The 144179-nt window shown below is 47.3% G+C and overlaps 5 protein-coding genes and 1 pseudogene across 11 annotated transcripts in view; 1 reads left to right on the top strand and 5 right to left on the bottom strand.

Annotated features, from left to right (window-relative positions):
• LOC142575821 (uncharacterized) overlaps positions 1-60117 on the bottom strand; it is a 262670-nt gene extending 202553 nt beyond the window's left edge. For 2 of the 6 annotated variants that reach the window (XR_012826719.1, XM_075685499.1), the window contains exons 1-3: positions 55975-56136; positions 54699-54829; positions 53719-53882 (exon numbers count right to left, since the gene is read on the bottom strand). Coding sequence is in view for 3 of the 6 variants with exons in the window: in XM_075685499.1 (XP_075541614.1) it covers positions 53719-53721 (3 nt within the window). In the remaining 3 variants the exon portion in view is untranslated. Of the gene's footprint in view, positions 1-43011; positions 44188-50646; positions 50742-53718; positions 53883-54667; positions 54830-55974; positions 56137-59956 lie in introns of those variants that run through there. The other 4 variants (XR_012826720.1, XR_012826721.1, XM_075685501.1 and 1 more) reach the window with 4 other exon arrangements.
• Positions 22966-40718, top strand: LOC142573979 (uncharacterized). The gene is made up of 8 exons (XM_075683176.1): positions 22966-23091; positions 24459-24536; positions 32048-32074; positions 32366-32449; positions 36519-36681; positions 37537-37704; positions 39186-39320; positions 40360-40718. Exons 1-8 carry the CDS (start codon positions 22973-22975, stop codon positions 40528-40530), a joined length of 945 nt encoding a protein of 314 aa, XP_075539291.1. The 5' UTR covers positions 22966-22972; the 3' UTR covers positions 40531-40718.
• A 9298-nt stretch (positions 60118-69415) lies between the features above and the next one.
• Positions 69416-111050, bottom strand: LOC142575820 (high-affinity choline transporter 1-like). Of its 2 annotated transcripts, XM_075685497.1 has the most exons (8): positions 110676-111045; positions 98825-98932; positions 94031-94176; positions 89737-89886; positions 86103-86232; positions 85386-85603; positions 79217-79415; positions 69416-69849 (listed from the first exon to the last, which is right to left on the bottom strand). In XM_075685497.1, the coding sequence occupies exons 1-8, from the start codon at positions 110911-110913 to the stop codon at positions 69683-69685; spliced, it is 1356 nt and encodes a 451-aa protein (XP_075541612.1). In that variant the 5' UTR covers positions 110914-111045; the 3' UTR covers positions 69416-69682. The 2 variants fall into 2 exon arrangements, with proteins under 2 accessions (XP_075541612.1, XP_075541613.1); XM_075685498.1 differs by lacking the exons at positions 69416-69849; positions 79217-79415 and adding an exon at positions 83558-83759 and having other exon boundaries at positions 110676-111050.
• A 4793-nt stretch (positions 111051-115843) lies between these two features.
• Positions 115844-124155, bottom strand: LOC142573978 (high-affinity choline transporter 1-like). Its single transcript, XM_075683175.1, has 2 exons — positions 123963-124155; positions 115844-117030 (listed from the first exon to the last, which is right to left on the bottom strand). Exons 1-2 carry the CDS (start codon positions 124150-124152, stop codon positions 116426-116428), a joined length of 795 nt encoding a protein of 264 aa, XP_075539290.1. The 5' UTR covers positions 124153-124155; the 3' UTR covers positions 115844-116425.
• Positions 118825-119004, bottom strand: LOC142576787 (U2 spliceosomal RNA; annotated as a pseudogene).
• A 13835-nt stretch (positions 124156-137990) lies between the features above and the next one.
• LOC142573977 (high-affinity choline transporter 1-like) overlaps positions 137991-144179 on the bottom strand; it is a 6391-nt gene continuing 202 nt past the window's right edge. The window contains exons 1-3 of the mRNA XM_075683174.1: positions 144086-144179; positions 141129-141236; positions 137991-138366 (exon numbers count right to left, since the gene is read on the bottom strand). The exon at positions 144086-144179 is cut by the window's right edge and continues 202 nt beyond it. Coding sequence (XP_075539289.1) covers positions 138182-138366; positions 141129-141236; positions 144086-144179 — 387 coding nt within the window. The 3' untranslated portion in view covers positions 137991-138181. The remainder of the gene's footprint in view (positions 138367-141128; positions 141237-144085) is intronic.

Here is a 144179-nt window from a genome sequence, read left to right as displayed (position 1 = left end):
TTCATTGATTGCCCCGTTTCACCCATATATTGTTTCTTACAGAACGACCATTCAAGCATATAAATTACATCGAAACTAGGAGCAGATATCCTCCCCCTTCGTCGCCGTCCAGGCCCCTTCCACGAAAAGAGGAACCTACAATGACACGTCAACCGGCTGACACCAGAGCGCTACCTCACATTTCTCCACGAACGTTCAGTAGCGCATTATCTTTCTTTTCAATTCTAAACCCTTGCCGCTAAGACTCCCTGGGTCGTTACCTCGCCCATGCGCCTTACCCCCTCTATTTTTTACAAGAACCGTACCTATGTATTCTGTGCCGAGGAGAGCATATGTCACCTTCAAAGAGACAAGTCCACTTGTCGAAATGTTGACTCCTTCTTTCCCCTTGCTCTCATTTTGCTCATCACATTGGTAAATACGACATAAGTACTCGCTCATTGCAAGCGTAATTTACTACTTTCGCCCAACACGCATTGTGGGAAATTTCTTTTGTGGGAAATTTGAACTAGCAATCCGATTGCCTCTCTCACTGCTCAGACACCCAGTTCAGACCGAAGGCCGTCCAGGCGGTCTCTGGACAGCTTGTCGGCACCCAGCGTCCGCGACGCCGAGGCCCTTCTCACGCAGCTCGCCACGGTACGTGTTTTCGCCTCACTGCCGCACCTCATAATAGAAGTGGTGAAAGCATTCTTACAGCGAAGTTTATGCGGGGAGTTCACGAACGGTTTTCGTTTGGCAGTGATGAAGGCCGAAGGCGGCGTGCGTCGGCGAGGTTGGTATCAGATGTCACTCATAGAACAAGCGAGTGGCGAAGCCTGAATAGGAGCGGCTGTACTGCATGACTTTTGAAGTACTGAAGGGTGGTGAATTGGTTTTCTATACTGACGAGGAGTAGTGCAATAAACGAGCCACATTGCGCTCGTGTCGTGTCAATTTACATTTAACGTAAGTGCATTACGTATACGTAAAGAAATAGCGTTGTCTTCGCAGCGCATGCCCAGAACGCTATTGGGCTTTTTTTGTTGTTGTTGTTTACGTGCGCTTTGATAACGTACGTTAGATACGCGTTGTCAAATATGGCGGAACCATTGGCTCCCGCTTCAGCATGAGTTTTCGTGATGACTACGCTCTCGCTCTCGTTGATCACCAGTATCTACTATAGAAATGAATTTTTCACTTGCTTTAAACTCACGTGAAACGTATATATGAGATGACACCGCGTCAAATCTCTGAGATTTGTTCGGCAATGCCGGCGTCCGCATAGAAACGACGGGACGGTTGCTAATGGATTGTCTTGGCTTGGATATGTTTGACGCGGGGCACCAGACAGCGCCCTGTCTTTTAACGTCTTCCTTAAGTCTGCGTTTCGCACATTAAATTAAATGTCTTGAAACGACACGCAGCGTGACGTCCCGATAAGACACATTCCTTTAACGTATCCGTAAGCCAACAAACGCTATTCTAAAGCTATCTACGGTGTACTTTGTCGTCCCTTGTTTATCGCACGATTCTTCATCAGCAGTACATGAATATGGCCAAGGCACTGGTGAGAACGGGCAGCCAGACGCCGGCGTCTGAGTGCAGCATGCAGGAACATAGAGGGCATAAAAGTTCTAAGCTCGAATACTGCAGCGAAGCATGTGAGAAATCACGCACTCTGACTTGACTGCACCGACGAGACGATACAATGAATTCAAGTAAAGCTTCGCTCAGCCTTGTTTGAAACATAGATAATAAAAATGGGTCATTTTGGTCTCGTAAGTAAACAAAACTCGACACAATCTGCCTAATGAACAAATGTGCCAGACCTAATCCTCCACTTTTAACGGAACGAAAGAGATTATTGTGACTGGTGCGCTCCCAGCTTGAACCCCATACAAACACCGCGAGTACTCTGTGTAAACGTTGAATGTTGGCCCTTGATATGCACACGCTTGGAGCACGTAAGAAATTTTGGCAACGACAAACAGGTTGCACACTGTCGCACGAGCAAACATTGAGAAATTGCGGCCTCCCCATTTAAGTGTACACTCACGAACCCTTTCAGCTTCGGCATTCCAGTAATCAACCGCGTCACGTTATTGCTCAAGCGGCACCCCTAGGGACTTTGCCGGCGTGACTGTCCAGCGGATATTTGCAAATGTACCCGGATGGGCTTCCCAGATGCCGATCGATATATAAGGACCTGATAGACACAATGTTGCCGATGCCATTGTATCGCTCGATGTTCTGCATTGGACCTGAAAAGGACGTCCTAAAGAGAGTAAAACGAGTGTCAGTACGCCCGTCGGTAAAGTCCTCCTTTTTCCAGCTCCACGCCAATACTTTACCTGTAAAAGCGTGGCTAGAGGAAAAAGAACTTTCTGTGCCTTGGAGCGTCAACTGTTTACTATGCCTGAAACCCGAAACCGTTGAACACATATTTCTTAACTGCGGGGATGCTGTATTTCATTGGGACATTTTACATAGAACGCTAAAGAAGGACTTGCCGATTACGCCATATGGGATTCGTTTCTTGCCTACTCTAAATGAAGATACCGTACCGTATGACATGTTCATGCTGGTGTATCCTTACATAGTTTATGGAAAACTAGAATGGCCGTGAGACATGCCGAAATAAGCGCCCGGCCTGTTTCAGAATACTTCATCAAAAACATTTGTTACTTTAAGGAAATGTATAATTTGCAAAAAGAAAAACTAACATGGCTAAGTGCGATGACTGAGCTTGCGAATTTCAAGCGTTTTTAGCCCCATGACCGCCAACCAATGGCAGAGAATTTTATCGTGCCTGTTATCTATTGTTAAAATGTCTTGTTTTGTATGTTGCCATGTCGGTAATAAAGAAAAAGAAGTGAACCATATGAGAATCCTCGTCTACATTTAGGGTAGTGGCAAAACAGTCCTATAGGACTTCCGGAAAGTTCGAGAACTCCAGCTTCGCTGTCTTAGATGTAACAGTGGCCCGGATTAACATACATGTGCGAAGGTATCATAGTCATTGTATGCTCAACCCGTAGTGAGCGGTTATTGAAGGTGTACGCTTACGCCATTTTGTCGCAATATTGCGCAGTTGCAGTGCCAACAAGGAACTGAAAAATCGGCAGACTTTAGCCATTTCGCTGACTCTCGACACATTTGCTGCGACAGCCGCGGACTGTCACAGTGGATCGACACCGCCACCTTCTCAGGGACAACTGCATTTCCTTGCGCGGCAAAAACGAAAAGTTTTCCTTGGCTAAGCAATGTTTCTAGCAGTGGCCTCCGAAACTTTTAAGCAGACGGCACCCTACTCGGAATCAACAAGGCCCATGGAAAACCTCACACAAATTGCCAAGCGTCACTGTTGTGTGATAGCTCATGGTTGGCGCGTCCGGCTACAAACTTCACATAAGTGACCCCTAAAACACCATGGCTATGACGTGTTTCGAGCTCTGCAATCACTTCAGGCGGATGCAGTTAACAACAGAATGGCTTTTGAGACCTCATTCTGTTACTCAGAGGTCACATGGAGCGAGGATTTTGACACCATCTATTGCCGCAGGGAAATGAAGTTATTCTCTTCTGGTGGTGTTGGCGGGCTAAGTTTTGTTTCTCAATGCCGCGCAACGAGGATGAAGAGGAGGATGACGAGGCATGCTGACGACGACATCCGTGGTATCTTGACGAAGACGGCGCGTCAGAAAGAGCGGTCAACGGGCACGTCAGTCGCAGTTTCGAGTTTTAACGTATTTAACGTTTGATCGTTCGCTCTCTCGCTCTCCCTCTCTGCTTCTCGTGCTTTCTTTCTTTTGGTCGTTGGTTCGATCGGGCTATTCGCTTACATTGACAATCATCATCGATGGTGGGCGGACAATTTTTTGACGGCTGTTGTACGTCCCCTGCCATACCGCTGCTCGCCCTTTTCTTCTGCTTGTATGAAAGAATGCCCGTGATGTCCGCAAGGAGGCACCGCGTGTTGATTCGAATTACAGCTATTGTATATGATAGGCTCGTTAAAGAGAGCCTATGGAGTAACTCGATGCCTCGATATCCTCCTCACCCTAGCGGCGGCCGAGGAGTACATCGAAGCACCCGAGTTCAGAACTCCAGCGCTGGTTCCTCACATGAATGTTGAATATGTCTCAAACCTTGTGAAGCAATATTTGTGAAGAAATATTTACTAAGACAGTAAGTGATCAATACACAGTTTTCTTTCCCAAAACATTGTCCATAGTGTCCCCTTCTCCACGTAATTTTTCTTTTTTTTCATTCGGGCGTATATACGTTTGCTCATCTATCCGTGGTCTCATAGCATACTCGCGAAGTGTTGCCCATGTCACGAATAGCGCGCATTTCTGAAGTGTTTCGATACTCAGGCCATGACAAGGATCGAGCAGCGGGTACCACGCCATCGTCGACGCAAGGGCAGCCTTGCTACACCGACCGGGGCCACAGCCAGCGAGGTTCGCCCGGATGCGCGGCCTTCCTCCTCGATGGCCGACGACAGCAGGAAAATGGCGCCAAGATCGAGCAGCCTCGCTGACAATGCAGCTGACGGATACGTACGCAGGTTACATTAATTCACCTGAGCGATAAAAAAGAAATGAAATAATCAGGGTACCTAAAGTGCCTCAGACAGACTGGCTGACGTCAAAGGCGGTTTTGTGATTCTTTAACTACCAGTTTTAAGAACTGCCAGAATGGTGACATTATATATATATATATATATATATATATATATATATATATATATATATATATATATATATATATATATATATATATATATATATATATATATATATATATATATATATATATAATGTGGTAGCTGGCCAAGGTTACAATATATGTCCAACTGCTGAGACGTCGGCCAAATGGTATAAGGCATTTTATATTAGCTTACATAAAAAAATCAGGGCAACTTTATCATTACTTTTGTTGGAAGCGAACTGTGGAGCTATACGCCTTATTCAATAAGGCTGCGAAGTGGGCATTCAAGAACTATCATGAAACGTTGTTAAAAGAGACATCTCTCCGAATCCTAATGGCTGAATTTACGTAAGCCGTGTGAATTAGGCATCGAAAAAGGCTGCACGCCATTGTTCTTTGCTTGAATTATGGAATTTATTTTCTGTTATTATTCACGCAACTCCCGCATATATTCTGACCTAAGTACATCTTTCAGTTATCCCAATATTTCGAACAAATGCGTGATGTAATTTTTGTTTAATCACGCTCCTTTGTACGGAGTTTTTCTTGAGGTTTCTTAATGTCGGCACCCCTTGTACGACACTAACTGCGAGCGCACTTATTTGCACCACTCATCTTGAATGAACTTGAACCTGTATTAAGTGAAACACAATGCTACAAAAAAATGGCAACTACAATCAGATCGAGACAGCGAGAGAATAAGGTAGACAGCTCTATCTGCTTCTTTCGTTTCCTCTTGTTCCAGTTAAGGCGCTGTTTCACTCAGAATGCTTAAGCAACAAGGCCAGTTCACCTCTTTGTAATTGCAAGTTAGGAAAACAAAGCGAATGCTTGCCGTGTTTTTTTTTTCGTTGTTTTCAATTTCTCACAAAAATACCAAGTATACGCTTTCACAAAACCAAGCACGGTAACCATCGCGACTACGGCTGTCTCGTAGTTTTCGAGACGGTCCTCGGAGCCTGTCGGTAACTCACGTAGGTATTTAAGTCCAAGGGCTATGTAAAGTTCTGAAACGCAGTACCCCAGCTCCAATAAAAAAAACAAATAAAAATACGCAGGCTCAACTCACGTGTAGGAATCTACGTGAAGGGAAGCTTTAGTAAAGCAGCAAATGAAATGTTCTACAACAAACAGCGATGCGTGCAATTTGCTTACTTTCGCGCTACGCAAACGCGTAATCTCGTCGAATGTTTACCTTTATCGATCGCAAATGTCACAACTGTGTTCTCACGGAATTTGAATTTTTATATCAACACTACATCGCTCACAAGCTATACCTAAATACAAACTTTGAATCAGACAGGTGCATAGTACAGGACGCATGCGCAAGGATGTCACAAGGACGAAGGCGATGCATGATGCTTGTCGATGCAGAAGCCTGGTGGCAACAGGTATGTGCACAGAAAAGTAGGACACGCAGCAAGCAACGAATCAAGAACGGCCCGGCATACCCTTGGTGGCACACACCGAATGGCTAAATCAAAGGAACTAAAGGAAATGAAAGAATAAGTAAAATATAATTTACCACTCCATTAACAGACTGGCGGCCTTTAGAGATGCCTGTGAGCTGACATTATATCTTCAGGTTTTACGTACGAAGGCTGTTGTTGTTACGCCGAACAGAAGCGCGCATGCGCTGTCAGTACCCAAGGTTCAAATCAATCCGTTCGCTGAAACTTTCACTCTGCTGACATATAGCCTTTGCTTATATATATTTACACATACATCCGCTGAGACAGCGACCAACCAATTAACAGCCAGGCAGCCGCGCCAACTCGGGAAAGTAGGCAAAGAAAGATTCGCTTTGAAAACTGGCATCGATGTGGCTGTATTGGAAGGTGTTGTTAAGGCTGCCATTCCTGCTCAACTCAAACGCGCGTCCGAAACATCAGCAACGATAGCGTTTGATTACCATTCGGACTCGGTCGAGTCAGAGATAAAAGTTACACAGACTTTGTTTCATCCCTCCTTGACGATTTTTCCTCGAAGGTCCACTGACCATACTGTGTGAGTGCGTTAAGGATAGAGCCTTCGTGCATAGTGTGAAAGATGTGCATGCACTTTATTATGAAGTTATTTCTCTGGCAAACAGAAAAAAAGTGTTATAAGCCTGGCCCGCGTGATAGATCTTCATTTCGTACTGCTGTACTTTGTAACCCATCAATAATGGTTCACACTTCATATCTCTTTGCGTACAAATCACGATTTCTCTGTTTTTTCTGCTAAGCCATCGGGATATGCTGTCACATAGTTCTGGCTAACCAGTGGGATATATCGGAGAAAAAAAAACGGGGCTAGCGCACGCAGTTGTCCAATCGAAAAAAAGGAATAGCCCACAGTTTTGAACATATAGGCATGTAGTCTGAATCGAAAATTCGTTAAAGTGTTTCTTTTTCGACACTTGCTCTTTTGAGTACTCTAATGTATCGAATTATATTTCTAAAGTTATTGACTCCAAATTTACGCTGCAGACTTTGATTGTGCAACTGCGCTTCCATGGCACAGCATAACGGGCGTCGACCACACTATAGAATTTTGAAAGAAACAAAAGGCGTGTCGGTCCCCGTACGGGAGCCTTGGTCACAATTGTTAGGGGCGAAGTTTCCATGCAACATAAATCTAAAGAAAGGTGGAGCAGACAGCTCGCGTAAGCAGTCGGTATTATGCCGTCATTGCGATTAAGCGTCTGCGCAGTCGTTTGAACATATAATATGATTACAGATGAAGGCGTGCCATCGGGCCCCGCTCAGTGCCAGTGATGCCTGCGTTATCCCAGTAAGAGACGTTCCAGCGTGCTCAGCCATATAATTTGTCCACGAGTTTCCTTTCTTGACATCATATCAATGCGGTTTAAATCTGTCAAAATCATGGAAGTCAACGCGCACGCGCCACCGTCTTAGCCGCAAGTCTGTTCATCCTTCGTCCCACAAGATCACCGTTGTTTCTACGCTGACCATGCGAGCTCGAAGATGATATTGACGTGGCGGAGCGATCTCGCAGCCCACCTCAACGGCACTCGCCAGGCCCTACTGAACATTTCGGTTATGCATGGGAAGTTCTGGAACGCCATCTAGTGATATTTCTTGCAGGGGTGATATATTTGCAGACACGAGATCCAGCGCGTGATGCATTCGCTGCACTTCTCTGTTTAAAGTAGCCGAACTTCGCGAGGCGTTCTTGAAGTGCGTGCACCGGGACCCAAGGACCAAGGAGTACCCGGTTTCTCTCATGGCGTAAGTGCAGCACCAGTTGAATCGCTCGCTCCTGGCTACCTCTGCGTCGAAAGCCTGTAAACGCACTATCATGCCATACGCACCAGGTATTAGTGAATCTTTGGCCTGTGTACTGCTAAGGAAGTTAAACAGCTGCAGCGGAGGGAATGCCCGTCACGTGAAGCTACAGCGTCGCCATCTCGCGTGGGGCAAAAGCACGCCTGTCGCGGAAGCTTATGTGTTTCGGGTTGTCGCATCTTGCCGTGGCGGTGCTGTGTGGATCCCTAAATGTGCTAGCGCGATCCGGTGTCGTTGGGAAAGTTGACGTACAACCAATTGACATGTTAGCGTTATCCTTCTCATCTAAATAAAGTTGCATATTAACATTGCCTTGTTGTAGGATAAAGGAAAATCTTATAATTCAGCCTGAAATGAAACGGCCGCCACAAACGTGCCGAGACCCTCCATGCAATGAGGATGCTAAAGCACCGGCAACACTTGACGATAATGAAGATAATGATGAATGCTCATGTTTGTTGGATGCCCTGCTATTTCTCAAGCTACATTTTCAGTTCTTAATAGCTTTTTGTTCTGCCAGCTTTCATGATTGATCAACTTCTACACAGCAATTTATAAGGTGAATAAGCGCTAATTATTGGGCGTATTTTTCCTACTTTGTGGCAGCTGCATATTCATGCCGATAAAATGGAAAAATTTCCCAGTAATCGGATATCTCCGATCCGGGGACCTCCAATATGGCTCGCCACATTGCACACACTGTTGCATTGGAACTTGAAAATACGTGGAGCAAATAAATACCGCTGGAAAAGTCGGCGAACGGCGCTGCGAAGCTGTTGGCAGGCCGCTTTTTGCCCCCCGCAAGATGGCCGCCGTCGGCTTCACCCGAGTCCATAGGCCGGCTTAGGCGACTTCCACTCCAGCAGCTTCGCTTTAACCTCCTCGTGTACTACGCATGCACAACGTGCGAAGCGAACATACCAGCGAAGAAACTAATGAGGGGAAGGAAAGATTACCAGAGAATAACTTTCCGGTTGTGGTGTACCGGGTCCGGTGCACTGGCTGCATGCAAGGTATACACACGTTAGGGGAAACCGGTGATATTGATATAAGACTTAAGCAGCACTGCTATACGATATCAAGAAAGAAAATTCATCGACAAAATGCTATCGCTAAGGCTCAAACCTCTGGCCAAAATAATAACTGGGATACTGCACGCATCATCGACACTGAGCGCAACCAGATGGCATGCCTTCATATAGTACGCATAATTATTGCACACTCAAACGACTGTGCAGTCGCTCAATCACAATGATGGCGTAGTACTCACTGATTACGGGCGCTGTCTGTGTCTATATTTAGAATTATATTGCGTGCAAACGTCACCCGTAGCAAGTGAACAAGGATCGCGTACGGGAGCCGAAACATCTTTTTCTTTCTTTTAACATTTAATTTTGTCGGTGTCCGTTATTCCGTGGCCGTAAGCATCCCCGTCAAGACCGGTTTTCGTCAAGCCTAAGATTTCACTGAGCTTCAGAATCTCCAAGCGCCGCTGTCTTCTAGACGCGCTCATTTCTACCGTCGGATAAACTCTCAATACCATACCTACCTCTTGGCGGGCATGTAGGTGCTCAAGCAAATTTCGGTACCCAGAGCGCTGTCTCACCGCGACCATTCGCCCGAAGGCTTGACGGCATGGGCAGCGATGCTGATGGGTAACACGATGAAGCCGACACTGCAGGACGCAGCCATCTCCCCACCCCAGGGCCAAGACGCCATCGCGGCCTCCATACGCCGCGCCGTTGGCGTGCCGGTCAACGAGTCGACTAGAGCAATGCAGTGAGTTCATAGTGGGGTTACGGCTGTTAGGATTGTCACTGTTGTCTGAGTATGTATGTGACTCACTCGTGAGTCGTCGCCAGGGTGAGTAATTAGTGAGTGAATCAGGCAGCGAGTAAGAAAACCAGTGCGACAACGCAAAACATAAAATTAAACAAATTCTGGGGCTTTGCGAGGTAAAACCACGATCTGATGATGACGCCCGCTGTAGTCGCGGGCGCCAGATCAATTTAGACCACCTTGGGTTCTATAACGTGGCCCCAATGCACAGTACATGGGCGTTTTTGCATTTCGCCTCAATGAAGTGCTGCCGCCGCGGCTGGGACTTGATCCCCCGACCTCGGATTTAGCAGAGCAACACCAAAGGCGCTAAGCAACCAGGGCCCTTGTGAGCGAGCTAGTTATTGAGTAAATCATGAAAGACCTTATAGTGACGGAGCCAGTGCAAGTCTGTGATAAAGCGAATGAAATGATATGTGTATGTAAATGCGAGAGTCAGCGAGTGAGTGAGTCCGTCACTCACTCACTCACTCACTCACTCACTCACTCACTCACTCACTCACTCACTCACTCACTCACTCACTCACTCACTCACACTTGCTTGCTTACTTTTTGGTGTCTGTTTTCAGATCACCCAAATCTTGCACTATTCTCCCTGCTATATCTTAATGTGAGGACCGCGGCCACATTTTTGTCCTATATCGCAAGATAATTGTGTCCATGTACTGTGTCCAGTGGAGCTACATTCCGCAATACACATCACGTTGCACTATCTCCTATCCAGAATTAAATCAACTTTTTCACCGAGATTTCAATATAACGATGTTCTCAGATCTCACTGGCGCTGATGATCACTGCCTCGATTGTATACAGGACGTGCACACTGTTTAACTGATGATGATAACCATTAAGCGGTAAACAGACAATTTTTCTTTACGCTTTCTTCGCGTACGACACTTTGGCCGCCCTTGGCCGAGCCCTTAACCTTTCTTTGTGTTTCATTTTTCTAACTGTTGCAGTTAGCTTCCAGAGCGGTATGCTTTACGAGCTGTAAATGATCTAGATTAGTGATTCTTGTAACTGCGATATTTTTTCGGAGCTTTAGTTAAATATTTAGTTGAGATCAAAATGCACTAGTGGAGCTTGGCAGGTAACGCCGCACACAGATCAACCAACTGCCAGTCTATGAGACTAACGCTATAGAGAGCCACGGATAATGAAAACATAATCGGCACCGTTACATCAGTCAAACGGAGTGGTGTGATTAGTAAATTGGCAGTTGTGATCAACTGGAATCAGGCCGGTGCAACTGAAGTTCTTTGGGCAAGGTCTCTATTTTCTGTTGTGCAATTGGGTTGATAGCGATTGCGATCCCAACACCGCTTACCTTACATAATCTAAACAAAACGTAACATTTAGCTTTATCCTCGTGCAGTCTGTCCTCTCCTTCGTTTTTTACTCGCGGCGTTTGGAAGCCGCAACGAAAGATGGAGTGATATTATCGTTTTCTACACACGCTGTTTGCCAAGAAACCCTTTATTACTGCAGCGGAGTGCCGAACCCCGCAGAAAACACCGCGACAGCTCGCAAACCCACTAAGGAGCATAGCGGACAGGCCTCCGACGGTAGTTCCACGAGGCGTTCGTCGCTGTCTTCGGCCAGCAAGGGGCTTCAGCAGCGGCAGACCAACAGACGGCTGTCCATCGTCGACTTCAAGCAGACACCCGCGTAAGTTAGACGGAATTCCAGCTGGCTCTGTAGTCAGCTTCGCACTTATGTAATTCAGAAGTAAGGCTGCGGTATATGCCGTACTCTTTAATAACAGCAGGTTTACACCACCAGGTCTCGAGGTCTATAGGGCGTCTGCCTTGTCAAGCGTCATAAAGGACTAATTTTTAGCTCGCGTACCCGTACGATCTAAGTAGCTGATATGACTTTGGTATGTCTTGCGATAGCTACGGGTTTACCTATAACTTTAATTGTTTTATATGTGCGTAACGTATGTTTTCTGTCTAAAAGGAGTGAGTAAATAAATATGCGCAAACGGCCCACGCCACCACACTGGCACCCGACCCTTTCGCAACTCCCCCGAGTGAAGTTGATATATCCATTTCAAGTGTTCACGAATGCTTTCTCATGACCGAATTCCTGCGTGACAGGGTCTGGAACACTTGTTGGTTTTCGAAACTCTCGTAGACGCGTGAAATGGAAGCCAAACAGCATTGCCTGCATAGCTCGTCAGAATTCAGAAATAGCACTCTAATCTATGGGAGCCGATGGCTCCTGGAAAGCTTTCACTCAATTTTTGCAATAAATCCAGCCACATTACTAAGCGCATTCGTTATAATACAATCCAAGAGGTTACCTTAGTCGAAAAAAAAACAGACTTTAAAATATACTTTTTTCAGACCGAAGGCTGAATTTTCAGACCTGCTGAATCGGACCTGTTTGGAGAGACCTGAGCACTGGTCCGCTCAAGTTCATCTTTTCCCATATTCACGAAAGCTTATAGGATATAATTTTTCGTGAGACTATTTTTTCAGCCGGTCCTAGTGCTGGACATATCATTAGCGAAGGCTGCCATCCAACGGCAAAGAGGACTTACGAGCAAAAAGCTTTGCAAATTTGACTTCTAGGGTGGTGTGCAGGGTTCCCTTTGTCTTTCGCTCGACTGAGTTTTCTCTAGGTCAGACACTCAACAAAGATAGTGCCGGAATGCGCGAAAGCAGCAGTCGATAAAATGTTGAGACAAAGCCACATATGTCACCAACCTGTGTGAACCCTGCGCATGCCTCTTCGTCGTTTCAAACACGAAAGACTGGACAATGATCCGCGCCAGCGGCGCCTATAGCTATCACCGTAATACCCCAGTAACGACACCGTCTAGCTATCTATCTACACACTCGGCGCCAGCCGCTTGCCACACCTTTCTGAGGCGCGTGACAGGCGTGTCTCCTATTTCAGACATATTGTTTGTCCATGCACCGCCGAATGCGAACAGTGCAGTCGGGGCGCATTCTCACGCCGATCCTTTCTTTTATTTCGAATACGTTGAGTGATAAAGGTTTTTTTTTTTCTCGATCACTTCTTTGCACCGGTAATACGCACATGGTGGAAGGATAAACTAATGAGATAATGCATCGACGGTTTGACCACGTGACCTACTTTTGGGCTGCCCGTGAAGTAACGCCCAAATGACGATCCGAAAAGTGAATCTATAGATAAGCCAACGAAACTGGAAACGTGTCGAGGGTTGAATTTTATCTCTTTCACCCGAATCTACATGTGCATTCATCAGAGGGTGTCACTAGAGTTCTCGGTGATCGCGAACTTTGCCAAACTGGGACTTTCCTGTGTAGCACACCTGGTCGTCAGGCCTTTCTCAAGGTCTTGTTCTCTGCGTCACAGTCAGCACAGTCACAGCGCAAGCTGCAGGGTGTTCTCGGTGAAGAATCTTGGCATCGTTTTCACGAGAACAATCTGAACTCTCTGGCTGGCATCGAACGGCAAACTGCGGCTTGCGCTGCTCTTTGCGCAGCGGTCTACTGAGCTCGACGTTGCCTGGTTGCAGCCACGCGCATAGCTCTTCGACTCGCTTCTTCGGTAGAGGTTCGTACCTTGCGAGGAGACGCCATAACGTGCGCCTAAGAGTAAACAGAGGTATTGAGGCTACGCGGCGCACGTGTCACATGCCTTCACACGTGGCACGATACGATGCAACCGCTACATGTCGTGACACCTGGCAGAATGCAATGCAACTGCAATGCAAAGTTTGCACGTATCGACGCTACGCGGCGTGCATCTCACATCGCGTGATTCCTCGCATGTTAGGACGCCTGCATAGATCATGTTTCCGCAGCAGCTAGCGCGCGCTGGCGTGGCGCAGTGGTAGAGAAGCTGACTCACATGCTAAGGGCGCGGCTTCCATAACGGCGGCAACTGCGATTTTTTTTTTTCCTACTCCTGGCGATAGCTCCGACGGACACCTGCGGCGGTGGCGGCGGACAGGATCACCGACTCAAAAGGCTATCTGATTGAGCCCATAACAGCTCACGCTGTAAAACCAAACGCAGAGCAAAAAAGGCGCATACAGGGCGCCAAATGTATCACCTGACATGTTCAAACATGGATCACGGTCTCTATTGCAAGCCTAATTGCAACTGTTTAGGCATGCGATTCCGAGATGCAGCATTCTGGCTCGTCCTCTAGATTTCATCGCTCTCCTTTACTCTTTGTGTTTTCTTTTTTTTTTTTGTGCCTTGCCTATCTTTCATTTTCCTTCCTTTTTTTCTGTCCGTCTGGTCACTGAACTATTCCGTAGCTTTGTAAGCACAAGGAAGCAAGAAGTTTCCAGTTTAATGAGGTTCCCAAGGGCGGTGAAATTTAACAATTCTCACTCACCCACTCTCACTCACTCACTCAGTCACTCATATCGCGACGCGTGGTGGCGACGCAGGAGCGAAGCGACGCCCAAGAACGTCACCGTTGCCGCCATCTCCGCGGCGGAATCCCCTACAGGCGAGTCTGCGACTCTGGCCACTGTGAACACGTTCGTGCCGCCCATGCGCAAGCCTCCGTGGGCGCAGCGTCTGCTGCTCCAAGCGGAGCTAGGAGTCGCCATAGGACGTAAGGACAGCAGCCTCGACTCGTTATGCTCCTCGCTGGCGCGTGCCTCCAGCATCGGTGAGTCCGCGCTGTTGCTTGACCATGGGCCGTGTTGTCTACATCGATCACTTTAGGGACACCACTTGTAGTTGGCGTTGAGTCATTGGCTGTAAGACAGCAGACCGTATTGCTGTCACTCTCTCTACCCGGGCGTCACGTCGGAGATTACAGAGATGTGTGTTTTTTTCCTGCACACCAGACCAACGTTACTAGACTAGCCTCAGTTGTAAAACTCCTCGCCCGCGTGCTTACAGCCGCTGTCGCCACTTCTGTGACAGCCGCCAGAGGGCAACGCTGTTCCATCGGGCTCCACTGCAGACGCCTCGTCACAGCCTTGAGCTCGTGCGGACGGGCAGTTTGCGCGTGTTTCATGCTCGCTGGCGTTCTCCCTTGTCCGAATTAGTGATACCACGAGAAAGCGGTATCCACCTACAGCAACAAGATTTATCGCGCCAGTTCGTTAATACTGAAAGAAGGGTAAACTACACGAAAGGAAGAAACGCATACAGCGAAGCGCAGAAGCTGCGTTTCGAAATGTTGTTTCTTCCTGTCGTCTTAACGTTTCGCGGAGTTTAGGCCCACGACCCTGAATATCGGGCCAAAGTGCGTGATTGTAGGATGATCTTCATCCCTACCGAAGCTTCTCACCACGCCAAAGAAGCGCTACAAAAAGAAAGGTGAGGTTGGTCTTTGTACACACAAGCCACACACGCAAAAAAGAAGTCGGATTTTTTTATTCCGCGAAGATGCTTAATCAGCGAAGCTGAAACGTGCGGCCCCTGTGTTTATCACTGGATTAATCCCGAGGGTTCATTAAAGTATTTCTCAGTTACGAGGTTACACACACAATCGGCTGCGACAGAGAACGACGTCACTGACGGTATGTCCGCAGTTGTCGCTTGCGTTCGATGTCTCGAGTTTGCTCGGCGGCGTGGTTAGCAGCCTTCGCCTGCGATTTGCTGCTTGTGATTATTCGAAATTAAATTTCTTCAAAATTAAATCTTTCCGTTACGTATGACCACGAGTGGCTCATACTCCCTTAAGCAACGGCTCATACCCCCGTAAACGCGGCCTCCCCATTACGACGACAGAAGTGAAGTGAAATTCTACGCTGGAAAGATGAATGGCCACACAGCCAGCTGTGGAAGACGACGACGAACGCGGGAGCAGTGGCACGAGCGCGTGCCGTTGATTTCGCACTGAGTTCCCGGTCGGCACGAGGAATCGCTCTGTTTCACGCCGAGCGAATCGTCGCATTGCTGGGAGCACAGAAAAAGTGGTGCGCCGAACTGTCGATATCGTTCCGATAGCGGCCTATGCAGCCAGGTACGCAGCACGTCGGCATCGTCTGCTGGTATTCTTAAGAAACTCGGCGAAGGCTACAGTTTCGCGGATGACATGTTTGCTGAAATTCGCCGCCAGCAACGAACCACAGAATACACCAACGCTGCACCGCGTGCTTAGTCCGGCCCGCCCGCGTAGCCAGCTAGTGAGGAAGTGAAGCCGGGCGCGACTGCAGCGCCACAAACGCGCGGGCGGGTGGCGGTTCCGCACAACGGCGCCGAGTTTTAAAACTGAAGCTAGTCTAGTAACGTTGCACCAGACAAAGGTCATTTCACTATATCCGCTACTGTGTTCATGCTCATAGTTCCCACGATCGCGTTTTATGGTGCAGATCATTCAGTGTAATAGTTCGCACTGTTATTTTTTGTCTGGTTACCAATATGAAAAAAAAATGCCGAATTTACCTTAGTCGGCGTCTGTCTTGATGCCCACATCGCCACACCCAGCGAATATAGCAGATGCCAATCGCGAAGACCTCGCTCTGTCGTACAGCAGACTTATGGCAAGAGGCCTAAAGGTAGTAAACTGTTCTTTTCTTCTGCTTAAGAGTGAGGTAAGACAACAGTGCTAAGTCTGATATTGAGCCATCCGGACCATAAAGTGTGATCTCACTGCGACGTTTGAGCAAAAACCGATATGTGGTAAGCATGAATTTTTTTTTTATTATGCGCATGCAAAACGCACACATCTGTATGTCACGTGACATCAGTGAAAGTACTCCCGATAGTGATCGATGTAGAAAACGACCCTTGTGCACACTGGTTGCATAATTAGGAGAGCCAAGTATATGCACAACATGAAACCGTGAAGAAAGCATCAAACCTAATCGACGTACGCTTACCTCTTCTGTACACAGGTCAGTATCAAGCAATGTTGGACATTCAGCGTCGGAAAGAGGCCGTAGACAGGTAAGGAATCGCTAGAAAAAAAAGTTTACTTTATCTAATTATTTGTAACCTGTATGCAGTGATTTCTTTGTATTTCAGACACTATAATTTTTAGAAAACCTAGAATATTTACTCAAATTCCGTTGCCTCTGATAAATTATCTGACCAGGGGCACATAATTTGCAAGAGACGCCAAAACGGTTCGCTCGCTAATTAAGCAGCATCGAATAAATACCAAATTAGAAACTTAACGGCCGTAGTTTGTGTTGGAAAGTTCGAAGGAGTCGTCCTTACAGCCTATTTACTTCTTTGTACATTTCAGCATGACCATGCAGACCGAAATACCTGGTGTCAAATCATTCGCACAGTTTTTACCTAATTACGCACGGGGCATACTATGTATATCGAGTTGGTGCCTTGCTCAACTCCCTATTGGACAGATAACCACTTAAGCAGCAGGAACGAGACTGGTTTACTGCCCCGCTATACAGTATCCCGCATAACTTGAGCCAAGAATTTAAAAATGAAAGGCACGTCGGAAGCGAATTTAACCGAACCCATACTATTCACAATAGCCTATAGTAATTCAGACAATTTATTGTTTTCCAATAACTCACTAATTAATTCAGTTTAATTACCCTTTTTAATTACCGGCTGACTACCTCAAGCATCATACGCAGATTTTTAGAGCACCTTCACAAACCACCGATCGATTGGTTTCCTTTACGATACATCTCACGTAGTCCTTTTTTCTGGTTTGCAAAGAAAGCCCGCGAAATTAAAAAAAAAGAACACGTGACGGAGCGCTTGCGCAGTGGCATCGTGCTGCTCTCAAGCGTGCGTTCGGGGAACAAGGTCGGCTGTATCGTGGCCTCCGCGATCGGCTCCGGCGGCGCGCCGTTGCCGATCGCGGAGGCCACAGCTGTATCGTAACTGGCGACGAGGCAGCAGCAGGGCGTTCTTTATTTCATCGGCAGCACTCGGCCGGCAGCATGCATTTTCGCCGTCATCCGACGGGAGCCGTCCTTGTTCACTTAACGCGCCTTTGAGAGGAGCACGATACCACTGCGCAAGCGCTCCGTCACGTGTTTTTTTTTTTTTTTTGTATTTCGCGGGCTTTCTTTGATACCCGGAAAAGAAAGGCTACGTGAGATGTATCGTAAAGGAAACAACTGGATTGGTTTTTCTGAAGGTTCTCTACAAATCTGCGTAACACACATGGGATCCTCAGCCAATAATTTAAGGCTGGGTCATCATCATCATCATCAGCCTGGTTACGCCCACTGCAGGACAAAGGCCTCTCCCATACTTCTCCAACAACCCCGGTCATGTACTAATTGTGGCCATGCCGTCCCTGCAAACTTCTTAATCTCATCCGCCCACCTAACTTTCTGCCGCCCCCTGCTACGCTTCCCTTCCCTTGGGATCCAGTCCGTAACCCTTAATGACCATCGGTTATCTTCCCTCCTCATTACATGTCCTGCCCATGCCCATTTCTTTTTCTTGATTTCAACTAAGATGTCATTAACTCGCGTTTGTTCCCTCACCCAATCTGCTCTTTTCTTATCCCTTAACGTTACACCTATCATTCTTCTTTCCATAGCTCGTTGTGTCGTCCTCAATTTGAGTAGAACCCTTTTCGTAAGCCTCCAGGTTTCTGCCCCGTAGGTGAGTACTGGTAAGACACAGCTATTATATACTTTTCTCTTGAGGGATAACGGCAACCTGCTGTTCATGATTTGGGAATGCCTGCCAAACGTACCCCAGCCCATTCTTATTCTTCTGGTTATTTCAGTCTCATGATTCGGATCCGTGGTCACTTCCTGCCCTAAGTAGATGTATTCCCTTACCACTTCCAGTGCCTCGCTACTTATCGTAAACTGCTGTTCTCTTCCGAGACTGTTAAACATTACTTTAGTTTTCTGCATATTAATTTTTAGACCCACTCTTCTGCTTTGCCTCTCCAGGTCAGTGAGCATGCATTGCAATTGGTCCCCTGAGTTACTAAGCAAGGCAATATCATCAGCAAATCGCAAGTTACTAAGGTATTCTCCATTAACTTTTATCCCCAATTCTTCCCAATCCAGTTCTCTGAATACCTCCTGTAAACACGCTGTGAATAGCATTGGAGATATCGTATCTCCTTGCCGGACGCCTTTCTTTATTGAGATTTTGTTGCTTGCTTTATGGAGGACTACGGTGGCTGTGGAGCCGCTATAGATACCTTCCAGTATTTTTACATATGGCTCATCTACACCCTGATTCCGTAATGCCTCCATGACTGCTGAGGTTTCGACTGAATCAAACGCTTTCTCGTAATCAATGAAAGCTATATATAAGGGTTGGTTATATTCTGCACATTTCTCTATCACTTGATTGATAGTGTGAATATGGTCTATTGTTGAGTAGCCTTTACGGAATCCTGCCTGGTCCTTTGGTTGACAGAAGTCTAAGGTGTTCCTGATTCTATTTGCAATTACCTTCGTAAATACTTTGTAGGCAACGGACAGTAAGCTGATCGGTCTATAATTTTTCAAGTCTTTGGCGTCCCCTTTCTTATGGATTAGGATTATGTTAGCGTTCTTCCAAGATTCCGGTACGCTCGAGGTCATGAGGCATCATGAGGGTAATCAAACTTAATTTATTAGATAGTTATGGGTAAAACAAAAAAGTGTCTGAGTCATTATAGGCTATTGCGAATACTGTGCGTTCGGTTGAATTAGCTTCCGATGCGCCTTTCATTTTTAATTTCTTGGCTCAAGTTATGTGGGACACCCTGTATATGATGAGTTTATTTTACGCAGCATATTACGTAACGGGGGTTTACGCCGCGAGCCGCGCACGTAGCCGGGCAAATTGCACGAGTAACCTGACGTCAGTTATGTCGGACCTAAACGACCAATTTAATATGTAGAAACAGGGAACTGCTCTTTTTATGATTGCTTCCTTCAACTTTCGATTATATACATGTGCCGTACATTTCGGTAATTTGGAAGTTAATTGATTTAATTAGTTTAATCAACGAATGGCTTGTTTTAGTATCCATTGCAAATTATGTCCACCTAGGCAGATGATTCCTTTGTAGTGTCGGGATTTCAGTACATTTTATAAGCTTTTTATTTAAGTGTTCGAAGTAACAATAAAAATGCCGCATATAATTAAAGAAAGCATCCTTCCTCATTCCAGTGCTGCTATTGTCTGCGACAGCATCTACAGCGTTGACTAACATTTCTTAGTGAAGGAATTCGCTGCGCAAGCAAACGCTACCCAGGGACACGTACACATGATGAGCGCTCGTTCTTTCAATGTGCAGCCAATTCAATCCACAAAAGACCTTCAAACTGCAACGTGTCCTCTCCATTGAATCCATTAAGCAGCATTATTCACCAAGGTTTTATTATTAATTTATAGGTTTCTACTATTACAATACGGTCACCATTACTGCGAAGGGAAGCTTAGACTGAATAAAGAAAGAAAGGCGGAAAAAAAACGGAAAAAAATCTTGGGAGTCGCTTAAGCTTCGCATTTAAGACTAGAACGCAATGGCGTCCCTGACTGTTTCTCACGCTTCCCGGTGACTGCAGCTTACGCAACGATTATCTTTACCGGTAAGCGCTTGCGGCGAACGCTGTGCGCGAAGGCGAGCTTTCTGGTTCTTTCTTTTTCTTTTACCCCGGCCGGCACCGCCGCTGCCGTGGATGGTAGGAACGCGCCGCGCGCCGCTCTGCAATTGGTAGTAAAGGCCTGAGCTCCGCGCTGTGATTCGTGGACACGTTTCGTTCACGGTGAACTCAATCTCCACGCCGCTTTCGCCGTGGTCACTGCGCAAAGGGGTCCTTCACGCTATCGTTTTAATTCACCAGATACGCTTAAGAATGCCTACGTCTGGGAATGCCAAAACTTTTAGAGCCCCTTTGGTGAAGTGTTTCGCCGAATTCCTCGTCGGCACAAGCTCTCGCCTGCGTTCTAACTGCGCCGCGGTAAGGCCAAATAAATACGCGCCAAGCGCCTCAACTCGCTCGCTTACCCGCGATGAGGTCTTAACTCGAAGGACCGCTCAGAGGCGTTCAATTGGACATTAATGCTTATTACTTTATGCACTGATATTATGCGCTCGTGACGTGGCACCACCTCATCCCCATTGGCTGCGCCGTCACGTGTCCAACGACGCACGCACTAGGCCGCACCCTTAGCCAATCAGAACCGTGCAGCCGCCCTGTCGCCAGGGAAGCAGGCTCGTCTCGCACCCCGGAGTACCGGGTTCGATTCCCGGCCAGACCGAAATTTAGCAAAATTTACTTTTCGAAGCCATTAAGTTACCTTGTTTAAGGGAACCTTGCCCAGGAATCTGACGTCCATCCGAGCATTTCCGTGACGTGTTTTTATTATTTGCGCCGTTGGTCATTTCTGGTACCACAATTCGGCCACGCCGCCGACTACGCCGCATTTTTGCGTAATGGGGCATATGATGCTCTCGCATTAAACAGCTTTATGGTGGGCGGCTTCGCGTCGATTTTCCGTACGAGCTTACACCGTCGCAATCTGATTTTGACAGCATGTCTAGTTTATCAGCAGAGAAGTACTTCGGTAATCACTTCTCAAAAGCGGTTTGGATAAGCGAAATGAAGAGCCCAAATAGCCCCCTTGGAACCTTTCCTTTCCTTTGTTTGTTTAATTTAAGAGGAGCAGCAACTGTGTTGTTGCTGCTCCTCTTGGGCTGCGCCACTACGTGAATCAATCAAGTCTGGAGCGCGAGTTAATGAAGGAATTAAGCCAATAGGAGTCACTTGTTTCCTCAATGCCGTGGTGCTAAACGGTGGGAGCATGACTGAAGAACATCCCAGCGTTAATGTAAGTTCTGCAATGCAGCGCATACGTTGGAGATAATTAATACCCGTGAAAAGTGGTTTAAACCTGTCTATAAATATAACTTTTTTTTCTTCTTTTATTATAATAATCTGTCATCTGTACAAGTTGTATATTTCGTTCCACTCCCTTCTGTAACGCCTTCGGGCCTTGAAGGTGCAATAAATAAATAAATAAATAAGTAAGTAAATAAATAAATAAAGATAGTTAACTCATGCCCTTGCACCCTTTTTGCGTGTTCGTGGGTGAGTTATAGACAGATTTACACCCCTTTTCACTTTTAAGGGGGTAAATTATTTTACAATGCAGGCGATATTTCTCAACGATTTCTAAATCGCAGAATTATTTCCTATAGCGAATAGGTACTTTGCAGTGTGTTCAAAACAAATTGCCGCAGGATTTTATTTACTTATTTATTTATTTATTTATTTATTTATTTATTTATTTATTTATTTATTTTACAGAAAGCACGTGGCCATTCGAAGCGCGTTTCTCCTGGCCGTCGCCATAGTGACCGCGCTGGGCAACATTGTCAGTCTCGCCCGCCTGCCCACGCGGAAGATGTTGATCAGACAGCTGACCAGGTGAATAACACGAAAGTTGCCGCACTCGAGTTCTGTTATGACGTTTTCTCTTTATGGAGTTTGGTTACGAAGGTCGCTATGGAAGAACTTGCACTGCGGTCAGCCGCGGCCACGGTATTAGGTCTGTAGGGCAGCTCGCTGCAACGTCACAAATATTGGCAGCGACTACTCGGGTCTAGTTGATTATTTAGCCATAAAAAAGAATCCTACTGCATCAAAAAAAAAACAATGCCGGCCAGTCGGACGCCTTGTGGCAATCGATGTTATGCGAAGCAGTGTGCGGGGAGCCCACCAATGTAACGAAACGACCATGAGAGCACCAAGACGTACGCGGCTGTTTCATGAAGCACATGACACGCATATCATGATAGTCATGTCATGACGTATCATTTATGTTCGTCATACAGTCTCGACACACTGTGCAAATTTTGGTACCTACCAAGTTAACGAAACGACCATGAGAGCACTTAGACGCAGGCGGCTACATAGATAGACACTGTCAAAGTGCCAACTGTACGTGCAGAAATGTTTCGCGTTAACAAAAAAGTCAACCTAGCTAATTTTAATAGGCCCTACTGCACTAAAACGGCTCAAATACGTTACGTCACACTGACGCAATGGCACTCTGGTTTCGCCACAGAATACAAGACGACGGAAATTTCGCCTTCAGTTTCGCCGTTAGTAAACAGCTTATTTCAATTGAACTACTAAAGAAAAAGGAACAGCTCCTTTGTCTAAAACTATTTTACGTGACGCATTCGCGTTCCTTTTTAATGTGGTCTGCGAACTCGTCCAAGCCACTACAGGTGAGCCTGACTTGATCTCTCTCTTTCGTCGCCTGTGCTTTGGCAGCAGGGACGAAATGTTGCTATCGACAGGTCCAATGGGACAGCTGCAGTGGATGCTCATAGCCATTCCTGGCTCTGTGGTGGCATTCCTCTTATCTTGCTGCTACTTCTACACCAAGAACCTGTCGCCGTAGTAAGTCTCTCGCACAGCCGCTGATGAACGATAACTCCGTAAAATGGCTGTCTGATGGCGAAGTATATGTGGTGGTATTTCTTAGCAAAGATTGCGCTATACTACTACGACAATCGTTAGGTTAGGTTAGATTAAGTGAGGTCAGTTCGGGTTAGGTTAGGTTGAGTTAGATTAGGTTAAGATAGGTTAGATTAGGCTAGCTTAGATTAGTTATATATAGGTTAGGTCAGCTTCCAACAGTAACTACAATTTAACTTTCTCTCGCAAATGCAAAAATTCCATTAAATAAGTCCAGCAGTTACCTCGGAAAAGCATTTTGCTTTTACATGTATTTGAATAGGTAGCATAGAATAGTTGGGGGCTTGAGCTGAAATTTCCTCTTAATGCTAATGTGCGTTAAGGAAGGCTAGTGGATATTAATTACAATGAAATTACATAAGCGAAATGACGAATAATTGAGGGTAAATTAGTTAGCCTAAGTCTAATCAAGGTAAATAATAATGGTAAGAAATATGAAATTAGGGTGACTGATATGAATAGCCCAACGAATTAATTAAATAAGTGACTGACGTCATCATACGATTATTTAAGCACACTTAGTAAACCAAGTATTTAATTTCAATTGTCAATTCACTTATTTAATATCGAAACGAACAATGGCATCATCCGACTTATCATGTTTACTAATACACTCAATAATTAATTAACAAAGCATACGTCGCCATCATACGACAAGACGCGTTCGCATACGTCAGAGACATATGTATCTAAGATGAGCGACTGGAAGGAGTGCTTACGCACTATTTGACATGTCTAACTAGAGAGGTTCTGTCATAATTTCTTGCTGATAGCACTGCGGAGCTGCAAACATGCAGGAGTAAAAAGGATTACATGCCTATTTAGGTATTCAAGGAATCCTTCCCATTTTACAGGTTGTAGAATGAATCCACGTACCGCATAGAAGGCTTCCTCGACTACCAACCTAACTGTGGCTGTGTAGCTATTCTTAATTTATGTTATTGCTCACCTCGAAGCCATAAGTTTTCTATTCTCTCTCCCGTATAATGCAATATCGCCGTCGCTATCATCAAAGACGACGATGACGACAGCAAAATAATATTATTGTATTATTGGTGTGTAAAGCTAAGAAGCACGCTTACTTGTTCAAAATTGTGTGCGAGGCTAGGTTTCCAATGACGAGAAGATGACTTTCCGACGTGCCTACAGGGCGGGGATAACATATTGTCAGGGTGTAGCTTTCATGTCGCTATTCCTTTTTTTTTTCGATTCGTGGTACGAAACCATGCTTCTTTTGACAAGACTAATTGCTGACATTACCATCCTGTCAACAACCCTCAACCGAGCAGCGAGCCCAACAATCCGGAGGAGAACAGCGTGGTGCAGTCGGCGGCTAAGACGAGACTGAAACTCCTAAGCACGCCTATGTAAGTTTTCACAGTTACGCATTTCGAAGTATTGCTTAACGCGCCACATAATGTTATAAAGGTATATTGTTTACACTCAGTAAATGCTCTAATTCTCACTTACGTAGCAGCATGGCAGGGAGACGCTTACAGCTCGATTTGTGCGAGAAACGAATGATGCCAGATTAGGATATTCCAAAAGAAGCCCTACGAGTCAACACTCTCAAACACTGAATAATTCGTTGTTGTTTTTTTCCCTAAAGCGTAGCAAGCTTTCGCTAGATGCCCGGGGTCATTTCTGCTGTGTTCCGTTAGACCTTCTGTTTCGTGTCCCAAATAAGAAGCCCGCAACGCCGTCTAGACTTGAATGGGTGAATTTCTGTGAATACCTAAACTTCTGTACTTTTACCGGAACCTACTTCTGTACGCACGAACCTCCGACGCGATATTTTGTCAGAAAGCTTCCAGGTGCCAACACAGATCCGCCCATAGCCCAAACCATACACTTTATTTCAATAATTACTAAAGCGAATCCTGGCGCAAGAGCCTACTAGAGGTGGGGAGCTGCAAGCGGTGTGATTCAGACAGAATGCGAGTGATGGTTTGTACACGAATTTGCCTGAACTTCGTCCTCCAGAGATCTTCCTGACTTAGCAAACTTACTATTTCATACAAAATACTGTGTTGTATACAATAAAATGAACCATCACGCAACGGACGTCGCTCTCCTTTTTCTTTAGTACCTTCTTAGCAACAATACAAAGCGGGTCACTTGGTGCTATAAACAACATTTTACATCATTTGACTAGACTGTAGTCGGTTAAATGGCCTTCAACGAGGCCATCGCAGACATCGAATCGTCAAGCTTCCGAAACCAATTTCGTCGTTCGATCAAGCGCTTTAGGGCATCGCGCGTGTACGTAAGCTTTTCAATTATGTGTGGCCTCGCAGACCCTGTATCTACGCGGGCATTCCGGGCATCCATGCGCGTTTTCCGGACACCGCTCAGACAAAAAAAGCATAATCATGTCAGCCACGCTACGCATGCGTCACATGCATCCACAAGTCGCATAGAACACGCTTATGAATTTCTTGCGGGTAAGCGGGTGCGTCGAGATTTCGACTTGGCCACCTCTACAAGCTGAACCGCTGCAATCAGTAGCAATTACACGTGTTCATAGGGTTTTCTCTATTTATACAAGTATAGAATGCTTTGAAATATAGAACAGTGAAGGCACATAAAGCGTAATACACAAAGCCACAGGAACGTCTGAAGCCACAAGCACGAACATCATACCAATCCATTTACTAACTATGATTCCAATTCTACGACAGTGACGCGCCATAAGAAACTGCTCATAGGAACGGAGACCTTAGAATGCGGCCAGGAAACGTATACGAAAAGCAGCCTTTTGTGAAAGTGCAGTTGGAACACAGGCGAGAGCGTGCGGGGGAACGGTACACGCGGAAAACACAAACAACGAGAGAATTGCGTCTTCCGGAGCAGAGGGAAGCTTCTGAAGAGGACATGTTGCAATGCAGGAGAGCGTGTCGCCGAGCAAATATCCCTAGAAAAAACGCACTACAACAAATGTATTTCATTTACCAAACAGAAGATTGGCGGTAAAAACGAGTTTATACTGAGGAGATCGTAATTAGTGTGCGTGGTGGTGTGTGGTATCCTTTGGAGTTGCTTAGCGCATAAAATACGACAGTCTTGGTCTCAATAATATAAGCTTCAGAATTAAGTAATTATTCTAAACAATTCTGCGCATTATATGACAATTCTCCAGTGAGGAGTTTTGATGTTTTGACCTTTCTTTTCTTGTAGTTGGCGGCAATGTTAATTACATGTGCAGTCTAAATCTGCAGACTCACCAGAGCAACCATGAAGGTTTTTCGAAATAGCGTATGTCTTGTGTACTTTTATACATTTCACTCCATTCGCAGTACGTTACAGATGGGCTCCAGTAAATGTAAAAGTACATGAAATGACGGGTATATAACTAATTCGCTAACTACATGATATATACTATATAGATTATATTGGGGAGATTGTAATTAGTGTGCGTGGTAGTGCGTAGTATCTATGGAGTTACTTAGCTCTTAAAATGCGACAGTCTTGGCTTCAATGGTAGAGCATAAGCTTTACAAGTAATTATTCCAAATAATACTGCCCATTATATGACAATACCCCAGTGAGGAGTTTTGATCTTTCGACCTTTTCTTTTTTCTTGGAGTTGGAAGTAATGCTAATTACACGGGCAGTTTAAAACTGCAGACTGACCAGAACAACCATGGAGGTTTTTCGAAATAGTGCATGTCATTAGTATTTTTATACATTTCGCTCCATTTGTAGTACGTTACAGATTGTCTCCAGGACATGTTGTAGAAGTACGTGCGATGACGTGTATATAAATATTCCGCTAACTTCGTCATTCAAAGGCATGTAGAAATGCGGACCGCAGTTGTCCACACGGTGAGACGTCAACATTTAAGACTTGTACACCCCAAGAATGGGGTCGGCTAAATGTAAGAAATATAAAAAATGCAGCAGATCCAACGTGCCCTGTTGGAATCTTTATGCAGCGAAGCTTACGAAGCAGTGTTCATGCGCCTCTCATGTGGCTCAGCAGTTCCCCGAACGAGGAGCTCTGCAATGCAATGCATCTTTGAACGCAACCAGCGCTATAGAGGTGAGAAAGAGGCAAGATGGCTTTTTGCGCCATTTCTTTGGCTTGCCCGACCTCCGCATAGAGGCGCAGATGCGACCGTCCACGCAGTTGACAGGTGGCGCAATGCATGCGCAACGTGAAGCCATCTCCTCCTGCCCCCTCTCCCGTCTCCTCCCCGCTCTCCACGTTTCTAGCCTCTCGCCATTTCCACCAGCGGCAAATGACCCGCATGCGCAGGCTGGCTTCCCCCCTCTACCTTCTACCGCTGCGGGCGAAGTAGCGTGAGCCATCGCTCCTACATGGAGCCGCCATCCCACAGAATAGTGTGAGCTATTCGGCAAGACAGCAGCAGGAGGTGGCAGCCACGGTCAGCAAGAGAGGCGCAGGGAGGTTCGCAAAGAATGCGTTGCTTTAAAAGTAGCGCTCTACCCGAAGAGTAAAGCATTGATTGCTATAACAACGTATTAGACAACCACACGAAGTGGGAGTTATTGTTTTATACCCCCCCCACCCCCGAAGTGGCTTATTCTCGCCATGGCGCAAGACTTCCAATGCTACCTGGTGGACTATGGCCAGAAGTGACTGCAAAAGTTCAGAGCGTGGGTCAGAGGGCTCCTGTCCTAGCGGCACCTCTTAATATCAATAAAGTTTTAATTCATTAGTTTTAGTTCTATCAGCTATATAAATTGCGCTAAACTTTCGCCTACTAATGAAATTTAGAAGCCAGGTGTCGTGCGTGCACAGGCGAACGTGAACTCACTGGGTTACTGCGGACACTCGCTGTCACAAAGCTGGCGTGAGGAAGAGCGGCAGCAGCGGGGAGCGAACGCTTCGTGTTGCCTTACAGCCTCTCGCGTCTCCGAAACTCGAAATTATGCGACTTGCACATTAGGCGCACGAAAACACAGCGCACACTAAGGCACCAGTCATCTCGGCTGACCTATGTTTGCACTCGCCGCAGAGTACTTCCACGATAATGCACGCGGTGTCGCGATAAGACGCGCCACGCGTAGTAACGGCCAGGCTAGAAGGAGAGATGTGCGCTCACCGGCCCCCCTTCCTCCATCCCGGCCCTTAGGGTGCGCTTGGTTACATCACCGCGCGCTCACTGGACTCGCGACGACACATTAGGAGCCACGCACTCTGATTCACAGCTGAACACCCGCACAGCAGGATACGCTGAAGCAGTAGGACACGAAGTAGTAGTCGGCACATTATCTTGACTTGTGTACCCGTCTCACTCATTGGCGAATGCAATGTTCGCCACATACCACCATTTATTTATTTATTTATTTATTATTACCCTCAGGGCTTACAAGAAGCATTACAGAGGGGAGGGGCATTAGAATATCAGTACATATAAAATAAATACAAGGAGAAGTGAAGAACAGCTATACCGCAAATAATATACAGCAACAACAAGTAAATAAGCACAAAAGTAACAAGGCAAAAATAAACACTTAAACATCAAGTAACAAGAATATAAAAAACGAAAACATGGAATAATAGCAATGAAAGAAAACGATAGCAATAGGTGACAACGTGATAGTGACGCAGTTTTGAAGTAGGCTTATAATTCGTTTGATAGTGCTCTGTGAAAACGGTCTGTATCAGTGATAGCGACTAGTGACGCAGGCAGGTGGTTCCACTCAAGACATGTTCTCGGCAAGAACGAGTGTGAGTAGGTAACTGTGCGCGGCGCAGGTACATGAACTTTGAAGCGATGATCGATACGTGCGGAGACATAAGATGCTGGTGTAATGTACCGGGACTTGAGCTCGTGGTTATGATAGTAGATTTTATGAAAGAGCGAAAGACGAGGTAATTTTCTTCGGGAAGAGAGAAGGGGAATGCCAAGACTAAGTTTCATGTTAGTAACGCTAGAAGTACGGTGATAATTGTTAAGAATGAAACGGACCGATCGATTTTGGACACTTTCAAGGATATGTATTAGAGTAGCATGCCCAGGGTCCCATATCGAGCATGCGTATTCGAGGTTAGGCCGGACATAAGTGACGTAGAGTTGTTGTTTTAGTTTCGGTGGAGCTAAAGAAAAGTTACGTCTGAGATGACCTAGCATGCGGTTAGCTTTCGACGTGATGCATTCGATGTGTCTTTTCCATGAAAGATTGTTAGCAATATACACACCGAGATATTTGTAAAAAAGTACTGGGTCAAGGGGAGTATCATTAAGTATGTAGGCGGGGCAAGCTGACTGGTTACGGGAAATTCTCATTGTTTTGCATTTAGAAGTGTTTAGTTCCATTAGCCAAAGCTTGCACCATGCTGCAGTGTTACCGAGATCATCCTGGAGTGTAAAAGTATCGTTAGTGCTTTCAATCTTGCGGTATATAACACAGTCGTCAGCAAATAGACAAATGGAACTTGCAATTTGGTTAGGAAGATCATTGATATAAATTAGGAAAAGTAAGGGTGCCAAAACAGAGCCTTGAGGTACCCCTGAACCGACCGGAACTTCAGGAGAATCATTATCATTAATGCTTACATATTGTGTACGGTTAGAAAGAAACTCTCGAATCCAGTTGAAGACCAGGGGATCAATATTTAGCTGGCCGAGTTTTAGTAGGAGTAAGTGGTGGTTAACTCTGTCGAAGGCTTTTGCAAAATCTAAAAATATACAGTCTACTATAAAGCCAGCGTCTAGGAAAGCATGGAGATCGCTACAAAATGTTAATAACTGCGTTTCGCATGAGAAGGACTTACGGAACCCATGTTGACTGTTATGAAAGAACTGGTTTGATTCCAAAAAGTTGACAAGATGAGAGAAAATTATGTGTTCAAATATTTTACATGGTACTGATGTCAAGGAAATAGGTCTGTAGTTGTATGGGTTATGGGTGTCGCCTGACTTGTGAAGTGGAATCACCTTTCCTTTTTTCCAGTCTCTGGGCAAGGAGCTATTGTTCAGAGATTTTGTAAAAATCAAGTTTAATATAATGGAACTATATTCGGTAGTACCTTGCAAGAATTTGGACGTAATGCTATCAATACCGCACGAAGAGGATCTTTTTAGTTTGTTAATAATAGAGCAGATACCAGATGAGTCGAGTAAAATCGGTTCCATTGGAAAGAAACTAGGTGCTATGAATGGTGGAGAGCTGCCAGAGTGAGTGGGGCAAAATGAATGGGTGAAAGCGATGTTCAGTGTAGACGCGCAATAACGGCTTGGTATTATCTCACCTAATTCATTAGTAAGGGTTATACCTTGACTATCGCGGTTTTTAACGACGTTCCAAAAGCGTCTCGGATTCGTTCTGAGTAATGATGGAAGCGTGGTGTTATAGAAATTAAATTTAGTTTCTTTTAAAGCACTGGAGTAGAGTTTTGCTGCGACGGCATAAGCGGACCACTTGTCAGTAGTTGACGATTGTTTTGCAGCACGGAAAAGTCTGCCTTTTTTGTTAGATAGTCGGTTAAGGTGTCTGGTGTACCATGGTGCGTTAGATGATTGATAAACCTTTCTTAAGGGAATGTATTTATTTATTAGATGCATTGCTTTACATTTAAATGATGCCCACAATTCTTCGACTGATGCGTCAGTGTAAGATATACAAAAACTGTCGAGGAAGGAAGAAAGATTGGTGTTGATAGCGTCAAAGTTAGCTTTATTATAATCTCTGATAAGTTTAAAGCGCTTGTTCCTTTTAGCAGTTGGTACAGAGACAGAAAAATGTATCACGTCGTGATCACTGAGCCCTGGCAGATGAGTTATTGTTGATACAATTTCAGGTGATGACGTTAGTATCAAATCTAGTAAGGATGATGTCGTAGAAGTAACACGTGTAGGAAGGCGGACTAGTTGCGATAAGCTGAAATCCAAGCATGTGGCTAGGAAGCTACTAGTTTCGGCGGAAGCAGGTTCTGCAAGCGGACATAAATGAGACCATTGGATTGATAGAAAATTAAAATCACCTAGAAGAAAAACTGGTATACCGGGAAATCTGGCTGAAATCTGGCTGAAATCTGGCTTAGACAATCATGAATTGCCTCGCAAAAAGAGCTGTTGGAGTTAGGCGGGCGGTAACAAATTCCAAAAACCATTTTTCTAAAAGCAATGGTTATACAACACCACACTATTTCTAAATTACATGGTATGTTTAAAAGAGTGCATTCAAAACATTCATTCACGGCAATGATGACACCGCCACCCGTTCTCTCAGCGCGATCACGACGATATACGGTGAATCTTTTCTCGCACTGAAGAAGTTCATGGGTTGAAATTTTGTCAGATAGCCAAGTTTCAGTCAGCAATATTATATCAGCATCTGTATCGTTAGTTAAGGCGCTTAGATTGTCTCTTTTCGGGATAAGACTGCGAATATTTGTAGAAAGCACGGAAAGCACTGACGGGGTACCACCACCCCTCGCACTGTCCTAGCTAGCGGCAGAGTAGGCACGGCCTGAGCGGGTCGCCCTCGGGGAAAGGGCATCGGTAATTGGCGAAGTGGTGTCGGAGTGAAAGGAAGGCGTCTCGCAGACGGAATTCTCGGAAGCATCATACATGTAACATTTTTTGTTTGCATATAGGCGTTTGTACCGCAGCTTAAAAGGCGTCTTTAGACCCTGATTGGTTGGGTACCCTGGTTGGGTTGGGTTGGGACCCTGGTTGGGTTGGGTTGGGACCCTGATTGATTGGGTACCATTATTTTCACGCCGCAAAGAAGTCGGCTGCATTGAAAGGATTCCTGTCACTCGGCAAGGCATTATGACTGACGAGTCATGCAATTATAAAAGCCTACCCTAAAGCTATAGATCGGGAACGCGACCTCTAAGTTAGGTTCATTAAGAGCTTGCGATATTTTTGATCATGAAGTATCTTTCTTTTTCATTTTACAGTCCTGGGAAGATCAAGCAACAGCAATGGTGAGCGAAATTTCGCATTGACGTGTATTGTCCCTCGGTTAAGTGTACGGATAAATAATGCGGGTAAGCGTTTAAAGGTTAGCTCCAAACAGATAAACCACGGACAATAAATTATCTCTCTCACTTTTCTATATCGGCGTGGTAAAAATTCGAAGCTGACCTCTGAAGGCGCTACGAGCGCATAATTTCCGTCGAATTTTTTCAAATTACAAAATCATGTGAGAAAAGAAAGCTTGACGATTGGGTACACTACACGTGGTCGTATATATAGCGCAATTCATTTTCATGCAGGAGTCAAAGCCATTACATCAGCAGGGCCGCATCAACGTACCTAATGCTCCTCGTCATATCTGTCCTCTCCGACTTCCTCGCTCTGTAAGTAATTACGCAACGCGCCGCTGAGAATCACCGAAGCCGACATAAACGCGAAGCGATCCATTACGTATATCTTACCCCATGGAGTTGTAGTTTTCGATCCGGCTTCATTACTGCGCAAACAAACTGTTGGCAGCAGTAACCTCGAGGCAGCGTCGTAGTACTCTAAAGCACTAAGAAAAAAATTGCCATGGTCGAACGCGGTTAAACCAAGTTTGTCGAGCAATAGCACGGTTTTGCTTGCTTTGGGAAGGGACACAGATGCTGCTCCGCGCCGTCAGCAACTACCGCATCTACAACTGCACCACAAGGTAACGTACACTCGCTGCTCGGCGCGGCAGCAGCAGCGAGCGAATCGACCTTCATGCTACGTCTCGCTTCAACGCGAACTAAGCGTCGAAAGCACAGCCCATGCGAAGCTGCCAGCACTCAGCGCAGTTTGTACTCATCGCAAATCGCTTTGAAGATAGACCCGCCCGACCGCACACTTTGTCAACGTCGCTGATCATTACACCCAAGCGGCGTAAGCGGTAGCCGCCGATAGTGAAAGGCTAAGTCCCACTTTGACTTTGGCTGAGCTTGAAGGTCGCATTTACAAAAGCAGGCGTTTCCTGGATTTGCGCCTGGAATAGTAGAGCTATAGCTCTAAAAGCTTTCCTGAAGTTAAACCCTCATTCAGCTTTTCTGCCGGCGTTAAGCGGCGTTGCGTCCCTCAGGGCTTAAAGTCCAGTGCTTGTCGAATGGGTTCGCCTGTTGAAGGGGAGGGGGGAGGGTCGAGCCCCTAATTAAAGAGTAGAGGAGAGGGGCAGGGCCTCCCTCCCCTTTTTTTGACATTAAGCACTGGCGTCGCTTGGCGTTGACGTGGTGAGAGCCACCAAGTCTATAAGCATGGAAAACTCGACATGCTGGGGAAGCTTCATGCACGCGAGTGGGTGCTATTCTGGGTGGCGTTTCAGCCAATCAGAGAGGCCGTAGCAGCAGCGCGGGCCAATCAGAACTGACACGATGGCGAATGTAAAAATGCCCCAAAAGCCGGGTGAATTCATGATTGAAAATAGGTTTACTCCGACTTAACAAATTAAAACAAAAGGGTATAGACGTTTCCCCACATAAGTAAGGTGGTAACTTCAGTATACACTGACACACATTAGAGGAGGCCCAGTCTACTCGTCCCACACGTCCTTGTAAACGTCCGGCAGGGGTCCACGCTTAGCTTTGCACGCCGATTCGCCATTACGGATGAACCGCGATTCCAGGTGTTTTCTTTTCCCCCACTTTTGCTCTCGGGCCAGCGTCGTCACATTGTCAAGGTCGAAGCTATGTTCTGTCGTTCAGTAGTGTTCAACAAGATAGAACGCATTGCATGGGTGGCTTTGACAACGCCTACTTTGTGTTCTTTCAATCTCATTGACCTTTTTCCGCCAGTTTTGCCAATATAAGTCGCATCACTTGACAGTGTCCAAAATGATGCACTGATATGATTTTTCCGAATATTCATTTCTTGCGTAAACTGAAAGTCATACACCACTAAACCTTAGGGGGGAAAAAAGCAACCTTACATGAAGGCACACGAGGACAGGCCAAATCTCGCTGTCGGCTGGCCGAACATGCGAGATCTCGACACAAGATTCGTTATATCCAGATTTCGGCGTTTGGGTTTAATAGCCTCCTTTAGCATCGACGCCGAGTTACACAACACCACCAGCTGACGCCGCTGGAAACGCTGAAACATCTGGTGGCCTCAAGCGTTCTAGTTAGAGAGCCTGCAAGCATGCAGGCTGCCTAGTTTAGGTATACGTATATAGATATATCTAGCGCCTGCCTAGACGCAGTCACCCTCTTTTCAGTGGCAGCTGAATATCATGAACCTAAAGGCGTTTTCATGCCGTACATATCGTACAGGTGTTGTTGTAAGCACACGTCAAAGATAAACGACAGCGGACGTAACCTTAGCGAAGGCGGCTGGTCGGCGAAGAAAATTCAAAGGCTCCTAAGATTATGGCTCGTTGTTACGACATCTGTTTACCACTGAGCAGCACGACGACTGCGACGAGTGGCACACGTATGCGGCTCTGTGTACATATCGTGCGATTGCGTACCTGTGCGTTGTGTAAGAATAAGCGAAATGTACTAGAAACGAAAATACTCTTGAACTGAGCTTGTTGGGACCCGTTCTCCATCGACAACTTTAACGCATTGCGCAGTGTTTCGTACAGCGCGTATTCGCAGAGTATTTTCGTGGACATCGGCGTGCCCATTTCGCGATGCCCGGTAACGGCGCTGTAATTTCGGAGTTACACATGGCCATACCAATTAAAACGTATACCGTGTTTATTTGAATCTAAGCCGATTGCTCGTTAAAGAAAAGGGAAGAATGTAAATAAAACGTGGCTAACAAAATATCTAGGTCGCCTTAGATTGGAGGTTTCGTTATAGGAGTCGCCGGAACTAGCTGGAAAAAATGGCACGAAGCTAACGCCAGCACCAAAAGACAGTACTGTAGCAGTTACTATCCACATCCGCAGCCGCGCACTGCCGGGGTGCTATTCTGGACGTGGTCGAATTCTGTAATGGCGCCATTTTTGAGCCAATCAGAGGAGCCAAGGGGGCTGCCGCGACCACTCTGATTGGCTGCAATGTGACGCCATTACCGAATTTGACAATACGACGGAATTTGCCATTTTGACTGAATTGAATGCGTGCAGCCATTATTTACTGAAGCTCGTTTTCGACCAGACGCTGGTATCAAGCATGTGCCGCGAGTACTGAGGTGCCTGTACTATACATCGCTGTAAAACACTCTCCATCCTCAAAAGTGAAAAAGAGTTTGTAAATCTGTCTATACCGTACACCATTACATTCTTTTTGGGAGTCAAGGCCTGGGTTTTAGACACATTTACACCCTTTTTTTCATTTTGTGGGTGTAAATTATTAAGGCGAAAGCCTTTGTGCCTCATGCGTCGAAAAATCCGTTGTTCGGCGTTATCGAAAAATTTATTATGCGGCGTTATGGCACCAAAATTGCTGGTGCCACTCGGGACCATTGATGGGACTCGAACTCCCACCCTATGGTAAGAGTTGAACCCCCACCCTTTGGTGTTTATTAAGGCAAAATTAATTAAGGCACTCAAACCCACAACCTTTGGTGGGTCTAAAATTCAAAGGCACCAACATTGATGGTGCCACTATTGATGGTCGAACGCAGGACCGTTGGTGGGAGCCCTACGCAGCGTCCTTGGTGTTAACGAAGGCGAAATTAATTAAGGCACCGTTAATAGGATGGAGTTAATTAAGTCACTCGCACCCACGACAATTAGTGGGAGAAAATACGTAATAGGAAGTTACAACGCATTCGACTGAGAATGTGAGATAATTTAATGTGTGTTTCGTGAGCTCGCAGGCTCTTTCCTTCATCCTCCTTAGCGTATGCTAGAGTGACTGTCAACATTTTTACACTGTATACTGCAAATACAGTGCAGTGTAGAGATGTGCCGTTTCATCTTGCTGGCTTACGATAACTTGGTTTAGGCTAACTCCCAGACCGACTCCTAGGCCGACCTAGGTTCGAGTAAACACGGTACCCATTGCTACAGCCACCGCGTAGCTGTATATATAGCTGGCACGCGGTGCAATATGTACTCGCGCCCACCTCGCAATGCCACGCCAGAAATAATGTACCGTTTAGTCAATGCGTTACTTACCTCTGGCTTAATTGTACGCAGCGTCACAATCGCAATGCACCGCGCCGCGTATTAATGGCAATTCGCCGACGCCATTACCTTTATGCCCAGCGCTGCTCAGAGATAAACTCGACGGCTACGTGAGATAATTATTACGAAAGCAGGAGCCGGCAATCACGCACAAGAATGTCGCCCCTACCATTTCTGTCAATTGCTCACCAGTCACCGGTACGCTGAATACAGAGAGAAATCTATCGAGAACACAGCCGCTGGTGTTATGAAATATGTTGATTGTACGCATGTTGCTGTGGCTATCGCGGCTGTCGAGTGTTGTACGCTGTTAAGCGCTAAAGCGTGTACTCCACGCGCACGCATCGCTCCTCCCACAGCCAGCTCAGCTTCCTAGCTGTGCTGAATCTGGCGGCGGCTTCGCTGTATCAGCTGATGTCTCGTGCACCCACCAGCCTCGCACCCGACGGTAGGCGTGTGACTCCGCCCTGGGACGTAGTGTTCATCGCCGGCGGTGCACAAGCCATCTCACGATTCACCTCGGTAGGTACCGCGCGGTCGACTGAGGGGCACTAGAAGTGCACCAATACCTTTTGTGATACGCACGTGCGTGTCGAAAATGTGACAAACGGGGCCAATGTATAAAGTGCGAACCGGCCTGTGTAGTTTATAAAAGGGTTGTCGCAACGCTTCCTGTAGGCATCATACACCCGCGACTCAAAGGCCGCGCGCTTAATTGGCGCACGGAGGGAGAATTTCAATTAACGGGGGGACGCTTTCAGCAGGTCACATGGTAAGGACTAAATCATGAATGCGGGTCGCTGGCCTAATTTATTGTATCAAATGCCGGTGCACATGTGTGACATCGCTACTCGGAGCGCAAGGGCAGTGTTATCTACAGATAGTGCCGGTACACGACAGGGGGTGCACGTTGTTGAGCGTGCTGGTGCGGATTGTACGTCACACCTCTCTGCGAAAAAAAAAAAAAACATACAGACGAATTGTGTTGTCGTTGTCTAATATCGGGTTCGCCTTTTATTTTGTGAGGGAATAACCATTATCGATAAGGCGGTCTATTTTCCGAGTCCTCAGTCAGCGATGACGTTACGTTGTCATCTGGGGCTCCGTGGTTGCGAAATAGCTTAATGTGTAGCTCGGAGCCCCGACGTGATGCTATATTCTGACCAAGAACACATAAATGCCAGTGGGTTCTTTTGTAGGCGTGTGCGCGTTAATTGCTTTCGTCGAAGTTTGTTTTTTCAAGGCCAAGCATCGGCCCACTGCTCGAGTGACGTCAAGGCTCCGACGTTTCCGGCTATTTTCTTGTCTATATATGTCTTGTCGCTACGAGTAGTTATGCGACAGGTACATTGATGGTGTACGTGCTGGGTGGCGCAGGAGTGCGATCTTCTGGGCGGCCTGGTGCGTGGCGTGAGTGACAACTTCTGGCAGCAGCGGTCGCCGCTGATGAACCAGGCGCTGCTCTGCCTGGCCATCTGTCTTGTCGCCGAGGTCAGCACGGCGGACGCGATCGCCGAGGCCCTGCTTCCTCTGGCACACGTCGTCGTGAGAGACTCCGCATTCTCTTCGTCTACGGCCATCGCGCATGTAGCGCTGAATAATACACGCTGCCCCTGACAAATCACCGAAGCTTAACAGCGATGTCCTCTGTTAGTCCTTGTGAAACCCTTTGGCAACGCCTGAGTGCTCATGGTGTGTCACATGCCGTAGAATAGTTGTTCTGTCCGCCGCGAGCGGGACAATTAAAAAGCCCAAGACAGGAACTTTGCGAGAGCTGGGTCGAGATAGCTTTATGCCCATCCAATAAGGGTTTCTGAATAGCCAAGCAACCTTCACGTTATTCTATTCCGGTTGTAGTTATGGCACACAAGGGGATTAAGACTGGGCGCCATCTGGGGCCCCGCATGGCGTGGTGCGGTGCCGCTGATATAGAAAAGGAGATGTCGATGCTAATCATACTACGAGAGACAGGAACAGCGACGGCGGCGATACGATCTGGCAACGTGCGCTCAAAAAACGAGTTGCCTCAAGGCGCACTCTTGTGCGACCAACGGCGAAAACGCACACCTTAACGCGCAGGTCGCTGTAAGAGTTAAAGGGACGCACACTGTGCCTGGCGACAGCTTTTTATGGCAGCGCAGCCAACGCTATGGAGCCGAAGCACGCATTTCTTCACTGCGCATCTGGAGGCAGTCCGCGAATGTAAGCAACCGGAAGTTACGCAGCGTAAAACAAAGCGTGCCAATTACAATTCTTCTTTTTTGTTTAAGATTCATTTTGTAGCAGAAAAAATTCTTGCTTAGGAAAACGATTTCCGTTTCTTGCGGTTCCTAGTTTTCTGGTTTTGCGGTGTCGACGTCTGGTTCTCCTGGTCCTGTAAGCCGCCAACGAAACGTTGGCACTACATGGCATAGTAACACAAGAGCAGAAGCTCCACACGTGAGGGCGCGTGCAGATAGCTTTGGCTGTGCTGCCACAGGAAGTTTTCATCGAGTATAGTAGGTTCTGGTTGCAACTAAACATTGTCATAAAAGAAACTAAGGGGAAAAACATGTACGAGCGATGATATGACGACAGCACAAACGCTGAGTCCAGTTGAAAGTCGGAAGCCTCTTTCGTGCTTTTCCCTTCAATTGTCAGTATTTCTTTCGCTATAACGATGTAAATAGTAAAAATTGCCACAAACTCCGTGCTGTAGACAGGTGCCCGTGCCCGGCGGGGCTTTGTGACCCAGATTGTTCCAATGCCGAAGCAGTGCATTCTACTTTTGACCCAGATTGTTCCAATGCCGAAGCAGTGCATTCCACTTTTGACCCAGATTGTTCCAATGCCGAAGCAGTGCATTCCACTTTTGACCCAGATTGTTCCAATGCCGAAGCAGTGCATACCACTTTTGACCCAGATTGTTCCAATGCCGAAGCAGTGCATTCCACGTTTGACCCAGATTGTTCCAATGTCGAAGCAGTGCATTCCACTTTTGACCCAGATTGTTCCAATGCCGAAGCAGTGCATTCCACTTTGCGCAGGCGTCACGCACGGACAAGGAGGCGCAGTTCTTCGCCCTGCCCTTCGCGCTGTGCGCCTCGACTAATCTGGTGATCCCCATGTCGCTGCCTATAGTCCTCGTACACGGCTTCAAGGAACTCGATCTCACCCAGCTGGTACGGGTGGTTGAGCCGCTGGTTCTAAGCTTCTGGCCTACTTCTGGCAAAGCCAAATCAGTGTCCACCTTATCAGGGGTGGTATGTTGGCGTAACAATTACACTGATGATGCAAAACGCACGCGTGCATACAACATGGGAATTAGTACAGTACGCTTTGTACATACTTCTACGAGATTGCTGAAGGACAATGAAATATGGACAGACAACGGTAATTGCTTGATTAATATTGCGTTTAAGTTCCACAATCTCAATATTGCGTAATACCTGATGGCATAAGAACACGCTAAGAAGTGGAATTTACTTCCTGTGAAATTGCTAAATAGAGTACCACAGCAATTTTGGCAGAGGCGCATTGGTTTTCTATCACAGGTATAAAAGTCACAATAGAATTTGAGATTAACTGAAATACAATCAATAGGAATATATAGTTGTAACTAAATGATTAGTATTATGTTAGAATCTTCTGTATGAATATTGTAACTAAGGCTGCCGACTACTTAATACAATATAGGGATTGCACTTCTCCAGGCAGTATTCTTTTCACATCTATGAAATTGCTCATTAGATAAACACAATGAAATAGCTATAAGTAGTTGTCATTACATGATCAGGAGAGCTGTAAAACTGACCATGCGGTACCAACGTGGGAACTGGTGTATATATGTAATAACTGACGGAGCAAAACATGATAGAAAATGAAATGTTCCCACTACGGCGTTTGCTAAATAGAACGCCATATAAATGTTGAAACCGGCATATTGATATATTAACTAAAGGTGCATAACTCACGTTAGAAAATGAGTCCTATTTCCTATGAGATTTCTACACCAGATTATACAGTGCGACAAACTACGCTCAGATCTCTGAGGAGCTTCTCCTCTGCCACCACTGGAAACCTCCACGTCAAACTGAATCACCCGTCTTGTATACGTTAGACATTTGAATTATTTTTCAATCTGAGAATTTCTAGCGTTAAAGCAGCCACTCTAAGACAGAATAAGCCTAGACGTTATTGCTCTCTTGCTTTATTTTGCAGCTAATGGTGGGCGTGGCCATCAAGGTGGTGTTGGTAGCTGGCGTCCTGCTGTCAATGAGCACGACTGGCCCGCTGCTGCCTTTGTTGGACAACGCGGTCGGGGAACGCACCAGTTCACCGAAAACGTCTTCCGCGAGACCGACTGCCAACCATTCCCGTCTTTCCTACTAATCGCTACAACCGATAGGCCCGCTGGGCAATATGCGCGCGCGCACGGATTCTAGAGCAACTCTCGAACTGATCGTCCAATTCACTTCGGTGTTCAACAAACCGAATATTCATTAAATTCATCAATATAGTCGTGAGGAGGGGCCTTCGAATTCTTAGCGCTTTATCAGCAGGGGCGCAAGCATATACAATGTCACGAGCAGCTGAAATGCAAACGGCTCGGCTTCTCACGACAGCACTTGCCCGCTCAACTAACTCGTCTGCATACGTTTCAAAACTGAATATTTTTCAGAAAAAATATAGTATGACATCTCTGTTGAAAGGACGTTCAATTGGCCCGAGTACACGGCATCGAACCGGCAGAGGTACACACCCGATGATGATGATCCCACGGCACTAAAGTTGAAGATCGATCAACGTAGGATGATGAAGATAATATGCAGATAAAGAAGGCGTGCAAAATAAACGCCCACACTAATCCCACGCGTAAGCGGCCATCGTGGCGGCAGGTCAAGTCGACGGAGAACGTCCCCGTGAAGAGTTCAATGCAGGAAACGTGAACGACTTCGGCGCTGCGACCACGGCGGTCTGTTGTGGCGGCAACAGGAGTCACGCGATAACTGATGGGCGAATTCTGCCCCCTGGCTATGTATGGCCCGATGAATCGTAGTCGGAACTTGTCACACAAGCCAGGAGTTCGAAGGGACGTCAATAGGAGTACCTCGTCACCAGGTCGGAAGGACAGAACGCGGTGAAATAAGTTGTAAATTATCTTCCCGACTTGTTGTCTCGCCGCTGTGTTAACGCGAGCACCCTGGCGTCACTGAGCGAGTCGTAAAACGAATTCTTCGCTAAACGATGTAGGTGGGTTGACAGAAACCTTGAAAAGGGAAGAAAGAAACCTCGAGAAGGGAAGTAGGTGAGCGTCCGTAAACCAGGCAAAATTCCGAGTAGCCGGTGGTGCGCTGAACGGCCGTGTTGTAAGCGAAAGTGCCCAATGGTAGAAGCTTGTCCTAATTTTTCTGGTCAGGTTGAATATATACGGCGACCATGCGGGCAAGCGTGCGATGAAATCCCTCTGTCAGCCCGTTAGTCTGTGGATGATAGCTCGAAGTTGTTTTGTGGGTGGTACCAGAAGCGCGCAGGACTTCGTTTAAAGGTTTCAAAGAGAGCAAGTGTGACTGTGTTCAATGAACATGAATATACTCTGTCTGTTGCAAATGTACTTATTATGCAGCTATAGATTTGCAGCCGCAGAAAGCCATCTATGCACGCAATGGAAGTTCACATGAGAAGTGCACGCAGAATGTCATGCAATAATGCATAACTACGTTTCTCTAGCTCATTTGTGCTTCCACATTCAAATTCGAATGCGTTGCCGAAGGGTTGAAATCCGGGCCAGTTGGTACATAGTTGAAGGAAAAAAAAACAGTCAAAGAACACAAACTGGTCCAGTTGATAGTCCAGTCGTTGTGGTGCGAACCTCTCCTCTTGTCCTTTGTGTTTTTTGACTCGTTTTTCCCTTCCATCAAATGCGTTGCCATTCGTGTTCGAACATTTAAACTTTATTTTCATGTCGAGCATAATAAACTAAAATCATTCTCAGCTATGCTTCTCAGTTAAATGCATTTTGCACAATGTTCCTTTGTTTTTCGGGTCGCATTTGAAAGCGAACTGAGCTTTCGAAGTAGGATTGATAAAAATCAACAAAAATGGAAAAGATTCCTTCTGATCGCATCAAAAATACTGAAGTTTTGTGAGCCGTCACACATCGCTTGAAAAGCATGCCTGCGACGCAGGCTTGCAAAGCGTGCTCTCATTACTGCGTTGAGTCGACCCTCTTTCATAGATCGCGTGCTTCTAAAAACTTGCGAGCTACAACATTTCAAGAGCGCTCAGTTGTTGAAATGTCATGGGAACCTGCAATCAGTGCTAAAGCAGTGAAAAAGCATGTGGTCACTACTTGCCGTTTTTGCCTAAAGGAAACATGTTTTCACCTCTAGAGAATTATACTCTAGTTATAAATACCTTTTTTCTGACACCGCTAAGTGACCTCATACGAACTCTCATTGTCTGAGGGGAACAAGGCTCCTCGTCAGTGGTAGTGAGCAGGAAAACGTTGGGTGATGACACATCCCTTAATAACGCACTAGTGATGTGCCTATACGAATGTACGAAATATATTACATATCCAGATGCATAGGGCCAATTCTTATGCATGCCATTATAAAGCCAGAACAATCAAAGAATATTTATAAAGCCAGAACAATCAAAGAATATATCATGGTACAAACAAGATTAGGAGATTTATTCACTGCGTTCTATATTTAAATCATGCTCATATGATGACAAAGCCTTTCTGTGCCATCTGAAAATGCTTTCTCTTTTGTTGTTTCGCTGCTTAGGATATTCGCCTTTTCTAGAGAAAGAGGCCAGACAAAAATAATTTCGTCAGGTATTTTGAGACAACAATCGGGAAAAGAGTGCAAAAATATTAAGATTTATTACGGGAAATGCTGTCGTGACGTCCCTATCCTGCAGGCGGCTCGCCGTCTTTAGACGCGTGACGCCGCTGAGCGCGGTTGAGGGGGCGTTCGTCTTCTTGTGCAAGGATACCGACGAGGCTTGTTTACGTTTTACATTCCTTGGCGTTGTTGAAACCTGCTGGGCCTTAAAGCCCCTTCTTAATTAGTTTCAGTGTCACCCGCGGGAACGTCTTGCGCGATCTCTGCAGCATATTGAGCTGCTACTTAGCCGTACTGCTGCCACTGCCATAGCGTCTTGGTCTGTCACCGTCTAACCATAAAGAGGAGGACTGCGAAGAGCTTAGTGAGCAAAGCTCGCGTAATTCGGAGAAGAGACCCAAGCCGTCAAGCGCTGGTGGTTCCTCGTTGCCTCCCTCGCATGGCGAGAATAGGGGAGGCGGAGGGCTGGGCGATTCTCCTCAATCCATCCCCCTTCGCCCCCCGGGCCCGTCTCTAATCGTGGGAACAGGGGTCCCTATCACGCCGGCTAAGCATGAATAGGGGTTGCTGATCACTCCTAGTAGGCGTTATTCCTTAAGCGTGGAAAGATATCACGCGTAGATTGTAAAAAACGTGCAAACGCACGTTTAGATTAACTTGGATTTTTTTAGTGTACGCTGTCCATATTTGCTTCCCCCGAGACGTTGCAACGTCTCGGGGGAAGCAAACGAGAGAGAGAGAGAGGACGACCACTTCGAGCTAAGTGCTTAATTCTAGCAAGCTTGGAAGCCAGGGGACGATCAAATAAGAACAATATGCAGGTTCTTGTTTTGGTCGGTTCCGTTGGTAATTTATTGCGACGGCCAGATTTTGACTTTCATGCACAGGTTCCCATCGATCGCGAGGTCAAGCAAGAAGTCCTCTGTGATTCGGAAGGCGCCTTTCGATGCTGTTCCTGGACATGTGGCGGCCGACGTCCAGATGTTATTGCCAACGCTGCTGTGGACTTCGACAGAGTAGAAGTAGCTTCTTGAAACCTCGTTCAACACAAACAGCTGTAATGACACTTGGCCTAGGAACTGCCTACGCCGTCTCACAACCAAGGCAAAAAGAACGTTGTCAAGCGCCAACAAAGTGGCTCTTGTTGGGTTAGCCTGACAGGCTACATCTTCCATGATGAGGTGCCTTCCTTGGCCTGCAAAGGTTGGTTAGATAAATATAAAAATAATTTTTAAGAGAGGACACTTGGCGAGAACTGGAATCAAGGAACACGACATGGCCTAGTCACAACACCCATTACTGCTTTGTAGCTCGTCTGGGAGCCCGAATCTCACTGCGCGCATGTGCTTAGTCACATTTTATGTGCTTTTTATGAACTTCAATGTTTAGCTCCAAAACACTCTACAATGGTATATTTAGTTTTAAGGAAGATAACGCTTTCTTAGGTGTTCTTTTTTTCCACGCGCCGTGAGTACTGTGCATTCGAGCATGCGGAATTTATGGTTAATTTGCATTCAGCAACGAGCTTTACTATAATTCTAGGATAACTTATTATCATACTTTCATGTCGTATCATACTATACATATCATCGTATCATACTACCATGCCTAAACGTAAGTACTTTTTTTTATCCGCAAACTGTAATGAAATAGCTTAAAATGTGTCCATCTGTCAAGCATAACACTAATAGAAGTTATGCTAGATGACCGATTGTGTTCCAGAGCGCATGCACTCACCGAGATCAAACCCGTTATTCGTTGATTGATATTTTTCAAGCGGTAGGTTACAATGACCGCCCTGTTCTTCCCCAATGTACCGCCCGGGAAGAAAAACCAAGAAAAATAATATTGATTGGTTTTACGAGCTGTTACATCCTTTCTTATGTGCCGTGCCGTGAGTGTGCGGCCTTTACTCATTCTCATTGCGCCGATGTGTCGTCCTTTGCACCTAAGATGCGAGATGGTATTTCACTACAACTATAGTTAAGTGGGTTCATATCACAATTGGGCTATATTAAGCCTGGAGCTTAGGGGGTATGCATCAGTGTGCTCCTGATGCTTAGTGATTCCTAACTAAAGGTTAGCGAGTCCTAGCAGGAGAACACGAAACATCCAAACATTTCCTCACATGTCTTTTGCGCGTTACCATATGTTTAGTCTATGCGTGGGATTATAAGTAATTTTTCTTTCGCCGTCAGTGCTGCAGTATATTGACACGTGGACTTGTTTATCTTTTACGGGTGAGCGCTTTTCACCGCCATACAAATGGTATCGCTCAGCGCGGGACGCGCCCGCATGTATCGGAAGTTTCTCGAATGTTATCGATGTTTCTGCGGTCACCAAAGTTTGTGTGATCTGATTGCATGTGCGACGCGAATTTTGCAGAACTTTCTGGAGGACACGCGGGCACCACAGATTACTCTGGAACTTTCGACGACTCGCGTATAGAAGCAGACGGGCTTGACCGGCAGATCAGTTTTCGACGACTGCCGACCGCGTTCGTCGCTATTACTGTGCTTTGAGTGTAACTTGCTTTTGTGTGAACAAGTTCGAGCAATAAAAAGTTAGTTGCGTCATTCACAGCTTTGCAGCTTTATTATTCACCGTCACTAGCACGTGACAATATCACTGACTGCTTTCTGTCTAAAGGATGAAGTGAACGCATCACGCTTCCGTATTCTGACTGGCACCTGTGCACGATACTACCTTACGGCTATCTCCACACTAGAAAGGCAAGTTTTCATGTTGATGTTACGGCGACATTGCGCGCAAGTAATCACGTGTGGTTATTACGTTGGAACACACTTGGCACTTTCTTTCTTGGTATACTGACTTACTGTCAATGGGATAAAACGAGGTGCCATGGGATCCTATGAGGTGGTTCGGTATGTCTTTTACTGGCCCGATCCAACCGCACGACCTCGTGTAGAAGCAGCGCCGAACTAGTTTAGAGCAGAGTAGTTGTAGAGCAGAGTCGAACTAGTTTTTCAGCGAAGCTGTCCAACACCTTTAATGCCTGCTACACAATTTTCTCAGAAATACAGATAATTCCTGAAGTTTAGATCTTGAGAAAAGAGGATACATTTTAGGGGTGATTTGAGGCAAAGCTTTAGTTGCGTTGGTTGTTTGGAAATTATTGAATATTGCTAGATCTTTCTGACTAGCTCGTTTAGAAGCTTTATATGAAACTCCTGGTGGGGACGGAGCAAAGAAGTGCAGCGATTTCATATTTTGAAAAAGTCAATAACGCCATGGCTATCATTAACGCATATCTAACGTTCTTAATGTGTTGGTTAGTTATGTGCTTGAAAAATATTTACTGAGCACTTATAATACTTGTTCACTCCCTATTTCGATACGTTCTACGAAGCGCGTACTTGGCTTTCCCAGTCGTCTTGGAGACCTATGCAAAACATGCAGTTTCATTTTCATTCAGGCATATATGCGTGTTGTGTGTAATGTACGATCAATGTTTCATCTGCGGAGATTAAGTACAGCCTTTGTGCAGAAATGCTTATTGAAATGATGCGCAACGTCACACAGCGGCTATCAAAAATGTATTTCATGCAATTGTAAACAAACTGACAATGAGTTCAATATCGACCGAATTCAGCGGTATACACTCTTAGACAACATTACACCCTTTGGATCTTATCTTGGTGCACAACAATAATCATCTGTATTGTCAGAATTTCCTGCCTTTAACGCTGCGCGCGTGGTACTTCCAAATCACGGAAGGCATGCACGTTATTAGCATGACCGAGCATTCTCGACAGGAAAGTAGCTAACGCAGCGTTTTCAAGAAAGGAAACGCAAGCACGACAGATGACCATTATCGCTGTGTGGCAAGATACGAGCCAAAGCCTGTACATTTGTTTAAGAGTGTAGTAAGTTGAATGCGTTTCCAAACTTAAATGTTCGCAGGCTAAGTGGACACGTTGCAAGTAACTCAACCGCCTCCCCCCCCCCCCCCCCCCTATATTTAGCGTTATACAAGGTATGTTGTTGGAGTCACCGTTGTTCTCGGTGAAATAAAAAATCACGTTCTTTATACTTGGTGACAAGGAGACACGTTATGTGTAACTGCAGGCAAGTAATAAAGACTGTCCGGCAATTACGGCCGTTGCAATAAATCAGTTACTCAAATGCTCCAGAGCGTTATGAGTGAGTTCAATGAGCAGCGCGATATCTATCCTGCTGAACCGCAATAACAAATTGCACCGCATGTTTCCGAAGCGAAGATAGGGGGAGAACGCTATACAGAAACTTTATATGGAACTGAATGCTTGTGGACAAAATGCTGTCTTTGCAAAGAAATTTCTGAAGGTCTATTAGAGTGGGAATGAGTTGTATTTCCCAAAGCCGCGAGAAAATTCTGCGCTACACCGGATATATATTTGGCAGAAATAGGGGAGAAGTGCAATTTGTGGCCAAGCTATAATTTCGGCGAATTAATTAGTAGATCCTAAAATATTTGTTGAACCCACGTTTTCATATCGGTTCATGCGTTGCACGTGGTTCGTAGTCCCGTGCCTTCGGTAAACAAGACTAGGCACCCTGCGAATATTTCGCTAAAATGGGTTATGGTTTATGGGTTATGCGTAAGCAAAGTTCCGAATGGGTCACCTGTTAATATTTAAAATTCAGTTTGGATGGCCGGCTGGGTGAACAAACGTGGTAACCTTTGCCTTCGCTATACGTATATTGCTCTACAACCATTCTACAAATGTAGTACGGGAGCTCAAAGAACGCAAGCATAATGAAGAAAGGAAGTACTTTTTTCCTTTCCTCTTCACCTAGTTATTCGCCAGAAACAACTCTAATGGGAAACTTGATATAGTCAAATCTGCCTCTAGAATTGATCAGCCACACTGCTTTCTGACTTGGACGCCCCAACCACCAATAACCATTCCCGCTGCCTGCAATGGGAAAGCTTCGAAATGCACCGTACACAAATAAGTTCGTCTGCTGCTTGTATGATCCTACGATTTTTCAGAGGGAATCCCTATGCCAGAACACGGACGACACAGAAGAGAATTCTGATACTAATGGCAGGGGAGCTGGTTGAAGCCCTGCCCACGCAAAGCCTAATGTTAGCCACCAGCTTCTCCTCGCACTTAATTGTGTCTTACGATTGGTGTCACTGGACGTTTCATATGTCGCAGCTTAGCGCCTTGAGATGGTTCAGTGTCCTCCAGCATTCACCCTTATGTTCGTGGACGCGAAGAGGCTAACTCCGAGAAGCGCATGAAACCAGTTACCTGCACACCCTCTGGAGACCCTCTGTGCTTCACCACAGTAACCCCTACGGGGTCCACTCTTATGCGCTCTCTTCTTTCGCTCTCTTCTTTCGGTTCTTTCAAATGAGCCTCCTAGTCGGCTCGCGTGCGCCGCGGCAGCGTTTCGCAGTTTGTGGGTACAGCACGTGCTGTGTTTGCTTTCCTATAGGACAAAAATGCCGGTGGTAGGATGTGGAGGTCGCGAGGTGGGCTGTGATAGCTTAGACATTACAATCGTCCATAGCCTGAAGAGAGCGCTTGAAGCTGTCATCTTAAGAGCGTCCAGGTCACGTGTTCAGAAGGAGGACTTAAAATGCTCGCCAGCAAACTGGCTCCGAAGCATGCACTCATCGTCGAGTGCACCCAGGCCCAAAAAGAGCGTCGCGTGGAACGGCGGCGTCTTCGCAGCGAAACGTGATGAAGACCACGCATGTATTTATGCAATGTATGCATACAATTACAAAACAATTGAATTACATACAGCCGCATAATTCAATCAAAGCAAACAGCACACGAACTTTCGCTTACATCGATTCCCACAGTGCGTATGATCCACCAATTCCTTTTTTTTTTTTCAAACTGAAACTCCCTGTTCTTTCACGGAGCACTTTTCGAACCATTCTCAATCGTTTTAATAGTGTAACTACCTACCGAATTTGAGGCTCCAGTGGTAGCGTTGTCTGTCACATTCCTCTCTGTGTTATTCAATGACAATGTTCTTGCATATTGCGTTATTTTATGTTAAAGCACTTAATTTTGGAAATAGCAGAATCCACGATTGCTCTTGTTCTTTTTTTATTAAGAGATGTGAATTTTTTTTAATTTTTAACATGCCTGAACATTAGCGCTTCTTGTGAATTTCTTCCCCAGCGAGAGCAAAATTTTTACCTCAAGTTATAACAAGCTTCCCGGCGCCGAGTTTCGTGGCTTGGAAATTTAAAAAAGTCAGTTCTATTTATCAGCGGATGAAAAGATATCTAAACTTTCGCCAGTTTCGCGCTACGTTCCCTTTTCGCATATTTTGTTTCTTTTTCTCAAAATGGGAGCTCTTATACTTCGTGGAAATATGATAGAATCGATCGTGCTTGCCCGCGAACTCTCTTGCTAAATATTCTTAAAGCAGTAAACACAACAGCTCTTCTTTGGACGCTAACCATAAGGTGAATTTCCGCGGCAACACCCACAGAAACCACGTCTGACCGACAGGTCGCTTCTGTATATTTTTTTTTTTCGTTAAAGCAAAATTTTTTCTCGCAATGCAAAGATAGATTTGTTTGTCATCGGTACTCCGGCAGACGACTGACACCTTTGTTTAGTCAAAGCTAAGAATGGTCGCCGGATGTGCTCTACCGAACGTATCTGAACGAGCCCTCCTCACATGTTCGCCGCCTTCAAGATCGGCGTAAGAAATGGTGCGCCCAACGATGCGTGTTGCGTTCGCCGCTCTACGCGTCAAGAGCGATACCGCCGTTAGCGAATAACATGGCGAACGTGTCACTGTCGCGTACGTCCTGCAATACGAGGTGCAGCCACGCAACAGCCACGCATACAACGACGACAAAATTTACTAAGCAAAACAACGCAGCACGGACACGAATGCAGTTACACGCGGTACAATATGTTCGCTTATTCCAGACAATCGCCTTCATAAACACGCTTGAATGTTCATGCTAGCTATATGTGTACATGCTCATGTGAATCATGTGTTCACGTGAATGTTCATGCTAGCTATATTTCCCTGCCTTCTGGCAGAAGGAAAACGCGAAAGCCGGCATTCGTTGATCAGCCAATTCTATGAGCACTTAGAATGTGTAGCACGTGTCGCACAGTTACGATAATGATAGCCGCAATCAATCTCTTGAGGTTTCTGTGTGTGCTCAAGTACCCTTTCCCGTGGCTGCTTAGACGTGGTCTGCGAGCTTAGGAAGCTACTTTGTGTTGTCTGACAGTTGTGTCACCCGTATGGCCGAATTGGGATAGACGTAGAGATGGGCAACAATCTGATTGGGTACTTTTATTCGGTGAGAACTGCGCCTGGACTATAAAATACCTCCCAAAGAAAACTGTTATGTCTACGCCTCTAAGAATATTCAGCAAGAGAGTTCGCGGTTAAATAGCGTCGATTGTAATGTACTACCACAAAGTGTCACACTTACTATAAACAATCATGTTTATTGTAGTGATCAGAAGTAATTTCGACGTTTTACAGATCTAAAACGAGCCTTTCAGATTGCAAGTCGCTTTCCGCTGTGCTCCCTAGCAAGCAATTGCTAAATTCCGAGAAGCTAGCCACAGGTAGAGCATACACACACCCTCAAATTGTGTGAGAGAAGGTGGTGACCCTAGCATGACGGCGTCTTCAAAAACTTGCTTACCGAAATGTACGAAACTTTTCACGAGCGGCCATGCAATGCAGGCTCAAAATTTCTGAACACCCGGACTGTCAGTTCTTGCACCCTGTGTAGTTGACCTGCACCAAACAGTAGGCAAGTTCATTAATTGTACAAGGTGCGGAAATAGGAGATCATTTTGGGGCCAGCAAATAGCTCGTGTTCACTACTATGTATTACAGGAGCCATCAACCACATTTCTTGAAGCCTTAAAATTAATTTTGAGCGAGTACGGTACCTAGCAGGAGTATATTACGGAAATAATTCCGTTCGCCCGCAATTACCTGTTACGTAAGAGTAGAGGAACGCCAGCGGCGACAGAGTGACCGAACTCCACCTAGGACGTACGGCAAGTGGGACGTACGGCAAGCCGACGTATTTGCGCTATGCAGCAGAGTGTGTGGTTACGCACAAATGTAAGTTCACAGCAGGACTGGAGTGCCCACTCCTGGGCTCGAACCTGGCCGCGCTGTATGTTACGGCCCGGCTTTGCCTCACACGGATAGTAGGGAAATCCAGATTGCGCATTGTGTAGTGCTCAACACGAAGCTCCATACGAAGCAAGTTTAGCCACGAGCTGTCAGAAGTGAGTGCACACTGGCACGTCTTTTTTTTGTATACGTGCTGTTTGGATCCCACCGATGGCATCGGTTGTTGGGAACTCGGCGCTGACGCCCGTGGTTGTACCTGGGTCGCAAGCCCCAAGGGTAGCGTTGGCCTGGCGGCCTGGGGTACAACTGGAAGCATCCGAAGGTCCCGGCAAAGCATGAGTCGACTGGTAACAACAAAACAACTTGTTTATTTTAACATCGCAAAGAGTTGGCGGTCAGGTTGACCGAAGTAGAGAGACGGGAGAGCACTTTACTCAACAGAAGAAATCGGAGCCCTCCTTTTGGCGTCCGGGGGCAGCTGTTTTTATACTCTCGCAGTTGAGGGCAAGAAGGAACCCCTCAATAGACGAGCACGTGAATGTACAATGGGCTAATGGTGACGCACACTGTCGTAGCGCTGCCGGTCGGGCACAATGACTGGAATGAGAGGGTGATCCCTGCTGTCGCATCGCCTGGTTCGGGCACAATGACTGGAATGAGAGGGTGACCCCTGCTGTCGCACCGCCTGGTTCAGGCACAATGGCACATACACTCACACACGCACATGAAGACACGTGGCATCGGAACATGCCTGGAAACGCCTGGAAATGCCTGGCGGGGAGCGTTGCGGCGACGCCGAACGGGCCAAAATGTCTGCCGCCCTGCCGCAGTCGCGCCGGCAAAACCGCGTGTCGCAGGCGAAACGCAACAGTGCTAACCGTCAATAAACGCGAGGCGCGGTAGGCACACCGTGCATGTGGTCTGGGTTTAAGTTTCGCCTAATTCGAAGCTAGTAGAGTGTTCTAGTTCTAATCGAAATTAGCAAGCGCTGACTCCTACGACACACCGATAAGCAGTATCGCCAAAGTTTCATTCCTATGTGAGCATGCGCGGCCGAGCGTGCGCAGACGACGGTAAATTAACATTTATTGATTAATGTCAGCAACTGGCCAATAGGAACTGTGTGTACGAATCTGCGACCTGACGAAATATGGCAGCCCCAAAAAGGGTGAGAAGGCGTCTGTTGAAAAGAGCGTTTCAGCCCCAGGCGCCGTGCCGCATACGAGTAACAGATTTGGATGCGATGTTCACAGCAGCGTAAGGTACCCACAGAATCGTTTCTTTTTTCACGTAGTTCGAGGAGGGGCGGTTCAGGACCCCTTTAAGCTTCCAGAAAGAATGTAGGCTTCTTTTGGTTTGTTATACAGTGAGGCAGTACAGAACATTGTAAAGCTAAAAAAAGCCAATTAGGAGTGCGCAACCCGTTATGTGGAAAATCGAGACCACAGATAGCTTTTATTAAAGGAAAAAATTATCCACCCGACGATAATATGAAGCTACGGGGATATCTCATACAGGTTTCAGAGCAGAACGGCCTCGCTATCCGGACCAATGGACTTCCTCTGCTGTATAGGAGGAAGGAACGTGAAAATAAACTTACAGGAGACAGTATTAACACACATATCCTAGGAGGACCTCCTCAACAGCAGTTACAAACAGCAATTGCTAAAACAACAAAATAATAGTAAACATTGTAGTATTACAACAAACAATTGAACAAAAGTAGGCAGAAATATGAAAACTGTGGACACAATTTGAGATGCATTTGATCACATGGTTGTTGAATATAAAGATGGAATTGAATATACATAAAACCTACGGGCTTAAAATCTGCACAATAAAAAATAAATTAGAAGCAAGTGCAAAGTACCAGAAGATGTCTGTTTGGTAGTTACACTAACATACCAGGATCACAGCAATTTGCAAAGATGAACCAATGTATGCATCCTAGCCGTGGTGGCTTAGTGGAATTGGAATCGCGAAGCTACTCCCGAGGGCGCCTGATCAAATTCCACCCACAGAAGCCGCATTTTTTGGGAGGCGATATGTAATGAAGCCTGATTAACCTAAGTTTTTATTTCAGCCCTGGAATTATTCGTAAAACTTTTTGAAAATTTCATAATTTAACAGAATAAACTATGAAGGTTACAAATCTCTACCTCAGCAATGAAAAGCGATACCGAAACTTTGCGAAATCCATTTAATGATAATATAAAGCTTCCCAAACTGATTGGTTATGCACACCCGTGCAATATGTTGGTTATTAGTAAGTACAAAGTTTCAAGAAACCTTGTAAACATCCCAACAAATCCATGCAAACTGTAACTTAATGCAACAGATGCACTTCACAGAACTGCGAGATCCGTTTTTCGTGTGGAGGTACAAATACGTACGCATGCTGTTTATATTTCAGTCAAGCTAATAAATCCTAAACCAAAATTCCGCCTCCTGCATTCACTATAACTTAAACCTCTCTCTCAAATACAAACAATTCAATTGAAGTCGGCACAGGAGTTTATCTGAGTATCTGAGTATTGGAATAGGCGGAATTGGAGTTTGGCCCGAGCTAAAGCTCCCTCTTAAGCCTATAATTTTTCTTTCTATGATCAATGCAGTAGGTACTAACCATTAGTGTCACCAGGGATGCAGCGATGGTTCCGACAATCGCTGACGAGCAGATAAAGGCGCATCTGCGCTGCACGCGACTGATTGCCACAACGGGTGGACACAGGGCACTTCCCCCGACGTACACGGCAGCGGAGCGACGTTGTGGTCATAGAGGTTCTCGGCCTGGGGATAGGATTCAGGCAAGCGAAACTGTGGTATCTATCCAAATGGGACAAAAAGCTACAAATATTGTGAACCACAAAGAATTCAACCTGAAAAAATTAGCAATGATTCGCACCAAGAACACTATTCTAGTTGCCTTGGAAAGCCGAAATTATGGCCTTTCAGCCAGCATCAAAAACTGAGCGCGCCACAAGCATTTCTGTAAACGTCGCCCTTGAAAATTTTCTTTTTCCCAATTTCGTTCTGCTGCTGTTCACGCAATGAGTGCTAGTTAATTGATATGCATAAGACAAACCAGAGGGCACAGGAAATGGCGTCTGTAACGTACTTCTATGCCAAGCTTCTCACCAACCAGAGGTCCCATGACGACTTCTGTTGTAACATCGAGACTACATACGCGGCTCCGTTGTGCACACTGTTGTTTTCTGTCTCTCTCTTCTGCTATCAAAATTTTTCACTCGTATTACAACTAAATCGTTCAAATTTGTCTTCTTGCTGCGATAAACAACGTCTCGTCCCCCCCCCCCCCCCGGTCTCCTGACGCCCATGGCCCGTCGTCCTCGTTCACCTGTCACATAGTAACGTCGGGAGGCAAGTCCAAGGAACGATTATCCAGCGTCAGAACACGAAGCATTCACCACGAAAATAGCAAGACCTTAGTAAGTGACCATTTGGCCTGAACTATGCAGCAACGCCTAGTGGAATCTCCAGCCACCGTCAAATAAGAGAAAGGTCGACTTTGGCTAAACGTTTCGTTATGAGGTGCGCGGGTTTCCGTCGCATACCGTTGCGTATTCCAAAGATGCACAGGCGCACCCAGTTCATGACGCGTTGTTCGGAAGTCCCACAAGGCGCCTGTAGAATGGCGCTACGAATGTACCAGGTATTGGCAAACAGGTCCCCAGCAGCAGAATCTCACAAGGGCCCTCCCAATGCGCTGCCAGATCCTGCAATTATAAGAGCGTAAGTGTGTTGTTGCAGAGCTTCACATTATGGTCGAGAAAAATGGTGACCACATAGCATAATCAATACTTGTCTGACAGTCCGTTTAGGACAAGGCCTTAGGCTATACAAAATAAATTTCTGAATTTACTAATAACGTTTAATGTAAATTACTGATATCCGCTTGATAAGCGATTTATGCAACACATAAAAGGGACACAGTCGGCTGAGCTTTTTTGCTGTGCCATGTATATTATTTTTAAACGAAGCTTTCATTGCCTCTTCCTTTGACTTTTCCACTGCTGCTGCTGCTGCCTTGCGCGTCTCTTCGGCGAGTGGTTAAGAGCTCACGGGAGGGCTGCATGAGGCGACATATGCGACGTCAACGACTTTTGAGCAAAACGTTAAGAGTAGGGCCACAATGCCCTCTCGCGCGTACTGGGGGACCCCACGATGCCCTCTGCGCACTAATCAGCCGTGCACCGCCCCCCCCCCCCCCCCCCCGCGCAAGAGCATTGCAGGAGTTGCCGCACTTGCCTATACGCTCAAGCGCAACAGCAACTACAGTCCAGCAAGGAGGTAGGGAGAATGTTAGAGAGGGAGAGAAAAGAGGCAGGGAATAGGTGCAAGCTGATCCCATACCGACGCAGTCAGTAAGCAGGGGATTAACCTTACCCCTCTGCGCTCGTGGCAGTTCACCTAGCGTGACACGGGAGAAAGAGAACGCATCGTCAGAAAGCAGTGCTCACTTGAGCTTTCTCCAGTAAAGGAATCAGTGAATGAACGAAACGTCGGTTTCATCCTGACTGGGACGCCACCCTCCCATATGTGACGTTCGCGTGCAACTCGTCGCTCTCTACTCCCCCTTCTATCTCCTCTTTAGACACGACATTGTCTTTCTACACGCTCCTGCCAACTGCTATTGAGTCCCCGTCTGAGTACGCTCGCGATGCCATAGCTACAGCCACAAAGGCACGCCAGATCACCTATTGTCGCCGTTCTCAGTCGCAGGCCAGACAGATGTTTCTTTACGACAATCGTCATCGTGATGTCCAGTTCTCTGCCGGCGACCTCGTCCTCCTCTGAACGCGTTCACGAAGTGTGGGCTTATCTGAAAAACTGCTCTCCCGGTATTCTTTCTGGCCCTTACCGCTTCTCCCGACAAATCAGTGATGTCACTTATGAAATAGCTCCAGCCGATGCTTCCCCGTCGTCCAGGTCATCTGATGCCGTCCATGTGGGTCATCTCAAGCCGCCGTCTAGTAAACGCCGGGTCGCCGCATTCGGCATCGGGGGTTGTGTCACGGTGCCATGACAGCGACAAAGAAGGCGATCGCCGACATAACAGCAAGGACGACGTAGCAGGGATAGGCTATCGTTCCGCCGTACTGATTGTACCGGCCATATCTCCTGCTGAGTAAACACGGTTCCATTTACCCTATATATCTCTGCCCGCGTCACAATGCATTCGGAATAAGCGAAAACACCCGAGCAATCTGAAATGGAGTTCTGCGATCGACTTTCACGTGAAATCGAAGATACATTTCCAGATATACAAATGCTGCGATGTCTCTTTCCTGTTTTGGACGATTTTTATAAGGTCAACACAAAAAAAAAGGAGGAGACGTCCATCAATATAGTTTTCAGGCAGAGCTTTCGTTCGTTACACTCTCAGATGTCCATGAATACAAACATGTCGATGCCTCTTTTTATTTTGTCAATTCCTATATATACAGAGGGGGACCGGGTCCTGCCGCGGTTACTCGTTGTGCAACGCATGTCACTGTGGCACAAAGCATGGATGCAAACTGCGTGGCCTTGTCTAATTTAGTGACTTACAGAGCAGGATGGGACAGAAATTACTGTCGTGATCTTGTCCGTTTAGTGATGAACAAATTTAGGTTTGTCTCTGGTCACGACGAGACGCCTTGCCAGAGACCGGACCATCGTAGGTTGCACATTATTATATATCTCGCGCTCTTCTAAGCTTGCCCAACCTCTCGCTGCATCTACCACGTGACCAGCTGGCCATACTTCGCACAGAAAAACCTTCTCCACTTTTACACTCCTAATGCTAATACATTAAAAAAGAACGATAACGTCTTCATTCACGCGCAAATTACGTGGTTTGCTGATGCATGTGGTAAAATATTTCATGCACCGATGCGGTGAAATGTGGCGTCAGTACGCGTGGCAATCAATTTGGGTGGAAGGGGAATTGAAGGCGCTGTCTTCGCGCCGAAATCCATTATCATGTTTCCAATTACGGAGTCGCAATATCCCTTTCTCGCGCGGTCAATTGTTGCCAACACTAATACTCTGCGCAATTTCACTTCGACTTTGTCTTGAGAAACCAGCACTGACTTTCTGTTGCTTGATTAGGGCTCAGTATACATAGACGTCTGAATTTTTTCGCAACTTGCACAAACGCACCTCCAGACCCACTATCGTCTTAATTACTTAGGTTAAAGACCAATGGTGGCGTAACTACCAACTGGCTTGCGCAGATCACGCCAGGTATATGGCGTCTCATGCGTAAACTCAAGCTTTGACTCAACTTCAGCGTTAACTATCTAACGATTCCGGCCAAGTCGCGAGGACATCTCTTTCTGAAGAAGCGGCAGTCACAGCGGTTGCAGAAAGGACGCTAAATTTCCTTTTCCCCTAGGAAAAGCAAGTACCCATTGCAAAAAAGTATGGCCACCTTCAAGTTCGCGCTAGGTAGATACGCGAAGAGTAATCCGCACCATGTGCACTATTACGTGTCAGCTCGTGGCGCTCTTGGTACCCGTCGACGTGATCGGAGCTGCGTCTCTTGCGGGTCCCCATTCTCAGAAGCGAAGTGCACTAGGCGGCGAGAACCCCATTCCCTCATCGTATATCGCCTGGAACCTGCAAGTAGTGACCTCCGCCCGATATTCATCGATATTAAAAATCCCCCAATTTCTTTTTAATGAACGCGCGCAGACGTCTGTGGAATATTCAAAATTTGAAAAAAATTTACCGGTCTAGAAAAAGACAATAAAATGGTTAGCCTTTTTGGAACCTTCAAAGCTACCATCAGTTTCTAGTATCATCAACAAAAGGGGGTACTGAAAGTCTGTATAGTGGAATAGTGATCGCGCACGAGATTATACAGGCCGAAAAGCTGCATGGAAAAAAACCTGTTTTCAATCAGTGCCCTACTAGTCGGAGTAACTATAAGTATGCAGCTTCTATGTTTAAAAGAACAATTTAATCAGGGAAGGATAGCTATCATGACAAACGCTATAATATGTTATCGAAAAGTGGTAATAAAGAAGCCCTCTTTAGGTTCCTTCGCTCTCGCAAGGCCATCGCAGTGACCATAAATAGTGACGCAGTTGTTCTGCGACCAAAATAATTGTTAGAATCATTACATAAAATTGCTAAAGATTGACAAAATCGCTTTACAACTCAGCTTTACAACTTCGTAGAGTAACAACGGAATAGCTTCATCCACTTTCTTGGGTATTTATGTTTCCTAGTAGAACCCCGGGAGTGTTAGCCAGCGCCACCACTCACAAACCTTGGCGGCGGATGTGGGACATCCTTTCTCCTGCGGGCTTAACGAGAACGGCATCTTTTTGGGTGCAGGCAACCGGTCAACAAATCCACACATGCTACCTGAAGGCGAAGGTTGTGGGATCGTTCCCCACCTGCGGCAAGTTGTTTTTTTTTTCATCCACTTTCATTTCCAATAATTTATCGTTTCTTTATTTCATTTATCGAGCGCAAGTAATTTCCCCTATGTTGTCCTTGGCGTCAGTGTTTGTTGGCTTCATATGGTGTGACTAATAAAAATCGGGCCCCTCGGTTAACCCCCTTTTTTGTCGTTTCTTGTATAACGAGGGTCTCGAATCCGGTAACACTAATATCATCCGGCATATTATTATCCGGCAATATTAATATTATAGGATTTGATCAGTCACTTTATTTTTTAACTGCTTTTCACTAAAGAATATATTTCAGCTGTATCTACAGTTCCAAAGAAAAACTACAGGCGACACGCGTGCTGTATCAGTGAATATTATAGTGTGGTTTTTGTGAATTATTTCAATAATGTTGGTCTTATCTTAACACCGAAATAACCGATACGTGCTGATCCTAAGAGTACATGCATGTGGTGCTTAGTTCGAAATGTCGGTGAAATAATTGGCCTGAATTCATGCGAAACTCGCATGAATTGGTGGAGTGCTTGCCGCTATGGAATGAAGGCTCTAAATACATTTGGGTGTATTCCTGGTGGATTGTGACTCGTTTTTGTGGCGAATGCTGCCACTCACGCTTCATTTGTACTGCATGTTGCTCTGCATATGACGTAAGGTGTGAGCTGAGAGTCACTTTACACCAAAGAAAATGAAGGCGAAATCCTGCCCGCTCACGAGACATTAATTGCATTATTTGACATTTCCATTCTAATGCGTTGTTATTCGTTACTTTTTTTCTCCCAGAAAAGGTCGTGTGTTCGAGTGCTTTAATTAACTCTCTTATTTAACCGTAGATTAATTAATTTCGCCTTAACACCGAAGGTAGTGTGTTCGAATCTCGTCCTTTAACATGCCAATTAGAATCCAACTTCTACATATGGCCAGTTCACTCATATTCCCATGTACGGTCCTGGGTTCGAGCGCCTTAATTAAGTCTCTTTTAACTGTGCCTTTATTAACAATCAGGTCATGCTAACGCTTCTCCGCTTCGGCTTCACACTTTCTTCTAACGAAATTGAAAACACCAATGGTCGACGGTTCGGCTCTCACCGAAGGTCGTTGGTAAGTGTCCTAATTACCTATATCTGAATTACCTGTTCCTTAATTACCTGTGCCTTCACCCCACAGGTCGTTGGTTCGACTCCAACTAAAGGTAGGGGTTTCGACTGGTCGACAGCCGACCCGACGTTGCCTTTATCCGCAGTATATCTGGTTGGCCTTTACACACACACTTGAACACAAGAGCACCGAAACCACTTAAATGTGGAGCCGGCTTCGTGGTGCGCCTCTAATCGTCCGTGGCCATGCGATAGAATTCGCCGAGAGAGTTTTAGGTTACGGGATGCTAGCGTCCGCCTAACCTAAAGCTCTCCAACGTCCCCTCTCATTCGACGGGCGACTCACCCACGCGCTGTGCCACGGTGAAGTTCCACGGTAGACCCCGGCTGTGCCGTCAGGCGAACGTGCCTCGCCGCGGCGCCGGGGAAGGGAAAGATGCTCGCCGCTCTGGGCTCGTAGAGCAGGAGTGGCCCGGACGCGGCGACCTCCACTGGCTCCGGCCCACGTGCAGGCTGGCGGCCACGCGAGCTGCAGCGTTGTCTCGTCACGGCGGTGGGCCTTAGGCAGCACCACAGGCTCGGCCAACAAGGCGGACAGTCAGCCGCCGGAGCCGCGCGCCACTGCCGATGAGCCTCGGACGTCTGCCGAGCGGACCGGCTGCCGCTCGTGAGTTGACCCGGTTGCATTCTAAGGACAGGCAGGCGCAAAGCTGGACCGGCATCCGTCTCGATCGCCGCTGGATACTGGACCGAGTCGTTGGAAGCCCGTTCTCGTTCTGCCGAGCCGTCCGAATTCGAAGCCTGGCGCGGGCTCCCCACGCGTGCCACGCCGCCGCGCACCATCACGCGCCACTTCGTTCACTTGATGATGATGATTATTATTATGACCTTGATAAGTTCGGCGCATACCCACGCACGGGGATCGGCTCGTTCACTTCCTCGGTCCCTGCAGTACACTCGTCACAGAAGAAAAAAAAACAAAATGAAAAATCTCCACAATAACACGAATCCCTTACAATTTGAGGCTCGAGCTGGTTGCCTAAGGACGAAGACGTACCGAACCAAATACTCGCAACTAGACGAGGTATGAGTATACTGCAGCGAAAATCCGGACACCACTAAGCACATCCTAATGGCATGCGAAACGATTCATCCAGTTAAACCCATAGGTAACGTACACCTTCCGGAAGTGCTCGGACTTGAGATGCCCCTCATCAGGCCCCATAGCAAATTTTGGTTATACGCTGGAAGTTGTTACGTGTCCTCTAGAGAGTGTTCTGCCTCTGCTCTAGGGAGTGTTCTGCCACGAAGTCCACTCTGCCTGAAGTGGACTTGGTGGCACCGACCAGTCAGCCATGCTTATTCCTGCTCTTTTCGTAGCGCAGATTGCGCTGGGTGGCCAAACGGCCTTACCACCGGGCAGGCCACACATATGCACGCAAACGGAACAATGCCAGTGGCTTCGGATGACAGAACATCGCACAACAGATCTGCGCAGACTCCGATCACGATCGACACCCTCGACATCACGTCACAAGGTGACGTGACCGACGATGCGGTCACGTCAACCTTATCGGGCACTCGACATTATATAAACCCGACCCATGACCCCAACCGCTTCAGTGGACTTGGTGGCACCGACCAGACGACCATGCTTATTCCTACTCTTTTCGTTGTGTAGTATAACTACTCTGTACCCTCTTTGCGGGACAGTGATGTAACGCTGACGGTGCTTCCAAGTCCACACTTTCTCGCTGTATTGATTGTTGAGTGCTTTGATCTATTTAAGCTATTGCTACTAACATCGGGTGATGTCGAGCTTAAGCCCGGTCCGACCTCAGACTGGGAATCTGATACTCGTCCTAATAACGACCTTCTGAAACAAATTCTGCAAGAACAATCTAAAACCAACAAAATGTTAAAGAACTAGTGACTAACTTGAGAAAGGTTGAGCGAACAGTTGATAACATGGAAACTAGGCTTGCCACAATTGAAAACGACATGGAACGATTGTAGTATTGCAACGAGAACTTTGCCGAATGTTAAAATAAATATGACACCACGAAATATCAAATCCAAGACCTTCCATTGAAATTGGACGATTTAGAAGATAGAAGTGGGCGGAACAACGTGATTATTTACGGTGTAACGGAAAAGCCTAACCAAGATATAGTTTCACTCGAAAATATAGTGAGAGAAAACATTTTAAAAGAAACGCTAGGCATTGAAGTGAAAACCCTTGAAAGAATTCACAGGATAGGCACCCGCACAAGTAACCGAGGCCGCCCGGTCATCCTTAGATTGTTTGATTACGCCGAAAAAAAACAAAAATCTTATCTTGCTGCTACAAACTGAAAGGCACACCATTAGCTGTTTCCGAAGATTTATCTAAGAGAGCAAAGGAAATGTGCACGCACTTGTGGCATTCAGCGGTAAATGAAAGGGCAAACGGAGCAAAAGCTAGGCTAACATTCGACAAACCGATAGTCGATGAGAAAGTGTATACTTGGGACCCAGTGAAGAATATTAGGACTGAATTACCGCAGAAAGAAGTCTTTCAAAACTGTCCCTTTCCACTTCGACTTCGCTGAAATCCTCTAAAAACAAGATAGTTTCAAAATGACAGCCCAGTACCAAAAATCTACTAATCCTTTCCCTAAATGCCCGAAGTGTGGTAAATAAATTGCATCAATTAGGGAACCTAATCCTGTCTTATCAACCTCACATTTTAGTAATAACAGAAACGTGGCTTAACCCTGGTGTACGTGATTCTGAAGTTATTCCTCCTTCATACGAACTGTTCCGTAATGACAGAGGATCAAGAGGCCGCGGTGTCGCGATAGCAATTAAAAATAATATAAAGTCCTTAGAACTTGATGGCATTCCCTAACACGAAAGTTTAGCGTGCAAAATAACGTATTGTAACAAAAACATAACTGTAGGGGGCGTTTATCGGACCCCAAATGCAACAACTGACTTCATCGATCAGATTCATGATTACCTTTCAAAACATACTAATTCTAGATCACAACTTATTATTGCCGGGCATCTTAACCTTCCCGGAATAGACTGGAACAACCGCTGACATGACGGCGGTGATGTCGCAAGTTCAGAATCGCTGCTAGACGTGGCGTTTACGTTTTTCACTGAACCAAATGGTAACTGATAAGACCCGTATCACTTCAACATCATCATCTTTACTTGACTTAGTTCTTACAAGTAGTACATTAGAAGGATCTTCCGTGTCCATCGAGAATGATATTTCAGACCACAAAGCGCTTATTCTAACCTGTCCCAATTCAACCACGCGAAAATACAACAAAAAAAAACACACCCTACCTATTTTAAGGATTATACACGCGCAAATGATCCTGCTGCACTAGGTTTCCTAGAATGCCCGTTTCATACATTCAGTGAACTAACAAATGTACAAGAACTCTGGACGCGTTTTCGAAATATGGTTAAGTATTCCGAAGATACCTTCTTTCCAAATAAAAAGAAACGCATTTACCCAGAATACCCGTGGATAACACGTAAAATAATCCAACTAAAAATTAAAATAGAACGACGGCGCTAATGGGAACCAAGTGCACGTTAGACGATCTTATCGGTACACTAAAACAAAAAATATCGAAAGCAAAAGGCCGTTTGTTTGGAACTACGTTAACTTCGTTTATGGCGCATGATTCTCACAAATTCTGGCGATATTTGTCAGATGAACGAGAAAAAATAACGCAAATTAAAATTTCGGATCATGTTATTCAGGATCCTGAACTCATTGCTAATGAGATGAATAACTTCTTGCAGACAGTTTTTACAAAACATGCTATAAATGCAGCTTTAACACCTTACGATGTCAAAATACCAGTGGAAGAATTAACCGTAAGTGAAGAGGGCATACTGTCTCTATTGCATAAGCTCATAAACTCATTCTTAACTCGATACGCAAGCTGGACATCAAAGTATCTATTTAAAATATTCACTCTTTCTCTTCAAACATCAGTGTTACCAGACGATTGGCACAAGGCTGCAATAATTCCAATACATAAATTGGGCTCGAAATTAGATTTAAATAACTACCGCCCAGTGTCATTAACAAGCTCATGCTGCAAAGTAATGGAACACGTAATATTTAAGGTCATAATATCTCACATAGAAACAAACGAACTTCTATATAAACAACAACACGGTCTCAGATCAAGCCTGCCAACTATAACCCTACTGGCTGAGTTAACTCATGACATTGCTAACGTACTTAATAATGATGGCCAATTAGATGTAGTTTTTGCGAATTTTCTTAAGCGTTTTACGCAGTTCCGCACCAGGATTTACTCACAAAATTATCGGCTTGTGATATTAGTAATAAAATATTATCCTGGATTAACAGTTTTCTAACCAATCGTAAACAGAGCGTTGCAATCGATAATAATCTTTCACAACCACTTGATGTCTACTCCGGAGTACCTGAAGGATCAGTTCTGGCACCACTTTTGTTCTTGATGTACATTAACGACATCCAGTTTTCCTATAAAACTCAATTCAGATGCGCCCGTTTGCTGATGACTGTGTCGTGTGCACTGTCGTACACAACTCAGACGACCAGATGGAACTTCACAATTCACTGCAAACAAATTACTCTTGGTGCAACACTTGGGGCATGAGACTGAACACATCAAAAACACATTATATTTCTTTCAAAAATAAGAAACTCCCGCTTAACTTTACATATTAGATCGGAAGCTCAATAATCAACAAAAGCGACCAGGTAAAATACCTAGGCATTAAACTCACGCCTAACCTTAACTGGGAGCCTCATTCTCGACCATGCGTCAAAAAACCGTAGGCAAACTATCCGTTGTGAAAAGGAAACTGCGCGCAGCACCACCACACCTCAAACTAAATGTGTACAAAACACTAATATGACCATGCCTAGAATACGCGGATTTAATCGGGAGCACTAATCAAAAATGCCTTATAAATAAAATAGAACGCATACAAAAATTAGCAATCAGGTTTGTACATTCGGATTACAAAAGCCAGTCCAGTATCTCAGGTCTGCTCGCAAGGGCAAACCTAAAATCCCTCTCGCAGAGAAGAGCAATTTCACGACTAAAATTCATCTATCAATTATACCATGGTCATTTCCAGATAACACGTTCTGATTACCTGCAAGATCATCCAAACGCTCAACTAGACTAAATCATTCCAAAACAATCTATCTTCCCCCAAGTCGTCTTAACGTTCACAAACACTCCCTTTTGCCATCAGCCATTTCCCAGTGGAATAAGTTAACTAACGATATTGTGTGTTGCAATAAAATTGACTCTTTTATTAACCGCATTCAGCGAATTGACTTTTCACAATGATTTTTTTTATCATTACATTTCTGCACCACTCCTGCACGGGCCGCGAAGGGCCTGCAGTATATTCAAATGAAAAAAAATTCATATCGGCTCATTAATAGCCGAGACAGAAATATTTCTATGCCGTGCACCCATAATCTCAGGAACTGAGCTCCACTACCAAGCGAGACGCTCTCTCCAGTTGCCCCGTCTAACCTCCGCGATCGAAATTCCTTCCCTGCGTTCTCCCATACTGGACCTCGAGGATCGCTTGACGGATGCGTCACGGGCCCGCCTTCAATTTATTTTTTCACCTCGCTCTCTTGCTGCACGGCGCACTTGACGAGGACACCTGGTTAGCGGTATAACTGAGTGCTACGCGAATACTGAGGCAGGTACAAGCGGAACACAGAGCATGATCCAGCGCTGAAACACGGTGGAAAATGACATAAGTTCGATGTCTGCGCGCGCAACCGTACGATGTGGAAATAAGGAGACGAAACGAATGTATACATCTAGCGGTTGACTCAGCAACCAACAGTGATCATCTTCCTGTATCATTTGAAATCAATTGTCCAATATCATCTTTGGAATACCAGGCATGCACATTTGTGGACCATACGAAATGTAAGACTTTCTTGCGTTCAGCCGTTTCGAAACTTGCCAATGCCAATGATAAGGAAATCGCTTCAACCATTTGCTCAATTCTAGAGGATTCCCGGAAGCAAGCTGAATTTGTCATCCCTTCGGCTAAAGGCACCGCTTGTCGTTGGTGGAATAATGAGTGTACGCGGGACTATAGAAAAAGAAAGGCCGCTTGGAAAATGCTTCTGCATAATCAGTTCCCGACAAATTGCAAAATTTATCGGTTTCACGCTGGTGTACTTAAGCGTGCTGTTAATCGAGCCAAAGAGGAATACGATATTAGGCATCACGATAATCTATCAAATTAAAAAAATAAGCGTGCTTTATTTGCATTCCTTCGTGCTAGGAAGGTGTTACCAACACCCTTAACATTAGACTAAATTGTCCTGACACCGCAAGAACTGAGCGCCTCCCTAGAAGAGATTGCCAAAGGAATAGAAAATCGATTTACGGCCCAGTTTCCGGCTATTCATTCTACATTAAATCCTTCGGATGGCTTTACTCCAATTTCCTTATCTGAACTAAATGAGACTGCACTATGCTTACCGAATTCAGCCCATGGCCCTTATGGTGTCACAAATGCAATGTTAAAAATATTGTTACAGGAATCGCCTACCGTTCTTTTAGACCTGGTGAATTATTCAATTAAGTATGCTTGGATTCCGTTGCAATGGAAACTCGCCAAAGTAACATTGATGCGTAAGAAGCAAAAAGGAAGGCATGTATTGGAGAACATTAGGCTCATTGCGCTTACATCAAACGTAGTAAAATTCATTGAGAGGCTTCTTCACCTTCGTATCATGAAATTTATTAATGAGAATTCCATTCTTAGTCCCTGTCAGATTGGTTTCAGGGCCGGCTGCTCCATCTGGCATTCCCACGTTAACTTAGAAAGCCGAATACAACTGGCTCGACGTCATAAGCAATACGCTGCCTTAGTGACGCGCGATATCGCTAAAGCACACGACACTGTGGAGCACACTGTATTGATCAATCGGTTAACATACTGTGGTGTTCCTGGGTATATAGTAGCGTGGATTCTGTCATTCTTGGGTAAAAGGGAATTCTATTGCTATGAAATCGGCGTTTCTTCTTCTAAACACAAACAAACAAGAGGCGTACCGCAAGGCTCAGTCCTTTCCCCGGTGCTTTTTAATATTCTCATGAGCACACTACCTTGTCATCAAGAAGTAACTACTTATGTTTATGCAGACGATATTGCGCTCTTTGCATCTGCATACGACATCCACACGCTATACCAACGACTGCAAACTTACCTGTATGATCTGGAGAGGTGGTTAGATGTTAGTCACTTCACACTCAATGCCAGCAAATGTGCTGTTCTCGTTTTTCCGATACGTGACATAGTGCACATCTCATTGTCTTACCACCTTCAAGAGATACCGCAGGTGGAATCTGTTAAATACCTCGGAATTATTTATAACGCCTCTCTCAACTGGCGCCCGCACATAATAATAATAATATTTGGGGTTTTACGTGCCAAAACCACTTTCTGATTATGAGGCCCGCCGTAGTGGAGGACTCCGGAAATTTTGACCACCTGGGGTTCTTTAACGTGCGCCTAAATCTAAGCACACGGGTGTTTTCGCATTTCGCCCCCATCGAAATGCGGCCGCCGTGGCCGGGATTCGATCCCGAGACCTCGTGCTCAGCAGCCCAACACCATGGCCACTGAGCAACCACGGCAGGTCCCACACATAGATCATGTGACTGGAAAAGCTACCCGTGCAATTGGCATATTGCGTAGGCTAAGCAATCGTCGAATACGATTGAGAAGAGATACACTCCTAGTGATATATCGTATGTACGTTCGCCTTGTATTAGAATTTGGTTGCGTGCTCTTCTCTGGAGCTCCAGCCTGCATGTCCCGCCCTCTAATCGTCTTAGAAAGAGAAGCATTACGTCTGTGTTTAGGTCTTCCTAAATTTGTTGCAAATTCTATTCTTTATCTAGAATCCCGTGTTCCTCCTCTTTCGTGCACGTTCCGGCTTTTGACAGTGCAGACGTTCTTAAGGATTTATGAATCACCGCTGCGTCATCCCCGAACACCCTTTATTTCACAACCTGCGTTGTTCTTCGGTGTCATCTGGCCGCGACTACATACTCCGCAGATTATGTTCGTGCAAAAATTAGATTGACTCTTTGGGCGTGCGCATATGCGATGTAATTCCTATTCCCGACAGAGCTGATGCCACGAATATTCAATTCGATGACATCTTTCCTAATAATGCAAAATTAAATTATGGGGTTTAACGTGCCAAAACCCCTTCTGATTATGAGGCACGCCGTATTGGAGTACTCCGGAAATTTTGACCACCTGGGATTCTTCAACGTGCACCTACATCAAAGCACACGGGTGTTTTCGCCCCTATTGTAATGCGGCCGCCACGGCCGGGATTCGATCCCGTGACCTCGTGCTCAGCAGCCCAACACCATAGCCACTGAGCAACCACAGCGGCTTAATGCAAAATTACTTACACACAGTATTCTAGACGGTATATTACAAGATCGTCTGAAGAACCTTCAAACAAACATTATAATTGCGACAGATGCTTCACAATGTGAAGGAAAGTCAGGTGTAGGAATATTTTGCCGATGCTCGATTGGACATTTTCTCTTCGGCTGCCAGATTTCATACCGATCTTTTTAGCCGAATTCGTGGCCGTGTTGCTGCCATTACGCAAATTAGGACCATCAATTACGTCAGCCGTGAAAGTCACTAATTCGTAATCATTGTGCTCATGGCTTACTGTTTCTAGTGATTCTCGCGTGATGAGGACGTTTCAATCATTGGTACCTGGTTACTTGAGAAGCGTGCGTCTGATTTGGGTGCCTGGCCATAAAGGACGAATTATAAATGAAATTGCAGACTATCCAAGGCATCGATAAGTGGCCCAATTCTCCCTTGCTGCCCTTTGACTGCTCGTGTTACTGCTGCTAGATTTCGCAGGAGTGTCATTATGCAGGCAGTATCAGGCTCCGCAATTACCAACTCTGTGGATTACCGGCATCTCCTATACCCTTGGCACAGAGATTTTTGCCGAACACGGAAAATTGAAGTGTCCATCACGAGGCTGCGCTGCCGTATACCTGCGTTGAACTTCCACCTCCAAAGGTCTGGTCTGGTCTCCTCACCATTATGCTCATTCTGTAGCGAAGTGGAGACAATCGATCATTTCTTGTTGTTTTGCAGACGTTTTTCGATAAGAAAACGACTACACGAAATCGCGCTTCGCTCTATTGGTCTAAATTTATCAGCGCCTGTGATGCTATCTTTTGGAGCCTCCATTATTGGGTTCAGTCAGAGAAACTTTTGCTTGGCAATCCAAAATCACCTCAACCAACCGATTTCCATGTTAGACTTATCGTTCTCCCTCCGAACCACAGCTTTCTTTTATTTTTTATCTATTATTATTATTATTATTATTATTATTATTATTATTATTATTTGTTGCTGTTGTTGTTGTTGCTGTTGCTGTTGTTGTTGTTGTTGTTGTTGTTGTGTTTAGGATTATTCGGCACTTTTGCTAGCGCGCAGTGATGCGGAAGAAAGACAGTGAGTCCTTTATGTGCATTTATAAGAATCGAAGCAACTTTTAAAATATGAATATGCACAGAGATTTGATAGCTGTTTAAGGGCAGTCAGTGTGTCCACACACACACGGCACACTGGAATAAACGGGCTGAAACAGCCCCGGGTTGTAAGGTTCACAGTCCAGTCGTCACGGTACCGCGCGTTCACCCGTGCTGGAGCTGTCTGCGACGACCACACGCTCAGGCTCCGCTCAGCACGGGCTCGGCACGCTCAGGAGCAGCAGCGGCAGCAGCCAGGGGACGCCTTGTTCCACACACCCTCGATGTCCGGCTCGGACGCCACCCGCGACCGACGTGCTACAGTCGCACGTCCAGCACGACCTCGGTGCCCAGCTCGTACGCCGCTCGCAATCCACGTGCGGCGGTAGCACGTGAGGACCTCGTCTAGCACAGCAACGTCTGTGCCAGACTGAAACGCTGCTGCTCGGCACAGCTCAGGTGCGGCAGCTCGGGGACCGGCGGCCCTCGGGTCAGCCAGCGTCTCGAGCACTGGCAGCAGGGGCCCCGGTTCCTCGGACGATCTCGTCCGCGTTCGGCTCCGCGATTCTCCGCACCTGGCCACGGACGTGTCGCCTGGCAGGAACCCTCGCCTCGTTCAGCCCAGGAGCTCGGAACTGCCGCCCGCCTGGTTCGAACACTGCGAGCGCATTCTCGTACTGCCGTGCTCGTGCACCCGTTGTCTTCCTCGTCCTTCACGGAGCTTGGTGGCCGCTCCGATCTTCTAGTGGCGACTCGCGGCACTTACATATGACAATTACTATTATATTTTATACCCGCGTCTCTTCTTATTTCTTTTTTCTCCAAACACAAAACGTTTACTTTTAAACTAAAACGCTCAAATTGTTAACTCCCTTGTTATTATTATTATTTTTATGCACCAGATTGAACCACCCGATTCATGGCCAATCCCCCACTGTGGGTATGTGCCACGGCCACTCAGAACAACAATAACAACAACAACAACAATCTTGCCGCCGTGAGAAGTAAAAAACGCAGAGTCGTTCGGTTTGTGCGTTTGTTTTCGAAGCTTTATTTCGTCTATTCAAACAACATATTACGCATAAAACAGATGTTGCCATAAAGGTACACTAAAGGTTAATATTAAGTCAACGCGGACTGTTGAAATACCATCCCAGAAACCTCGAAACGCTTGTTTAGTGCGAAGAAGAGACTTATTTTAAGAGAAAATGCGTTCTGAAGCGTCCGCGTACCTCTAGCGCAGTTCAAATCACCCGCCCTCCGATCGAGGAGTATTGACGTCGTGGTCTCATAATGACGTTGCGCCGTCGGTGAGTTAAACGGCTCCCTCAGAAGGCGCTACGGCTTTTCTGCACAAAACGCAAACGCGCGGCCAAAAACAGAGCCAAGACAGAGCCGACAGCGGCGCGAAAGCGGGACTATGGTGGCTAGCGGAAGGGAAAGCGCACGACGATAAGCTAGTTCTTTATTTTATGACACCAACTTCGACGCTCGTCGCAATGGATGACCCTGACAACGACACATTAGCTCGCGATGCTGGGCTCGAGTTCAGCGATTTAAGCACTGATGAACGTGACCTCCTGTTGAGGGCTCGCACTGCCGGCGTCGTTGCGTACTACTACGACGATGGCCTGCTTTGAAAGGCACTTCACGCGACTTCAGTAAGTCGGCGTTGAACTCGTAATCCTCTGGACGAAAGTGCACCGAGCACGCTACGAGATTTTTTTGGCTCTTTGCCAGCACGCTGTGGCAGAGGTACGGCACTTAACCACTTCGAACGGAGAGGTTCACTCGTTGGCACACAGTGATAAGTAACGTTGGATTAGCCGCTGCAACTGCCCTTGGCCAAGTTACGCGGACCGGTCGCGCATCCCACGACATCACATGGACGTGGCATTCTCGCTGCTTGTTCCAAATGCAAGTTTCGCGAGCCAGCAGGACCACCGCAGCACGACGCGATAAAGAAACAACTGAAACTGCAAAGCGCGCGCGGAGCGAAGTCGAGCGAAAATGAAACCTTTCGATCGCCCATACTATTCAAGGGTAACGCCAAAATGTTATTTTTTTTTCTTAGAATCGAAGTAGACAAGTAGCATTTTTCTGCGTCTTATAATCTAATGAAATGTTCTTTTTAATACGAGTAGTTGAGTACTAGTGATTATGAGGAGTGCTTTCGTCATCGGGCTAGTACCGGAATGTCGCTGGGGGGTCTCAAATCGCGTCGTGCATTTACCTCAATTTCTCGGTTACTAAAGCTCTGTTCGCGATTATATTGGCGCCTTAGGCGTTCTAGAGCATTGCTTTGTCACTTTAACTTGACTTTCTGGTAACCTTTAGTGTCCCTTTAAATAATTCTCGAAGTCACGTGTCACCACGAGCGATGTCACAGTGCAAACACGTATACGTAGGCGCACTAGCACATGTACGTCATCCTCCGGCTTGGAGCGCAGTGGCCGCGAGGAGAAACGAAAACGGTGTTCGGTTTGAAATTTCAGGTCGTTCCTCGGCGCGCAGCGATGTTAATACTTGGCAGGCACGATCGTTACTGCGTAATGTATGCTCTGCGCTTGTCAGCTCAAGATCGCCAGACCTGGTGAGGGGTCCTTTAAATTATATGGAAGCACCGATCATTCAGCAGACGACGAAAGCAACGAACCTTTATAGAACTGGTGGAAAAAAGCAGGGAAAAGATTGAGCACGCATAGGTAGCAGTACAAGGTATAGATAGACAAGTGTTAAAGAGAAACGACATTAAAAAGATGTATACAAGGATGCTAGAATGAAAAAGTAGTAGAGCCTACCTTAGTAATTCATACAAGCTAGGTGACTATTTGACACCGCCATGTTTCAAAGGCGATGCCAATAAACCATCATCAAACCGCCATTGCAGGACGTATCAGTTTCTATGGGAGCTTCGCTACCATGCGTATATATTACCTTGCAGAGTCAGCTCGCTCTTCCGTTCACCTGAATCCCGGAAAGACTAAAGATCTCTATTGTAGTAATCCTCCGGCGGGAAAGGACCGCTGCAAACACGTAGATGTTGTCGCCGATCGGATACCGAAAGTCGGATGCGCTGCGGCCACTCCGCTCACATGTTGCCTTGCAGAGGGACAAGACGTCGCAGCTTGACATGTCGCCGATCGCGAGATTTGCAGCCCACAACGTAACAAGGGCGATCAGTGGGGCTCTCGAAACGAAAGTTCAAGACTAACACTGACCGCGCAGCTTGCGCTAACACGGAGGACACACCGGCGAGCAGACTCGTATAGCTGATCTGCGGGTCAAGCATACCGGCTCTATGCATGATTCGTCGAGGGTTTCAACATAATCAATCGTTGGCGTCCGCGTGCCTTACAGAAAATACTATACAATTTGTGTCGCGCACACAATCTTAATAGACAAAATTAATTGCTAGCGGACCGGCTATAACCAGCGATAACATCTGAGAAATTTCAGATACAGAAAGGTGCGTCTTGCGCTGGGTGATAACCTTGAACATTTGTCAGCCGGTGAGAAGCGGTTACGGGAAAAATAATGAGCTTACGTGGCAATCTACGCGTAGCTCTCTCTTGCCCATCCATAATGGTGGAGGAGCAGAATATTAAGTTGGTGACCAAGGAGTGGTGAGGGATGTCAGTGTTCTAAAATAAAATACGGGCAAGAAGAGGGGTGATGGTCGTACTATTGTTAGATGTTTTTTTTTTTTTGGAGCGCAGCTCTTACGCGCCCGTAACTGCGGCGAGAGTCAGCGTTCTCGTTGTTCCTCGTAACCGAGCGAACGATCACAGTGGAGGATGAAACCGAACGCGCAACGCAAGTATTGCGAAGAGAGCGCGAGGAAGAAAGCGGAGGAGGAGAGTATGGCGAAAACATGAGAAGAAAGCGCAGTGCCGCGCAAGACGGACTTTGCGGCGATGATGGCTACGAGATGGCGCCAGAGTAGCGCGCGTCGTCTGTATGGAAAGAAAGTGCTGCATGAGCGGAGGTGCGTCTGTCTGCGGCGGCTGCTGTGAATCGTGCCCACACGTCAACCATGCGTTGCCTCTCGTGATGTCTCGATTAGCGAGGCAGTCGCGCCACACTTAGCTCCGTTTGCAACGTGCAACATGAGACAAATTATCTGCGCCAGCCAATACATCGCGAAATGAAAACACGTATAGAGTTGCGCTAAAATTATTTCGCATTAGGGATTATCGTAATCGTCGGTGAATTCTTCAATAGTTTCACTTCCCTCACATCAGGCTGCGCACCAGATTGCTCTTGTCCTCCTCCCCATTGACGGTGGAACAGGAAGAGAACTGCGAGGACAAACGCTAATGCACTGAAAGTGTAGTAGCTTTCCTTTGTAACACCATACATTTTATTAAACAGCTGCTTTGCTATTTGAGCAGATAATTCTTAATCCTAACAAATCGCCTTCTCCTCTAGAAAGTGTCTGGACATCATCACGTGACGCGCTCTGTACACAGGATAGTTTGTTTAGCAAATTGGCATTTTTTTTTCTTTTTTGAGGCGATCATCGCGAGAAGACTTTATAGGAAGGCAACGAAGAAAGACAAAGCGCCGTCAACTGAAGTTTTTACTGAAATCACACAAATACGCGACAAACTTTGTACAATCTGCGGGATCGGCCCACGTAGGGGGAGTGCTTAACGCCTGCTTCACCTCAGCCGCGGGTGGGCCTGGTATTGAACAATCTGCGGGATCGACTCATGTATGGGGAGTGCTTAATGCCTGCTTCACCTCCGCCGCGGGTCGACCCGTTATTGCACAATCTGCGGGATCGGCCCACGTATGAAAAATTGGTCTACGCGCGGACGCGATCCGCGAGATCCTAGCCACATGACAGCTTCGCTGTAGAAAAGAAATTGTTCGTTATAACAACACGATTCGATTGCCTGCCGTACGCAGTACGTAATTGTTATGCCCTACATAATGACGGCCTGCCGAAAGTTTTACAGTCGAATGTTAAAAAATAGTGCTGCCAAGATATTTCTCGTCATTTATTTTGTGTTTACAGCGCTAAGTGTTTAAAGTTAGCTCGACAGTTCTGCTGACAATTTTAGTGATCTTGAAACAAAATATAGCACGTCCATATTTTCAGCAGCGTCCATAGGTAATAATGGACGCTGCTGAAACAAGAGTTAAGAACGCGACACGCGCGCGGCACCTTGCGTTGCGAGGAACTGCGTCGTCACCACGTGCAAGTACCCAATGTCTCGATAGCACCATTAAAGGCTAAAGAGCGCAGCTCTACATTAGGTTCTTAAGTGTTGTATAGAATCAGAGAAAACGAACACGCTTAATTGGGCTCGTCAGATGAGGCTCAAAATAGCGCTGAAGTAGGTACAGTTCCTTTTACGAATACGCAGATATTTACAAAGAACCAGATGCGGTTGTGCAGTCTCATTCAGTTACAAAAGCAGAACACATACATGTTCAGGTGAAGCGAAGACATGTAGGCGAAGCAACGCAAACGTTGAAAAAGGACACTCGCCGGAAGCTCGGTCTCAATAAAGAACGGCGCAAGTTTTTCGAAAAGCAACACTTATACCGTCACATCCGCCAAGCAGCGTGCCAAGCAAGTTATGTCAAGAGTTTAACTGCAGTTTTGTATCTGCACGGTACTTCACGACGCAGTACATGCGCTGATTTGAGCCTCGCAGAAGTCTGGCCATTATTTATCAAATTGCGAAAGAAATCTTGGGACACGTTAGACGGAGACGATTACATGATGAAATAGGAGGGTACATTACGAAAGCCACCAAAGAGTAGCGTACGCATCAAAGAGGAATGTGAGAATATTAAAGAATAGAAAGAAAGGGCGCAGTGGAAATATGTCTCTAAACAGCCCTTCTTGAACAGTTGGTGCTCAGGTGCACAATCACGGTTGCCCTCACGCCCGCTGCCGTGGCGAGTTGGCCGCAATCAGTTCGATCCGTGTTAGATGAACTTCCTGTGCCTCTCCTTGCTGCCACTTTTGGCGCCGGCAGACTTAGACCTTTTGCGTGGCGCCTTCCCCTCTGTGGCGGCGCCGCCCGTGAGAGACTTGCCCACCGTCCCGGACGATTGCTGCGCCAAGCTCGATAGCGGCCCCGAAGGCGGTTTCCGGACCGGGGCCAACGAGGCTCTCCTTGTGCTTAGGTAGTTGCGACTTTGAGTTTCGTCGGGAAGCTTCGCCGACAGCCTGCGCTCATCATTGGAAACCCCCGAGGGGATGGTCTCTCTCTCACTGGCCTTATCGGCGGTCGAAACGTCCCGCGTACCAGTGGGGTCCAAAGCCGACGGCGTGTGCGAGCTTGTGCGAAACAAGGCCAACGAGAATCTCCTTGCGCCCAGTTCCTTGCCGTCTTGAGCTTCACGGGAAAGCTCAGTGGCACACGACAGCCTCCGGTTGCCCTTAGAAACTCGCGTCGTGGTAGCGTCTCTCTCGCTGGCCATATCGGTGATCGAAACACGCCGAGTGCTGGTGGCGGCCGCGGCCGTGTTCTCGTTTCCTACGCTGCCGGCGCCGGTGCCCTGGTCGAAGGCGACGATCGAGGCCCTGCGATGCTGGTACGTCAGTGATGGCTGAACGAAGGAACGGAACACATCCCACTGCTCTGGCACCAAACCTCTGCGAAAGACCGCGGCGGTCGTGTACGAACCGAGGAGGAGCGTGGCCAGGCCGAGCGCCATTGACAACAGGCGGAACGGAAACCGCTGGCCCAATTTCGGGTCGTACAGGGGCAGATGCACCAGCACCGGCACGTTCATGGAGGGCTCCCCGCACATGCACCGGAACACGCCGCTCACGATGAACGCTGCGAGAAATCGAGTCGGGCTGTGACGTGTTCTTAGCGTAAAGTTTCCAAGCCACTTATGCGTGCCTGACGGGATCTGTCGGTTCCTTCGACTACTTCGGATCTTATGAAACCCCACACTGACTTCAAAGCTCCCACTGGTTGTGACGAGACAGTGCCCCTCACACTACGTAGCAACTTGCATACATGCAAGTAGCAGGAGCCGTTCCACAGGGCTCAATGATATACGTTACTTGCCGAGTCATTTCGAAAGTCTTGATATTGCACTTGCACTGTACCTCCTTGGGCTAAGCATAATCGCAATAGGTTTTGAAACTTGAAATCAAGAAGATGGTCACGTGGGAGCCCGACATCGCGACGTTTTGACACTCTGTCCCGCTCGCTCGGTCATATGCTATGCGGCTGCGTCGGTATTCAGAACAAGTAGCAGCATAGGATGCAATTAAGCGAGCCGCAGCGAATGCCGAAACCGTCGCATGTCCCGCACCCACGTGACCGCACTCTGCGTCATGACGTGGCGACACAGGCACTTTCGGAATACGAAATGAAAAGTGGCTGTTGGAAAACTACTAGATTAAATTATTAATGACGCCCTAATGATTGTCAGTATTTTTTTCTAAAATTTAAAGTTGGAGGACCTTCATGTAAAGCAAGAAAAATCTCGAAAATCAAGTTAAGCAAGCTTGATATTTAGAAAAACTGCTAAACGGAAACAATTTTACTGGCGTTAGTAAATTCGGACTACTCGCCATCTCGGTGGTGACGAGAGTCGTCCGTAGTATACCCTCGGCCGATGGCACACGCATTTCAGCACATGCGCCAGTTTCAGCAGCTGTATCAATAACAACTAACAGCTACTGTCCGTATTGTCTGACGTAGTGCATCACGTTGCTGGATCACGACTGCCTCGGGCACCATGTGGGGGCAAGGACTCTTCTGCATTTCATGTTTTGTAGCGTAAAGCTACACTACGCGGGTTGGGGCCGAGCTTCGCGTGCTTCTGCGCCTTCCATACTGCGCGTGCGCGAGAGCCCCATGACGTCACGAGAGGCGCAGCTGCGTCGCCCTCGCTTCCGCCGACTGCGGCGCATTCCAGAGGTGCGACGTCGCAGTCTCCGCAGACGCGCCGGCGCCGTGTGCGCCCGCTGCTGCATTTCAGGCCTAAATATAGTCTGACGTAGCGTGAACGCGCGCACACGTTACGTCACGTTGGCGAGAACAACAGTGCCTATAGTTCAACCAATGATTCGACCCATGGTTCGACGTACTGGCGCCGCCAACGTAACCCGACGCGGCCAACCAGGCCAACGCTCTCGGACGCCCGAGGCGTCTAACGACGCTCGCTCGCACGCCGATAACGTCGGACAACGCACCTTTACAATTGCGCGCCGCGCGACACTGCGCATGCGCGAGAAAGGCGCACCATGCGTATAAATGCGTGGGAGAGACGGTTGATGCAGCTCGCTCGACATGGAGGTTATGGAGGGTCGAGCCGCTACCAGTCGGCGCAAAAGACTGGAAATTAACCAAATACAACCGTACCTTTACGCTACTTATATCCTGGCATATCTGAGCTAAGCCACTGCCAATTTTTTTCTTCAAAGAGAAAGAGGATCTTTACTTCGAGGGAAGTGGAGTGAAGGCTTTAATTCACGGAAAGAAAGTGGTTCGAAGATCGGTGCCACATGCAGCAAAGACAGCTTAGCTATCCGCTATGAGTTGTCTACGGTGCATAAGTTACTGCAAGTTCAGTTTTGCTTGTAACGTATGCGCGGCACCGATACTTGTAAATCACCTGCTTCATTCAAGTGTGGTCCGGACCCAGATCAAGATACTTCTGTAACTTTTAGCCCAAAATCATGGCTCGCTCGCTCGCTCGCTCGCTCGCTCGTTCGTTCCTTCGTTCGTTCGCTCGCTCGTTCCTTCGTTCGTTCCTTCGCTCGCTCGTTCCTTCGTTCCTTCGTTCGTTCGTTCGCTCGTTCGTTCGCTCGTTCGTTCGTTCGTTCGTTCGTTCGTTCGTTCGTTCGTTCGTTCGTTCGTTCGTTCGTTCGTCCGTCCGTCCGTTCGTTCGTTCGTCCGTCCGTCCGTCCGTCCGTCCGTCCGTCCGTCCGTCCGTTCGTTCGTTCGTTCGTTCGTTCGTTCGTTCGTTCGTTCGTTCGTTCGTTCGTTCGTTCGTTCGTTCGTTCGTTCGCTCGCTCGCTCGTTGTAATGCTCAGCTACTGCTGATGTTGCGCATGACCCAAACAGAAAGTGATGCCCAAGTAAACTAACATTTCCAGTGGACTTACGTACAAATCAAAGCAGTACGTTATACGAGTAATATATTGTCCCGATGAATACATTGTGGAATAAGGAAGGTAGAGCTAGGCATGGCTCAATAAAAGCATTACGTGCGAAACAATTTCGTCAGTTACGAGCAAGTTTCTCTCAACGAACCGGCCGGACCCGGTCCTCAAAATGGCATCACCGTCTTAGGCTGGTGTTTGTCCACGAATATTCTGCACCCGAATAAAGCGTAATTAGGCACTGGTACGGTTCACTTTGCGCGGAAATGATCAGAACCGATGTCAACCGCTCGGCACGCTCGTCAACATGAAAAGACGTCTCTGTCAGATGTGCGCGACGGGATTATGCGTGGAATGTGCAAATCCACGTTATGCCAAGCAATGCCCCCCCCCCCCGGTGGTCATATATGTGTTGATTGCCCCGACGTGTCCTACGTTCAGCCCATCTACGCCAAGGGGTGGCTCTACTCCCGTGCCACTCTGAGTGGGTTTACCCGACGTGTCATGACAAGTTACTCTGCCAGGGAGCAGCAGAATATGAGGTTGTCCCGATGTTGGAGAGTATAAGAAAGCCAGCGAGCCGCCACGTGTGGCCTCATCTTTGCCCTTGCGTACAGGTACATGCACGCTGAACATTTCAGATTTTCTTTTTGTCTTGGAGCTCACCCTCACCAGTAATGACACGTTAAACTTCTTTTGTTTGCTTTTACATGACTTCGTCTTCTTTGCCGAACCCTTTCCGATGGTCAACCTGGTTCGAGCTCAAAGCAGACGCTGTTGAATGTCACATAACTCTATCCCCTTAACAGCACACATATTTTGTGCAAGACATTATGTTGTATGCGCTAGAAGCCCTAACGAACTCGGTAGATATTGTTTTCTTCATCCTAAAGATAGCACGTATTTCTGCAGCGAAACGGCCATAACAGCTCACCCAAAACTGAGCCGTATGCGTTGGTCTCCTTGAAGTAAAACACGCAGAGTAATTGCGGGAAGAGCAGAACGTAGACGATGTCCGAGCACAGGTTCCACAGAGCGAACACGGAATTCACCGAGAGCGCCATGTACACGGACAGCGAACCCAGGGCGCAGATAGTGGTGCGCAGCGCGATCGCCAGCTCCTCCTCCGTTGCCTGCACGAGAGCATCCGCGGCAGTTCCAGGTAGATATCTGGTACGGTCTTCCCGCTGCGACATCTTAAGAGGAAGCCTTAGCTCGGGTCCAACTCCGACGTTGCCTATTCAAATACATGTAAAACGCACAAACGTTTTTCTGAGATAACCCGTGGACCGATTTTAATGAAATTTGTTGCATGTGACAAAGAAAGTTGAGTTCTAATGACTGCCAGAAGCGGAATTTCGATTTAGGTGCTGAGTTTTGTTAAAATAATTTTTAAATATTCGAAAGTTTGAAAAGAATAGAAGCACGAAGTTTACAAATTAATAGCTCTGCATCAAGAACAGATATCGCGCTTCTGTAAACGGCATCCATTAGACCATTGAAGGCGGACAAATTTGATATGTCATTTTGCAGCTTACGTGAATTTGTTACCTTGTGTGCGAAGGTTCTGCAAAAGCTTTATTTCCATATTACTAACTTTTTTAGATTCATGTGTAACATATCAAATTTTGTCCGCTTTAGTTGTACTATTAGATGCAATTCACAGAATTGTATTATCCTTTTTCGTTGCTGAGTTACAGAGTTGTAAACTTGATAGTTTCGTTTTCCGAAAATTTTCGATTTGGCCAATTCATAATAAAAAAATGAGGACCTAAATAAAAAATTCGAAACCAACAGTCATTTGTCAGTCATGTATTTAGATAGGAGCACCCGAGCTAAAGCTTCCTGTTAACCACCAGTAACTTTAACCGGCGGCTTAACAAAACTTTCGACCCTACAAGATACACGTACGCAAGCAAGCTCTTGGGAGGCATACATCATGAGTTCTGTCAGTTCAAAAAAAGTGAAACCGATAAAGACCCGCAACGACATTTAAGGGCAACCTTTAGGCGTCACTGCAGCCTTCACATACATTATACATCAAAGCATCTCTGCACTTTGATGAAACTTCTCCGCCGTTTTTCGCGGCAACCAACCTTCCTGTTTATTTCAAATTTGTTCATTACGCCGATTAGAATTTCGCCAGCCAATACTACCGCGATAGCGTTAATGGGCCCACGTCGCAGAAAATCCGGTGCTGGTGTCGGTGGAGTTGTCCGTGAGCGAAAATTTCCATATATATTTAGGCATATGTATTTGCCACGCCTTTTTCTATGACATGCGGTATATGCGGGCTGTAATGCAACATAATTCTATCACTATAGTTGGTCATACCTTGTCTTAGATTCTTGACACGGTTATTCCTCGGAGTTTTGAGAATGAAAGTCCACAAAAAAACGTCATGAAACAAAACACCGACAGCGCATGCCTTTTAAGGTACATCTTCTCAGACTTAAATGTTACATCTTCTCAGACTTAAACAATAACAGAAACTTGAAAATTATGTACATTGGGGGGCGGCTGTGCACTACCTCTGCCATCGGCTTACGCAAGAGGCCGCGTTTCTACCAGAAAGCTCGCCTTCGTGCATCGATTGTCGGGAAGCGTGAGCAGCAGTCGGGGATCTTGGAATGCTGTCGCGTTCCACTCTTAAGAGCACTCCAAGATTTTTAAGCGTTTGTCGTACATTGTCTTACTCATTTGGTCTATTCACTTTGTCTGAAACGTTGATGAATTTACTCTTTTGTAGGCCTTTGAACATTCTCTGTAAAGAGGTTTGTGAACATAATCTCCAGTGTTGTCCGGAGTGGGACGTCACCGAAGTCTATGGAAGCTAAAGTCGACAATTTGCATAATTACAATTGTCATCGCGTATGGCACTTATAGGTAGTTATGAAATACAAGTAATTTTGGACCGTTTAACACACCTTGGAGAACGTGAAAACGCCAAATAGATTTCCAAGCTTTTGTTTGGGCTTGACTAGGACAGCTGCAATGAGATTTTGATTTGGACATAGTGTTCATATTAATTATGAGTAATACATATTGTTGACGCTATCATGGCAAAGCTGTAGGCACGGCAAGTGTCCAGTTTTCGTAATAACAATTCTTAAATGGCAGGTAGGCAGGTTCACGTGGTAATATGACACAAATACCAGCATGAGCCGCCTCCGAGATATTAAGCATGCCGTGGGTGTCGCATTATCTCGGAGGTCAGGTTATGCAGAGGAGCTGCCCTGGTTGTGAGCAATTCTGGGTCCTGCGCAATTTCCGGCGAGTGGTAACGTCGTCGTCATTTTTTTTAAATTCATGCTGTTAGCATTACTCGGCAATTTCGCCCACATTGGAATATGAACCTACCCTCTTTCTCCCAGTGACCCGAGTTATTTACAGTTTGGCACATTGGGTATGTGCTATCCGGTTCTCTCTTGCCGAGCTGAAAACATGGGTCGCTGGGTATGTGTGCCCGGAAAACTTCGGCACTGCGTGCGTGATATCGATGTGTGGCTATAATTTCCTATTATTGGCCAACCCCCCGAATGAATGTGTCAAGGTGACACAAAGGGTACGCAGACTTAATTATGTTAATGTAATAGCACCCCGTCCACAACAGACACCTCCCCATCGAGCGCGGCCGCTGTATGAAAGGCCATTGCAACGAAATGTCAGCCGAGACACTAATGATACTACGGAGTATACCTACTGATGTGCAGTGATTGCAAAGAGATATATGTTGTATCGTGGTAATGTGGTGTGTCGCTACACTGTTTTAACGTTAATCGCATTATCGTCGACGTCGAAACCGAAATGTGTTCTGCCAGATTTTTTTTTTCATTTCAGTGTTACAGCTTTTCGTGATGGATCCACTCGTATTTAAGACGTAGCATTTTGCGTTGCTACTCTATTACCTGAAAGTACAGCCTCTTTAGGTGCGCCAAAAATTTTGTTGCAGTTGACATTTAAGTATTCTAGAATGGTTGTTTGGGGAGGATTTGTTGGCGGCGAGTTATTCCAGATGTTTTTAAAGCGAGCTTTCTTTGCTTCTTCCGTCGACTTTCACGCTGCTGCTGCTGTTGTCTGACACCCCGCGCTGAGGGGGAGGTCATGACACCTCGCGGGAGGGGGAGGTTATGTGCGTGTATACACATGGAAAAGCTTGGCAGAGAAGAGACGCGAGAAACTCGTTTGGACCACACCGTGTCGTATGTGCCCAATGCCCTCTGGAGCTGCCTGGGCGTCGCCACATTAGCCTCTTGACAGCTGCAATTATCCGTGACCCCCTGCAAAACTGCTTACATTTCTACTAACGTACAAGTCCAGAGGGAAGCTAGACAGAATAGAAGAGAGAAGGGGGAGTGGAGGCAGAGAATTGGTAGAACAGGCGTACTTGCGAAACGAGTGAATAAGAGCCTTGCTACTCTTCGCTCGCATTTCCCATACAAATACAATGGGGTGGGGGAGGGAAAAGGTGACATGTGAAGGCACGCAAACGCTAACACTATTCACAACTTCCGAAGGCTGTGACGCCAGCCCGCAGCCACCGGCGAATTTTTTTTTTCTCAATGAGCATCGGAGTGACCGCAGCCATCCGGCGGGCGGCGGTAGCGCGTTTAATTGAAGTCTTTGTCAGATAATAAAAACAGATAATCAGATAAACAGATAATCAAGCCATTATAAGCTTGATTATCTGTTTTTACACATCGTTTGAGCAAGACTAAATTCAAAAACGACCGCATGAGCTGCGTGCCGCAATGCACCAACAATGTGGAAAGTGAATTGAGCCTCCACCTAATTGTTCCCCAAAGATGTGGCACAGAGGAAAGAATTCCTTGTCAAGTTGCGAATATGCAAGCCGGTCACACCGCCGATGAAAGTGTGCACAGTACGTGCTCATTTCGTCGGCAGCGCCTTCTTCTGGAGCCACGTAGTTAAGAAAACGAAATGTTCTATGCTTATGTGCATTCTTTTGTTTTTCTACGGAGAATCGATGAGCTGTTAGGAAAATAGAGCTTGGGACAGTGTATTGCAGCAGCGCGAACGGCGTGACTTTAATTTTGATTATATGTAGCACGGTGGGCGACCGTCGGAATTATTTACTCAGGTTTCGTCCGCATCAATACGTAGTGTGTTATTGCCGCGGTGTCTGGCTTCGCCAGAAACGCAAGTTTTCGTTCTCCCTTCACCCTGTGCTCCGCTGCGCGGCCAAGCTCGAGCTGCGCAGTTGTGGCCAGTGCAATGAGAACACACGAGTATTTAGGATGAAAACTGACACGTTTGTAGTACTTTATCGCGGCTCTAGCGAAAGGCTACAGTAGATCTACGTGGGCAGGCGTAGTAAGTATTTGACTGCGTTTCACGGGGCGCCGCCCACCCCAGTGTGGTTGCCGCTGTCTTGTTCCGCCAGAAACGCATGCGTTTACATTCAGGGCTGCACCCCGTGCGTCAACGCGCGGCCAAATGTTGCGGCTACAGCAGTCCTGAAAAGAATATTTGTAGGACATAAAACACAGACACTGAATTCGCGAGCTGAGCGCTAAAAGCTTCTGTCGTGACTCATCGTCACTCGAACGGTAATACCTCTGCAGCAGCGAAAATTAATACAACTGGCATGGTTACGTTTATATCTGTACGCTCTAGCATGGCGACGTACAGGAAAGACGTCTGAAAAATAACAGTTGTGGTAGCCTTAGCGATATCTTTCATTTAATCGTCGTATCTGCTCATAACTCAATAACTGGAAGGTGATCGAGAACATCAAAGAGCCGCAAAATTTTTCTTTGTCGCGAAACGGCAGTTCGTTAAAGGTAGGCTTTGCGGGCCGTTGAGATTAGCCCGATGAAAAAGAGAAAGGAGAAGCTAACGCACCTTCATAAAACCTACCCGGTCATAAATAATTTCCAGCCCGCGCGGCTGCTGCCGGACATGTAGCGTCTCCAGGCAGAGCCCTTAGAGCCGATTTACGCTCGAGCCCCCTATCGCCGCACGCCGCACCGCACTCGGGCGGTTCGTGAAAAGTGGGCGGTTGTTGCGATCGGAGAAGGCCTTCACACCGCAACAAATGATGCGCTTGGCATTTACGACTTCTTCGCCTTCAATGAGGCACCATATGCGCGTTTCTGAGGCGTCTACGTTGCGGATGATGTCACCGAGAGACAGTGATCGTGAAGAAAGGCAGAGCCATCTTGAAACGCTAAGCCAAAGATGAGCTCACGTGAAGGACTCACATGTGCTCAGGGGTTCCTATACTCCATGTGGGCGCCATATTGAGTTGCCTTGCGCGCCACCTATCGGCGACAGAACTTACGAATAGACACGACAGCGGTTGCAGGAGAACTGGATAAACTTATGTTCAGGGTACGGTACGGTGCCTTCTGCTATTTATCAAAAATAAAACCACGCAAATATGTCTAGCAGACAACTTATGCAGGGCGCGCAGAAGAAGAGCCGCATCAATTTAAGTGCACCGCAGAATCTAGGCCTCAAAACAGAAGCGGTCGCACGTCAAACCAACACTTCTGTTCCAGCCGCGGTAGCTTTGCGGTTATGGCATTACTCGAAGCCGTGGATTTCATCCAGACTGCGCCTGCCACATTTTCACGGGGCGAAATAATAAACGCTAGTGCACTTAGATTTAGGGACACGTTAAACACTACGGTGTCAAAATTAATCCGGAGTCCGCCACTCCGGCATGCCTCATAATCAGATTGTGGTTTTGGCACGTACAGCCCCATAACCCAAATTTAATGCTTCTACCACGATGCAAGGTGCCATGTGAGGCAATGACAATGCTCAACCCTCTAAGAGGTTATGAAATATGGTACATAGCAACGCCTTAAGCAAACACCTCTCTCTTTGTGTTTTGTGCACTAGGCAGACAAACAGGAGTGGCGCACGCAAGGTAACATCAACTCACCACTCCCATGTTGGACAAAATATTGAAGAAATTAAACATTCGCCGTCAACATCGCCGCTAATTATCGTCAATCAAAGCAATAAGCACAGAAAGCTTCGCATAACATCGATTCACCCAGTGCGTGGGACCTGCATAGTTTTTGTTTGGTTTTGGATGAACGTTCCCTGCCAAGCCTATGGTGCCGACTGACCGTGGGCCGGAAAAGCGACTGGTAGACGTTCCTGGTGATCATTGTTGAGGCGCTGAGCATGGAGGAGTCGGCGGATGACATGACGGCGGCCGCTATACTGACGAGGCCGAAAATGGCCTTGATGCCCGTGGTCAGGTACAGGATGGCGAACGGCAGAACCCGCGGGCTGTCCTTATCGTTCAGCTCATACGATCCCGGATAGCCAGCCACCGTAAAATCTGCAATGCACGTGACATGTGGAAGACAATCTCTCAGGAGGCGCGCCTTTCTCTCTATCGGGCACCGCGATAGCGACCGGCGATTCCTTCGAAACCTCTGAAGGCTTCCCGGCGAGGCCTGACATTCCATACGCGCACGCTCACTTGGTCAAGAACAGTGGCTTGAAAGAATCAAACAGGTGTCGCTGCAAAACTTATTGATTGATTGATTGATTGATTGATTGATTGATTGATTGATTGATTGATTGATTGATTGATCGATTGATTGATTGATTGATTGATTGATTGATTGATTGATTGATTGAGTAAACTTCAGTAAACTGGACTTGCGCCAACAAACTCTGGTAATATGATAACTGAAATTTCTTATTATATATACTATATTCCCGGTCGCTAATTAAATTTCATCCGCATTTATCTTCTTCCAAACCCGGAGGGTTGTACACACACAGACATTTGGCGAGCAACACTTGGGGAGAGAAGGAAACAGGTGACGCACTGGTATGCTTGGCGGCAACTCCAACGATAACGGGAGCCACGGCGAGGAACATGCAACCAAAGGCCGCCATGAACGAGAGAATCTTGGCCTCCGCCACGCTCTCGCTGGCAAGCACACGCTGAAAGTAGACCTGCGCGGGAAGAGTTCGTGCATCGTTTCACCCACGAGCGTATCGGCTAAAGCATAGGGACATGGAATGCATAGGTTTGTCATAGTTTACTTCCACGCAGGTAATCGTCAAAGCCCAGATATTTGTTCCAATGACAACATACCTAAGGTCTAAAGCATGCAATAGACAATTTCGTAAATAGACAAAAGATCGTAAATATTTTTGTATTTCGGGACACACTCTTGTGATATAAGAAATTTGCCTTAAAAGCAATTAAGGTTGTGTGGGTAAGAACGTTGTGCGATTTAGTAACAACGTTAAAGCGAGGGTATAGTGACAATAGTTAGTATCGCAAGTGATGCGTCTGTGTTGTAACCAAAGGGCCAATTTTGTCAATGTGATGAAACATCGATCAGATCTACGTAATAGCTTTTCATTGTATTCCGGGAAATTTCCTGCTTTTTTTGTTTTGTTTGCGATTGAATCAACAAAGCATCCGTAAAGCATTCCTGACAAGTTTCTCGTTGAACAATGCCCCTCAAGTTAGCGTACCCACACTTCCTATGCCGCAACATCCTGGCAAAAGGATAACGGCAACTGCATGTATAGACAAGGATAAAATCGTGCGAAGTCTTTTTCTGCGCCTAACATAAAGCTCTGCCGAATAGTCCGCCCACAATGAACGTTGGGTTCCCTTCACGCAGTGCTGCGAGGCTTCGAAGCCAGTTTTCCTCTAAATCGGATAAAGATTCCCTAGGTTTCTCCACATTTCTGCAAGATACGCTTATTGAATTTGTCAATAGAGTTTGTGTAAAGAAGAAGAAACTTTATTGAAGAATAGTCCGGCAGTTCTTGCAGTGGTGGCCTCAGGTGGCGGTTCGAGGTCCTTGGACTGATATACGTTTTTGTTACAGTTAAAAATTTTGTTTCAATTTATTTCCAAGCTCCTTTTATAGATTTATATAACGAAGTCGCTCGACTCAAGCTGAAATGATGCTGCAGTAGAAGCCGTGCTAAGCAGAATTCGCCGTGCCAACAACACAGCCGCCTGCTTGAAACTACATTTGCAGAACAAAAGGTCAGCATGTTTACACATGTACCACGTGCAGAACAATTTTGGACAGTGAAATGCTGAGATCGACACAGAACCCTATTTGAATTGTAAGGAATCTTGCACCGTAGTATACCAGATTACAGAATACGTAAGAATACCAAAACAGCGTGCCCCTTCATGACACCAATGTTAAGTATGTGCAATAAGTTTTCGTACCTGTTGTGATGCACTGACGTAGCAGAACCACGTCCGCTTACAAGTCCTTTGCCGCGAAGCCAAAACTCAACCAAACACGTGACCACTGGGACTATACAATGCGAGTCTTTTGCTCTCCCTATGGAAGGCAAATTTCAGAGCATAGTCTGCTACGCAGCGCACTGACCGCCTAGTCCTGCTCAGCGCTACATATATGTGTCCGCTGTTGTGCCACACTGCGTGCTTACATCGAGGCAACGGGCATTGAGGCAACGAGGTAGGAAGGGGGATGGGGGGGCCCTTCCCACCTGGTTCTTCTGAAGTGGTTGCCCTTGGTGACAAGACGAATCCCACGGCGAAACCCCACGACGAGCCCATTGGCATCCTTCAGAATTCCACAGAACTGCTGACCCCTTGCCGCGGAGACCGGTTTTATGCAGCTTGGATTGTCCTTCGACGAAAGAGGAAAGAGGCGGTTCAGGTCATCATCGGCCTTGCCTCGTCCTACAGACGATGGGACGCCCAAAGGGATTTGAGGCACATCAGGCCAGTTGTTAGAGGGAGAGTCGCCACCAGTTACCCCGTCAGTTTGGTGGGCTCTTAGGCACAGCTGCCTGCATGCTATTACCTGCTATATGTGCGTAAGGTACTGATTTTTCGTCTACTCTGCGCCTGCTACAATAGTACGTCTCTCGTCTTCGACCCCCGAGTCCCAATACCGCTTATGCCAAAATTTGAGGGTGCTGCTTTGTTTGGTATTGCAACATACGAGACGTATGTTGCAATTTGACCGGTTACAGATAACTATTTGACTTAAATGGGGATATTCACACATTGCCGTTTAGTACACTAGAGGCATTTAGCGCACCTCATGATGACCACAAGTTCACCTTCACATGCTAATACGAAAGCAGGTTGGGCTGAGTGCAATGAAAATGCGCGCTCACGTCATTAGTTCCACGTATCGGCCATTGCAGCGTCGCAGCAGTAGTTTCTCCAGTCCCTAAGCTTTTGTTTCCTCCATGTCGTAGCACATGTCTTCCCTAGATTTGGAACATTTTTCCTAACTGAGGTATAAAATCACTAGATCCAGAGAAATTTCTATATGGTTAGCAGCACTGCCTTCCTGCGTCTTTTTCACACACTTATTACGCCTGCAGGAGCTCGCGTTCTGGCTCATCCAGGGTCGTGCCCAGAAATTATTTACGGGAGAGGTTTTGTGGTGATAATGGCAGCCATTTTGAAACATTTCTACTAACTTCATTTCGTGTGTCAATCGTGTACTGCGCTGGGATAGAGTAGTGCAAAAGGCCTTTCTTTTTCTCTTGTTTAAGCTAAACGATGGCATAAACATGTAATGTTTATGTTGGCACGTACGTGTAGGCTAACATCATGTGTCCCATGAAACTTGCCCCAAATATGTAAAAATATGCAATTGTCAAGTAGTTGGACAGATTATTTTTTGTATTTCGCCCAATTTACACAAGAGCGTGATCATTTATTCATTATTATTCAACTTCTCAAATATTATAGGTAAAGCAAAAGTGACAAAATGAAAACTGTAGACGAGCCAAAAAAAAAAAAAAATCTCGGTCCTGCTTTCTGTTGGCTCAATATATGCTAGATAAAAGTTTTCTGTCCAAGCCTGAAAGAAAGCCTGCGAAATATAGAGAAGTACCGGATGACCACAATTTCCTCGTTCACACTTTTGCTCTAAATATATAATTAAATCGAGTTGTTTAACTAATAGTAACCAATGTAATTAATCAATAGTCTGACTTTCTCCAAGCGATGGCCAACAACGTTACTTTGGTTCTGACCAGCTAGGTGGCACTTGCATGTATTGAAATTTTGGCGCAAGTTGGATGCACTCGGCACACGTAAATATGCATTGGATTTCCGGAAGAGCAGTTTATCACCAAGTTACCCGGGACAGTTTAGACGAATCTCTTTCTGGGCCAGTTGGTGCATTTCTAAGTTAAGAAGAGTTGCGCGATTAAAGGACGAATTAACACAGTTGATAGTTTGAAATCTTCCCGTCTGCCTCGCTTTTCTCCCCCTGTGTTCGTCCTTCTATACGTGCAACTCTTCCTAACATTACCTGGGACACCCAATATATCAAGCTTGTGTCGAGTGGTAGTGTCAGCAGTTCCGATCCGCCTCCCTGGTTACCGCCCGGGCACTCCATTACCTGCCTTCGCCGTCAAACGCGTTCGCTCTCCAACACGGCGTCCTGCACGCGCATGCGTGCTTGGAGCATAGCGCCGCCGCCTTACCTGCCACGGGATTCCTCCGAGCGCCGTCATGAGGAACAAGTCGAGGGCCTGGCTCAAATCCTCGCTCTCGACGGAGCCGATCCAGTCGGTGTACTGGGGACCCAGAGTGCCCACCGCCTTGTGAGATACGCACGAAGGCACGCATATCCACTGCACGAACAGGAAAGGAGATAAGCTCGACTCGCCGCCCCTTCACTCGAAAATCATGGACAGGTGAGGTCAGCAACCTGTACATGTTTCTTCCGCAGTGTCATGTTCTTCCGCAGAACCTTACTTAGCCCTGATGCCCACAGCCAACACTTACACCCTTCCCGGCACCGTAAGGCACCGTGGTCAAAAGAGGGTGTTTTCTTGCCGGTTTCTCAAGAAAACGAGATACCGCTGGCGCTCTGTTTGTGGTGCTCCACGACCTTTTCCGGGCGGCCATGGAGGCCGTCATGTTCGGTATCGAATCATCACATTTTTCCAGTTTGAATTAACCATTGCATGTTAAACCGTACGCATCCTACAGCAAACTAGCAAAACTCGAGCCCATTCGGTGCAATACAATATGTCTATTAGAATATTTTTTATATGTTGCAGTTGAGCTCCAAAAAAGTCTGGCAAAACTGAGTGGTAACGAAATTCCAATGAAAGTAATCTGATGCGCAAGGTCCGCAGCGGTGCGCAACGAACTCGCCTTTTGCAAGTGAAATGCACAGCGGAGGTGGGTACAGCCTGCCACCACTGCAACGCCGCTGAAGAGTCCACTTCCTATGTCGTTCCCGAATGCGCGAATCTCCAGACCAAGGCCACGCTACTATAGTGTACCAGAATACTGACAAGTGCATCGTGCGATACCAGACCCTTTCTGCAATGATGACACGAGGCGTTGCTGTCCTCACCAGGCGCGTGTTCACAATACCTTGTCCAGAACGCGCAAGCTGCGCATGGGCACCGGTGCCGCATTATTTATACGTCAAGGAAGGAGTCAGGCAAGGAGACACAATCTCCGACGCCGTTCACTGCATGCGTAGAAGTATTCAAGCTACTAGAGGCTTAGGAGTAAAGTTCAATGGCGGATATCGCTGAAACCTTCGGTTTGCAGATGACGTTGTCCTGTTCAGCCACTATGGGGACGCATTACAACAAATGATTGAGGACCTCAACAGAGAGAGTGTAAGAGTGACATTGAAAATAAATATGCAGAAGAAAACGGTAATGTAGGCTAACCCGGTAAGATAAGAATAATTCAGGATCATCAATTGGCCTCTAGAGTCTGTACAAGGATACGTTTATCTAGGTCAATTACCCATCATCATTGAAAACCATTATCATTGAAAAGAAAAGTGTACATTTAGTGCATTCTACCAGTGCTAACATATGGGGAAGAAAGTTGGCGACCGACGAAGACGCTCGAGAACCAGTTAAGCACCGCACAAAGAGCGATGCAACGGAGAATGCTAAGCGTAACATTAAGAGACAGAAAGAGAGCGGTGTGGATCAGCGAGCGAACGGGATTAGCCGATGTTCTAGTTGGCATTGACATAAAAAATGGAGCTGGGCATTCCATGTAGTACGTAGGGTAGATAACCAGTGGACCAATAGAACTACAGAATTGGTGCCAAGAGTAGGGAGGCACATACGAGGATGGGGCGATGAAATTGCAAATGTTCAGGCGCAGTTGGAATCAGCTAGCGCAAGAAAGGGGTATTTAGATACCGCAGGGAGTTACCTTCGACCAGCAGTGGACATAAAAAAGCGGGCGCCTGCGCCTGCGGCTGCGGCTGCGGCTACGGCTGCTGCAGTCGTTATTTTTATCTGGAACACCGGATTTGTCTTGTTTGATGCTGCTTGAGTTATGTAGAACGCGCGGGAGGCAACTGGATCAGCCGCACCCGGCCAGTTAACTTTTCCCATCTTACTTTTAGGCTTTTTTTGTATTTATTATGCATATATGCTTTCATTTGCATTCATATTTATTTCATATTCCTAATGTGACTTCATAATTGCACTAATAGATGTATTCTAATAAGTAAAGTTATTATTTATCGTCACAATAGTGGTGACAGGCTTAGAAAGCGGGCAGCTTTGGTGAAAGCTGGTGCCGTCCACAAAAAAAAAAAAAAAACGAAAGGTCTGCGTGGAATCTGTTAACTTAGATTCACTAGAGAAGCAACTTTTTTTTTTTTTTGCTCCGAACGTGCTCACGTTAACGCATGTGCTCATGTTATTCTGAGCAGCATAGAAACCCGGCAAGTAACGACGTGCAAGAACATCCGTTTGCGCCACTCCCCTACCCTGGTCCAACGTGTACCCTTTACACACCTCCGAAAAATTCCTAGCTACAGGCAACAATTTTGCGCGACTTTTCATACTATTACGCAGCTTTCATTGCTTATATCTTCATACCGTAAGAGAACCTAAAGCTCATTCCCTGTCGAAATGCATGGTAGTGTCCTGATCTTTGGATAACATGGTTGCTCCAGCCATTGAGCGTTGCAGATTGCGAATGACGTGAAGCCGCGACTAACCATAGCCAAAGAGGTCAAAATATTATCTGTATTCTCAAGCTCACTACATACCCGTCACATTCTCTGGGATGTAAACAATGCGAATAAAAGTTTGGAAGTCTAACTTGTAAACGGCATGAGCTTGCAGAGGAATCAAGGAAGGAATCAAAGAAAACTATAGTGGTACTACACCAGATCTCGTGATGCCCATCTACAATATGAGAGACTGCTTTTAGGCGAGGGGAACGTAGAAAAGCTCAGCCCTGCCTTGTTGTATCTCCTGGACACGTTATCACAGTCTTCTGAGAAGAGTCCTACGCTGCCATCAGGAACGGACAGGGAGCTCCATGGCACCGCCGTAACAGTGTTGCAATATGCAGGAATATAAGGGCATTCAACGAGGTGCGTGCCGGAATATACTCCCTTAGCCAGGTCTCCGGATTGAACGAGATAATTACGGTGTCCGTGGCAGGGGACATCTACTTGCGTCGAACCATAAACACTGAGTCTGTAGGCATCGTGAAGCTTAGTGGCACACTTATACGTCCGCAAGCTCCTTCGAAAGAAACGCCAACAATTTAGCTCGAAATCTGACAGATACACGAGGCGCACAAAGACTTTGCTAAATCAAAAAGATGGCCATTTTTTTTTATTCCCTTGGAAAGGTACAAGAGATTTAATGGAAGAATTTCGGGAAACAAATAATTTCGATAGATCTGTGTTGCCTATATCCCAGCTCGACTGTATCTGCAACAAAGAAATAAATTTCTCTTCATCCTCTGTTTTCTACGAAAACCTGCTACTAAAATGAGGACAGGTGTTGTAAATAATTTTACCTGCTACAAAATCTACTACAAAACGCTAGCCTCCACAAAAAGGACCTCAACCCTGTAATTTCGGCAAGAGAGTAGAAAGGAACCAACGCCGTTTCTTGGCATAGAAAGTTCCTGGACGGTTACCTGCACACATCCACCCAATAAGACACTCGAGTTTATGCCCACTTTATCAGGGATAAGTGAATGAAATGAATGGGCTGAAGCCTGGGTGATAACTACACCGAGAGCACAGAATGTTCGAAGCTTGCATACGTTTCTGATTGGTCCAAAGGTGTAAGCGAGTGACTATAGCGATAACGCATCTTTGCTACAGGCTATTACAGGGTACCTAATATCTACGTCCGAAGCCTTAATTGTGCGCGACAAGAACAAATCTACCGCAACAGATCACACACACACCAATCAGACACCAACCGCAGCGAGGAACGTTACTGAGTCAGAAACATGACAAGCCGTTACTTCAAAGTGATTGGCTAATAACAAAATGAAGATCAAGAGACACTGTAATGCTGACTTAATTCAGAAGCGCGACGTTTGGACATTTCGGAATATATTTCCAGCCTTTTATCTAGTAGAACCACTGTGTGCGTTGCTCGAAACATCTCTACGAGGCGTACTAAGCTCAGAAAGCGCTTGCACCTCCTCGGCATGTAAAGCTGCGGCAGAAGCTTCATGTCGTCCACCCACTCACCGTCAATGACACCTGCCTAAACCGGGGTTTGCTGAGCCATACGGACGTCATGCGCATCCATTCTAAGCATGCAGGCAACGGAGGAAGCTGAGACAACCAATGGGCTTCGCTACCACGTGATCAAACATGGTGGCACCCATGGAATTGCCGTGAAACGGGTCTACGGATAAGCGCTATGTTACTTCAAGGCAGTGTGTCGGTATTTTTTTTAATGCATTCAGACAAGTACCTTGCGGTCTGCCGCTGGCGTGTTAGTATCACCCGCAACGACTCACCAGCAGTATGGTGGTGGTGGCGAGCTGGAGGCAGTCCGTGTACGCGACAGCGAAGAGACCGCCCAGAGAGGTCAGGAAGATTATTGACGCCGAGATGATGATGAAGCTCTGAGAGTCAACCCTGATGATCACGCTCGCCGTGTCACCTGCACGCCAAGACGTATGAAAATCTGTCTACAACACTCGTTTTCTATTGCCTCGAAGTGCGCTCATACCTTAGCGTATACAAAGGATGCAGAGAGAGCAAGCCATGCTCCAGGCTTCAGGTCGATCAATCGATCGATCGAGTTATTGATTGATGTTAGTGCGCCTTTGCGTATACAATGGAGAAGAAGTGATTATGACCAGCCCAATTAAGCCAACCAGTTTAAGCTTTCCATGCAGACCTCCGACAGCGCCTGCTAGTATTCCAGCAGTAGATGCGGCAAATAGATGACATGATGGGAAATATGTGTACGCAAATTTTCACCTTATTTTGATGCATTATAACGATGCGTCCGCGCTGCGCTTGGTGAGCTTAACTAGTCACCTTGTTCATCTCACGTGGAGATTGAGGGCAGCTTATGGGTGATGTGTGGGCAAGTATAGTTCAAAGGGTGGTATTTAATTACAACCTTTGCTAGAGATTTGGTAAAGAAATACTCGAAAGCGTTATGCGCGGGTAACGTTGAAACAACTGAGACATGCACGGGCAACGTTTTAAAACACATGGTTTGGTTACAGGCAACTACAATTTTTAATGCCGCCCGTCGAAAGTACCAGTTTCGCTGAAAAAGAATGAGCAATGGTTTTACAAGGTCGCACAAGTTTGTCGTATTTTTGCTTGTTTGAACATTTCATTGCGATAGCAATTATACCCGACATTCGAGGCGCTGTTGCCACTGTCTGCGCCGCCGCCACCACCACCGCAGCGAAGCAGTATCGATGGTTCATACGCGACAGCGCGGCCGGGTGTCGCACGTCACGTGACGTGTTGCTCGCGCGCGCGCGCGCGCTAAAGCCATGCGAAGGCGAGTACTTATCAGCCTTGTCCGATCAGTGCGCTAGGAGGTCTGCAGAGACGCCCAGTCCGTTTGGCTGCACGAACGACGATGCAAAGTGGGCGCTTCGCAAAGTCCGTTCAAACTGACTCGACAAAGAAGCCAGGGCAAGGTTTTGCCTTCCGCCGCTGGCATGGCAGCTGCGCGCACGCGCACTAACATTCCTGGTGAGCAGCTGTGCGTCGACATGGTCTGAGCGGAAGGTGTAGTCACTATAGACCCTCTAATACATTCGCTGGGCGCTAACAAACGCCTACGGTTTTCCGTCGACCTCATCTCGTGCGCCATACCGAGAAGACGCTTGCAGCGCCGCTGGCGGCGCTTCTCATCGGGCTCGGGACGAGAGTTGAGACATCTGATGGCTGCCAGAGCGATATTTGGTTGTGCCTGCTGCTCAGCTCGCAGTGGTTCGGTGTGCAATATAGCGGCAAGATAGGCAGCATTTCTTCTGAATTGAGCTCGAGCTCCACGCTACACTCCATGCTCGCTGTCAGTGCTCCGTCGCTTTGGCGAAACTGCCATTTTTTACAGCGAACCTGTTAGCGTTGGTCGGGATATTTCGTGTCCGTCAGAAAGAAAAAAAGAGATAGAAAGAAATTAAACCGAAAAAGGGCATATCAATAGAGAAAAGCGCAAAACAAGCGTCAACCCCGCATGATGGATGATAAGGCGCCTGGGAACAATGCGAGGCACGTTCCTTCTCGCCGCGTGTGTTTCCCGGCAAAGATTGCGATTGCATAAGCTGCTCCGGTGGGAAAGGGGCAAGAGCAGCATACGAATCAGTGAGTGACGTCCCAAAACTTCATGTATAAAAGGGAGATCTGCCTGGCAACTCATTGTTCATTGCAAGACCGCTATGGGTAGACAGCGCAAAGTTAGGACCCCTGAATAGCAGCGTGAATACGATGAGCGTCGAAAAGTGCAGAATATTAATGCGCAACAACGCCGTCATGCTAAGACTACGAAGAACAAATAAACGTTTCATGCGCCCATCGCCGCCATTTGAGTGGTTTAGACAACAGCTTCGCTGGCCATCCCCTTTCGCAGGGTCGTGATGGCGAGTAATTTTTTTTTATAATTCCAGGAAGTTAAGCTGTAACCTCCTACTCTCCCAGCAGCAGTATGCCACAGACGTTAAATAACCACCACGAGTGCGCGCGGCACTTGCCCAGAGCCGATAGTATGGCAGCCGTCCAGCATAACTCGCCCAGCACGGCCGGCACGCAGAACATCAGTCCCGACCAGCGGCCGTATTGCGTCTGGAACGGGTCCAGCATCGTCAGCGAATCTGTCAGCCGCATCTTTGTCGCGAAGAAAGAGCCGCCTGCGCAGACGTAGAGAGGGCGTCGCTAGAATCGTCAACCCACCGCACGCTCAAGGGTAACACATTCTGGTCTATGCGGCACGTAGTCTCAAACTGGACATGAATTTTAAAAAATTCTGCCGTTTTACGTGGCCCTATAACCCCGATTCGACTATGACGCACACCGTAGTGTGGAATGACTCCGGATTAATTTTGACCGTCTGGCGTTTTCTAACGTGCACGCAATGCACGGTACGCGCAGGAAGCCTCAGCGTCAGTCATGGTGGTGAAACATAGGAAAAATAAAAGAGGCACTGCATAAGTGAAAGAGGGAAATTAATTGAAAAGTCGCAGTTTCCCCAAACAGGTGGAGCGTCGATTGAAACAGAGAAATTACTGGACAGCTATACGAAGTAACGGTAGTATTTTTATCGGCCGTTTAAACTTGTAACCATTGTAAACGACAGTTAGAAGAGAAAGTAAGACAACTATTCTCTGTCACTTAGAATCGCTATTTTCCGTTTTTTTTTTTACGCTACAATAACATGTTGTTCAGCAAACACCAACTCGCCCAAGAAAAAGTTGTGTTGTAAACATTCACTGACCATATATATTAAAAACCATTGTGTCGACCACGCGCGCTCGGATAAACATGTGTACACTTGTCACTCGAAGATCACGAACAACCACCGTCAGAATACTAGCGTGATGTAGAGTGGCACAAGCAGCGCGCGAATTACCTTCGTGATGATTCTCGCTAAGCGGCGGGAACTCAGAGCACACGTAGCTATTAGCCCTAGGCGCGCCTAGACTCTGTACAAATATATAATTGATATCACCATACCAATGCATGACGAAGCATTAAAAATTAAAATGAAAAAAGATTATGCGAAGAATTCAAACGCAGGAGCCGTTTCTAGACAAGATCCGAACGTTTCGGCGAGGCGTCACGAAAGCAGAACGGACAGCTAGCTTATTCTGGAGAGCTAGTACTCATCCGATTCCGCGTATTGTAGCTCGGCTAGGGTTATCCTCTGTTGTACTGCAGTACCCAGGGAAAGGCAGATTTCGAGCAGAAGAATTCCCCACATGTTTCTCGCACTACTCACGCATGCGCACAACGATCGGGCAAACGCGAGAAAGAAGGTCTCGTGCCAAACAAGTCAGCATCGATTAAAAACTACCGGGAACCAAACCTTCTTGGCCAATACGCAGTCTCAGATGTCCCATGTTGGGCCAACACTGCGAGAAAAAAAAAGAAAAGCGAAGAGAATGGTGTCGCGGATAGTTAGCTTGCCAAGGCCGGCTGCGTCATGTTACAGTGATCCCTCCAAGTTTATTTGTTTCCTTGTCTCATGGAAAATCGGCGATACATGGTTGCCAGACCATCTCAACAACTGCTTGGTTCCGTTCCGTTCCGCTGCGGTAAATTCTACATTGGCCAAACGGGTCGATGTATAAACGACCGACTCAGGGAGTACTCGGCGGCTTTAAAGGCTGTTGCGGGTGGTATGCGTCTGCCTGCACGCATCAAAAATTGCGGTTGCACTACGCTATATAGAAATGCAACCATTTTAAACAAGTCTAATGACAGACTGGCGAGACGAATCATTGAGGCGGGCCAGATATACCCACAATCTGCCACGTCTGTAAGTTGCCTTGACGGATAAAGAAATTAGGTATCTCCTCGGGCGGCAGCATATTTTACAATTTTTGTGTGTGATTATGCATGAGCTTTGTATCTGCCTTTTGAATGCTCATGTGCGGCCCTCCTCTTCCTGGAAAACCTTTCATTAAACTTCAGTTTTCAGTGAGCGTCTATCCAGTCCACTCCGTTTCTTCCCGCCCATTTTTTGCGCTCGACGACGCTACATGATGCACCAACTGGCCCAGCAGTCGACGCTTCTATTTATATTGTAAACTCACCTATGCGTACAACGACGCCGGTTCATCTCTTCATTGCTTTTCTTTCCCGCCAATACTCTAAACGTTTCTTGCTTGCCTCGACAACTTACAACATAACATTCACATCAACTTTGAACCCTAGTGCCTCTGGAAGGTGGACGTTCCCTGCGGTCCTGCCTACCTGGCGGTGTGATTGTTCCACATACACTCTAACAAAAGTTTGCATCCTTTGGGGTGTATATCTGCCACACAACAACAATCGTCATCTGCCTTGATGCGTTTCCTTTGTTGAAAACGCCGCGCCCGCTACTTTCCTGTCGGGAATGCTATGTCATGCTCATAACGCACATGCCGTTCGTTACTGGAAAGTACCGGGCTCGCAGCGGTAAAGAAAGGAAACGCATCAAGGCAGATGACGGTTGTCGTTGTGTGGCAGATATACACTCCAAAGGGTATAAACATTTTTTAGAGCGTACAGTATAACATTACAGCAGCTGTGCAGCGCGTCCCCTATTCACAGGAGCAGGATGACCGCCATGAACTTACCAAGAACCAGGCTCATCGCGTAGCCAAGCGGAGCTTGGCAGTTGACGATGCCGTACTTGTAGACTGCCTCGGCGGTGCCGTTCAGATAACCACCTCCAACCCAGGTTGCTGTAAGAGCAAGGATGTTAATTAGAAAAGGGTTGCCATCTATCAGAAACTTAACAAGTTCTGGCGAAAGAAACACTTTACAAAATATAGTGCACTGTATATACGTCCCAAGTTTCTCGTTTTATATTTTTTAGATTCTTTAAATCGCCTTGTGACGCCTCTTGTTTCGCATCTTCAGATGGAGTTCTGTAAAGGCACGAGTCATCTGCATACGAAGTCACAATGCTCAGGTACCTAATAGAAGAGATTCACCAATCATTAATATTGCGATAGCGATTATATGGGCGGTCCCGGTGAATTTTCGCCGTCGGCGTTGCCATTAGGTTCCGCATGTATTTTGGTATATGTATGCCAAGGTAGGAAAGTAGATTATATCTCGCGCGCCGGGTTCGCTAGAAGCGATAGACAGCGCGAACGACAATTCGCTCGCCCCTGCTGCCGCTCCTTATCACGCCAGCCTACTGACAGTGAGTGTCCGCGGCCATCTAGTTAGATGTGCTCGTCTTTGCCTATGCACGTGAAGGCTTGTTAATTTAGTTAGCGAATTTTTTACAGCAGTTTATGCAGCTTATAATACGACTAGCCTTACTTCGTATAGTCGTTTAATAATTTCCTATCGCCATGAATGCTTAGCCTGTCGGGCGAAACAGAAAACAACTATATCCAGACCAAATGAAGCTTAACCGTACATCACTAATCACTAAGTAGACTCGGCGATTAGAAACGCCATCAACATATTTAAAATATATAAAAAGACAATAATGGTGTACACGCCCGAAGAAAAGAAGCAGTCCTGATTGAAGTGTTTCGAACCAACCACCATGGTGTCAGTCACCTTTTCCCAATGGACACGTTTCTTATCCATGTCGCTCTCCATTGTGCATCGTCTACTACTTTCGGGTAAATATAAAATGATGCATTGCTTGTTTTCAGCGCAATAAACGCCCATAATGGCGCACACCAACGTTCTTTCGACATTCTTTGCATTTTTCGGTATTGTGCACAGCGGCATCACGGCGATTTGCGAACTACGAGGCTAGAGTTACTGTGTATGGAGCCTATACGGCAAGTCTATAGCGAGTATTCAAGTGACGTCACCGCACACCATTTTGTTGTACTTTTCACAGTTTCCACAGCACTTTTGGAGATAAGCGGATTGAGATAACACGCAGGCTTTCACCGTGCTCGCTGTACAACAATATGGCGACTTTGATGACGTCAGTGCATACCCCGTATACGAGGCAACGTTGCAGCGCACACTGTGATGTCGGAACCTGCGGCTTAACCTACATCGGCTGGTTCTTGGCGCGGCTGCTAGGGGACGAGCATTTATTTGAAGTCGTGAATAGATCAGATATCTTATAGCCTCCTAATGCGAGTGTCAGCCGCCCAGCTACTCTAGACACCAGATGCTCCCTTTTGGTGTGGGCTGCGGTGTGGGCGGCCGTAGAGTTTTCGACAATAGTTACTAGAGGTTACTCTGGTGATGAAATCATTCGACCACCATAGGAATACATAGATTTGTATGATCTTCGTACTTGTGGACTCATACGTTCTTGTGGATTTGTTTAGTACGCTTTATCTCCTGTCACTGTCGTAAATTATAGAGCCACTTATACTTTTGTAAGTGCCGAATAATCTGCGAATACGCACGATCGCTACTGATTGCAGCGCTTCAGCTTGTCAAGGGGGCGGAATCGAAATGCCCCAAGCGCGTGAACGTGCTGGCCTGCCCGCGAAAAAATTATAAAGGCATTCTATGCCCCTTGCCGATGCATGCATCAGTGACGTAATGGTTTCAATATCGGGCTTCTGTGCTATAGAGATCCTGTGTTCGAATCCGGCCATTGGACAATTTTAGTAAAGTCATAAATTATTGCACATTACTTTGTTGAAAATTATGAATTTTCAAGGTCACGGAGCCTTTGAAGCCAGAAGAACGAAGTTTCGACAAATCGGTGTACTACGCTTCATTCCCATGCGGGCTGAACCAGGGCCCCGCCTTCAGCTCCCGTAGACACTAGCGCCAGAGTTCCCTCTAGTAATTATTTTATGAAACTCTGACTGCGGAAGACGGGAGAAAATGGCCGCACTGTCGGTGTGTGTTGCTACGCTTCTATACGCTCTTGCCACCGGCTCCTGCTGAACTAGACTTGTTTAGACGTGCTTTTGCCACTTTGCTGAGCGGGACTTAAAAAGGGTATTTGTCCGGGCGGAACTGTGCCGTCGTTGGTTGCACCAACAACCAGTGTAAAAGGAAGCAGTAGCCCTGCGATTGACGTTCGCAGAGAGACAAGAAGCTTGTGTTTGCGAGGAGTGTATTTATTCGCTGTTTCCTGCGGCGCCTGAGAAACGGCCCCATAGGATGATGGCCTTAAAAAGAAAAGGACCTCGCGCCCAGGAAGCTTTCTCGGGTGCGTATTCATTTTGATGTCCGAAATTGCGCGATAGATGGTGCGTCGGACCTTCCTGCACTGTGGGCCTACGATAACGGGAAAGCACTGCCGCTTGCGACCTTTCGGCGTCGTTATTATAGACCATGGAGGTCAACCCCGCATCGTGGGTACGAAAGAAAGGTAAGCAGAAAGCGTTCGGCTGCGCGTGTCGACTTCGTAACTTGCGCAGCGATCGTTCCGTTGCGGCAAACAAGCAAGACTGCACGGACTTTGACGGATACCGTGTGCTGTGCGTTATTCATGTACGAATTCTGTGTCCTGTGTGTAATTTATGCATGCATGAACGCCCCGCATTCTGGTATACACGCCCGCGAGAAGAGAGAGAGCAGCATATGACTAGAGCGCACAGAAACAGGTGTAAGCATGCGTCAGTGGCTCACTTCGTTTCTTTTTCTTTCTCTTGCTCAACGCGTGGGTGGTTGAACTGATATAACTGTGACACTCGGCTGCAGAAAAAGCATATCACGTGACAAACCCGCTTGCGCGCCGTGATTGCAGTGCTCCGAAACTGTCCGCATACAAACGAACATAGCATCTAGCCGGCCGTGGCGCCGCTTAAAGGCGACAGGGTAGTGACGTAGGCGTGGCTATGCGATTTACGCCAGCGATGTGCTTCCGTCGCGGCGATTCGCGACAGCGATAAGCAGACGCAGCTGCAGCACACCTGGCTAAATGCTATGTTCGTTTGTGCGCTGAACGCTTAGGAGCAATGCAATCACGACGCGCAAGCTGGCATGTCACGGGTGTTTGTTTTTTTTTTTATTTGGCGGGCACTCGCAGTCATCTGAAAAACTGTAATACCTGATAGGAAGACAGAAACTGTATATTCGGACGTTTTACAAATCGCTCGGCAACTTTCTAATTCGATTTTTTGCTAGGTTCGTTGCTTCAGAAGTTGGTTAATTATTCTTGACTAATTATGTAATTAAGAAACGAATACAAAAATTAACGTGACACACTACATACAAAAGTGAGTAACATACATACAGCCAGAGTTTAAAGATCTCATACACCCGCGGACAGCCAACTTTTTATGCGAACACCCCCTAGCACGCTTCGGCCTCCACGGTCCCAACCAACGGGACGCCCTGCTTCCAGCTTTGACCCCCCGCCACCGCTTGGGTGCCCTAGAGATCCTGCGCCGCCTGCTTTAATATAACCTGCTCTCATGAGGCCTCCGTTTGCCGGTTACATGTGCTGCTGGAGCACTGATTGTAAAAAATGCAATCTATCGTCGAGACGAAAAAAAGCGACCCTCGACTTATCCAACAGTCGGAACCTTGCCCCTCCAGACACCGCGATCACCAAATGGGGCGTCCGTGCCCACGGTCTCACCGCCCGGGCAGCCAGCGGCGGGGCGTAAACAAACTGGACCGCACTCCGCAGTGCCGGCATGCCTAGGGGACAAACGCATGCAACACGCGTTAACAAACCTCATCTGTTTGCCTAGCAAGACTCACACATTCAAGGAGCAAAGGCCTCCAAATTTTCTCTCTCGCACCTGCTCTTACTCGCGCCTGCGAAAAAACGTCGAGCACCGTGAGAAGCGCCACGCCCCGCTGTACCTACTAGCAATCGTAAAAACGCGTCCGGGCCACCTGGAGTAGAACGCGCGCCCCTTCCTGCCCTCCCTCCCGAGCGTTGCGAGCGACGGAAGTGTAGTGTTGGCCAGCAGTGCGATCCACAGAAGAACGATACAGATGTTAACCCATATCACACCAGACGAAAGACCCTTTATTCATGCGAGCATTGATATATACCGGGTGTCCCAGCTAACTTGAACCAAGGGTTTAAAAATGAAATATTGGGGTCAGGAGAGTGAAACTACCTGCATATTGGTGACAGGCATTTGGCGCACCACAGGAAATTTTTTGTATTGCAATTACTTAACTAGTAATTAAAATAATTTTTTTAAAATTTTTAATATTGACTTTAGACACTAAGTGTGATTCGCAAAGTTGGAGAGCACTTTCAGAAACCCCCATTCCATTATTCGCCATAAAGAAAACCTTACGTGTACCTCTTTTTTCGAGCTCGAAAGAAAGCCCGCGAAATACAAAAAAAACCACGTGACGAGCGCATTCGCGCGCCGCGATCGTGCTGCTCTCAACCGTGCTTTCAGTGAACGAAATCAGCTCCGGTATTCATTCGGCGGCCCCGTTTCAGAGGCAGGCCGATATCTTGGTGGTGGTTTCTTCGGCCGTGTCAGCCAGTTCGCGCGTGACGGTGTAAATTGCAGCGAGTGCGCTGCGCTTTGCAGTCGCGATAAAGACTGCCAAGCTCGAAGTTTTCAAATGAGAGGAGTTTTATTTGCCAGTTGCAAAGAAAATAAAAGTGGCGGTTTATGGCTTGGCTGTGCGGCGATGACAGCCGTGGCATGCGGTTGTCCTGACTCCATTTCATTTCGGTTTCTTACCAATTATAAAAAGTGCTCGAATAGGTCACCTTGTGCGACGATACAGCTATGGCATCTTGTAACCAAATCAGCCGTTGCATTTCGTATGACAGCCTCAGGCATGTTTAAACAGACTTCCGTTATTTTGTCTTTAAGGTCTTGCGGTGTGGAAGTTGGTGTGCTGTACACCTTGTCCTTGATATGACCCCACAAAAAGTAGTCCAGAGGTGTCATATCAGGAGACCTGGCTGGCCAGTTCACGGGACCTAGTCGTCCTATCCATTTCTGCGGGAACGCTGCGTCGAGCCAGGTCCGAGCCTTGGCGCTGCTGTGCGCGGGGGCGCCATCGTGTTGAAACCACACATTTGTGGCCCTGGCGAGCGGTAGATCCGAAAGGAAGTCGTCAACGGGTCCTCTGAGGATATCATTGGTGTAGCGATCTGCTGTCAGCGTCTGGTCGAAAAACACAGGCCCGATCAAACTACCGTCGAAAAGTCCACACCAAACACTAAATGACCACTGGTACTGGTGCTGCGTCTGTAAAACCCAGTAGGGATTTGAATCGCTCCAGTAATGAGCATTGTGCAGGTTCACCTGTGAATTGCGCGAAAAACTAGCTTCGTCACTCCATATCACTTTGTTCAAAAAATCCGGGTCGTCCTGCATCTTTATCAGAATCCAATTAGCAAAATCTGTCCTGTTTTGGAAGTCCCGTGGCAACAGATTTTGATGAAGCTGTACGTGGTACGGATGCAGGCGGTGTTTGCGCAGTATTCGCCAAACTGATGACCTGGAGACTCCGGTATCCTCGCTCACGCTGCGCACGCTTGCTTGGGGTTCCAGAGCGAACAGCGATAAAATATGCGTCTCGAAGTCCTCGTCAAAAACAGGTGCTCTGTGTCGTGTGGACGTAAAACTGCCCATCCGTCGCAGCGTCTCGAAGGCACGCAGGATCGTTACTGAACTTGGCCGCCTGCCTGGGTGCCATTGTTGCATAAGGTCTGCAGCGCGCCTTCTGTTCCCATGACATGCACCTAGAGCCAGAACCATGTCTGCTTTCTCTTCATTTGTAAACGGCATGTCTGCAGTGCTAGTAATCACTACACCAAAGATTCAGTCTCGCATGAGAGTGGCATAAGAAGAGCACACGACAAACTGTGCTTCACCGCTGCTTCCAGCTTTCAAAATCCTCATTAGGAAACTGCAACACACAGCCGCCAACACCTCGCGGCGAAACATTATTCCCTGTATTTCTCTTTTGCTTCTGAGTGACAAAGCAGACTCGCCATCTCAGTATCTTATCAGATTGGGACTAAGTCGTCGTCGCCGGGTGCCAACTAGCTGACGCGGACGAAAAACCCCCGCCAAGATATCGGCCTGCCGCTGCAACGGGGCCGTCGAATAAAGGCCGGAGCTGATTTCGTTCACTGAAAGCACGGTTGAGAGCAGCACGATCGCGACGCGCAAATGTGCTCGTCACGTGATTTTTTTTGTATTTCGCGGGCTTTCTTTCGAGCTCGGAAAAAGAGGTACACGTAAGGTTTTCTTTATGGCGAATAATGGAATGCGGGTTTCTGAAAGTGCTCTCCAACTTTGCGAATCACATTTAGTGTCTAAAGTCAATATTAAAAAATTTAAAAAAATTATCTTAATTACTAGTTAAGTAATTGCGATACAAAAAATTTCCCGTGGTGCGCCAAATGCCTATCACCAATATGCAGTTAGTTTCACTCTCCTGACTCCAATATTTCATTTTTAAACCCTTGGTTCAAGTTAGCTGGGACACCCGGTATACGGGCAACAGTGGTGCCATCTCCTTATGGGCGTTGTTAGTTACGCAACTAAGGGCACCTAGTGTCGCCCTACGACACTACATCTACCCCTTCCCTAAATACAGAGATGTTCACAAAGCCAGTCAATGTTTATGTCCAAGCACATAGTCCTGAAACCTTGCCGGTGGTCTTCTGTCTCTTCTGGACCGACGAAACGCTGGCGGCTCACCAGCAGTTTCGATGACTACGGAAGCACTGTCACCATCTTCTGAAGCAAGGCTTGCATGTACTGGACCCTGTGGCTGAGAAAGATTTGAAGATATTGACGGAGATAGCTTCAAATGCCCAGAGGTTCTGCTAGGTGTCCGTGGACTTGGCAGCATAGAGGCTTGTGCTCCGTGTAGAGGTGCAGTTTGGTAGTCGTCATCCCACCGTACCGTATGTTGTGGCGATGCTCCCGTTGGGACTGCAGTCAGCTGTGAGGCATTCCAAGTTCGACCGTCTTCTAGGCAGAAGGACCAACGCCCTATGCGCTTAAAAATCTTCATTGGAGGTCCAAAGCTGGGATGCGGACCAGGAATTGGTTTCTTAACGCGCACATACTTCCCAACTTGGAACTTCGGTACTCGGGCTGCTCTTCGTTGGTCAGCATACACTTTGTTTTTGCGCTGGTGCTCTTTCACCCTCTTCCGAAGTAAGGACATCTCCGGAGCGGGGTCCGTGAAGAAGTTAGAGGTGGGATGTCCGATGACGTCCAAGGATGTCCTGATGTGCCGGCCATGCAGAAGCACTGCAGGAGAAAGGCCAGTGGTACTGTGAGGAGTAACTCTGAAGATCCCCAAGTACTCTGTAACAGTGTTCTTCACTGGTCGCTGCTCCAGCAAGGCCAACTGAACATAAGATTTGAGCACATGGTTGAACCTTTCCACCTGTCCATTTGCCTGTGGGTGATACACAGCCGAGAAGCTGTGCTTGATGCCTCTGTCTTGAAGAAAGGACTCAAATTCTCGGGATGTAAATTGTGGTCCATGATCCGAGACCAGTTCGTCGGGGTAGCCTTCCCGTGCAAATATTGACAGGAGGAAGTCCACCACTTTAGTGCAAGACACATCCCTGCAAAAAGTAACTTCTGGCCATTTGGAAAAATAATCAACCACCGATATAACGAAAGGGCAGTCGGCTGGTGCACGCTCAAATGGACCCACAATATCAACAGCTATCTTGCTCCAAGGTTTATCTGGAAGGGTCACTGGCTGTAGTGCAGTGGGATAGCTCTTAGCACTTTTGTCTGCCGACTGACAGACCGTGCAGCTTCGGATGGCAGTCTCTACTTGTTTGTCCAGACCTGGCCACCAGTACTTTTCACGAAGACGTTGCTTGGTCTTCACAATTCCCGGGTGCGATTCATGGGCAAGCTGAATAAACGTAGCAGTAAGCTTGGCTGGAACCACAATACGCTCCGAGCGCATAAGCAGACCATCTGCTACTGACAATTCCTCCCGGACCTCATAGTAAGGAGTCAGTTCAGCAGTCAAACATTTCTTCGCTGGCCAATATGTCTGAACAAAATGAGCAACCTCCTGGAGTTTCCAATCCTCGGCTGTAGGGAGTCGAAGGTCATTGACATGAACTAAAGATGTGACCAGAGACACAACTTCCTCTTCAATCTGAAGGCCATATTCTGTGTCTGGAACAGGTAGCCGGTACAAAGCGTCTGCTACCTTGTTGTATTCTCCACGTCTGTACTGAACTGTGAAATTGTAACGAAGCAAACGAGCGGTCCCCCTTGTGATGCGAAGTGGTCGCTGTCCTGTGTCGAAAGTAGAGATACTAGGGCTTGATGGTCCGTTACCAACGTGAATGGTCGTCCCCAGAGATAAATGTGCCATTTCTCGCACGCCCACAGACACGCCAGGGCCTCCCGCTCTCCCGCTGAGTACTTCCGCTCCGTTTCTGTCAGAGTTCGGGATGCGAATGCGACAGTTCGAGTGTGTGGGCCGTGAGCCTGTTGTAGTACTGCTCCCAGGCCATAAGCAGACGCATCTGTGGCCACATTAACAGGGAGTGTCGGGTCGAACATTTGCAGTATCTTGTGCGATGCTAGGAGCTTCTTTACCCTTGCAAAGCTCTTTTCGGCAGCGTCATCCCATTCAAAAAGTACATCCTTACGAAGCAACCTACGCATAGGTTCTACCTCTTTAGCCAGGTGCGGAATAAACTTAGCATAGTACTCAACCAAGGCCAAAAATGAACGGAGCATGCTTGTGTCTGTGAGGGTGGCAGCGTGAACAATGGCATCAACCTTGGCTTGAAGGGGAGCTATTCCTTCCGAGCTGACGCGATGCCCAAGAAATGGTAACTCCGATGCATTAAACACGCATTTCTCATTGAGCTTAAGTCCAGCCTCAGAGATGCGTTGAAGAACTTGCTTCAGATTTCTCAAGTGCTCTTTTTCACTCCTGCCAAAGATAATGATGTCGTCTAGGTAGCACAGTACCCCTTTGCAGCCTCGCAGGACCGTTGTCATGAGTTGTTGAAACGCAGCTGGGGCTGACGCCAGTCCGAAGCACACCCTTTTGAAACGAAAAAGGCCATCGTGCGTAAGGAAAGCAGTGAGGTCTCTGCTATCTGGGTGAAGCAGCACCTGGTAATAGGCAGAAGCTAAATCGAGCTTTGAAAAGTGGCGTTCTCCATTCAGAGAGTGTAGCAGCTCTTCCGTATGGAACAAGAGAAAGCTGCCGACTACATTCGCTTTGTTAGGCTCTCTCAAGTCAACGCAGAGGCAAATACTGTCGTCCATCTTGCTGACTACAACGATAGGAGAAACCCACTCGGAAGCGTTAACCCTTTTAATGACATCATCAGAAATAAGACGCTCAAGCTGGTCGCTAACCGGCTTGCGCAGAGAAAGTGGCAAACGTCTCAACTTCTGCACGACTGGAGAGGCTGACGACTTTATCTTGACATTGTGCTCAATGCCCTTGGCAAGTCCTGGTGAGAACAAATGGCAAAATTTTGCCCATAGCAAAGCTGGCATACCGAACTTTGGTAGACTTAGCGGACTGTGCTGTTCCTGTGCAATTTTAGCTGCTCCTTTCAGCATGGCATCTGAACCTTCTTCGTCAGCCGTGTGCAGGCAACGTAGCTGTGCACCCACAATATGCAGTTCTAGAGCTTGCACAGCATCCAGACCAAGAAGAGAAGTCCCTCCGGGTGCGACATGAATTGCTATAACGGCCGTTTTTTCCTTGTATGAGATTCCGGCTTTAAATTGTCCCAGCACAGGAATCTTCCGGCGTTGGAAGTCCAACAAAGTAAGTTTAGAGCTGGTCAATTGTATTCTGTCTTAGAACACGCTTCGGAATTCTTGTTCCCGTATAATTGACACAGCGGATCCAGTGTCGACCAAGAACTTCACAACGCGCGGTTGCGATTTGGAGTTGACTGGCGTGACTGCCACTTCAATGTAGGCACCCGTGGGCTTACCTTCGTGAACAGTGAGAATGCTGATGGCGTCTGACGTGTCCTGTTCAGAAACTACTTCGCGGACGCGAGCCGGGCGTCGTCCTCGTGCGCTGCGGCCGCTACGGCAGACTTGCATGAAGTGACCCCGGCGGCCGCATGCGAAGCAGGTCTTACCGCGAGCGGGACACACAGACGGCTCGCAACCTGCTGTGCCGCAATTACCGCAGACATCTGAAATTCCGCTGTACGGAACAACAGCGGTGGCCGTGCCTGAAGTTGGCGAGAGAGCATGACGAACGCGGGCTTGACTAGGGACGCGCGTGTCATTGTCGCTGAAACGCCGGTTACCTTGTCTGGTCATTCCAAAAGCGTCACGTTGGCGTGGCTGTTGTATGATGGGCTGAATGGGGTTACCAAAGGCTTCAGACTCAAGCTGAGCTCGCTCACGAAGTAGCGCAATTTCGTCGGCACGGTCGAAAGTCAGTGCGTCTCCTTCCAATAACAACCGTGAACGTAACTGCGGAGATGCAACGCCAGTGATGAACTGCTCGCACATGCTTTCGTTTGCTTGCTCGCCGAAATTGCAAGAGGCAGTTCTCGAAGCGCGAGGGCGAAGTCAGAGATGGACTCACCGTCTTTCTCTGTGGACTCACCGTGTAGCTGACGGCGTTCGCGGAAGTGGTTGCGTTCAAGCCGAACGTTGCGCGTGTCGGCGAAATGTCGAGCCAGCGTCTCGCGGGCCACGTCGTATGCGTCTGGGGAACTCGTCACTGTGGCGTCTTGCTCGGAGAGCGCGGCGTCCGCTCGATCAGCGGCTGAAGCAGCTTAGTTCGGCGCCGTTGGCGATGTGAGTGCACCGAAAATGCGTTGTCCTTCCGGCCCCAAGCAGTGTAGCAAAAGAGCTCGGCGGCGGGGCGCAGGCAGGTCGGCAGCTCCGGACGCGAGAAGAAAATTCTCGAAGAGGCGTATCCAGCGGGGCCATGGAATGGCTGGAGTGCCCGGGGTGGCGAGGAATAGCGGCGAAAGTGCAACGGATCCCATCCTCGTCGCCAAATTGTAGTGTTGGCCAGCAGTGCGATCCACAGAAGAACGACACAGATGTTAACCCATATCACACCAGACGCAAGACCCTTTATTCATGCAAATATGCAATTCATGCATATATATATATATATATATATATATATATATATATATATATATATATATACGGGCAACAGTGGTGCCATCTCCTTATGGGCTTTGTTACGCAACTAAGCGCACCTAGTGTCGCCCTACGACACTACAGGAAGACGGCGCACTTTCTTGTCGCTTTCCTTCGTTGCGTGCGCAAGATTGAGCCGCGATGGCCGGATCACCCACCCAAGCTTTCACTCTCACGTACAGCGTACGGCGCAGGGTGACTATTTTAACACCCTTGGACTTCATGCGGAACCTCATGCGACGCCTACGGTAGAAATGAGCCTGGAGTGTTCATACAATTGACACCTCAATAAAAATATCAAGCATACGTAGGATATGTAAGCACATGCAATATGACCCGAACCAACTAGCTGAAAAATCTGTAATCAGTCAAAGCCTCCCACATTTGCACGCGACGACTAGCGCGCGCAATCTCGGAGGCCATTAACATGCGCTATAGACATTTCACTCACCGATCATAGAGGCGACGCCGAGCACCCGCGGCAACTCCCGATTGGCAACGAACAGCCTGAGCAGGACGTTATCCTTCTCGTCGTCGTCAATATTCCGCCTGGATATGCGGGACCCAGGCGGTCCGATCGATTGGCTCTGCGTCGGGGGCGCCTTGCGGCGTCCCCAGACGCCCACGATAATGACTGCAAAGTAGTACACGATTATGAACAGCAAAGCCACTACGTTCACCGCAGCCATGGCGCCTTTCCTGGCCTTCCGCTTGGGACGAGGGCCGAATGGGACGTCCGCGTGCCACGGGCCGCACGCGAAACTCGCGAGCGGCGCTTCTGCTGCTGATGATCATTCGAAACATCGCCACGCACCCAAAACAGGTTATTTGCCGTGGTGGTGTAGTGGCTTTGGCTTTGCCCTGCTAAGCCGGACAGCGAAAAATTCAAAGACTGACAGAGAGAGAGAGAGAAAGAAACGCCCGTGTGCATTGCATTGGTTGCACTTCCACGAATTACGTGGGGTTAAAATAAATCCGCATTCCCCCACTCTGCAGCGTGCCTCATCATCGTATCGTGTTTGGCCACGAAGAAGAAGAAGAAAATAAACTTTATTAAAAAGCATGGTTCTGCAGGTAGGATGGAGCTCTACCATCCAGAGCTCAGAACTGTCACGTCGAACTTGGGCTGTCCAGAGAACCCACGATGCGGCGGTTAGGCTCGGCCTACCTCTCCCCACGAAGGAGCGGCCCGCAGCTCTGCCCTAGGGCAAAGCTTCTCAGGACCTTGTAATTAAAGTTCTTTGTCTGTCTGTCTGCAGTTTTGATTGTGGTCGCCTCAGGTAGCGGCTTGAAGTGAACTCGGTTGGTATCTTCGGCTTGCCGCGGACGGCCCATAGCTGGTCTTCCAGCTCCGAACTTTTGAGAGCCGCATCCCAGCGGCGGCCACGAATTCAGTATTCTTAATGCCCACAACGGGAGATTATCCACGACGAGGGCGCATGGTAATACAAGAAGAAATAGGAAAGTGATTCAGGTGGAATGCAAGTGGTGGAACTAATGGAGAGCAAGGCTTTAGTAAAGCGGTGGAGTCATTGCCATAAAGTTAAATACAAAGCGCATCACCATTTTTAGTGCTGCATCGAGCACAATAATGCAATCTACAACACAAAACAGCCTTTACAGCCATCCTATGCGATGTGTAATCTTATGCAACGTTTATGTTGATGCACCGCACAGGTCCCAACTTTAGCTCTGTAATGCCCAAACGCAGTTTTAAATCAAGGCGAATTAGAGCAGCTCCTTCACCTCTATTTTTCTCCAATTGGAGAGTACATTTCGACAATAAGAAACAGTCAAATGCTAGGCAATTTAAAATTTAATGTAGGAGGAAGTATAAACATTATCTATACAAATGAGCTGACGGAAAAATCACAATTTTAAGGTATGAAACTCAATTGGCTGGGTAGTCGTGTGCACTCGCAATTGTTTCAGCTGTTGACGAGCATTGCGGGAATCCAATCCAAGACACACTTTAAGTGCTTGGACCTGGACGCTTTCGGATGTACGGCTATTAGTTCTGCAGGTGTTGGTCAGCACTGGCAAGCTGTATCGCAAATACCCAAGAAATAGCGTCCTTTATAGTTACATCATTGCATGTACTGAAGTAGCCCAGGCTTCTCCTCCAAGAAACTTGAACACATCAGAAACATCCGTCAGGCGCTTTTTTAGGTAGGCCACATGAGGACTCCAGCAGAGGTCCCGCTCGATGATTGCGCCTAAAAATCGGTGCCTCCTGACATAAGGCATGCTTTGACCGTCGATAGAGACATCGTATGATCTCAATGGTTTTCGGCTAACCGCGACCAATGTGCATTTTTCTGACGAGATCATGAGGCCTTGTTTGTTTAGGTACGTCGATGTGAACGTCGCAGCTTTTTCAAGCCTTGAGCGTACCTGCGGCCGGGTCACACCAGATGCCCAAAAGCTGAAGCCGTCGGCATACATTGATACTTTGACCGTGTTCAGCAGTCGTTCAACGAAACCCATGAGTAAAAGGATGAAGAGCGTGGAACTCAAGACACCGCCTTGCAGAACTCCATGGTGCGTGTGATATTGCGAGGTTCACCCAGCTTCAATGTTAACAAATAGAGTCCGCCTATGTAAATAACTGCGTGTCCAACGATACAATTGACCACCTAGGCCAACCGATTCCAATGCTTCAAGTATGGCGTCATGAGGAATGTTGTCATAGGCTCCCTTTATATCTAAGATAATTGCGACAGATAACCTCTTGCACGTCTTTTGATGTTGAACTTAGGTTGCCAGGTCGATAACGTTGTCGATAGAACATCCGCGACGTCGAAAGTCAGACATTGTGTCTGGGTAGATTTCGTAGTTTTTGAGGTACCACTCAAGTCTGGCTAGGATCATTCGCTCCATTACCTTTCCAACGCACTTGCCAGCGCAATTGGTCGCTATGAAGTAATCTCTAAGGGAGACTTGTCAGCCTTAAGAAGCGGTATCAGGCGGCTGATCTTGCAATCTTGAGGAACCTTGCCGTACTGCCAGGACTCATTATAGATATTAAGGAGCGGACTTCATGCCCGTTCACCAAGGTGACATAGTTTACGGGGCTGTTAGCCATTGCTTAAGGGAGAATGAACCATTTTATTGGCAAGAGGAAACTATCATCAACAACTACCATTATCAGCAATGGCTCGAGCATCATTTTCTTCCACAGCTGGCTCCGTTGCCGCTCATCTTTCCAGCTTATAATTGTATTTCTCTTCTGTCCTCGTAATGGGAAGGGCGCGTTAAATATTTTTTTATTTGCGGGGGAATGAATTATTCTTTAAAAGGGAACCAGCCATTCTTTGTCTTACATGACGGACGCATCTTATACCAGAGGTGATACGAGAATGTGTGTACGTACCTATCGTCACGATGCCCCAGATGAGGACAATAAATATGTTCGTACCTTTGTTCAAAATTCTTTCACCTCTGGGTCGTGTGCTAAGCAGCTTCACTGGTCATCCGTGCACCGTCAGACTGGAATGGCTCATCATTTTTCTCGTCATAGATGGAATTGTGTTTACAGTGTATAGCGTTCAGGCTTAAAAGTTAGCTCGAGAGTTCTAGTGACAATTTTAGTGACCTTGTAACAACATTTAACTTAACTTTAGCGATTCTTTGTGTCCGTTTAACGCTCCAAAAAGTTGTCCTTGAAGTTATTCGATTTGTTCGCTCCGCCCGCTGTGTCAACCATCGGCCCCATTTGTCAACTCTGCTTCGGTAATAATGGGCGCTGGATATACAACACTACAGACTATTCCGTAGAACATTCTCTCCACCAAATGTGAAACTAAACCGTGCAGATGCAGCCGCTTGGCGCCAGCCTCTTACTAATACGTTCCCCAGCCTTGATCTCCGACACACTTTTTTTCCCTACCCAGCTTCCCGACAAATGTGCTTTCTGTGTAGGACACCCAAACGGCTACCATTCTATAATTATATATATATATATATTATAGAATGGTAGCCGCTGGGATGGGGAGGCGTTTGGTATTGTAGGAAGGCCGGGTGGTTTGGAGCATTCCCGCGTAACCAGCATGGTGGGTGCTCCAAACCACCCGGCCTTCCTACAATACCAAACGCCTCCCCATCCCAGCGGGAAGCCGCTCTTTCCACACAGCCTTGGACGACCAGCGATACCTGATTGGCCAGGCCAACCGGATAGCAGCAGAAAATGGGGCTCTGGGCTGAGGGCTCCACCCTCTGGGACATCATTACAATATAACAAGTTTACTACTGCTACTACTACACTGCTGCTGTAACCAGAGTTCGCAACGCGACACGCGCGCGTCACCCTGGCGTTGTGAGGCACTGCTTCGTCACCACGTGCAACCGACCGATGTCTCGATGGCGCCTACAGGGTTGGTAATATCGATGAAGGATTAATCGATTAAAAGTATCCCGCAAAGCGATTAATCGTCATAGATGTTCACCTTTCATTTTTAATGGACTTAATCGATTAGCCATGTTCGATTAATCGTTTTCTTGAGTTTGACGGGAGCCGCACTAGAAGTCGCACTAGAACGGCGGAGAACGAGCAAGTCGCCGTGCAGCTGCGGTAGAGCGATCGTCGACTGTCCTAGCGAGTCTCGACTGATGTCGAGCCAAGCGCTTCGTCTCTCTTCCCCCACACGCCTCCCGAAGCCAGACGCTTGAAATCTCCCCGCAATTCATGGCATACTATGGCAAACCCATTCGTTGGTCGTCGTGTCGCTCCCAGTCCACTAAAGACCTGGCACAGCATGCGCACCGGTTCGGAGCACGTATTCGACATGGCGATGGAGTCGATTCCAGCTAATGCATAGCTTGCGAGCGCCTATTCGCGCGTGCTGGCTGCGTGGCCGTTCAAACAAGGTGTCGAAACCTCCCAGCCAATTGACATTCCCTCGCTCTGTAGAAAAGAGCATGTGGCTTTAAATTCTGAACCAGTAATTTTCTTTTCCCTTGTGCATATTGGAATTCTTCGCATATTTTAGTTGGACTTTGCCCTTCACTATTGCCGTTGTTCTTACTTCTTGTTTAGCTATGCAGTACAGGGATTCACTAGTGTCATTTATCTTGTTTCTCTAACTGCCATGTTATAATACATATTGTTTATGTTTTAAAAGGTGTTTAGCTATGCAGTACAGGGATTCACTAGTGTCATTTATCCTGTTTCTCTAACTGCCATGTTATAATACATATTGTTTGTTTTAAAAGGCCACTAGTGTCAATTATACTTCGTTTTTAACAACTTAAAGGTTATCTTTTACCAAACGTTTATACACTTGTATTTCTAACTTAGTTCCACCTCTCAAACATCAAAATAAGTGTCTATAAAAATGAATAACTGTGTTTCAACCTTTTTATAGCACCCGGAAATAATTTAGAATAATCAATTAATCGATGAAAAACCCTGCAACGAAAGCGATTCATCGATTAAAGGCTAGAACAATGAACGATTAATCGTTGATCGAATAAAAAAATTAATCGACCATCTCTAACGGCGCCATCCACGCCTAAAACGTGCAACTCTACAGTCGAAGAACTGCACGCATCGATATAAACTTCTTGCAGTATAGTAAAGAATCAGACAAAACCAACACGTTTAGTTGAGCTCGTCAGATTATGCTCGAAACAATGCAGAAGCGAGTACAGATCCTTTTATGAATACGCAGATATTTACAATGTAGGAGATACGCTTCTGTAGTCACGCCTAGTTCCCAACGCAGAGCACAGACATCTTGAAGTGAAGCAGACACACACAGGCGAAGCTAAAGCACAGGTATAACAAATGACAAAGGAAGCATGAGTGTGAACAAATGATGACACAAGTTCTTCGAAACACGGCACTTATGTCACCACACCGGCCAAGCAGCGCGCCGAGCAAGTTGTGCCAAGACTCCATCTGCAGTTCTATATCTATACGGCATTTCACCACGTAGTGCCTGTGCTCATGTGAACATCGTGGACGCCTGACCAGTATTTGTCGAATAGTTGCGAAATATATCTTCAGACACGTTAAACGCACACGCTCACATGGAGAAATAGGTTAGATGTATCATAAAATAAGAGCCGCAGAAAAAAAATTGCGTACGAACAAAAAGCAGAGCGTAAAAAAATTAAATAGAAAGAAATAATAAACTAAAGGCCCCCTTGCGGTCAGTGGGGCGCTGGTCCACAATCTCGCGTGCTTCCGAAGCGCTGCAGTCAGTCCGATCCGTTAGAGACGGACTTATTGCGCGTCGGCTTCCCGCCGGCTTTAGCGACGCCAGACTTGGACTTCTTGCGCGACGTCCTCGTCTCGGTGGTGGCCCCCTCCGTGAGAGTCTTCTCCGCCACGCCAGACGACTGGTTCGCCCAACCGGACTGCGTCAATGAGGAATGCCTCAGGCCCCCTGCCAACGAGGATTTCCTCACGTTCAGGCTGTCCTGAGGTTCGACGGGAGGCCCAGCGGCAACCGACGCCTTCCGCTTGTACTTGGAAATCCCCAAGGTGGTGGTCTCTCTTTCGTTCGCCGCATCAGCGGCCCGGTCGGAGGGGACGGTTGACGGCCTGCGAGACAGGGACGGCGGGGGCGGCTTGACGAAGCAACAGAACACGTCGTAGCGGTCCGACAGCAAACCTCTGCGAAAGAGTGTGTCGGCCGCGTAAGAGCCGAGCAGAAGCGTGGTCAGGCCGAGCGCCATGGACAGCAGGCGGAACGGGAACCGCTGGCCAAATTCCGGGTCGTACAGGGGCAGTCGCACCAACACGGGCACGTTCATGGAGGGCTCGCCACACAGGCACCGGAACACGCCGCTCACGAAGAAAGCTGCGACGAAGCGACTCGGGCTATGACCTGCGTCCTTAGCGTAAAGTTTCCAAGCCACTTATACAAGCCTGCCGGGATATGTCGTTTCGGTCGACTGCTACGGATCTTACTGGACCCCACACCGACTTCGAAGCCCTAATGGATGGATGGATGGATGGATGGATGGATGTTATGAGCGTTCCCTTTAAAACGGGCACGCCACCAAGCTCTTGCTATTATACTGCCTAATGTCCTACCTAGGTTAAACAATAAAAAAAAACACTATGAACTACCACACCCAAATTTTCTGATCCCCTATTGCAAACTGTGCTTTTGTACCTATCCGTCTTTTGTCGCTTCCCTACTTTTCTCCCACCAATCCTCCAATCGCCTCTTACTAATGCCTATTGCGGACATGTTTACTTTACCACTGCCCCCGCTGAACCCAAGGGCTTCAAGGAGGCCAGTGGTGCCTAAATCGACCACTGGGTAGACGTCTCAACCCTAATGGTTGTGAGACAGCGCCCCTCGCACTACTTAGGAGCGCCATGTACGCAAGTTGCAGGAGCCCTTCTACAAGGCCCAGTGAGATATGCTTTTCGGAGAGTTGTTTCGAATGTTTTGACGTTGTACCGGCACTGTTGCGGCACCTTGGGCCAAGCGCAAGCGGAATACGTTTTGAAACTTGACAACAATGTCTTTTTCTTTCCTCGCTCGCTATCAAGTTCGTAGCGTAAAATTAGCCTTAAAATATCTATACAGTAACATATACAACGCTCTGAGATCATAACTTATGGAGTGAGGTATGAATTTTCTTTTCCTCTGAACGTGTTCCGAAAAGCTACGAGAGAGAACAAAAGAAACCCTCCCAAGAAAAATTCACCGGCGATTACCATACTGCCTAATGCGAAATTTGAGCTCAGCTCTAAACGCGTTTTCATTTTTCGATATATTGGCTGGCGCGGACAATCTGTCTCGTTCGGCACATCGTAAACTGAGCGAAGTGTGGTGCAACTGCCTCGCTAATCGGGAGATTGAGAGAGGCAGCGCGTGGGTGACGCGTGTGCGCGATTCATAGCAGCCGCCGCAGACGGGCCTCCCGGACGATGCTTGCTACTGTGACCCATCTCGTCATGTCGTAGCCATCGCCGCCACACTACGCTTCTCTCGCGCCTTCGCCGTACCCTCCTCCTCTGCATTTCTCCTCGCGTCTTTCATCCCCCGCTGCGCTCCGCGTTAGCTCTTTCTTTTATACTCCGTTATGCTCGTTCGCTCGGTGACGAGGGACACGCTCGCCGCAGGAACGGGCGCCTGAACTGTGCTTTAAAAAGAAAAAGAAATGACATGGTGCTTCTGTCGGCTATAAACGAATGTCTCGTAGCAGTGAGCGCCTACGACAGTGCAATGACTGTTGTACCTAAGATAATGCAAAAAAAAATGAACCAAGGGCACTTAGGTATCCCTGCGGGGATGAATGAGAAAGCATTGCGACGTCTCTCCGATCACGTCTCTGCGATCACGTCTCGGCCTCGTTCGCGTACTTGCGTGGACATGGAAAGGATCCCGGCGCCGCTATTGACTTAGAAGTCGAAGGTTCGTCCATCGGAGCTCACGACAGAACTCGCCGAAATCACGGCGCAGCGAAGAGCTGCGCTATGCATGGATCGGTCACACAGTTGCCGCTTCCCGGCAAGAGCAGCTTATGCCAACGTTCTTTACCGGGAAACGCTTGCGGCGGACCCTATGCGAGAAGGCGTGCTTTTACATCGGAGCTGTATATAACTAGTTTCAAGCGGATCGATGTCCGTAGACCAAAAACTGTGGACAGGTCCCGAAGACGGTGCAAGACCAGGGCGACCGGCGGCGAAGGTGAAGCAGGCTTCAAGCGCTCCGCCAGCTTGCAAAAATAAGGTTAATATCTTGGACCCAAATACAATCCGTATCAGATATTAAGCTGATAAGAACAGATACTACACTCTGACTCGCATCGGCTATGTCTACGTTCGCACCGCCCTCTCTTCGTCGGCGATCCAAGCACTCGCGTATCTCATTTCCTTCCGCTCTCCCGCGGTGGCGGTCCCGTAAGAGTGCTGCCCGCCAGGACCGCGAGGAGGTATGAAATGCGAACCGCCCACGTAGGCCCAATGATGCAAACTTGGAACGTTTCACCGGAGCAACGGCCAGGTTTCAGAGCGAGTTTGTGGAGAACCAATTTTGTATGGTCTGTTGTGTGTGACCAATTCTGGTTTTCGAGCAATCTCGCAGCCATTATTGCACTGCGGCGCGTCAACCGACGCACGATCGCCTTGGCGACGGTGAAGCAGTGTGTGCCCTCGGAGCGCTGTGAGGTGCGTACCTCTTCTTCGAGCCGGGATTCGTTAGTCAAAGGTGTCGTGCGGCGCTTTTCAACAATGCATGGGTACGTGTACTCCCCGGTACCTCATCATCTTCCGAGGCTCAACATCGTGGAGGAGCAAATGGTCGCGCCTCGCCTTCCATTTATGTGCACACACCGGTTGACGCACGGAAATGGACAGCTTGCCATTAAGAGGCCAACATACACAGCTTCCCTGGTCATTCACCTTCACAGAGTGGAATGGCACTGCATTTTTCTGTTTTTTTTTCTCGCCGCACAGCCGGCGCCGCCACTGCCGTGGCGATGACGACGACTTTTTGCCATCCCCTTTGAAACTGAGCGGGCACAAATCGTCACCCAGCCTGCTTTCCGCTATGCTATCAGTGTTTTTCCTTCTAGCATTCCTGTATAAATCTCCCCAATCCTATCTACTTTGTACCGCTGCATATGCCTGTAATGCCTCCGGTCGTATCAGTCTCTTCCCTGCTTTTTACCCACCAACACTTTAAACATCTCTTGCTTATCTCGACTGCCGACCAGCTGATACTTCCGTCTACTTTAAATCGAAGCGCTTCTGGAGGTTGTGCGTCACGTACTGGTCGCGCTGGTGAATTCCTTCGCATTCCATAACGACGTGCTGAGTGGGCTCCGGATTTTTGCTGCAGCATACACACGCCTCATTTAATTCCGAATATTTGCTCCGGTATGTTTTTGTCCTTAGGAAACCAGCTCGAGCCTCAAATAGCACGGCAGTTCCCTTCGTGATGTCGTACATATTTTCCCTTCTAATTTTTTTCTCATCCTTACAAATCTCCTTGGTCGTATTTCGTTTCCATTCTCTGCATCCAATTCGCTGTCTCTGTTTCTCTCACTTCCTTTCAAATTACTCCTGGTACACTTTCAATTACCCTGTACTTGATTGCCAACTTTCTTCACCTCCATTCTGTGTCCACGCTTTTTAGCTACAAATACATGTGCACTTTAGCCGCCCATATTTTTTTAATGCATGGATGGTGCTCACCTCCGCTGGATGTATGGATGGATGTTATGAGCGTCCCCTTTGGAACGGGGTGGTGGGTTGCGCCACCAAGCCCTTGCTATTATACTGCTCAATGTCCTACCTAGGTTAAACAATAAAGAAAGAAAAAAAACGCTATGAACTCGCACAACCAAATTTTCTGATCCCCTATTGCGAACTGTGCTTTTGTATGTCTCCGTTTTTGTCGTTTCCCTGCTTTTATTCCCCCATTCCTCCAATCGCCTCTTACTAATCCCTACTGCGGACATGTTTACTTTTCCACTGCTCTCGCTGAACCCAAAGGCTTCAAGGAGGCCAGTGGGGCCTAAATCGGCCGCTGGGCAGACGTCGTCACATTCTAATAAAACATGGTCCATAGTTTCCCTAGCTTTACCGCAGCAAGCACGTGCTTCGTCTTCCTTCTTATATCTCGCTTTATAGGTGCGTGTTCTAAGGCATCCCGATCTCGCTTCGGAAAGTAATAAGCTTCCCTTTGAGTTATCATAAATTGTTTCTTTCCTGATTTCGTTTTTTCCTCTTAAGTAGTTACTCATGGCAGGTTTCTTTTCCATTGCCACCACCCATGATATTATTTCGGCCACTCTGACTTTCCGCTTGGCGTTCTTTGCTGCTGTGTTGCACACCCTACAGGCCGCATACTTTCTGGTGCGCTTCCTAGTCCTTTTCCTCCACTGTGAATCAATGTTTTTCATGTACAGATACCTCAGCACTCTCCCAGCCCATTTACTTTCTTCCATATTCCTCAGTCGTTCTTCATACTCAATTTTACGGCGAGCTTCCCTCACTTCAAAACTAGTCCAGCCCATATCACCCTGCACAGCTTCATTCGTAGTCTTCCCGTGATGCGTGGAGGTGAGCGCCATGTTGTGGTGCTTCAAGGAACCCAGTGTCCATGCATCGCACGCCTCCTGTTGGTCAGCTGTGACCACGTGACGCTTTGTGCCATCTCCACGGTCGCAACCGTATTTTCCCCTTCATGAGCCATATAATGCATTGGCATGAATAAGCCTGCCAGCCCTAAGAGGTCATTTAAGTTAAGATGAAATCACATTGATCGGAGTTGGAGATAGACCAATCGAGAAAATCGGTCGGTTAACATTCAAACCGGATGTTTCGCACTACCTTCCTCCTCCGCTTTCCGTCTGATGGTTCCGCTTCACCTTCCTCCTCCGTTTTCTTCCTCGCGCTCTCTTCGCTATCGCCGTCTTTCATCCCCGGCTGCGTTCCACGTTCGCTTTCTCACCATTCGCTGTGCTCGTTCGCTCGTTTACACCGAGCACGCCGACGCCCAACGCAGGAACGCGCGCCTAGGAGCTGTGCTTTAAAGCGAACACGAGCGGAACGGCATCACGCATGTCACATGGAGCATCTCACGCTGATATCTAACAGAAACTACAAGATAGTGAACACCTTCTGTGACGTCACCCCAGTGTCGCTGTAGAAAGCCTCCATAGGCTGCGGAAGTTTTTTTCTTTCTCGTGTTTTGTTTCTTGAATGTTCTACAACGTCATACGTTTCCAAAAGTCGCGATCCAATAAGAGTTTGACATTGTGCCAAAATATATAAGAATATTGGCAAACAAATGTGTTTGCGATACCTGAGTTACCCTGTCCGCTGGGTTTGCCATGAGAAGGCTGGCCAGATAAAAACATTTAAATGACAAGTTATAACTTCAGAGAAACGAAGAGGAAAGGTACCTTTTAACGCAGTAAGAACGTGAAAAGTTCGCAGAACACGGTGTTCACAAGTAGACCTTGTGCAAACGCGAGCACGTACCAGGGCCAGATTTCACAAAGCTTTTTGTTCGTAAGGGCTCTTTAGTCATTCGCCAACCGCCTTCGCTGATGGTATGTCCCGCGTCTAGACCTATCATTGATGTCTTGACGAAGAAGGTAGCCGCGTGAGAGCACGACCTAGCGATGTTTTGACATCCTCCTCGACTCACTCGGCCACTTGCTATGTTGCTATATCGGTCTTCACGAGGGGCAGCACAGGACGCGACCGAGTGAGCAAAAGTGAGTGCCGGAAACCCACAATGTCCCACGCAAACGTAATCCCATTCTGTGTCCCGACACAGACATCACCTGGGATACTAAACTAAAACTGGCTGTAGGAAAACTATTAAATTAAATCATCTACGATGCTCCGAGGCTATTCAGAATGTTTTCTAGGATTTAAAAGGTGTAGGACCTTCATTTAAAGCAAAACAATGGAGACGAAAATATGTCAAGCAAGCGCGATACTTCAAAAAACTGCCAAAGAGAAACAATTTTACTGGCCTTAGTAAGTTCGGAATACTCGGCACCTCGGTGGTGACCGGAGTCGTCCATAGAATACGCTCAGTCAACGGCACACGTATTGCAGCACATGCGCAAATTTCAGCAACTGTATCATTAACAACGGACAGCTGCTGCCAGTGTTGCCTGACCTAGTTCATCAGGTTGCTGGATCGCGACTGCCTCGGGCATCACGTCGGAGAGGACTGCTCTGTATTTTATGTTTTTCTTCACAGAGAAAGAGGTTCTTAACTTCGAGGAAAGTGCAGTTAGGGCTTTAATTCACGGACAGAAAGCGGTTCGTACATCGGTGCCACATGCAGCAAAGACAGCTTAGCTATATCCGCCGTGAGTTGTCTACGGTGCATAAGTTACTGCAAGTTGTTTTGCTTGTCACGTATGCATGGCACCCATGTTTGCAAATCGCTCGGTGCTGTTATGTGTGGTATTTCGGGCATGATCAAGATACTTATGTATCTTTTAGCCAAAAACACGTCGCACGAAAGTTTTAATCTTTGAACATATTTCTTTGTTTGTTTCTTATGTTTGCTTCGTTCGGTTCCGTTCCGTTCCTTTCCTTTCCTTTCCTTGAGTTCTAACTGCGCATCACTCTCACTTTAGGTAATGTGCAACATTACAACGAACGAACGAACGAACGAACGAACGAACGCAACTCAACTCAACTCAACTCGACTCGACTCGACTAGACTCGACTCGACTCGCGTTGAGTCGCGTTGAGTCGAGTCGAGTCGAGTCGAGTCGAGTCGAGTCGAGTCGAGTTGAGTTGAGTTGAGTTGAGTTGAGTTGAGTTGAGTTGAGTTGAGTTGCGTTCGTTCGTTCGTTCGTTCGTTCGTTCGTTGTAATGTTGCACATTACCTAAAGTGAGAGTGATGCGCAGTTAGAGCATTTCCCGTGGACTCAGCTACACATAAAAGCAGTATGGTACGAGAGATATATTATCACGAGACCTACATTGAGAAGTGTGTAAGGGGAAGGGAAGTAGAGGTAAGCATGGCTCAATAGAAGATTTACATCCGAAACACTTTAGTGAGTTACGAGTGTGTCCCTAAAGGCCGTAGCCGGACCCAGCCCTCGAAAGACATCACCGTCTTGGGCCAGTGCTCGTCCCGCAATATCCAGTGCCCAAATAAATCGTAATTGCGCGCATTTTGTTGTAGACGGCATTTTGTTGTAGGCGCCGGTAATGTCAAGAAGCTCGTAAACTTTTTTTTATCCCAAAAATATCGGGTATTTCTATAGCGAAGCGGCCGTAACAGCTCACCCAGAACTGAGCCGTACGCGTTGGTCTCCTTGAAGTAAAACACGCAGAGTAACTGCGGAAAGAGTAGAACGTAGACGATGTCCGAGCACAGGGTCCACAGAGCGAACACGGAGTTCACCGAGAGCGCCATGTACACGGACAGCGAACCCAGGGCGCAGATCATGATGCGCAGCGCGATCACCACCTCCATCTCCGTTGCCTGCACGTGAGCATCCACGGCAGTTGTAAATGTTTGGTTCAGTGTTCCTGCTGCAAGATCCTTACCACCAGTAACCTTGACCGGCAGCTCAACAATACGTTTCGACCCCATAAAGTACACTTCTGCGAACAAGCTCTTGGGAGGCATACATCAAGATCAAGATCTACGTCAGTTTATATAAGGGAAACCGATAAATCCCCGCAAGGACATTTAAGTGCTACCTATGGGTGATACTGCAACATTTACAGAAATCACTCGAGCTTGCGAAATTATGCCTGGAAACATTTCTCCACTTTGATAAGGCTTCACCGCCGGTTGCCGCGGCGCCCAACCTTCCTGCCTATATAAATGCAAATTTGTTAATTGCGTAGAACATAATTTCGCCAGCCAATATTTAATCCTATTTTCCTATAATGTATTATACATTTGGTCTGCCCACTGTGTCTAAATGTTCAACTTGATAAATCTGCTCTTCTTTTTTTTTTTTTTTACCATTCTCTGTAAACAGGCCTGCGAGTATAGCCTCCTAGTGATGCTCGTAGTGGGACGTCAATGAAGGGCATGGGTCATCGGGTCGACAATTTGTATAATTACAATTTCCATCGCGTACCGCACAAATAGGTAGTTATAAAATACCAGTAATTTTGGACAGCGTCACACACCTTGCAGAACTTGAAAAGGCTGAATAGATCTACAATCTCTGCTACGATTAAATTTCGATGTGGCCAAACTGTTTATATATCAGTAGTATTTACTGTCAAAGCAATCTTGGCAAAGCTGAAGACACGGTAAGTGTCCAATTTTCTTAACTGGCAACTGAGCAGACGAAGCGTCCGAATGGTGGTTAGCGGATATGACGCAAATCCCAGCACGCGCCACATCCGAGATGTATTCAATACGCCATGGGTGTCGCCTTGTCTCGGAGGTCATGCCGAGGATCCGCACTGGTTGTGAGCAGCTCTGTGTCCTGCGTGAATACTGGCGCGTGGTAATGTCGGCGTCGTCTCCTTTCTTTTTATGCCAATATCATTCCTCTGGAACATTACCCACGTTGCGGCTATAAATCTAACCTCTTTCACCCAGTGACTCAAGTTGTCTGCATAGTTTGCGGCACTGCGCACGCGCTGGCCGTAGCTGTGTTGCCCGAGCAGAAAACATGGGCCACAGGGTATACGAGCCCGAACAGACAACTTCGGCACTGCGTGTGTGATATTAGTGTGTGCCCATACTTGGCCAACCCCGGAAATCGACGTGCCAAGGTGATACTAGGGGCCTGCCGACTTACATATAAAATCAATAGCACCCCGTCCAATACAGACACGTCCACGGCGAGTGCGGCCGCTTAATGGAGGGCCGTTGCAGCAAAGTTGCAGCCAAGATACCGACGATACTACGGAGCGTCTATTAAAGTGCAGTGACTGCAACGATAGATCTGGTGTGTCGTGGCATCATTTCGCACTGTGGTTGGAGGGGAGATTGCCACTTAGCGTGTCCGCGGTGGCAATGCGGTGTGTCGCTATATTCCTTTAATGTTAATCGCATTAGCGCCAACATTCATCCCGAGACGGATACTGGATAAGTATCAAAAAACGTCTGGCATAGGGAGCTTGTCATGGCGGATCCACTCGTATCTCAGATGTAGCAGTTCGCGCGGAGGCTACTCTGTGATCTGAAACTACGTGGTTTTCACCTGGCCCAAAATTTCATTGCAGTTGACATTTAGGTATTCCAGATTGGCTGATTGGGGAGTATTGGCGGGCTGCAGCTTATTTCCGGTGTTGTTGGTTCGCGAAGTGCTCGCCGCTTCCCCTGAGCCCCGGTGAACGTTCCCTGCCTAAGCCTACGGTGCCGACTGACCGCGGGCCGGAGAAGCATCTGGTAGACGTTCCTGGTGATCATTGTTGAGGCGCTCAGCATGGAGGAGTCGGCGGATGACATGACGGCGGCTGCGATACTGACGAGACCGAAAATGGCGGTCATGCCCGAGGTCAGGTACAGGATTGCGAACGGCAGCACCCGCGGGCTGTCCTCATCGTTCAGCTTATACGATCCCGGATAGCCCGCCACCGTAAAGTCTGCAATGCACATGACACGACCTGATGGTAGAGCACATGCTTTCAGGAGGCGCGCCTCTCGTTCGCTATGCGGCGCCGTGCGTTGCCATGGCGACGCAACGTGCAGCCGGTAGCCATGGCAACGCGGCCGCGGTGACCGACGCTTCCTTCGAAACATCTGAATGCTTCTCGGCGCGGCCTGACGTCGCATACGTATACGTTAGGTGAAGAACGGTAGCTTGAAAAAATCGACTAGATGCTGCTGCAAGGCAATTGATTGATTGATTGATTGATTGATTGATTGATTGATTGATTGATTGATTGATTGATTGATTGATTGATCCGCTTACAGTAACCGCGCCTGTTTACGTCACTTCCGTTAACAGGATACGCGTCGAAGAACACTGGTAATATGGTAACCTCCTCCGAAAAACAAGAAAGCCATGCACACGCAGGCGTTAGACAAGCAACACTTGGAAAGAAGAAGAAACAGGTGTCGCACTGGTATGCTTGGCGGCAGTTCCGATGAGGACGGGTGGCACGGCGAGGAATATGCAGCCCACGGCTGACAAGAAGGAAAGAATCTTGGCCTCCGCCACGGTCGGACAAGCTAGCACGCGCTGAAAGTAGACCTGCGCAGGGACAAGAGGCCGTGCACCGTTTCGCCCCTGAGCGAATCGGCTCATGGGTCAAGAATGCAACAAAAAATTTGTTATTAAGAGCACAAAAACATTTATTGAACTTCGGGACACATTCCTGTCGTAACAAAAGAAATCTTTCTCGACAAAAGAAATTTCGCCTGTGACAGAACGTTGCGAAATTTAGCAGCAATGTTACCACTACGGTACAGCGACAATAGTTTATGGCGCAGGTGACGTGTCTGTGTTGTAACAAAAGGCCCCTTCTGTCATCACGGTGAAACCTCGATCATATTTACGAGATATTTCCATTGTATTATGGGACATTCCCTGCTTTCCTCTTTCTTCTTTGTTTTTAGCAAATGAATCAACAGACCATCTAGAAAACATTCCTCGCAAGTTTCTGGTTGAACAATGTCCGTCAAGATCAGGCACGTACCCAGGATATTTATCGGGGGGGGGGGGGGGAGGGGGGGCCCAACCCAAGGTAACTTTTCTATGCAAATGGGGGAGGGTGCCTTGACTAGTACAAATGTGAATAACGCTACCATTCGCCATAAAGACACGTAAACCCACAGAAGAGAAATGAAATAAGCTGTATTTTACAGATACGGCCTGTGTGATACACCTCTCATTTACTTGGCAAACAAAGAACCACGTCAAATGGACTCGCGCAGGAAAGAAGCGCAGGAAGAACACTGCCACGAACAAGTAAAGAAGCAAAAGTGCAAAATAAAGGTTACTTTAGTAGAAGAGAACTTTTAAAAAACACCAGTTGGCCACAAAGGCACACGGACCACGCGGAGTTGTGTTACTCCGCCAACCAATCACAGAAGCAAACAAAATCGTCGGGATGCGGCCTTTCCAAACGGCGTCGTACTTGATACCTCCGGAGCATCTGCTGTTCTTGAAGAGTCTTTTCATCGGCGGAAGGAATGAAGTGTGCAACAGACATGGACAAAATGTATGGCGTCTGAGCATTTCGCTCTTCAAAAGTCTGCGGTGCGGTTAATTTCACTGCTGAACCCGTTTTATTCATGAAATTTCACTGCCAACTGAACTGAAACTTCCCAACAAATAGTTGCAGCGAAGCAAGCATGTTATTTCAGTTCAATAAAGAATTAGGTGTTCGCCATTCCACTATAATAGGCGAGGGAAAAGGTATAAGATTACGCGCTAATAATAATATTTTTTTTTTTAGTTACCGCCTTATTTGGGTAACAGAAAAAGTTTGAAGTACGAATTATTTGCAGCCTCGCGGAGGAACAGTGGCTGGCGGTTATGAGGGCGTGGGCGGGGCTTCATTGCAGACTTATGTTGTATCCGACTATAGTACCATTTTTTGAAGTAGCTCTGGAAGAATTACAGAGAAATATATATATGCGGAACAATCACAGTTCTTTTGGATCCCTCGTTTACTTGCTCTAACAAGTGCCACAACCGACTTGTATTGTTATTTGGGAAGTTACATAACGATGCGTGGACGCCAGTCGTGTACAACCGCGTATGGCGTAGGAAGCTGCGATTCTACACTTACTGCGCCCACCGCGGAAGGTTAGAAAAACACCTACATAAGCACAGCAGAGAAGTGGCTACGTTAGGCGGCTCGAATGATAACAGTAGAAGCGTCATTCAGAACACATGAAATTGTCCTTCACTTCGGGCGGCATTTTTTCCATTTCCTTTTCAAATAAAAAGATGATCCATAAAAGTTGATCCATAAATATTTTCATAAACGGTTAAATTTGTTAATTTTCGCTTTTCCTGTTTGGCTGTTGCCTTGGCTCTCTTCCTTAATAGATCGCTTAATTTCTCAAATCCTTGCGACTCTTATTTCAAGTTGGCAATTTTGCGCGAAAAGAGCTGTACAAGTGGAGAAAAACCAGACGAGTGTTACGTTTCGCCTACGACGCGCGGTATAGCCGGCGCGGATGCAACGGACGCTGGGGCTTCGTTCAAAGCGGCAGACATTTTGGCCCATTCGGCGCCGCTGCTACGCCTCCCCGCCAAGCGCGTCCAGGCATGTTCCAATGCCACGTGTCTTCGGTGTGCGTGTGTGTGTGTGTGCATGTTGGTGCCCACGCTTGTCAAAGCGCGGCAGCCGGGGAGAGGAGCTCTCCCAACGTGCCCGAGCGGCGCCGGCCCAGCGGATCGGCGCCGGCCCGGTGGATGCGCCACCTACTCATCCCAACGTGCCCGAGCGGCGCCGGCCCGGTGGATGCGCCACCTTCTCATCCCAACGTGCCCGAGCGGCGAAGTCACGTGCGCGTCTATAGAGGCGTTCCTTCTTGCCCTCAACTGCGAGAGTATAAAAGCAGCTGACCCCGGACGCCGAGAGAGAGGCTCCGATTTCTTCTGTTGAGTAACGTGCTCTCCCGTCTCTCTACTTCGGTCGACCTGACCGCCCGCTCTTATGCTATGCTAGAATAAACAAGTTGTTCTGTTACCAGTCGACTCATGCTTTGCCGGGACCTTCGAATGCTTCCAGTTGTGCCCCAGGCCGCCAGGCCAACGCTACCCTTGGGGCTTGCGACCCAGGTGCAACAACGGGCGTCAGAGCTGAGTTCCCAACACGAGTTAACGGGTGGCAGTCATAGTGCCTATGAGTTTAAGGGTTATTGCAGGGTTTGATGATGGACGCTGTCTCGCATTATTTTATTTTCCACCTTATCTAACCCATATCGCGGGTATATGGCTCCGAGGATCTGTCAGCGTCGCGGCGAGCCGTCACTTGAGGAAATAATGAAACAAAAAGAAAAGTTAAACGCAATTGGTATTTTTTCTGGCCGCCACTCGTTCCACGTGCATACAGACCAGCTGACCACGAACTGAATCCCTTTCCTGGTCCCTGGATCAGTCTAAACGAAGAAGGTCGAATTAACGAAGCAACAACGATGCGCGCGACCGTTGAGTGGACGGTGACAGCTGAATGCATCTGGCGTTAATCGCGCGGGCACCGAATTGATGAGGGAACTGGCGTTCACATCCCAGGAGAAAGGCAGCAAAATGTTGACCGCCGATTAGCTGTCAAGTCTCAACATTGATTTCGCGGCGCTTTAAGAATGTGTGTGAGAAGTGGTGGCGTGGGCGGGTAGGGGGAGGGGTGTATGAGTCTTAATTTCGGGGGGGAGGTGGGGCGGGCATGCTGTGGGTGCGGGCGAAAGCTTTGCGAGGGTGAGCCCAGAAGTAGGGCGGCCTCATGCTGCGGTGTCTCCTCGCATTCGCAAGCGAGGAAGACGAGGAGAGGGCGAGCACGCTAGGAGGGGGGAGGAAGGGGGCAGAAGGGGGAAGATGGGCCGCACGCGACTTTTATAGGAGGCAACATGCGCTGGTTTCGAAGGCTGGCCGGTCGGATATAGCTGATGGCTTCGTCTGCGGAGTGTTCCCGCTCGCCTACTTCGCATTGACGCGAGAGGCCGCACAAAGGGGAATCCGCTCGCTGCAGCTGCTGCCACTCTTCATCACGCGAGCGTTCTGACAGCGAGTGTCCGCCGTCATCGAGTGAGATGCGATTGCCTGGCGTGCGTGACAAGGTGCTTGTTAATTTAGTTAGTACGCGAATGTTTCCAACAGTTCATGCAGCGGATAAAACGACTAACCTTACTCCGTATAGTTGTCTGATAGTTTGCTATCGTAATCAATGCTGGGACTGTCGGGTGAAACTGACTTTTTTTTCCAAGCCTCAAGGAAGCCCGCGAAATACGAAAAAGTGCCATGCGACTAATATTCTCACTGACACACTTGCTCTTAATTTGATATTTAATCGAGTGCATTAAATAACATTAACTAATGTAATAAGGTCAAACACAAATATAGTCTTGGCTCTTTCCAGCTAGGTGTAAACTGCATATATAAATTTTGGCCGAAGTTACGTGGGACACCCAGTATACGTTAAGTTGTGCTGAGCAGTATATAGTGCCAGGGGCTCCTAGCGTTCCCCCTGGATACCGGCCCGACACTCCATTAACTGCACTCGCCGTCAAATTCGCGTCGCTCTACAACATGGCGTCCTGCACGCGGATGCACGTGCTTGGAGCATATATCATCACCGCCCAACCTGCCACGGAATTCCTCCGAGCGCCGTCATGAGGAAGAAGTCGACGAGCTGGCTGACATCCTCGCTGGCGACGGTGCCGATCCAGTCGGTGTACTGGGGAGCCAGAGTGCCCACCGCCTTGTGAGATATGCACGAAGGCACGCACATCCACTGCACGAGCAGCAAAGGAGGCACGCTCGACTCGACGCCTCTTCACTCAGAAATCGTGGACCGGCCAGGCGAGCAACATTTACATACTCGTTCCATACACTCTTGAAACGGTTGCACACTTTGGGGTGTATATTTGCCGGATAATCCGTCATCTGCCTTGTTTGCGTTTCCTCTCTTGAAAACTCGGTGCTCGCTGCTTTCCTGTCGAAAACGCTGTGTCACGCTGACGACGCGCAAGCCGTTCCTGACTTGGGAAGTACCGAGTTCGCATCGTTAAAGAATGGAAATGCGAGCAAGACACACGACGATTATCGTTGTGGGACGAGATAAGCCCCAACGCGTGTAAATATTTTTTAAGAGTGTAGTGCCATGTTCTCCCGTATATATATAACTTCTTTCAGGCGTGGTTCACACAGCCACCACCTACCCCGTCCCGGCACTGTAACGGCACCGGCGTCCGCCAGAAGAATGCGTTTCCTTGTCGGTTCGTCCTCAAAAACTGGAACCCGCTGTGGTTGCTCAGTGGCTGTGGCGTTAGGCTGCTGAGCACGCGGTCGCGGGATCGAATCCGGGCCACGGCGGCCGCATTTCGATGGGGCGAAATCCTAAAACACCGGTGGTACTTAGATTTACGTGCGCGTTAAAGAACCCGAGGTGGTCGCAATTTCCGGAGTCCTCCACTACGGCGTGCCTCATAATCAGAAAGTGGTTTTGGCACGTAAAGCCCTGTAATTTTTAATTTAAGAACGGGACGCCGGCGACGTTCTGTTTATAAATTCCACATTGTAAAAAATGTTTGCAACCTTAATGGTGTTTACTGGTCACACGGGTAACGCCCCTACAGTTAGGGCCTAGCAAAAATTTACAGAGGACGACAACGTAGCTCTAACTAGATGTGCGATGACAAAAGACGTAGTTGAATCATTCTGTCAGCCTTGGGCGGACAGAATTATCCGACAGAAGAATTTCACAGGGATAGATATGACACTTTATTGATGTCCCTTGTCACAGCTGTTGTCACTTTTACTTCCAAGAAATAGTCGGCAAACGAGATACCGCCATTGGTTCCCACCAACAATCTGATCTTGCCCCTTAAACGTGAGCGTGTTAGCCATGCGCCGACCAAACACCCTTTACACACCCATAAACGGGTAAAAATGTTTAGAGTGCACGGCCAATTTCGGGCAGCGATGAAAGTCATCCTGTTCGGCATCAAATGGCCGTGACACTAAATTTTACAGCTTGAATTAGTCTTTGCATGCATGTGGACATTATGGAATCAGGGTGTAGACGAGCCGTATGTAAAAGTACTGAAAGATATCTATAGCGGCTCCATAGCCACCATAGTCCTCCATAAGCAAAGCAACAAAATCCCAATAAAGAAAGGTTTCAGGCAGGGAGATACGATCTCTCCAATGCTATTCACAGCGTGTTTACAGGAGGTATTCAGATACCTGGATTGGGAAGAATTGGGGATAAAAGTTAATGGAGAATACCTTAGTAATTTGCGATTCGCTGATGATATTGCCTTGCTTAGTAACTCAGGGGACCAATTGCAATGCATGCTCAATTACCTGGAGAGGCAAAGCAGAAGAGTGGGTCTAAAAATTAATCTGCAGAAAACTAAAGTAATGTTTAACAGTCTCGGAAGAGAACAGCAGTTTACGATAGGTAGCGAGGCACTGGAAGTGGTAAGGGAATACATCTACTTAGGGCAGGAAGTGACCACGGATCCGGATCATGAGACTGAAATAACCAGAAGAATAACAATGGGCTGGGGTGCGTTTGGCAGGCATTCTCAGATCACGAACAGCAGGTTGCCATTATCCCTCAAGAGAAAAGTGCATAATAGCTGTGTCTTACCAGTACTCACCTACGGGGCAGAAACCTGGAGGCTTACGAAAAGGGTTCTGCTCAAATTGAGGACGACGCAACGAGCTATGGAAAGAAGAATGATGGGTGTAACGTTAAGGGATAAGAAAAGAGGAGATTGGGTGAGAGAACGAACGGGAGTTAATGACATCTTAGTTCAAATGAAGAAAAGAAAATGGGGGGGCATGGGCAGGACATCTAATGAGGAGAGAAGATAACCGAGGGTCATTAAGAGTTACGGACTGGATTCCAAAGGAAGGGAAACATAGCAGGGGGTGGCAGAAAGTTAGGTGGGCGGATGAGATTAAGAAGTTTGCAGGGACGACATGGCCACAATAGTACATGACCGGGGTTGTTGGAGAAGTGTGGGAGAGGCCTTTGCACTGCAGTGGGCGTAACCAGGCTGATGATGATGATGGTCCCACAGCAAACTAGCGAAATTTGAGCGCATTCGGTGCAGTAGAAAATTTTTAATTTCTTGATGTCGCAGCATAGCGGTAAAGCCGTCCGGCGACACTAAGTGGTGACCAAGTACCGATGGAAGAAGGGGTCTCCCGCACGAGGCCTCTAGTGGTATGCTGCGAACTGACCTTTTGCCAGCGAAATGCAAAGCGGATATAAGTACAGCATGCCACCATCGCAAGTCCCGCTGAAGAATCCACTTCCCGTGTCGTCCTGGAATGCGCGAATCTGCAGGCCAAGGCTGCGCTACTATATAGGCAGACAAAAATAATCCGCTGGCACTAGCGTTGGACTTTCACAAATGCGTTGAGCAGGCCCTCTGGAAATCCGCTGAGGCACAGTTCAGAAGCTGAAACACTGCACAGCAGTCAATGACTAGCAAGGCGCTTATCTCATAGATTACGAAGCACAACGGTTTCAATCTGTGATGGCACGCTAACAAAATCCATCAAGAGAGGGCAAAAAATACTCCCACATCGTCCCTTGTAAGAAAAAAATGCACGAGATATCGTGAAGAAAAGTTCGAGAAACAAAAAGCTTGTTTAATAATATTTGGGGTTTTACGTGCCAAAACCACTTTCTGATCATGAGGCACGCCGTGGTGGAGGACTCCGGAAATTTTGACCACCCGGGGTTCTTTAACGTGCACCTAAATCTAAGCACACGGGTGTTTTCGCATTTCGCCCCCATCGAAATGCGGCCGCTGTGGCCGGGATTCGATCCCGCGACCTCGTGCTCAGCAGCCCAACACCATAGCCACTGAGCAACCACGGCGGGTCAAAAAGCTTGATTAAACACATGTTCTTTATATCAAAGTTCGACTGTACCTGCAACAAAGCCAGTAAAGCTGCCTTTCATCCTCTGTTTCTCTTGATATTGCAATATGCTACTATAAAGTGAGGACCGGTGCAGCAAACCGTTTTGCTATACTGCAGAATCTGCTACGAAGCGCTCTTGACGATTCGCACCGCTGCATTGCAGGACAGTAAGTACAGTACGCCGCATCGGAATAAGCGCTCCTCGTACCCTCTCTGTCAGGTCATCTTTCTTCACGCTATAGGAGCCTTTTGTAAAATAAATTACGGAAGGTTAAAGTACTTGTTAACGAAGCATAAGCCAACAAAACATCAATTATTGCTATTTGCCGCCCATTGCTCTCGATGGACTTCGTCAGGGACTTCCTGGCGATTCTCTGACGAAGGCCGGACCGCGGCCGACAAATTGGAAATAAAGCGTTTTTCTTTTTTTTTTTTCAAGTGCGTCCTCGACCTGCAAGTGCCTACGCATAAATTCAGGGTGTCCCAGCTAAATTTATCCAGAGATTCAAAGTATGCAAATGCCATGCAGCTGGACAGAACAAAAGTAATGTTGTTTGCCATCGCTTGGATATACTCAACCAATTTTTGCCATTCCGCCTAATTTAGATAATTATTCTTAATTAATCAAGTTCCCGAATAAAATTAGATGAAGTGTCAATAAGGAAATTAGAGAGCGACATGAAAAGCTCCCGATGCAGCTTTCTGTTCCTCAATATAGGTGCTACATAAGTGTTTTTCCGAGTGTGGAATACACGCAAAGTACCTCGAGCGTCCAGTCTCGCGGCATTTTTGCGTGCATTTGCGGGCTTCTCTCACGCTCAAAAAAAGAAAACACTTTTATGTAGCACGTATTGAGCAACAGAAAGCTGTATCGGGAAGTTTTCATGTTGCTCTACAATTTTCTCAATTACACTTTTCATCTAATTATAATATTTGAGAAGTTGATTCATTTATTAAAATATAATAATGCAATTAGGCGGAATGAAAAAAATCACCAGAGTATGTCCAAGCGACGGCAAACATTACCTTGGTTCTGTCCAGCTGCGTGGCATTTGGACATCTTTAAACTGTGGCTAAGGTTAGCCGGAACACCATGTATGTATGTATTCATGCAGATTATATATATATATATATATATATATATATATATATATATATATATATATATATATATATATATATCCAAGTGCGAACGAAGCCACTGAAAGAAGTCTCTCTATCCTCTACAGCGTTGACTGCTATGTATGAAACGGAGTATATCTGGTTCAAACGTGGTCTCGTTCGTCTCTAGTCTGAGCGCAAAGCTCACCTGAAGGAATCCGAGCTCTTTATGGCTGGGAACTTGGATCACCAGAGTTTCTCAGGCGTCGCGAAGACGAAAGAAGTGGGGCGCAGGTGGCCGCTAGTGGCCATTGTACCGTAAGGTCCCTAGATAAAACAAGTTTACAAGGCCGGGACACTCATTATCTTTTGCGCCGTCCTCCTCCCTCCCGCGCTTACTATCTCTTTTTTACTGCATTAGAGTATGTAATTGGTGCACTGCTTGCACGCGATGTGCTAAATGGGTAGAGGTGATATTTAATACATTGTAAAAAAAGGTTCAAAACTAGTGACCGCGCGCTAATCATCTGGCCGGATTTTTGCCGGAAGAAAAGGCGTAGTCGTCGCCAAGACATAGGAAGGCGTTTGAGAGTGTAATACGGCAGCTGGGATAAAAAAGCAGACGGCGCTGTAATAATCCCGTGAGAAGGTCCTTCCAGCTCTAAAAAAAAATTAAATTATGGAGTTTAACGTGCCAAAACCACTTTCGGATTATGAGGCACGCCGTAGTGGAGGACTCCGGAAATTTCGACCACCTGGGGTTCTTTAACGTGCACCTAAATCTAAGCACACGGGTGTTTTCGCCCCCATCGAAATGCGGCCGCCGCGGCCGGGATTCGATCCCGCGACCTCGTGCTCAGCAGCCCAACACCATAGCCACTGAGCAACCACGGCGGGTGCCTTCCAGCTCTGTGGAAGCTACTGGCGCCTCGGACAATGAGGAAGGCGATCTCAACGAAAGGTTTTTCGTCCGCTTTGTGTTGCCTGCCACCGACGCCTGTAGCGCCCTGTGTCCTCAGCATCCGTCATTGGGCAACAATACGCAAATGAGGCGTGGTAGGTGTTATACGAATTGCATGGGCTGACTGTCAGGCGCTGCCAGTCAAGCCCTCTGAGGCTTTTGTAAGCCTGCTATCTGTACTTTGTTTTCCTTTATGCACAATAAATATTGTATTGTATATTCACCTTGTGCAAGCAAATGCGTTCCCATACCTCGCAGTCTTCGATCTGCTAAACGTCGCTTATGAAACAGAGTAGTCTTCACTAAAGTCAATTTCCGTTTAGATTTAAACGCCACCCGCGTTGGAGCCCTGAATCAGCTGTATATACGACTAGGTCGTCCGTGCGAACACGCAACCGGACCCCGCGGCGTCGGTGATGCATCATCACAACAAATGTTTCGGTGCTGTCACTCTAAGCCGCGTTTTACTTGAATGCTCGGGCTTCGTTTGATTTGCAGTACACTTTTTTCTCAAAAGTTCATTCAGGTTTGCTTAGCCGACAAAAGGGGCAAACGACCTTCTGAATATGCTCAACCACGCAGCGGCGTCTTCCTGGCGTCAAGTTGGCGTTTGCTCTTCTCCGTCATCGCGTGCCGTACAAGGGCAGAGTAGGAAATAATAATGCGATGAACCATCAGGCTTTTAAAACGTTCCGCATGGTCAACACATCATCAACGCTCAGGCAGTTGTGCCATACATAGTGGTGCCAAGGTCGCGGGGTCGAATCCCGGCCACGGCGGCCGCATTTCGATGGGGGCGAAAACACCCGTGTACTTATAGATTTAGGTGCACGTTAAAGAATCCCAGGTGGTCAAAATTTCCGAAGTCCTCCACTACGGCGTGCCTCATAATCAGAAAGTGGTTTTGGCACGTGAAACCCCACAATTTTTTTTATATTCGGCGTGATAACTCACACGAAACATTCCCCGTTTTTATGCACACCCTCATTATATATTTTGTACCCTTCTTGGGGGCGCTCCCGGGCAGTTTAGGGTATTACTTTGGAGAGGATGAAACCAGCAGGGAAGGAGGAGTGGCGCTTCCTTAAAGATTTGTTTTATCTATGGTCCTTAATAGCGCTTCTTCCTCTTCACAATCACACTCTTATTGTACCGTTATGCCAGAAACCGACAAGCGCTGCTTACGTGCGCTGTAATCTGTAGAGTATATACCGCGGTATTGCAGGGGCCTGCCTGGCCCGACGAAGTGCTTTTCCACAGGCCAATAGGGGCATCTCAACAAAAGTTATGTAAACATGTCAATTTTTTTTACAGCCGAGAATTTCGCGAAGCTATAAATACCACGCCGTGCGCGTCGGTGTCACGCGCAATGTGCTCACCAGCAGGAAGGAGGTGGTGGCGAGCTGGAGGCCGTCCGTGTACGTGACCGCGAAGAGACCACCCAGCGACGTGTAGAAGAAGATCACCAACGCGGAGATGATGATGAAGTATTGGGAGTCGACCCTGATGATCACGCTCGCCGTGTCGCCTGCACGCAAAGACGTTTTGATATCTGTTTGCGACGCTCGTTTTCCAGTGCCTTTCCGCGCGCTTATACATTTGCCTACACAAATGACGCAAAGAGAGCACGACACGTTCCGGGCACCAGATCCGATTGAGTCTAGAGTTGTGAGACGCCCCATACCTGCGCCAGGGTGATGTCTGGTTGTCTCAGCTGCTCAGCCGGCAGTGGTCCGGTGCGCGATATATAGCGGCAACACTTCGTCTGAAGACTTCGAGCGCTACGCTAATCTTCACTGTCGCTATCAAAGCTCAGCCCCTTTGACGAAACTGTCCTCCTTTCTTAGCAACCCGGTAACGTAGCCCTCAAGCTCCTATCTCTACAGCGGTATGCTGCAGTCGTTAAATCACCACGACGGCTGCGCACAGCACTTGCCCAGAGCCGCTAGTATGGCAGCCGTCCAGAATATCTCGCCCAGCACGGCCGGCACGCAGAACATCAGTCCCGTCCAGCGGCCGTAGTGCTTCTGGAACGGGTCCAGCATCGTCAGCGAATCTGTCAGCCGCATCTTGCTCGCGAAGAAAGTGCCGCCTGCGCAGACAAAGAGAGGGAATCGCTGGAATTGTGAACACTGAATTGAATTCCGGGCTGCATTTCGATGGAGGCGAAATGCGAAAACGCCGGTGTACTTAGATTTAAGTGCACCTTAAAATTCCCAGGTGGTCGAAATTGCCGGAGTCCTCCACTACGGCGTGCCCCATAATCAGAAAGTGGTTTTGGCACGTAAAACCCCATAATTTAGTTTTTTTTAATGCTGGGCTTTAAAAAAGAAACGATCTGATTGTGAGGCACGCCGCAGTGAAGGGCTCCAGAACAATTTTGACCACCTGGGGATCTTTAACGTGTACCTAAATCTAAGTACACGGGTGTTTTTCGCCGCCATGGAAATGCGGCAGCCATGGCCGGGATTTGATCCCGCGACTTCGTGCTCACCAGCGCGCCACCATAGATGCTAAGCCACCGCAGCGGGTGGAATTGTGAACGGACTATACACGCCCATACGTAACATATTGTGGTCTAAACTGCACATAGTCTCAAACTTGATATAAATAGAACTTAAATTCTTTGGTTTTACGTGGCCACAACCACGATACGGATTATGACACACACCGTAGTGAGGGGCTCAGGATTAATTTTGTCCACGTGGCGTTCTCTAATGTTCACGCAATGCACGGTATACGCAGGAAACCTCCGCGTCATCCGCGGTGGCGAAACATAGGAACGAAAAAAAAAATACAGTCACGATAGAAGACAAAGAGGCAAATGAATTTAGAAGTCGCCGTTTCGCCCAAAAGGTGAAGCGCCGATTGCGATAGGGAAATTGCTGTACCGTTATACCAAGTAAGGGTATAGTAGATTTATCGGCCGTGTAAACTTGCAAACATTCGCTTACTAACTAAATTAACAAGCATAGTGCCACGCGCGCACAGACAATCATGAAGACATCTCCCTCGATGACCGCGAACACTCAATGTCAGTCCGCTGGCGTCATGTAGAGCGGCCGCAAGAGCGAGCGAATTGCCTTCCGCGCTGTCTCTCGCTTCAACGCAAATTAAACGGCGACAGCGCAGTGCACACAGCGCCGATGACTATCAGCCCGCGGCGCTCCTATGGACTTTGTACCCATCGCAGATCGCTTTCAAGAAAGGGCCTGCGCTGTCGCGCTCAGCCGCGCCATACGCGGCCGCCGCCGGAGTAGAACAGCCCCCCTTCCTCACCATCGCCTTGCGCGCTATGGAAGAATGCACGCTTCCTCCCCTGCGCGCTGGAACGAGCCACCACCCTCGCATCCCCATCGCACGCTTTCACTCGCACCCAGAGGATACGGCGCGTGGCCACGATGTTACCGCGCTCGGACTTCATACAGAACAAAAAGGCGACGACCTCGACCGATATACGCCTGAAGTGTCCATATCATTGCGATCGGAATACTAATGAAGGAACATAAAAAATGAAAATTAAAAAGAAAGGTTAAACGAGGAGCCCGAACACAGGAGCCGTTATATAGCCAAGATCCGAACGTTTCGGCGAGGCGCCACGAAAGCCGAACGGAAAGCTATAGCCTATTCCGGAATACCTATCCGATTCCGCGTATCGCAGCTCGACTATAGGGACAAAAGGAGCGATGCGCGCTATGTTCTGCTATACTGTAGTACCTAGAGAGAAATGTAGATTTCGAGACGAAGAATATCCCACGTGTTTCTCGCGCAATTCACGCATGCACACAACGTTCGGCCAAACGCGATAAAAAAAAAAGGCCTCGTGCCGGACAAGTGTGCATCGATTAAAAGCTACCGAGAAACAAACATTCTTGGCCAGTACGCAGAGTCTGAGAGGTCGCGTGTTGGGCCAACACTGCGAGGGAAAAAGAGAAGAGAATGGCTTATAGCTGAGAGTTCGCTTGCCAAAGCTGGCTGCGTGACATAATGCTCGCTTTCTTTCCTCCAGACATGTTGCCTCTTGGGAAATCGGCCCTACACTGTTGCCAGACCATTTCAAACATTGTCTCGTTCGTGGTAGCTTTTAGTGACGCCCTAGTCACGATCAGCTCTCGCCACCAGCTCTCCGCTCTACTCTCTCCCATGCTGACAGGGCACCCGGGCAAGCAGCTCGCCCATCACGTGGTGATAATGAGATGCAAGCGGCAATTTTTGATGAGCCAATTTTGACCTTTCTGCTAAGACTAGGTTTCCGAATTGTCACGGAGCACTCCGTTCTAGTGTTCTTCCTAAAAGGACACTTTGTGCTCGGTGGTCATGCGATGACGCCGGAAAGTTAGCGCGGAACGAGGCCGTTACTTCGCATTCGGGTTTGTAGAAATTTTGCGTGTGCTTTAAGCGCCTGTGATGATGATGATTTCTAATGGAATAGCCTATAAGCGAGCCGGCGACAAATAGTCACCTAGGATGCTTGAGCTAAGCAAGTTCTACTACATCTACCGCGAAGCGTAGCGTTTTGCCCATCTCTAATTTAACTTTCTCTTCATTAAAACCTCTTTAGTTATATTGTACACTTGCCAATGCCTGTAACGACGCCGGTTACATCTCTTCCCTGCTTTCTTTCCCCCACCAATACTCCAAACGTATCTCGCTCGTCTCAACCACTGACAAGTCAACGTTCCTAGCAACTTTGAACCCCTGCGCGCCTCTGGAAGGTGGACATTCCCTACGGTCCTGTCTACCTGGCTGTGTGATTGTTTCACATCCATCACAACATTACAACGAATAGGTTTACTACAACCCTGTGCGGTGAACCCTCTATTGACGGAAGCAAGATGACTGCCATAAACTTACCAAGAAACAGGCTCATAGCGTATCCAATCGGAGCATGGCAGTTTACGATGCCGTAGCTGTAGACTGCCTCGGCAGTGCCATTTAGATAGCCGCCTCCAACCCAGGTTGCTGTAAGAGCACGAAGACTAATTAGAATCGGGTGAACATCTATCAAAAAAACTTAAAACGCTCTTGTCAAAAACACACTAAAAAAAAACATAGTTTACTCCATATATTTAGAACAACTTGCAAAGCGAGTTGGTGCATGGCTATGTTAGAGTTGCGCGTATAAAAGGACGAACTGCAAACTGGTTTTATTCGTTTCGAAGCTGCGTATATAGGCAGTGTTCGCAAGTGCCAAAAAAAAAAAAAAAGAATGGGCGAGGAAGGGGAGTTAGCAGATCAAGCCTGCCTCAGGTGAAGAAAAGCTGCGCAGAAAATGGTTTTCCGAACAAGGTAATAAAAGTGTCGCTCACGCAGTCGTCGCCCGTTTCCTTGATGTAAAAAAAGCTTCTAGAAGCTCACGTGCTATTTTGTTCTCGCTCCTGCCTAGAATCTTATATGTTCGTGAACAGCGGCTCTTTCCAGCGTTATTTCCGTATACATCGTTTTTTTTTTTGTGTGTGTGTTCGTCCTCTTATACGCGCAACTCTTCATAACATACTGCATATGTAACCCCAGTTTTACATTCCTTCCTTTATTTTTCTTTATTTACTTCTAACGGTTATACATTTTCTTTAAATCGTCTGTGACGCCGCTGTTCCGCATCCTCGGATGGATTCCTGCAAAGGCGCAAATTACTTGCACAAGAAGTCACAATGCCCACGTAACTAATTTCAAGAGATCGACCAATTATTATTATTCCAATAGCGATTATATTCACAGTGCAGGCGAATTTTCGCCTTCGCTGTCGGCGTCGCTGTGAGGTGTCGCGTGTATTTTGACACATGTATGCCGCACCAAAGGTAGAATTAAGTTATACCAGTCAAGTAAAAAGTTTACTCGGACCCGCTTTCACGTTCCTGACTGAATTATTCCTCAGAATTTTTGACAATGACAGCCCGCAAAGAAATGCCATGAAACAACATGACATTCACAACGCGTGGATATTATCTCAAACGTTCTCAACACGTTCAACCTGAATATATATATATATATATATAAGTTGCAATTGCGAAAAAGAAGCCGCGAGCATGTATACTCAAGTATGTTTAGAAGAAATAGCGCGACTGAGCACCACTTTCGAGAAAGACGTACCCAAAATCTGCTGAGGAAGGCACTAACAATCCAGTTAAAGAGCGTCCCGAACTGCGAGAGCGAAGCTTCTCAGAAACTGTGAACTGGACATCGAAGTATACTTCGGAGCACATTCAGGACGAACATATTGAAATCGATGCTAGTCTTGGAGTTGCTGCTAAACAGGCTGTGTTTTCTTTACTGTTCGGTATTTAGCTGTTTAATTGGGTACAATAACATTTGCGGACACTGGTGTATCGGAGGCTGCATTCTCTTCCTCCGACTATTCTGCGACTACTCCTATCTGCATTACGGTACTGTTGATGACGATAATTATATTGCTAACAGCAGTAATCATGACGATAAATGTTTATATTGGCATCCCCTTCGAAGTATGTCGGCGTGAGATACCTAGGCTGTTTTACCAGGTATTATACATATATATAGCATTCTGACATCTTGGCTATACCTCCTTGATATTTCACTCATTAAGACCTCTGTTTCTATATGTACCCTTGCCTATGCCTGTAAATACTCCAGTTCTATCAACCTCTTCCCTGCTTCCTTTTTCTACCAGTATTCTAAATGCATATTTCTTGTCTCGACAGGTGACCAATGATGCTTTCATACGCTTTTAATCCCAGCGCTTCTGAAAGGCAGACCTTCCCTGCGGCTTTTGCTGCGGGTAAATATCTTGGCGTTCATATCACGACCGATGTACTAAATCTTTTCCGGATTCGTAGTGTTGAGTAGGGACGCCACGTAGTGAATGGTTGAGAAAACCTCAGAGAACACGCCATGGCCTCCAAGATTGCGCGCGTTAACAGGTTTTGCTCCAGCCGTCCACTGCCTATGTCACGCTGTGAGGATTATTGGCTTTGCGTCTCGCCCACGTTAGGTTAGGTTAGCTTAGGTTTAGGTTATGTTTAGGTTACCTTAGATCAGGTTACGTTAGCGTAAAAGACGTTAGGGTGGCGAGGCGTATTCTCACGTGGTTACGCCGTGCGGATTTTTGTCTTCGAGTCTCGGCCGCGTCTGCTTAGGTTAACGTTAGGTTAGGTTAACGTTACGTTTCGTTAGGTTAGCGTACGAGGCGTTAGTGTAGCGCGACGTATCCTCATAGCGGTCGCAGGGGCGTCGAGCGTCACCGGCGGCCTTTCAGCCACTTGCGTTCAAACGCGGTTGCTAAGGCCCTCAGACTTCTAGATATTCAATATATGCGGCCCGGCCTCTACTGCAGTCCGCTCCTACGGAAACATCTGTGGTGTTATTTCCAAGGTACGCCGCCGTAAGGTGCGAGAAAGCTGTGGTCCCGCACGACTGGCTTAGCACGAGCGCCGCAGGTGCGAGACAGTCCGTCCGACATAGCGGTCGCCAAATGGGGCGTCGGTGACCTCTGCTTCACCTATTTCACCGCGCTGGTAGCCAGCGTCCGAGCGTAAAGTTGACCTCACTCCGCACTGCCGGCACGCCGGCACACCTAGGGACAAGCACGTACAACGCGCGCTAACAAACCTCCTCCGTATACTATAGTACCTAGACAGATCGAGTCATATATTCAAGGAGCAAAAGCTCCCAGATTTTCACTCTCGCGCCCGCTCTTACTCGCGCCTGCGCACGAACGGCTGGCGATCCCTCAAATGAAGTCTCGTGAAAGGGACGACTGGCGCAATACCCGCCAGCGCGCGCAAATCTCGGAGGCCCCGAAAACGCGCTATACGTTACGCTCCCATTTCACCCACCGGTCATGGATGCGACGCCGAGCAGCAGCGGCAAATCCCGGTTGGCGACGAACAGCCTGACCAGGAAGTCGTCGTCGTCTTCATTCTTCCGCCT

This window comes from Dermacentor variabilis, chromosome 3 (assembly GCF_050947875.1).
Source record: "Dermacentor variabilis isolate Ectoservices chromosome 3, ASM5094787v1, whole genome shotgun sequence".
In the NCBI taxonomy this organism is placed as follows: Eukaryota; Metazoa; Arthropoda; class Arachnida; order Ixodida; family Ixodidae; genus Dermacentor; species Dermacentor variabilis.
Note: the sequence above shows the minus strand (reverse complement) of the source record. Positions and strands in the feature narration are given on the sequence as shown.

What these genes read in the sequence shown, in the direction of transcription:
- LOC142575820 (XM_075685497.1), bottom strand. Translation starts at nt 110,913, where the DNA reads ATGGCTGCGGTGAACGTAGTGGCTTTGCTGTTCATAATCGTGTACTAC. An exon ending in TCGGAGGAATCCCGTGGCAG is followed by an intron (nt 86,233 to 89,736) that starts GTAAGGCGGCGG and finishes CTTCCCGCGCAG; the next exon opens with GTCTACTTTCAGCGTGTGCT. An exon ending in AGTTGCCGCCAAGCATACCA is followed by an intron (nt 85,604 to 86,102) that starts GTGCGTCACCTG and finishes CGTGCATTGCAG; the next exon opens with ATTTTACGGTGGCTGGCTAT.
- LOC142573978 (XM_075683175.1), bottom strand. Translation starts at nt 124,152, where the DNA reads ATGGAGGTGGTGATCGCGCTGCGCATCATGATCTGCGCCCTGGGTTCG. An exon ending in CGCGTACGGCTCAGTTCTGG is followed by an intron (nt 117,031 to 123,962) that starts GTGAGCTGTTAC and finishes GCTTCGTCGCAG; the next exon opens with CTTTCTTCGTGAGCGGCGTG.
- LOC142573979 (XM_075683176.1), top strand. Translation starts at nt 22,973, where the DNA reads ATGTTGCTATCGACAGGTCCAATGGGACAGCTGCAGTGGATGCTCATA. An exon ending in ACCAAGAACCTGTCGCCGTA is followed by an intron (nt 23,092 to 24,458) that starts GTAAGTCTCTCG and finishes TCAACCGAGCAG; the next exon opens with CGAGCCCAACAATCCGGAGG. An exon ending in AAGATCAAGCAACAGCAATG is followed by an intron (nt 32,075 to 32,365) that starts GTGAGCGAAATT and finishes ATTTTCATGCAG; the next exon opens with GAGTCAAAGCCATTACATCA.